Source organism: Pipistrellus kuhlii, unplaced genomic scaffold, assembly GCF_014108245.1.
Source record: "Pipistrellus kuhlii isolate mPipKuh1 unplaced genomic scaffold, mPipKuh1.p scaffold_m20_p_22, whole genome shotgun sequence".
Taxonomy (NCBI): domain Eukaryota; kingdom Metazoa; phylum Chordata; class Mammalia; order Chiroptera; family Vespertilionidae; genus Pipistrellus; species Pipistrellus kuhlii.
This window is the reverse complement of record NW_023425521.1, coordinates 900741-1040068: the sequence shown is the minus strand read 5'-3', so window position 1 is coordinate 1040068 and position 139328 is coordinate 900741. Positions and strand designations below refer to the sequence as shown.

Below are 139328 nucleotides of genomic sequence, written 5' to 3'. Positions count from 1 at the left end.
CACTATTGCAGTCCTCCGTAACTCCCTCATCCATTCATAGGGCTTTGGCCGCATTCATCTTCATTCCTTTCTTCAACGGACCAAGCTCTGGCCTGCCTCTAGGTCTTTGCATTGTAGGGGAACAGCTCCAGCTGGCAACCCTACACATCTCCGCATAGCCCACTGAGGCAAGGCTGGAACCCCAGCTGAACCTACTATCGATAGTAAGTCTTGGCAGAACGAGAGGGCCTTGTGAGGAGCTGCACGGCCATTTCTCCTTCACTTCCTGTGTACCAGGAAAGTTGCTATGAGACGATTCTTAAGCCTCTGGCTTCTCCAAGGGTCCGAGGCTTTCTAAGGAAAAGCCTCTGCCCTCACCCCACTGAGGACGTAGCTGCAGACTGTGATGCTGCTTAGCCGCCACGGGACCTTGGCTTCTCCGCAACAGGAAGTGCTAACACCTGTGCGGCTCTCATCTGGCCCATCTGTCGCCATGTCACCCCACTCCTGGGCCAATAGGAGCTGGCACCTTGGACTACTCTTCCCTCTTCGGTGTCTATGTTGTAAGTGATAAACTGTCTAATCTAAAAGGGGATCCTTGTCTCTTTACTGTCCAGAGCTATCCATTGTGCCTTAGCTGTGTTGACATGCATGTGCTGTTTCCTCTTGAATGCTCTCCTCCCACCCCACTCAACCTTTTCCATGTCTCACTTCTTTAGATCTTACCTTAACTGTCATCTCCTCATAGAGGCTTCACTGACCAGCTGGTCCCAAATAGACCCCTGGTGGCTGACACCATTGGTTGGGCTGAAGGAGAAAATACTCTATGTAGCAATGGACTGGACTCCTTCCTGAGGCTGATACAACGGTACTGCTCTTCCCCTAACCTTTGTCTTAAGACAATTCAGTTATCCCCAAATTCCCTCATCATTATTCTTATTCATCTTCCCATCTCTCAACCTACAACTAGCATAGGTCCACACAATGTCCTCATGTCACATGAGCTTTCCCACTGTCATTGCTTCCCAGGACACAGTGTGAGGAAAGTTTAACAAATATAAGGCTTAGCCTGAAACCTAGAAGACCTGTGTTCCATCCAGTCCAGCTCTTAACTAGAGGAGTGACCACAAATAAGCCAGTTAGCCTCTGAACCTCAACATCCTTAACTGTAAAATGGGGGCAATGGATTGTAATGATGCTCAAGCAGGATACTCTAGATTAGGGGTGTCAAACTCAATCAGAGAAGGGGCCAAAATCTAAAATCCAGCCTAAATCGCGGGCCGAATGGTTTACTGAACAGTCATAAACTGTCATTGTGATGGAAACGCAGCGGAGTGCAGTGATGACAGCGCGGTGCGGGCCACATTGCAAGGCCTGGCGGGACGGATTTGGCCCTCGGGCCTTGTGTTTGACACATGTGCTCTAGATACACATACTTGAAAACGATAAAACATTATACAAAAATTAGTTTTTCAGCATTCCTGCTAGTGATACTAGAATAGAAGCAATCAATGCTAAGGCCATTCTAACAGCCTGTATTTTCTGGCCCAACTAATTCCACTCCCTTCATTATTCATTCATTCTACAAATACTTGTTGAGTGTCCACTGTGTGTCAAGCAGTATTCTGTGTTCTGAGAATAGAATTAAACTTTCAGCTATTATGGTTTGCATTCTAGTAGTGAGAGGGAAAAATGTGGTTGGTTAGGGCAAACCCATATCACCTGAAGAATGCTGCCTTTGATATCTCTGATAATTTGATTGTGCCAAATGGGGACAAAGTAGGGGACAGAGAAAAGAGGGGAGAAATACAGGGAAAAGAAGCTGAAAGAATCTAATCCTATTAGAATCCAGAAATGGACCAGGTTTCATAAAAATGTAGTGTCCATATACCACTTAGTATCCCCGCTAAGAATGCCAAGCTTGAATCTAATCATGAGGAACCATCAGACAAATCCCAAATGAACAACATCCTTCTTCTTCTTCTTCTTTTTAATGTAATAAAAGACAGGAAGACTGAGGAAGTTTCTTGTATTAGAGGAGACTAAAGAGACATGAGAAATGAATGCAGTACCTAATTTTAGATTGTATCCTGTGTGTGTGGGAGGGTCACTATAATGTTCATTATGGGTCAATGGACAAAAATAGAATGCAGAAGGGAGGGACGGAGGGAGAGAGAAAGAGAGAGAGAGAGAGAGAGAGAGGAAGAGGAGTGTGGGAAGTAGAGAGGGAAGGAGCAAATGATAAAGCAAATGGAGCAGATTTTTAGCAATTGATGATCTTGAGTAAAATATATCGATATATGAGTCTTTGTACTATTCTTGCAACTCTTCCAAATAAGTTTTTAAAATATTCTGTCCATGAGATCTGGACTGTAAGCCAAGCCCCTTTGCTAAATTCATGTTTGACCTTGAATAAATCCCTTTCTCCTTTTCTAGTCCAGATGCTTCCTGAGCGCCTCCCCCCCACCCCTTAAATATGTTTTTATTGACTTCAGAGAGAGAGGAAGGGGGAGCAGAAGAGAGATAGAGATAGAGATAGAGATAGAGATAGAGATAGAGATAGAGATAGAGATAGAGATAGAGACAGAGAGAAACATCTATCAGTTGCCTCCTGAACGTGCCCTAACTAGGGATGGAGCCTGCAGCCTGGGTATGTGCCCTGACTAGGAATCCAACTGGGGTCCTTTTCGTGCACCAGATGCTCAACCCTCAGGTATTAAGGTTCTTTATGGTTCTGGTAATCAATGTTCCAGGACTCTCAGGGCTGTGGAAAAAAGATCACCTCTTGTTTTCCTTTAAGGTCTCTCATCCCAACCGTTATTTCACAAGTTTCTCCAAGGTGCCCACCCACGCTTCCATCAGCTGTATATTTTCCCAGCCCATCCCTGCCACTAGCTGCAGACCTAGCTACTTTTTACAAGGCTCATCTACCAGGAGGTTCTAGCATCAACAGGCACGTGCATTTATCCCCCAGGAAACTACAGCCCCCAAAAGGCTTTGCGGCAGCCTCTGGGCGGTTAACGCGAAAGAGAAAAGGTTTTTCCAGCGTGGGTCGGCCGTTGCATGGCTTCTTGGGAATTGTAGTTCATCTGCTAAGAGCCCAGAAGCCAGGACGAGGCGGAAAGCCACCCTTCCCAGAATGCACAGCGCCATTCCCGGCCAATCGGAGGCGCGGATCTTGGAAGGAGGGCGGGGAAGAGGAGGAGCTGCCAGGCGCGTGCGCAGTATGTGTGGCTGGGGAAGCCTTGTGGAGGTCAGAGTAGAAGCAGGTGAGAATGGGGGGTTACGGCTGTGGTCCGCTTCCGGGCAACGCGGCAGTCCCTCTCTGCACTCCCGTGTGCACTTCGGGAGAGCGGCGTGTGTGCGTGGGCCCGCCCCGCGGGACGGGGGTGCGGGGGGAGCCCAGGACGAGCCAGGAGTTGCGTGGAGTAAGGGAGGTGTGTATGGGGGCAGGGTGAGGAAAAATCCAGAAGCAGTACGAAGTGGAAAGGCTGAGCGGTCAGGGCTGGGCGTCCTGGCGGTGGGGAAGGCATAGTCAAATGCCCGAGGAGCGACCAGGGTAGGCTCAGGGGCTTTGGCCTGGAGGGACAGAGGGAGGGTTTGGGACCGGAGTGGATGGCGACGACGGGGCGGAGCGTTGAGAAGTTAGTGCTGGGAGTGGCTTCTGTTAGGTCCGCCGTGCTCCCGCCACCGGCCCAGCCCCACCTGCCCACTTACTCCTTGTTATGTTGGTCCCAGAATGTTATGTCAAACAGGTAATTCTTTTCTTCCTTTTTAAAAAAATATATTTTATTGTTTTTTTACAGAGAAAAAGAGAGGGATAGAGAGTTAGAAACATCGATGAGAGAGAAGCATTGATCAGCTGCCTCCTACACACCCTGCAACCAAGGTACATGCCCTTGACCGGAATCGAACCTGGGACCCTTAAGTCCCCAAGCCGACGCTCTATCCACTGAGCCAAACCAGCTAGGGCTGTTATAGGTCATTCTTAATACCTGCTGTTGAAAAGCCATATGGTGGGGAGTTGAGCTGTGCCTTCTAGAATTCGACCTGTAGGCCCTAATCCTGGTTCTGCCACTTCATGCTGTGTGATCCTGGGCTCCTCATGTAACCTCACGGCGTGCCTCAGTTTCCTCATCTGTAATAATCTACTTCATAGGGGTTGGTGTGAGGGTTAAATAAATTGCCTCTAGAAGACCTTCCGATGTAAAGGTTAGCAATCGCTATTTTTTGCTGTGGGACTCACTATGTGGCAACACTTTTGTTACCGAAAAGGACCTGACCCCTGGCCAGTCTGCCTAGGGCCAGCCCATACTGTGTGGGTTCTTGACTTAGTGCAGAAAAAATTTCCCAGCATGAGTCCAGGTGACATTGAGGGAACATTTATTAAAGCTGGGGACAGCAGAACGGGAAAGGGCTTAGCTTAGAAGCAACAGGAGAGCCTAGACTGGGCTGCCCTGGCTCTCTGGGAAGTCAGGCAGGGAAAGGGTGTCTGGGATCAGGTTCAGGGGTTAGCCTGGGAAGAGGGGCCACTGCCCATTGCTCCCCTGGTTGCAAGCCTTGCAGGGTCCTCTAGGGCAGTGTTTCCCAAAGTGTGGTACGCGTACCCCCCGGGGTACGGGAAGACTTTGGTGGGGGTACGCATTGCACCGGAGTTCGGTGGGGATATGCCTTGCACCATGCTTAGCTGCGCCTAATTCTGCGTTCTCATGAGTATGAGGGGTACTCAGCACTACGAAAATTATAGAAGGGGTACACAGATGTCAAAAATTTGGGAAACACTGCTCTAGGGTTTAGGAGATGCATGCCTGTGGGGGGAAGAAGAGCAGAAAGGGAATGGCGGGGCTGCTCCCCAGAAGGAAGCACGCGCTGGGCCCTTGGTCTTAAGGCTTTTATTTCTCTCTTGCAGGCAAGTATCGTAGGGGAAGTTATCAGGGGAGGGTTTTCACATAACATGCACCCGTTTTCTAGGTGTGCTCCTTCAGGATGGTGGTGATCACTGATTGGTCAGTGTCAGGGCAGGGGGTCCTTAGTCATTGCAGCTGGTCCTGGTATCACCCACCTGGTTTTGCTGCTTTTCAGGATCTGGAGCTGAAATACAACTGAGGCCTAGATGTTATTTCTAAGGAGGTGGCCTTCTCTATCTTGCAAATTGCTCTGTCTATTTGTTTAGCTATCTTCCTCGGTTTCCCCATTTCTCTTGCCCTGGCTTACAGGCCTGTCTCACTGAGTTATTTTCCTAAACCAAAATTGCACAGAACCAGCCACGCAGCCTCTCTGGGGGTCTGTTTGTCCGGAAGAGGGGAGGGTGGTTTAGCGTGGTGCCAAGTTCCCTGTGGGCATCGAGCCCCTGCCTCAGTCCCAGGTGTTAGCCCCGTGCTCCAGTCCCCTCTTCTTAAAGTGGTGGAAGAACAAAAAAGCAGCCGAAACCGGTTTGGCTCAGTGGATAGAGCGTCGGCTTGGGGACTGAAGGGTCCCAGGTTTGATTCCGGTCAAGGGCATGTACCTTGGTTGCAGGCACATCCCCAGTGGGGGGTGTGCAGGAGGCAGCTGATCGATGATTCTCTCTCATCGATGTTTCTCACTCTCTATCCCTCTCTCTTCCTCTCTGTAAAAACTCAATAAAATATATTTTAGAAAGAAGAAGAAAGCAGAGGAGTTGATGCGTCCGTTCTACAGGAATGGGGAGTCGGTCGCCAGCTTGAGAAGGGAATGTTGTGTGGCAGAGAGCGCTCTCTCTGAGGGTTTGGGGAGCGAGTCGTTTCACTTGTGTTGTGTTTACCCTCTCAGGTGTGAGCTGGCCCAGCAGAAGGAGACATGGCTGCCAAGCTGTTTGAATCCATCGGCAAGTTTGGCCTGGCCCTGGCCGTGGCGGGAGGCGTGGTGAACTCGGCCTTGTACAATGGTGAGGCTCCGGTGCTGGAGGGTCTCTGTCAGTCGGCACCGCCCCCGGGACACCCCAGTGGCTGCGCTGCCCAGCGCGAAAGTGTGGGTGACCGAGACGGCTCACCCACTGCCGCCCCACACCACGTGGTCCCGTTGTCGTCAGAGCCCGGTCCTTCAGCCAGAGCTCCTCTCGGAGCCTGTCTTCCCAGGGAGCCTCCCCGTCCGGCCGCTGGCTGGATGTTTCCAGCTGCTAGTTCCTGTGAGGGGTGCTGCCCCCCAGACGTCGCAGCGGACAGCCAGGATGTCGCTGTCTCGCTGAAGCAGAGAGCTTGCCCGTTCTCTTCCGCCCGCGGGAAGACCAGCAGGGGCTGTCGGCCTGCGGTGGCCTTGTGCTGAGCAGGAGCTGCTGCAGCTGGGGGGATTGAAGTAGGTCGGTGGTCGGCAAACTCATTCGTCCACAGGACAACGATGGAGATTTCTTTTGAGAGCCAAGTTTTTTAAACTTAAAACTCCTTCTAACGCCACTTCTTCAACATAGACTCGCCCGGGCGGTGGTATCAAGTGGAAGAGCCACACTCAAGGGGCCAAAGAGCCGCATGTGGCTCATGAGCCGCAGTTGGCCGACCATAGGACTAGGTCACCTCTAAGCCCCCCTCCAACTGATTTCTCTAACCTTCACTGTTGGCAAGCAGCAGGAGATGGACTCACCTCGTGAATGACAGGTGGTGTCCGACAAGAGGAGGGTTAATTTCAGAGCGGGGACATTCGGACCAACGATGGTGACCATAAAGCAGCGGGTCAGGAAAGCCTGCTTGGCTTCCATGGCACAGCTTTCCCCTCTGATCTTCTCGGTTTGTTGTTTGGTCAGTGTCTGTGTGTTTTGAATCCTAACCTGAGGATATTTTCTCCATTGATCTTTAGAGAGAGTGGAGGGGGGGAAAGAGAGAGAGAGAGTTTGATTGGTTGCCTCCTGCACGTGCCCCTGGGGCACTGGGGGTTGATCTTGCAAGTAGGGTAGGTGCCCTTGACCAGAATTGAACCCACAACGTTCAGTTCGTGGGCCGAGGCTCTAACCACGGAGCACCAGCTAGGGCCATTTTGATCTTCTTGGCCATTCATCCCTGAAGAGTTAGACAGTGATCATCATCACGAGTTTCTCAACAAGACAGCTCTCCAACCCCTCAAAACCTTAGGGAAAAAGAAGCTTTTGGAAAGAAAGAGGGACCTTCTGGATATTAGGGTTCTCGTAGAGGGGGTGCTGCCTCTGGGAACACGAGGTAAAATTGGAAGCAGGTTGAACTGTGGTGACAGTGAAGACGGGAGTTTTAGGAAGAAGTGGGGGAGGTGGTTTCTGGAAATGTGTGGGTGGGAGCTTGGGGATGGGGTGGTTCATCAGGAAACCCGCAGCCAGTTGTTTCAAGGAGAGAGGATGCCGGGGCCCCGTTAGCAAGGTGCTTGGGGGGGGACACATGGGGCAGGAAGTGATCGCTTAGATCTGTAGCTATTAGAAGCCTCTGGAGACCAGAAGTGCCAGAAGGTGGAGCAGGAGAGGGCAGATTAATACATGAACAGATACACCAAGACCCTCGCCAGGCATGGAACGGGTGAGAGGAATTCCCTGACCCTTCGATCTCCTCCTCCCTAGTGGACGCCGGGCACAGAGCGGTCATCTTCGACCGGTTCCGCGGCGTGCAGGACATCGTGGTGGGCGAGGGGACGCACTTCCTCATCCCCTGGGTGCAGAAACCCATCATCTTCGACTGCCGCTCCCGGCCCCGCAACGTGCCAGTCATCACAGGGAGCAAAGGTGAGCCGCCTGCATGTCCAGGGGAGGGTGGGAGGGGTGCTGAGGGAGCCAGAGAGGGTGAACTTCACGTAGGAATTCCTAGGTCTTTTCCCCGGAGAGCGTACCTGATTCACAGCAAGAAATACATATACTGCCGAAACCGGTTTGGCTCAACGGATAGAGCGTCGGCTTGGGGACTGAAAGGTCCCAGGTTCGATTCCGGTCAAGGGCATGTGCCTTGGTTGCGGGCACATCCCCAGTTGGGGGTGTGCAAGAGGCAGCTGGCCGATGCTTCTTTCTCATCGTCGTTCCTAGCTCTCTATCTCTCTCCCTTCCGCTCTGTAAAATATCAATAAAATATATTTTAAAAAAGAAAAAAGAAAAAAAAGAAATACATATACTTAGGGCACACACACAGGCAACTGCAGGCATTTAAAGAAACACGCAAAGATCGGGTTCAAGAGTGACATTGTGATCCAATTTGAGAGAAATTGGAAGGTGCCCTTGCTCCCTCCGTTGACCCTTCCCATTGGTTCTTGTTCCCCAGAATCACTCTGTAATCGCATCTAGCGGCTCCGTTTCCCCTCGCAGCTGGCTCACCCTTCGCCTGACGTGCCGAGGCCTCTGTGTGCTGCAGTGCTGGCCTCCAGCGTTCTCTCTCAGGCGGAGGCCCACTTCCCGGGTGTCCGACACGCCACGGGCTATGCAGTCGGAGCCTAAAACGAATTGCTATCCCTGTTCTCCCCCATCCCATTCGTAGAGGTGCTCAGGCCGTGAGGGGAGTAGCAGGTGCCAGCGCAGCAGCCAGGCTTCCACATGGCAGGAGGAGAGAGGGTCACACTCGGTGCCTTCCTCAGCTGATGTGTGCTCGCTGTGACCGTGCCCGGCTTCATGAGGGTAGGGGCTGGGCTAGATGACTAAGGCAGAGGCCTCCGTTCTGTGGCTGGGGAGACAGAGATGTGGACAGACAGGTGCAGTGTAGTGAGTCCGGGAGCCAAGGTTATGCGGTGCGCCGGGAGCAGAGAGGCCACCGGTGGGTGGCCAGGCTCCTGCGAGGAGCTTCCATCCGAGCTGGGGTTTAGAGAGAGCGGCGTGTCGGGCAGAGGATGGAGGGTAAGTCGGTAGGGCCTCATCTGTCCCTAGCTCCTGGCCCGGGAGAGGAAGGAGCCTCCGGGGAGGGCCTGGCTTGCCTCTACCACAGAGGAAACCAGAGGTCGGTGGGGTTTAGCGAGAAGCATACATCGAACTTGAACTTAAAAGCCTAGGTCTCAGCTTCCCACCTCTTGGGGCTTTCTTCCTAGGCTGTTTGCTGTTGTTTAAGGATACTTCGTGTACCTAGCTTCCAAACATGTGGTAGGGACTTCCAGAGACCAGGGGCGCGTGATCCATATTCTTGTTGACTGCAAGCCAGCTGTGACCGCGCGTCGGCTCTGCGCAGGCCCTGCGTGTCAGGGCAGCTGTGTTTCCCTCCCTGGGCCTCTGCCTGGGTGAGGAGAGGTGGGCTGCAGATGATTCTGTCTCTTACATCTGTTGCGTTTGACTGCGCGTTCGTGTGTCTTCTCTGTCCGTTTCCTTCAACGTGCCTGGAAGTCAGATGAAACCACCCCTGTTCCTAGAGAACTAAGTTGAGGTTGGCTGAAGCTTAGCAAAGTCGGGTAATTAGTAACCAGCGGAGTGGGATTGCAGCCCAGGCCTTTGGACTGTTGGTTCGGTCCAAAGTGGACTATTTCTGCTGAGCCCCCGGTAACCCCCCCAAAGCACGCTCCCGGCCTGGGTCACGGGCACCGGGCCTTGGACAGGCCCTAGAATTCTCAGCTTGGCCCTGTTTTCTGAAGCACTCCGTGTTCCACACAGCCCATAGCACCTGCTGCTTGTGTCCGGGGCCTTCAGGACGCACGGAAAAGCCGTTGTCACCAGACGCCTTTAAGAGGCTCCTCACTGGTGCTCTGCTGGGTTCTCTACCAGGAAACCCAGACCCCTTTGCTCCGTGCCCCTAGGATTAGCAACTCTGCTTATTATTCGTAGGAAGTTGGGGGTAGGAGGTCCCCTAGGAGGCCACTGTGAGTTTTATGTTTAACTCGGCATTTCCCCCTCCCTGCCCGAAGATTTACAGAACGTCAACATCACCCTGCGAATCCTCTTCCGCCCGGTCGCCAGCCAGCTGCCCCGCATCTTCACCAGCATCGGGGAGGACTACGACGAGCGCGTGCTGCCGTCCATCACCACCGAGATCCTCAAGTCCGTGGTGGTGAGCGGACGGCGTGCGGCCCCCGGAGATCCCGGAGGGGCGGGAGGGGCGTGGCTGGTAGTTTTCCGGTTCCTTTTCCACTCCCCGTTATCCTGACCGGCTGCTGTGCCCTCCCCCGGAACCAGGCTCGCTTTGACGCCGGAGAACTCATCACCCAGAGAGAGCTGGTCTCCAGGCAGGTGAGCGACGACCTCACAGAGCGAGCCGCCACCTTCGGGCTCATCCTGGACGACGTGTCCCTGGTAAGATCCTGGCGGAGCCTGCAGGGAGGGCCCGGTGCGTGCTGGGGGGCCTGGCTCCGTTTCTGGGGAGACGCAGTCAGGTCCGGCCTTCCACGTTCCTAGACATGAGGCTTGAAAGCATGGGAACTTCTTGCCCTCACCCTGGCCACACCCTTTTCCTTTGACTTGTGGCGCTGCCCACGGGGTAACCTAACCACGAGCTTTTCACCATCCCAAACCGACGGGCTGTGTGAGCCCCCCAGGAAGCTGCCTTGTTGACCGTGGGCACAGGAGGAAGCTGCCTGGGGAGACCAGAGAGCACTCAGATAGGCTCTCTCCCCAGCCCAGACCTCCCAGTCTGACGCGTGGGAACTTCCCGGCACCAGGGCCTGAGGCGCAGTGACGTGAGCCCGGGGAACCCCAGTGAAAGGCGATAGGGTGTCAGTGAAGGGTCCTGCTACCCACAGCCGGTGTGGGTATGAGGGCCGGCCCCGAGGCCTGAGACTGTGTGTCTGTGTATTTATATACGCTCAACGCCGTAAGTCAGACGGAAAGCAATGCAGGCAGAAAGCAGTACAGGCGGGATAGCATTTCAGATGGAGGCAGCGAGAGGGAGGGTCATGTTTCTAGATTCGTGGGAAAAACCACTTGGAGTGATTTGTTCGGGCAGTGAGGTAGTGTTTCCTGTTTGGTTCTCCTATGCATCGCTAGGCAAAAGCACCACTTCCCCCTCAGCATCTGTGCAGCTGTTCAAACATCACACTCCCAACACCTGGTCGCTGCAGGGCCCGGCTCCGCCCAGCCCCACCTGGCATCCATTGCCCGACGTGGAGGGGCCCGTGGGCTCCCTCTACTGGCAAGATTCCAGGCTGCAGCCATTTGGCTCCTCTGACTGCTAATTCCTTCCACTTACTGTTAACCTGGGCACCTCGGCTGTGAGAAAACGCTCAGTAAAAACCCAAGGAGAAGCTTGGCCTTTTGTGAAACTTTAACCACATGCTCCATTCTGGGGAAATGTGGGCTGACCACAAGAAACCATATCTAAGAGGTGTGAGAGGAAAATTAGATTTCATGGGGAATTTTGCTGCCCTCAGCTGGCCCTTTCAGAAAGAAAATTTATTCCTTAATTGCACATTTTATTTCTCATCTCTCAGGATTGCATTTTCCTCCCCAATCGTTCACCAAGAGTCCAGAAACGGAGCAGGCAGAGTAGAGCAGCTGCAGCGTAAGAGTCAGGAGTGCTAACAGTTGTGGAAGGCAGTGAGTCTAGGATGGACTCTCCAGGAGGAAAGTTGAGTTACTTATGCTTAAGAAAAGCAGAAGTTGGGAGAGTGGGGGAGGAAATAAAACCAGTAGAATTTGATAGCAAAACCAATGCTACTAATCATTTCTAGACTCACCATTAGGCATTCTGAGACCTGTTCCCTCTGTTTGCACGATCAGTATAGACAGTCCCTTCAGCCAAGTCTGTTATTTATGTTCTTAGGAAATATCTGGATAATCCGAATTTTAAGCCTTCTTCCTAAGCAATGGCTTTAGCTGCCTTCCCTCTTTAAGCCCTTTCCCAGAAGCACTCACACAGGGAACACCCTGATGTGCGATCCATGGTCTCCCGGCCTCTTCCTGTTCGGTGGCGGAGGGGCCTGAGAGGAAGGGGGCTGGTTAGCCCAGAAGGCGGAGCAGCCGGCTCTCGAGTCCCTGAGAACCAGCTGCATCCTCCCGCTCGGGGGCTCCACCTGGCCTCCCGGGGGCCCCAGAGGGTCTTCGCAGAGCACTGGTCACGGGGGGAATGGTCTCCTTCTTAGGGAGCCGGTCAGTGGAGTGGATCCTTCCGTGGCCGTGGGCCGTTTTCCACGTGAGAGGGTCGCCCTGAGGGTGACGTTGTGGTGTGCGGAGCAGTGGGCAGCCGGGGGCTCGGGTGTCACGTAGTCTGGACGCGGCTATGGAGGTGGAAAGGGGATCTGGCCTCGCGAAGCCTCCAGCTGCTAGAGCCATTCCCTCTGGCGGCCGCGGGGCCTCCAGCCACGCTGTCTGAGCAATTACACCGCCTCCTCTGTGCCCCCTCTCTCCCTCCAGACGCATCTGACCTTCGGGAAGGAGTTCACAGAAGCAGTAGAAGCCAAACAGGTGGCCCAGCAGGAAGCGGAAAGGGCCAGGTTCGTGGTGGAAAAGGTGAGCGTTCGGCCAGATGGCAGGAGCCCCTCTCCTCTCCCCTCCTGCGCTCGGCCCCGGTTGCTGGGTGGCCTGGAAATTGATCGCCTGTCATCTCTCCTTCCGGGATCGCTGGAAGGGCTTGAAGGGACTGTGCTCCCGCAGTTGGCTCCAGGGTCTTTGGGGGCTGGTCAGGGATAAGTCAAGTTACGCTCCCCAGTCACCCAAGGGCCGTTTTTTTTTCCCTCCACTTCCCTAAGATTAAACACACTTTCTACAAATAAAAATGTTTTTCTCCTGGAATATTTTCAGCTTCGCTGAGAGGTCATTATTAACTGTAGTTGCTCAGTGAAAGCTGACAGGGAAAAGGATCAAATGTTGCACCAGATGCTCCATCGACACCGGGTTTGTTTAAACGCTAAGTCCATCCAGATGTGTCGGAGTGTGGTGGGACACAGCGTACTTGCATCCCTGCCCGGCCTTCCTGGTCCCTGCAAAGGTGTATTTCATTCTTCCCACCTCATTCTCTGGCGTTGGCGTTCTAAACCTGCCGTCTCCGAGCAGCGTACCGCAGAGTCTAAAACACACATTGCCTGGCTGTTTAGTCGGGGCCCTGACCTCTCTTCCCTTAGATTGTCAAATAAGAAAATGGCGACAGCCAACACAATAGCCATCTGGTGTGAGTGGATCAAAATTATACCTTTTTTCCTTTTTTTTTTTTTTTTTTGTCAGATCACCAAAAAATACATTTTTAGGTGTGCCGTAGAATTTTTTTTTAATATATTTTATTGATTTTTTTGTACAGAGAGGAAGGGAGAGAGATAGAGAGTTAGAAACATCGATGAGAGAGGGTCATCAATCAGCTGCCTCTTGCACATCCCCTACTGGGGATATGCCAGCAACCAAGGTGCATGCCCTTGACCAGAATCCAACCCAGGACCTTTCAGTCCCCAAGCCGACGCTCTATCCATTGAGCCAAACCGGTCTCGGCAGGTGTGCCATAGAATTTGAGTGTTTAGTTTATGTGTGTCATGAGATGAAAAAGGTTGAAAATCATTGTTCTAATCCAACACCCCTTAGGCCTTGAAATGAGGGAGAAGCGGGACATATGAGTGGCAAACATTTAATTTCAGAGAATGTAAACTATGAGCGGGAACTTTTTTTTTAACTTATATAAACGCCTGCCTCCGGAGTCTGAGACATGTGCCTGGAGATACTACGTGCTCCGTAAACATTTGTCGAGTGAATAGTCACAGCCTAGAAGTTTCCAAGTTGTGTTCATTCTATTGGTCATGCATTGCAGACAGAGTCCTGTTGATAGGAGTATGGCAGGTCCAGGGGACCTCATCCTGGTGCCTGGGTGCCTGGCAGCTCTAAGGAGCGCCACACGCCTGCTTCTCCGGCTCAGCGACGCTGGATTTGGTGAAAGTCACTGTGACCTGGGACTGGAGGGAAAGAGGAGCCTGAGCATTGATTCTACCTTTCTCTCCTGTTTCCTGGGCCTGGGATGCTCCGGCTCAGAGCAGCATGGCCGGACTAGATTGCTATTAATAATGATGAGAACTTTGGAAAAAGACAGCTGTTCATGCAGCTGACAGTGTATCCCTAAAGTGAGGAGTAGGTGGTCCAGGACAGGAGAGGATTGGTGGCTCACAGTGCTTGTTGACCCCACCCAGAGGAGGAGGAGAAGGCAAATACCCAGAGTTCCTTGGGGAATCAGGGTGCCCAACCTGGGCCTTCATGTGACCTTGGTCTCTCCCCACCTCCTGCCTCAGGCCGAGCAGCAGAAGAAGGCAGCCATCATCTCTGCGGAGGGTGATTCCAAAGCCGCCGAGCTGATCGCAAACTCGCTCGCTACGGCGGGCGACGGGCTGATCGAGCTGCGCAAGCTGGAAGCCGCCGAGGACATCGCCTACCAGCTGTCCCGCTCTCGGAACATCACCTACCTGCCGGCCGGGCAGTCGGTGCTCCTGCAGCTTCCCCAGTGAGGCCTGCCCTGCCCGCGGCCCGGGGCCCGGCCCCGAGGATTCTAACATCGCACTCCTTCCGCCCCCACCCCAGAATCACTGTGAGATTTCATGATTGGCTTAACGTGGAGGAAATAAAAGTAAAATCACTTCAGATCTCTAATTACTCTTATCAGACGAAACTCTTCTGTTCTCATTCCCACCCCCTTTGTTCACCCACCTCCCTCCCCACCCCTGCCAAGTGCCTGCGAGCTCCAGCCTGGCCGCGGCCCTGGCAGAAGAAAGGGAGGGTCGTGCGCGATGGGCTGGGGGCTCGGTGGTCAGCTGAGGGAACCGCTAGCCTGCAGCCTTACGCCTACCAGGGTGCGAAGACGCCACTCGCCGAGCCGAGTACACAGGCCTCCACTTTCCGGCCATTCCTCGCAGCCCCAGCTGAGGGGCCGGGCGGGTCAGAGGAAGTGGTCTGTCTCTCCCCATAAGGCTGATTCTCTCTCTCGCGGGGCCAGCGGAAGCAGGTGTGCGCTCGGCGTGGATGTGAGGATCCGCCTGTGCAGGTGGGTGGGCTGGATGCGTGCACCCCACCCCCCAGGGCTGCTGCAGCTGAGGCGGACTCCGCTCACGGGAGCAGAGGCCTGGCCTGAGCTGAGTTCCAGGAAGACTTCCTCTCCACCCGCGTGGGTCTCAAACGCCCGAAGGAATTCCAACGTGAAGGATTGCATCCTGCCCGGCGGGCAGGGGCGGGCAGGGCTGGGCGTGCCTGCCAGGGCCGTGCGTTCTGTGCTCCTGGCTCTGCTCCCCTCCTCCAGGGCGCGGTGCCTGTGCTTTGAAGGCACGGCCTGGGCCTGGGGAGAAAGCCAGTGTGTAAACTGCTGTCAATAAATGACATTCAGACCTCGCAGCTCCGTCTCCCGGGATTGTTTTTCTGTTTGTGGGAGCCATGCCGTCTGAACAGAGTGTTCCCGCAGTTTCTGTGTGCACATGTTGGGAGGGCCAGCTGGGACAGTCTCCAGCGAGGCAGAAAATGCTGGAGTCTCGGGACACTCCCCGGCATTCTACATCCATCCCCACCCGGAAGTGATCCTCCAGTGTTAGGTGAGGCGCGTATGAGAGGGGCTCTGAGGTGCCAGTGAGGACAGGCTCGGACGCTTCAGTGCCACCGTTACCGGGAGCTGGGGGTCTGCCCGACAGCTGTCAGCGTCAGCCCGACGGGGCATAAGACGCATGAGTGTGACCCCTCCGTGCTCTGGTTTGGTTTTTATGTGCGTGAGGTGGCTGTGGGCGCTCTGCTGTGAGTTGAGGTGGCTTGTTGTGCTTTGCTTTGATGTAGAAATGACGTGTGAGAGGCCACGTTTTTGCATTTGGGTGGTGGGGAGGGAAGGCAGAGCTCCGACTGAGAGACGAGCCCTGCCAGTCCCTTCAGGAACAGAGCGGAGCGGAGTGCGCGTGCACTGGCTGCTTTCACCTCTGCTCGCAGGCTCACCCGGGCCCTGCACCTGGCCACGGCGAGGGCCTCTGACCTCCATCTGCGTTTCCTCTCCCAGGGGAGAGGCCCGCTGTCCGCTGAGCAGGGCGGGGACGAGGCACAGAGGGAGTTCTCGGGAACGAATTCTCCCTGCCTTGCACCCTGCTCCCCTCCCCGGGCCTCTCAGCAGGGACTGAACCCCTTCCCAGCCACCCCCCACCCCCCCAGGACAAGTGTGCTCTGGGCTGCTGGCCCTCGGCTGAACCCCAGACCTCCCACCCAAGCTGCATTCTGCCGAGACTCCCACCAGCCTCCCCTCTAGCACATCTCCCTGCCGCCTCCTTGGCTTCGTTTATCTGAGGGTCTTCCTTCTTACTTCTATGTTTTTGCTGTAAGAAGAGCAAGGCCTAAAACAGGATGAGGTGCCTGGACTCCACGCAGTCAAGACTGGAGCAGAGTAATTCCTAAAGCCGGCCCAGACCGACTTCCATTCTGCAGCCGTCCCTCCTGCTTTCCTGCCGTGTGTGGCTTTGAACACTCTTGGCGGACGGGAGGGCGGGAGGGAGGGGGTGCAGGAGGCTCCTCTGCGCCCTGGTCAGAGCCGTTGTGTTTCTCGCATTTGGGGCGTTAGGTTTCAGGCTGCAGGTGTCCGCAGGGGAGCCCTCCCCGCTCCTGGGTTCCTCCAGCCTCTGCCGGCCTCTCGGCAGCCAGGCCGCTCCTGCTGGTTTTGCTGTTAGTCTTCTTGCCAGGGGTGGTGCCAGCGGCAGCCCGGGAGGGCTCATTCCTCTTTGACTTCCGACAAGTAGTGATTCTTTTCACAAATGTTGAGGGCCGTTAACTGGCTGCTCAGCCCAGAGTCCCCTGACGGCCTCTGGGTTTCTCCAGAAGCGGCCACAATGAGCCTCCATCAGCGTGGGGTCCTCTGGGCCGGCCCGGCCAGGGGAGGGGCGGGCAGGGAGGGTCTTCCTCTCCCTTCGGTCAGGCTGAATGGTTCCCTTGTCTGGGCGCCAGGGGGATGCCTCAGCAGCAGTGGGCCCTGGACGGGAGGGAAGAGAAAACCCTAAAAGGCTGCCTTTTTCTTCTTGTTTCACACAAATTCTCCCCGTGTGGACCAATGACGGGGTGAGGGGGGGGAGGGGGGTATCGTGGTCACTGCCAAGTGGCTTGATCCGAAAGACAGGGGGAGACAAGGAGATAGGAGTCCAATCCCAACACAGCAAATGCAATTCTAATAGGACATGCCGGCAATCCGCAGGGATATGCAGATGGGACCTCCCCTGACCTTTGCCCTCCGTCAGGAATTGTGGGTAAAGCAGCCCGCCCCGATGGGAAGGGACCTGGGTGAGAGGTTGCTGGAGGCCCCCCGTTCATCCCTCCCCCCGCAGGGTCTCAGTGGACGCTCCTTGCCTAATAAAGCACAAATGTCTGCTCCTGGCGCTGGAGGCCCTCCGTGGCCGGGCCGCTGATTGTCCCGTCCAACTTTCCATGTCACCGCTTGCCTTCACAGACCTATCCGGCGCTTCCCGCAGAGAGGGGAGTGTGGCTGGAAAACGCGAGTGGCCACCGGCGTCAGGTGAGGGGCCGGGAGGTGGTGGGGATGCTAAAAGACCTCCTTGGGCCAAAAGCGATTTGGCTCAGTGGATAGAGCGTCAGCCTGCGGACTGAAGGGTCCCGGGTTCGATTCCGGACAAGGGCACGTACATTGGTTGCGGGCACATCCCCAGTGGTCGATGTTTCTCTCTCATCGATGTTTCTAGCTTTCTATCCCTCTCCCTATTTATAAAAACAAAAAAAACACAAAAAAAACAATAAAATATATATTTTAAAAATAAAATATCGCCTCCAAACAATGCCAATAACACCCCCACTGGCAACAAGCACCGAGATGAGCGCCTTGCCCTTGCCTGGACCCCCTTCGCTCCTTGTCACTTCCTCCTGGATAGCCCTCCCCCAGGTTGCACAGGCTCCGACACCCCCTCCCCCGTAAGTCCTGGCTCAAATCCTTCCCATCCACAGAACTCCCTCTGGCGTCCCCTCTCCCCTGCCCATTGCTGCTCCCTCCCTGGACCCCCTGACACAGTCCCAGGGAGCACATACCCATAGGTACATGTGTGTGCTCTCTCCTACTCCCCGTTTCCGGAGGGCGGGACACGTATGCGATTCAGCATTCGTTCCCGTGTCTCTTCTTTCCCCTAACACGCCAAGCATGCCTGGCTCTCGTGGGTTCACTGGATGTCTGTCGGATGAATAGATGAAGGAATAGAGAGTGCAGGACTGCGGTTACAGATGAGGGCTGGAAGTTCAGGCCACCTGCTCAGAATCTGGGCTCTCGGGGCCTAGCAGGCCAGCCCTCCACTGAAGTCCCACCCCGACCCGTCTCATTGCTCTCCCTTCACCTGGGCTCTGCGTGTGGACTGTCCCCTCACTGTCAGCTGCCCACAGCTCAGTCTCTCCTGCTTTTGCCTGGAACACCCCCTCTTTCATTCTCCCCACAACACACACACACACACTTGTAAAATACATATATTTTTATTGATTTGAGAGAGAATAAGGGATGGGGGGAGAGAGAGAGAGACATCAATGTGAGAGAGAAACATCGAACGCTCGCCTCTAGCATGCACCCCTCCCAAGGATCAAACCCGCCACCTGGGCCTGTTCCCCTACCAGGAATCGAACCAGAGACACGGGACAACGCTCCAACCACGGAGCCACCCCGCCCGGCCAGGGCTCTCCGCCCCCTCTTTTAAAAAAAAACATTTTTCAGTGACAGTGACATACAACATGGTGCTCATCCCAGGTGCACCGAGATTAGGCATCTGTCTACCCCACCGAGTGGTCACCCCGATAAGCCGAGTGCCCCCCTGGGACCACTCATACTTGCTACAATCTCTCTTCCCTTTTCCCATCCCTGTCCCAGGCCCAACGTAGAATCCCTCTCCTCCAGGAACTCACCTCTGGCTGACCTCCCCCTCGCTTCCCCTGCCCATGAGTCTCCCTTTGTGAAAAGGAGCTGGCTCTGGAGCTCCGACAGCACCGGGTCTGAGACTGAACCGAAAAGGATGAGGAGGCCTGGCCGGCCGGACGGGGAGGCCGGGAGCTTTGGCAAGGCCCAGAGGCGCGGAGCCGGAGAGAGAGGGACGGGAACGTGCTGGGGGGGGGGGGGGGGGAGCCGGCGGACCGTTGGAAGAGCGCCTTGGCCTGCAACACAGGTGGTCAGGGAGGAGGGTGTCTTCCCAGCACCCTCCACTCGAGGCCTCCGTGGAGGATGGGACAAACCACCTGCGTTAGCCAGAAAAGCCGGAGTCGGGAGAGGCGTGCACTGTCGATGTTTGGCTGAATGAGCTGCAAACGCTTCGGTCAGGGATTGGCCAACTATGTGAGCTATAGGCCAAGCACAGCCCTCCACTCGCTTTTATATAGCTGACAATGGCTTTTACCCTTTTATTTACTTATTTTTAATATATTTTATTAATTTTTTTATTTTTTTTTTACAGAGAGGAAGGGATAGGGAGAGAGAGTTAGAAACATGGATGAGAGAGAAACATCGATCAGCTGTGTCCTGCACACCTCCTACTGGAGATGTGCCTGCAACCAAGGTGCCTGCCCTTGACCGGAATCGAACCTGGGAGCCTTGAGTCCGAAGGCCGATGCTCCATCCACTGAGCCACACCGGTTAGGACGGCTTTCACCCTGCTAAGTGGTTGGGGAATATGAAAAGAATAAGCCCGGCCGGCATGGCTCAGGGCTGAGCATCGACCTATGAGCCAGGACAGCGGCTCCCCTCGCTGACACTGCGCACCACCACGCTGGGACGGATTTCCCATATTTCTCACCCCTAAGCTCCTCCATTTAGTGGAAAGGATACAGGTTCTGGAGTTAGAAAGGTTGGGGTTTGGATTCTGATCCTGCCCCCTGCTACTGACTAGCTTGGGAGATCTTGGGTCAATTACTTAAATACTTCAAACTTCTTCTTCTTCTTCTTCTTCTTCTTCTTCTTCTTCTTCTTCTTCTTCTTCTTCTCCTCCTCCTCCTCCTCCTCCTCCGCCTCCTCCTCCTCCTCTAAAAACTATTCTCACTCTCTTCCCTATTATGTCCCGAGGAGCGGACCAGGAACCAGGGAAGTTCTCGGGCATCCTGAGATGGCAGTGGGCATCCGTGTGTCCCTGACACTATGCCAGCCATTAAGAAGGGACATAAGGCCCGTCAAGGGTCTGAATCTGGTCTCATTCATACGAGAAGATGCAGGAGGGGTTGTGCTGTGGGGCCCCTCCCCAGAGCCCCCATGTCTCGAGGGAGGTAACTTTACCTGGCATTCCGTAAGCTCTGTACAGTCATTATTTGAGGTCCAGGGTACGGACTGGCCCATCACCCCAAAGTGATGTTTTGTACAAGGGGTTTGCACGTTAGCTGTTGTTGTGTCCCTGTTTACACGAGTCCCTTCACTAGGTCCCCAGCTCCCCATCCTTCCATGGCGGGGGTAGGTCTTACCAGCTCTTTGCCAGTTGATTTCGGAGGGATGGAGAGGTGGAGGGGTGGAGAAACAGGTCCAGCGGGGAGTCCCTCCCCCACTGCTACAGCCAGGGCAGTGGGGAGTGTATCCGTCTTACCTGAGGACCTTGGTCACAGCTGTCCTTGGAAGGAAGAGCTGCAGAGCTGTCCTGGGAGCTGGGCTCAGAGGTTCCCGTTCTCTCTCCTCTCAGACTGAGCCCCGCGAGGCTGTGCCTCACTTCTCCACCAGGTGGCAGCAGCCTGCCTGCGGCTGCCCGTGCCAGGCCGCCTCAGCAAGCACAGGATGTTCAGAAAACGATCCCAGGGAAGGACTGGGAGGAGGTCAGCAGCCAGGGTGATGATGACAAGTCCGGGTGACCTCCTGATACAGAGCCTCTTGGGCACCGGTGGCTGTAAATACACCACTGTCCTGCCCCAAGCACCCGCCACACGGGTGCCACCCCTCGCCTCGCCAGGGAGATCGCCACCCGGTGTAGCTCTAACGCCTCCGTACCCCAGGGCACCAGGCGGCTTTGGCAGGCCTGAGGTCAGTGTGTGGAGCTCACCCACTTGTTAGTGAATTAATACGACCCAGAGGTGACCTCAGGCTCTCGTTCTAAAGCCCCATGAGTTTTCTTCTCATTTCTTTAAGACATTTAGGAGGAGCAAAATTAAATGGAAGAGGCTGCCAGGCAGTTGGGGGAGACTTGACCTTGCATCTTATGAATGCTCTTTTTTATTTATTTATTTATTTATTTATTTATTTATATATACATATATATATATATATATATATATATATATATATATTATTGATTTTTTACAGAGAGGAAGGGAGAGGAATAGAGAGTTAGAAACATCAATGAGAGAAATATCCATCAGCTGCCTCCTGCACACCCCCCACTGGGGATGTGCCCGCAACTGGAATCGAACCCAGGACCCTTCAGTCCACAGGCCAACACTCTATCCAATGAGCCAAACAGGTTTTGGCTCTCTTAAAAAAAAAAAATAATATATATATATATATATATATATATATATATATATATATATATATATATATATATATATATTGATTTCAGAGAAATAGAAACATCTTTTTTTTTAAATTGATTTCAGGGAGAAAGGAAGAGGGAGACAGAGATAGAAACATCAATGATGAGAAGAATCATTCATCAGCTGTTTCCTGCATATCCCCCCACTGGGCATGTGTCCTTACTGGGAACTGAACCTCCTAGTTCAAAGGCTGATGCTCAACCACCAAGCAACACTGGCCGGGCATCTTGTGGATGCTCTTGATGAATGAACAGACCTAGAAAGACAAGTGTTGTGTAAACAAGCTGGTCCATTCATCCATCCAGTGACTGATTACTGCAGTGGTCAGCAAACTACGGCTCGCAAGCCACATGCAGCTCTTTGGCACCTTGAGTGTGGCTCTTCCACAAAATACCACATGCAGGAGCACACGTACAGTGCGATGGAAACTTCTGCCCATGTGCAGAAGTCGGTTTTCGGCTCTCCAAAGAAATGTCAGTCGTTGCACTGTTGAGAGTTGGCTCTGTTGACTAATGAGTGTGCCGGCCACTGGATTACTGAGTCCCTACTGTGTGCAGTCCTGGGCTAAGTGCTTCAGGGGATTGGACGATGAATCAGACGCAGGTCCTTTATAAAGAGGCCAAGACAACTGTGTCCTGAAGCCAGGTGACCAGGTCCTGTGTACTGAAGTGCATTCTGTTTTCCTTCTTCCTTCAGATTTCTGCTCCTTATTGTTTGGTTCGAGTCTACACGTAAGTGACGAGGCTGTGAAATGGAGAGAGAGACAGAGAAAGGCGTGGTTGGAAGGAAGCCAGAGACAGCTCAAACGCTTGCCATAAGGAGTCCGCAAACTGGAGCGTAGAACTGGCTAGTCTTCTGTCACCGACGTGCACAGACCTGGTCTCCTCCCATCGGTTTTCCTGGGGAAGGCGTGAGCCTCTCTCTACCCTGTTCCATCCTGCACGCGCACGCTGCCTGATTCGGTAAGCCTTAAAAATAACACTTTGTGAGCTAATGCTTTTCTCTTGTAAATGATGGAGACATGTAAAGAACAGAACGGAGTGAATCATAATGCCATTGCCCACAGGTAACATTTTTTAAGTACATAAACATCACTAAAAAAAAAAAATGCAAATGGTACAAAAAGATAAACAACGAAACGTGAATGCCTTCCCACCGCTTTCTCCCACGGTTCCTCTCCCCCAGCAGGGCCGCTGTCAGGGGCGTGAATTTCCTTCCAGAAGAGAGTGAGGCATCCCGCAGTCCGTGCATCTCTCCGCCTCTGAGCATTCCCCCTGCTTCTGGTTACTGACCCCACAGGGATGGCACTGCTCTGCACCTGGCGATTTTCACCAAACAAAATGTCCCGGACACATTGCCACAGTGGCACATACAAATCCATCCAGCTCTTTTTTATTCTTATTGACTTCAGAAAGGAAAGAAGAGCGAGAGAAAGACAGAAACATCCATGATGAGAGAGAATCGTGGATTGCCTGCCTCCTGCACGCCCCCACTGGGAATCGAGCCCACAACCTGGGCATGTGCCCTTGACCGGAATTGAACCCAGAACATTTCAGTTCACAGGCTGATGTTCTATCCACTGAGCCTACCCGGCTAGGGATCCATCCCATTCTTTAAAAAAATAAATACTTTTAAAATTGATTTTTAGCGAGAGAAGAAGGAGGATATATAGAGAGAAGCATGGATGTGCCCCCCTACTGGGGATGGAGCCTGCAACTCGTGCATGTGCCATGACTGGGAATCAAACCGACAACCTCTCGGTGCATGGGACAACACTCAACCATCTGAGCCATACCGGCCAGGGCCACCCCTTTTTTATATATAACTATATTTTTATTGATTTCAGAGAGGAAGGAAGAGGGAAATAGGAAAAAATATCAACGATGGGAGAGAATCATTGATCAGCTGCCTCCTTCCCGTCCCACATACCCACGCATGTGCCCTGACCAGGAGTCAGCGGTGACCTCCTGGTCCAACCACTGAGCCACGCCGGCCGGACCACACCATTCTTTTTCATGGCTCCGCCCTCTCCCTGGGATGGATCCGCCGTGTTTTGTTATCGCCAGCAGGCTTCTGCAAACCTGCTGGTGGTTTTCGTGTAGTTCGCTGCTGCAAACAAAACCACAGTGTATGCTGCCCGGTGGTTAAAGGGGCCCGGTGATCTCTGCACCAGATTTCCCTCCAAGGCGACACAGCGGAACCCAGGGGCCTAGGAAATGGCCCTCGTGGTGGGAGGCCTCAGCCCCAGGTTGCTCTGAGTAGCTGGTGTTCGCGGCCACAGGAGGCTGCTCTGAGATTTACAAACAAACAGGAAGCCAGTCCGCTTCCTCCCTGCTGGGGCTGGTCCCCCTCCTTGGCGCCCCGTTAGCCCAAGATTCACGAGGCAGCTTCCTGGCCGAGGTGGCGGGGAGTTCTGGGCCCCTCCCTGGGGAGACTCCCCAGCTCTCTGCCCCTGTTTGCCCAGCTGGGGAGGCCCAGGTCTCTCCCGTGGGGGGAACTCGTTCTGTAAACCCCACCCTGGGTGCGGCCCCTTCCTCCTTCTCTCCGGAGATGGCGCTCTGAGCTGCAGTGGCCGCTCGCTGGGTGTCTGTGGTGGGAGAACTTCTCCCCGAGCCAGTATCCGCCCCGCAGGCTGCTCTCCGCTCCTCCTGGGGACACCCAGTAAGTGTTTGTAGACTGAAGGGCTGACCAGCTCTAAAAGGAATGCCAGGGCCCCAGCTGGTGTGGCTCGGTGGATAGAACATCAGCCTGAAGACTGAAGGGTCCCAGGTTCGATTCCTGTTAAGGGCACATGCCTGGGTTAAAGGTTCAGCCCCTAGTGGGGGACATGCAGGAGGCAGCTGATCAATGATTCTCTCAAGGTTGATGTTTCTTTCTCTCTCCCTCTCCCTTCCTCTCTAAAATCAATAAAATATATTTTAAAAAATAAAAGGAGTGCCAGGGGGCATGGAGACGGACAGGGCCACAGTCACAGCTTACAGTGGGGCCAGAGGCGTGCTACTTGGGACCCTGGCAGCTGAACCGGGAGGGAAAGGCAGGGAAAATAACAAGAGTAAAGCCGAGGTGTGGCCGGGCAGAGGCTGGAGGTGAAAGCTGCAGATACTGTCTGAGTCCTGAAGGTCCCCTTGGCAGAATGGAAAAACCACAACGCTGAGTGCATTGAACCCTAGGTGGAGACTCGGCGTGGTGGCGGCAGTCCCTCCTGCTTCGCAGATCATTAGGCTCATCAATGACTTTATCATTAGGCTCATCAGTGACTTTAGGGAACATTAGCCTGGGGCCAGCCGCCCGCTGTGAGTCACTGTCAGCTGCTGGAAAAAGGAAAATCTCAGCCGGGACAGGTTTGGCTCAGTGGATAGAGCGTCGGCCTGCTGACTGAAAGGTCCCGGGTTCGATTCCGGGCACGGGCATGTACCTTGGTTGTGGGCACATCCCTGGTGGAGGGTGTGCAGGAGGCAGCTGATGGATGGTTCTCTCTCATCGATGTTTCTGACTCTCTATCCCTCTCTCTTCCTCTCTGTGAAAAATCAATAAAATATATATTTTTTAAAATCTTGGATATCAACTTATTTAATTGCTACTGTTCAGAGAACTGGGCACAAAAACAAAATCACAAACCATCAGAACTCGGAGGCCCGTCGGCAGCCTCACACACAGGTGTCTCTGTGAAGCACTGGGAGGCGGAAAAGCTGAGCCTCTGTGAGAGCAGGAGGTAAGGGCGGCGGAGTGGAGAGCCCGTGGGCCAGGCTCGGTGAGGAGGCCCTGGCAGCAGAGACCTGGGAAGGTAAGGAAGGTAAGGAAGGGGGGAGGCAGTGCCCCGCTCTCTGAGCCGCAGCTCTGGAGCTGAGAGAAGACAGCAGACCGGGGAGCAGCAGCCCTGGGAGCCCCCGATGCCCTGGGAGCCCCCCAATGCCCTGGGAGCCCCCCAATGCTCTGGGAGCCCCCAATGCCCTGGGAGCCCCCAATGCTCTGGGAGCCCCCCAATGCCCTGGGAGCCCCCCGATGCCCTGGGAGCCCCCCGATGCCCTGGGAGCCCCCAAAGCTCCAAAGTGATGCGGCCGCACGTGGAGCGAGAGGGGCCCTGGGCTGCCCCAGGGACTCCTGGGTTTTCACTGGTTCCAGGTCCAGCCTCTGCCCCATCCCCTGGGAGGTAGGGGGTGGGGGGGTGGACGGTGGGCTTCAGCTCCCTACAGGCAGTTTCCAAAGCCGCTTTAGGGCATTTCTTGAAGCAGAGAAGGGACAGCTTCACAGAGACGGGGGAGGGGGAGGGCCAGGCCGGGCCCCGCAGGGAGAGACACAGATTGGAGCCTCAAGGCCGCTCCCAGCCCTTCCAACGCATGCGCGGGCGTGCGCGCACACACACACACACACACACACACACACACACTCACACACACACGCACACACACACACTCACACACACGCACACGCACACACACACTCTCACACACACACACGCACACACACACACTCACACACACACGCACACACACACACGCACGCACGCACACTCACACACATGCACACACACGCACACACATGCATGCACACGCACACACACTCTCACACACACACTCTCACACACACACACGCACACACACACTCTCACACACACACACACACACACGCACACGCACACACACACACGCACGCACACTCACACACATGCACACACACGCACACACATGCATGCACACGCACACACACTCTCACACACACACTCTCACACACACACACGCACACACACACACACACACACGCACACGCACACAAGCACGCAGTCCTGCCCCGGGACCCACTGGACAGGAGAGGAGTGGAAACCTCAGGTTAAAAATACCACGCTGGGGTGTGCAGAGACAGAACAGGAAGGAAGTGTGGGGAGGAAGGCAGACTAGACAGAAAGCCTCTGAGGAGCAGAGGTTAGCAATGGCCGGAAGCCGAGCAGGTAGCCCAGGTAGGGAGCGGCCTCTGGGGGCCTGAGGGGCTGCTGGGCAGGGAGTGGGGTCACGGGCATGGCTCAGGCGGGTCCTCCCGGAGAAGTGACTCGGGCCCCTGTGGCCAGGATCCCAGCCTCTCGATGCACCCCGGCCAGGAATGAGTGGCTGTCAGAGGCCGCCCTCCAGGACAGGGAGTGCGGGTGACGGAAGGGAGCGGCCCTTCTCCCTGCGCAGGGGGAGGCGGGGAGAGGGAAGCCTGAGCCAGCAGACCCTTCTCCCTGCGCAGGGGGGAGGCGGGGAGAGGGAAGCCTGAGCCAGCAGACCCGCAGCCCCGCGCAGGGGGCAGGTTTCAGCTGGTCTTGGGAACGGCAGCCGCCTCGGGGTGGAAGAGAGAGCAGCGAGAAGACTGAAGGAGGGAGCACGGCCCTGACCCTATCACAGAGGTCAGGATCCCGGCTCTGGGTCCGAGACGCCGAGTCTGACTCCGGACGCTGTCCCTTACGAGCTGCACGACCTTGGACCATCACGTAACTCCCTGTGCCTCGGTTTCCCCACTTGTAAAGTGGAGATGCCAGGAGTGCTGGGCTCATGCCTGCGGTGAGGGTTCAGTGAGTGAATACATCCAAGTAGCTGTTACTTCGTAGCTTTTTTAAAAATATATATATATTTTATTGATTTTTAGAGAGGAAGGAGGATGGAGAGAGTGATAGAAACATCAATGATGAGAGAGAATCATTGATAGGCTCCCTCCTGCACGCCCCCTACTCGGGGTGGGGGGCGTCAAGCCTGCAACCTAGGCATGTGCCCTTGGCCTGAATCGAACCTGGGACCCTTCAGTCCGCAGGCTGATGCTCTAGCCACTGAGCCAAACCAGCCAGAGCTACTCTGTAGCTTTTTAAGGGTTAGCTAATGGGGTGGAGCAGGGGGCAGGGCAGGTAGTGGGTGGGAAAGAAGCTCCTAACCCCTCGTGTCAACCAACTGTCCTTCACAGAGAGCGTGCCCACCCCCACCCAGGGCTAGGAGGGCGCGGGGGAAGGAGGGTGCAGAAAAATGGAACTCCGGCTCAGGTGTTCAGGAGCCACCATCTTTTTTTTTCTTTTTTTAAAATATATTTTATTGATTTCTTACAGAGAGGAAGAGAGAGAGACAGAGAGAAACATCCATGAGAGAGAATGGAGAATCATTGGTCAGCTGCCTCCTGCATACACCCCACCGGGGATGTGCCCGCAACCAAGGTACATGTCCCCGACCGGAATCGAACCTGGGACCCCTGAGTCTGCAGACCGACGCTCTATCCACTGAGCCACATCAGTTTCGGCCGGGAGCCAGGATCTTAAGGAGGATCCCGACACCTAAACAATCCCATGTCAGAGGAGAGTCCCACAGCCAGCGCTGGGCGCAGAGGGATGGAGCAACTTCTCTGCCTTCAGCCTCTGGAAGGCGCCAAGGAGACTGGCTCAGAGGTTGTCACGGACTCCGCAGGCCGCGAGGAGAAACCATGAGAGCCGTCCGAGCAGGAGGGGGCCGGTGCTCCAGGGGTGGCTCCCGGGGGCTGGCTGAGGGTGACCCTTAGGGAAGGGGGTGGCTGAGGGGGACCCTTAGGGAAGGGGGTTGACTGAGGGTGACCTTGAGGAAGGTGACCCTTAGGGAAGGGGGTGGCTGAGGGTGACCTTGAGGAAGGTGACCCTTAGGGAAGGGGGTGGCTGAGGGTGACCCTTAGGGAAGGGGGTGGCTGAGGGTGACCCTTAGGGAAGGGGGTGGCTGAGGGGGACCCTTAGGGAAGGGGGTTGACTGAGGGTGACCTTGAGGAAGGTGACCCTTAGGGAAGGGGGTGGCTGAGGGTGACCTTGAGGAAGGTGACCCTTAGGGAAGGGGGTGGCTGAGGGTGACCCTTAGGGAAGGGGGTGGCTGAGGGTGACCCTTAGGGAAGGGGGTGGCTGAGGGGGACCCTTAGGGAAGGGGGTTGACTGAGGGTGACCTTGAGGAAGGTGACCCTTAGGGAAGGGGGTTGGCTGAGGGTGACCCTTGCAAGCACAGCCCAGAGTTCCCCCTTTGTCCTGCAGGCGTGAGGCCCACGGAGAGACTAGGATCGGGGACACCCCATCAGGCTTGTGTACCTGAAAGATTTCTCTGGCAAAGTGTGGAGAGGAGAGGACACTGGAAGAGACGGGTGGCAGGGAGCCAGGGGCCCGGCGGTGGTCAGGGCCAGGGAGGACCCTGAGAGAGCGGGCTCGTTGGGGAAAGTGACGAGGAGGAAGGAGCGAGACGGACTCCTGGGTAACGGAGCACGGAGCGTGTCTTCCATGGAAAGAGAATGGAGGGAGGCCGGTGGGCTTTGTGGAGAGGGCCTTAGAGGTGAGGTGAGGTGAGGTGAGGTGAGGTGGCTGAGAGAGCCAGGGGCCCCGGAGATGCTAGAAAGGGCAGGGACAGTGACAGAAACGAGGCCTCCCTTTGGATGAGCCAAGAAAGCTTCCTCTCACGTTACCCTGTGGGGGACACGGAGACGTGGGCCACGTGTGACGGTGGACTGTCCCGGAGGGTGGACAGGGCTTCCTCCCTCTTCTGGCCGTGGCTAGAAACTTGCCAAGTGTCACAATGCACATTGCCTGGTACAGTGGCATTGGGCCACGGGAGGCCCGGGCGTGCATCGGGAGGGGTCCCTCAGCCCAGCTGCGCCCCCCGCAGCCCGGGACCCCCGGGGGGGGGGGGAGGTTCCCGCCACCCTCGCCAGCCGCCAGCCGCCAGCCGTGCTTCTTTGGTCCCAGGCGTTGGGTCCCAGGGAGGGAGCTGGCTTCCTGCTTTATCGGCCTCGGCATCTGAAATGCCAAGCCCTGCAGTTCCCTCCGGAACAAAGGAGGGCCTGTGTTCTCGAGCGCGGCCGACCGCAGCGGCTCTCTCTCACCGCCAGTCCTCCTCTTCCTCCTGGCAGCGAGGGAAAGGCGAGCTGGGCTCCCCGGAGAGAAGGATTCAGTAAATACAAGGCGTTGCCAAAGTTACTGTCACCGTCATTAAAAACACGGCTCAGGCAGCAGCGGAGAAGGGGGTTCTCACAGGAGCCAGGTGCGAGGTGCTAACACATCACCGCTCGTCTCTGCCCGCGGGCGCCCGGGGCCTCGGGGGGAGGGTCCTAGGCATGGAGGCTGCTGGAGCTTAAACAAGAGACGCCCCCGAGGGTGGGGCTGCCGAGCTCTGAGGAGGACAGAGCGCCCCTCCTGCTGGACAGAGCCCAAGGTCAGGCTGGACCAGGGGCCAGTGAGGAGAGCATTCCACCTGTAGGCCCAGGAGCCTCGTTGGGGCACGTCTTCATCGGCTACCGTGGAAGCTGGGGAGAACACACACACACTCAAACATTTCACATTAAAATAATTTTTATTTTATTTTATTTTTTTTTTTTTGCCCCCGCCTGTTTGGCTCAATGGATAGAGCATGGGCCTGGGGACCAAAGGGTCTCAGGTTCGATTCCGGTCAAGGACAATTACCTTGGTTGCAGGCTCCTCCCTGGCCTGGATGGGTGCAGGAGGCAACCAATTGATGTGTTTCTCTCTCATTGATGTTTCTCTCTGTTTTTCCCTCTCTCTAAAAAATAAAAATAAAAAATAAAAAATAAATCAATGGAAAAAAATATCCTCGGGTGAAGATTTACAACCACAACAAGGAACTGGACAGATTAAAAAGTAATTGTTTTTATTTTTACTTTTTCAAAGCACATGCATGTGGAGAAGCTGATAGGATGCCACAATTTTCTTCCAACACAGATTTCCTGAGCACAGGCCCCAGGTGCCGATGCTAAACGAGGCGCCATGGAGACAGCCAGGAACCAGGCGGGCGCACGCTGGTGGTGCTGTGGGCAGGTTGAACTACGCTCATGAGCACCCCTGTGGGCTTGAGAGGTCCAGACCGAGAGAGGCCGACGTCCCAAGGACAAGGGCCAGGCACAGACATGGAGGTGCTGGCCGGGGCCTCGGAGGTGGGAGCCTGGCCAGGTGGAGATGAAGGCAATGGCCTCCCGGAAGGACTGAAGCCCAGAAAGGAAAAGCCGGAAGATGAATGACCGTCAGTGAGAAATGCTTCCAGCTGGCGTGCAGAAGGCGAAGAAGAAAAAGAAGAAATGGGAGGGAAAGGTGGGCTAGAAACAGACTTCCCGGCTGGCATGGCTCAGTGGTTGAGCGTCAACCTATGAACCAGGAGGTCACAGTTCGATTCCCAGTTGGGACACATGCCCAGGGTTGCCAATCAATGATTATCTCTCATTATTGATCTCTCTCTCTTTCTCTCTCTCTCTATCTCTCTCTTCCTCTCTGAAATCAATAAAAACATATACTTTTTTTAAATTTTATTTTAAGAAAAGAAACTAGCAGAAACCGGTTTGGCTCAGTGGATAGAGTGTCGGCCTGCGGACTGAAAGGTCCCAGATTCGATTCCGGTGAAGGGCATGTGCCTTGGTTGCGGGCGCATCCCCAGTAGGGGGTGTGCAGGAGGCAGCTGATCGATGTTTCTCTCTCATTGATGTTTCTAACTCTCTATCTCTCTCCCTTGCTCTCTGTAAAAAACCAATAAAATATATTATAAAAAAAAAAAAAGAAAAAGAAAAGAAACGATGCCATCCGGAGTTTATCTTCAGTGAGTAACGAGGAGCCTGGAAAGTGTGGGGCAGGTGAGGCGGTGAACCCAGAGCAATTCCAAACAGGACTCACTCGGGGCCGGACGATGAGTAGGTCGGAGGCCCAGCCAGGACCTGAATTCGGATGTGCACCGGCCCGGGCAGGCTCCTGGCCGCACACTGGCCACACGGAGCTGGTCTGTGGGAAAGCGCCCCAGGCCGGGCCGGCACCCTGCCTCTCTGGGAAAGCCTGGGGCCGGCCCCGCTGCTGGCGTGGGCCTCGCTGGGCTGAACCTTCCCATGGAACTGGGCGGTGGACGGTCTGCAGCCCTTGGGAGCCCAGACGGGCTGGGCTGGGCAGGGCAGAGTGTGGGACCGGAGCAATAAAAGGAAGGGAGAGGAGCCGCAGAGTGTCCTGGGGGGTGAGGCGTGCAGGGCGTGGGGCCCCGCATTCCTGGACGGTTAGGACGCTGGCTGATGATTATCATTATTATTCCTGCCCTGGCTCTGAGCTTTCATCCTGCAGGACCCTGCCTCACTGGCCCGGCTTCACCTACCAGCCAGGCCTCCTGGGGCGGGCGGGGCGGGGCGGACAGCTTCTGGCCCAGAGGGAGCTCCACCTGACTGGGTTTCTCCCCCAGTCTGCTCAGGAAGCTTCCAGAAGCTGAGCACCTTCCTCACCCTGGGAGCATGGGCATCATTCTCAAGGGGGAAACTGAGGCACCAAGCCAGGGGATGATCTGAGCAAGGTCCTGGGAGAGAGACCCCTGCCTGCCCTGCCATCCTCTATTCGCCGTGCCAGGCTTATCCTCCCCCAGCTGGGGCAGATCTTGTCAGCCAGGCGGGGAGCCAGGGAAGGAGTAGCGTCTAGAAGAGAGAACTGGGGTGGAGCCAGAACAGCAGAGCTGGTACCCCCCTTGCCAGCCGCTGTGGGCATCATGAGGTCAGGCTCCTGGTTTCTCGGTTCTCTGTAAGGTCCTGCCTCCTGGGCTAGCTCCCTTGGGTCAGAGGCCGCACTGGGCATCCCCGGAGAGGAAGAGCTGGGTGTGGCAGAGATGGGCCAGGCCCAGGGACAGAGGGCCAAGCCATGGCTCAGAGGCAGGGAAAGGTGTGCGCATGTGTCTGTGTGTGTGCGATGGCTAACACCAGGCTTCCACGGGGACGTGTCCCTGACCGCCACGATGAGATCAAAGAAAGACCAGGAGGAGAGGTGAAGGACATCCTGGTGGCGGGGCGGGGGGCTCAGAGGAACCCTGCAAAACGCAGCTCCTCCCTGGCCCGGGGAAGCCCAAGGAGAGGGAGGGGCGGCCAGGCAGGCTGCGGGCTGGGACCCAGCCTGTGATTGCTGTCCAGCCAGAGAGCGGCAATCCTCAGGAACCTCTCCTGGCAGGAGACAGGTGGACAACACGGGAGAGGAGGCTGAGGAAGCTGAGCAGGCCAGACAGTGAACAGAGATTCTCAGCGGCCTCCGTAAGTTCTCACATCCTCAGTGCCTCCCACAGCTGGCCGGATGAAGCTTTTATTTTTATTTTTTTTAATTTTTAAATATATATATATATATACACACACACACACACACACACATATATATATATATATATATATATTTTTTTTTTTTTTTTTTTTTTTTTTTTTGCAGAGAGGAAGGGAGAGGGATACAGGGCTAGAAACATCGATGAGAGAGAAACATCGATCAGCTGCCTCCTGCATACCCCCTACCGGGGATGTGCCCGCAACCAAGGTACATGCCCTTGACTGGAATCGAACCTGGGACCCTTCAGTCCTCAGACCAACGCTCTATCCGCTGAGCCAAAGTGGTTTCAGCGCGGGTGAAGCCTTTATTCAGCAGCTACTACACGCAGAGCCGCCTGCTTGGAGCTGTGGGTGTGGGCGCCTGAGACACGGGCTCTCTCCCCAGGAGACACTCTCTGGAGAAAAACAAACTTTCCATTTTGGTTTCACCCCGGCCCCACACAGCATATTACCAGAACCCCGAGGCCTCTCCTCCTCCCTGGACACGTCCGGCCAGGACTGCACGGGCCCCTGCTTCTGTTCCTGCCGCCAGCTCTCCGAGTTCACTAGAATTCCTGCTGCTTTTCCTGATGTCCAGCCCCAAAGGCCCTCTCTCCGGCTTTCCGCTGTGATGGGGCCACGCCAGGGTGCACTGGTCTTCCGTGGCTCCGCCCCTTTGCCTTCTCTTCTTGTTGACCACGAGAACCTGCCGTGGCCTATGTTCAGATGCCATTGGAGCTTTCGGCCTATTTTCCAGGGCCCTCCTGCCACGTTTCTAGCTCTGATTATTATGACCACCCCACAGGGTCCCTTCGCATCCCTAGGATACCGACATTTATAACGTAACTGTACACCTGGCCAAGGGTTAAGAGCTCTCTTAAGGGGCTCACTTCCACATTTATAGTCTATTTATTCCACCAACATTTCACGATCAGCTGCTGTGTCCCAGGGGCCGTGACAGGTGCTAAGTCAGCTCTGATGGTGCCGAGAACAGACGTGCTGCCTGCCCAGGGGGAGCCCGTGAGCCCAGCAGGCAGGACAGATACTAACAAGGAAAACAGAGCCTTGGCCGGTTTGGCTCAGTGGATAGAGCATCAGCCTGTGGACTGAAGGGTGGTTGTGGGCACATCCCCAGTAGGGGGTGTGCAGGGGGCAGCTGATGGATGTTTCTCTCTCTATCCCTCTCGTTGTTTCTAACTCTATCCCTCTCCCTTCCTCTCTGTAAAAAAATCAATAAAATATATTTAAAATGAAAACAGAACGGGGCGCGTGGTCAGCCTGGATGCTGCAAGCCGCGGAGACTCTCACTTCCTGCCTGCGTGCTTCGCCGGACTGAGCGTGCCTCACCGGGAGGAACCGAGAATGTTCCACAGGATGTCCACCCAAAAGGCACCAGCCCCCCCCCCCATCTGTTCTCCCGGGGCGAGCCCCCCGCCCACACACACTCAGCCTCCTGGGGAGGTGACACAGGAAGCAGGCACAGACTGGAGAGCCTCCGAATTCCACTCAGCCGGGCCGGCCTGGCTCAGCGGTGGAGCATGGACCTATGAACCAGGAGGTCACGGTTTGGTCCCCGGTCAGGGCACATGCTCCTGTTGTGGGTTCGATCCCTAGCAGGGGGCGTGCAGGAGGCAGCCAGGGATGTTTCTCTCTCATCAATATTTCTTTTCTTTAAAAAAAAAAAAAAATATTTTATTGTGGTTTTTTTTACAGAGAGGAAGGGAGAGGGATACAGAGCTAGAAACATCAATAAGAGAGAAACATCGATCAGCTGCCTCCTGCACACCCCTTACTGGGGATGTGCCCGCAACCAAGGTATATACCCTTGACCAGAATCAAGCCTGGGACCTTTCAGTCCGCAGGCTGACGCTCTATCCACTGAGCCAAACGGGTTAGGGCTCTCATCAATATTTCTATCTCTATCCTTCTCCATTCCTCTCTTTCTAAAATAAAATTTAAAAAAAATTAAACGTATTTAAAGGAGCCTCAGAAACCCTCTGGGCAATGACATGAGGCCAGGCACGTCCGAGTCGGAAATGACAGGGCTTGCACCTCGCGGCAGCAGCCGCCCCGCTGGGCGTGCAGTCCCCTCCTCTGTTCTCCGACGACACCGCCCGGGGCAGGTGCGTGGCCTCCCCTGTCTGTCTCGCTCGGAAACGTGTCGGCGGTGAGGGCTTTGCCACCTCGGGCTGCTGCTGGGCGCTGAGTCAGCGTGTAACCACTGTAACTGGAGGAAGCGTCTCCCAACCTCTAACGAGCCAGGATGGGGGCCGCACCTCCCGCCCGCCCGCCCGCCCGCCCGCCACCCTCCGCGGGCAGGTACCACGCATCCCCTGCTCCGCACCCTCCCGAAAGTCTTCGGTGACACCGAGAGGAAAAGGCCTTCGGCTCGGACGCCCCCTCGTTCCCTCTACATGTCGACATCCCAGAGGGAAACAGCTTAGAGAAGGAACAGGAGGGAGAGGAAGAGAGCGCTCCGGCCGGCGTGCTGGGCCACAGCCTCCTGGGCCTCTCCTGGGCGGCCCTCTCTCCCGCCGGGGCCTCTGTCACCGGGGGTGGCGTTCACCGTCCTGGGCCTGGAAGGGGGGCTGTGCTCCCGACGTGCGGGGGAGGCGGGCGGGGAATGTTCCTTCATTGGGGCCTTTTTAGGTAAAAGCGAAAGTGGCTTGAGATGTAAAACGAGAGCAGCGCGGGAGAGAAAATTTTCAGAGGCTGCTGCCCTAAGTTTGCAGGAGTTTCCTCAATCAATGGGGCAAATCATTACGTCAGACAGAACGAATTTTTCTCTCTCTCTTTCTGTCTCTCTCTCTTCCTCCCTCCAACCTCCTTTCTTCCTTTCCCTCCTTCCTTCCTCTCCACATGCCCACCCCCGTCTCTCCAAAATCTACAACAAGTCCCTACAGAGGGATGCCTCTGTCCCTGCTCTAAAGCCGCCTCCTGAGCACCGCTCTCTCCTCTTTTCCAGCCTCGGTTCTACCACCTTTTCCACGCTGAGCTGACGTCGAACGCCTTTCACGTGGCCCTCCCCGTCCCGTCAATCTCCGAATCCCATTAAACTCCGGGGCTCAGTCCGATTACACAATGTCTCGTGTTCCCTGGCGGTTTCATGTGTGTGCATGTTGCCTCCTCAGCCCAGTGGTGAGCTGTCAGAGGCCAGGGTCCCCCCGCACCCTGGACACTGAGCTGGAAACATCGGAGGCCTCTATGGAGTATGGAGACCTTCGTTGCCTCTCCCTTCTCGTTAAACATCAGAGAATTTACACGGGGGCGGGGGGGATCATCAGTGTAATAAACGTGAACAAGCCTTCATTTGGGTGGAGTCGCCGTCTTACAGAACATCAGATAATTCCCACTGGAAAGAACCTGAGCCTGGGAGAGCCCTCAGGTGAGTTGGAAGCGGGAAAGGTACACCTGACTCAGGACCATGGAACTTGATTACGTGAGAGCCGGGCCTGTGGGGGAACCTCCCATCTAGGTGATCTCCACCTCAGGGTTTGCAGGAGAGAGAACCCCCGAGTCTGCAGAATGTGGGAAAGCCTCCCCCAAGATCTTCATCAACACCACCAGAGAATTCATCCTGAAAAGCAGTGTAGCCGAAACCGGTTTGGCTCAGTGGACAGAGCGTCGGCCTGTGGACTGGAAGGTCCCAGGTTCGATTCTGGTCAAGGGCATGTACCTTGGTTGTGGGCACATCCCTGGTGGAGGGTGTGCTGATCGATGTTTCTGACTCTGTCTCTCTCCCTTCCTCTCTGTAAGAAATCAATAATATATATATATATATATATATATATATATATTTTTTTTTTTTTTTTTAAGTAGTGTAGGTTGGGTGCGGGGGCGGGGGGGAGGTTGTACAATAGGGTGTGAGGCTGACATAGCACCTGCCTTGTGGAGCACGTGAAATGCATTCCCAGGTGAAGAGCGGAGACTGGGAGCGGAAGCAGGAAGCACTGTGGGTACCACGGGAACATTACCAGACTCTGACTGGCGCCTTTTCCTTTTTTGGCCTTGAGACACTTCCATGTCGATCTCCTTTGTCATCATCTCTCACTGGGGAAGGGAGGGGATGGCGTCCCCAGAGCTGGTTACAGGGGAGAATCGGGCTGGAGGGGCTGTGTCTCTGGTCCAGGGCCCGCTGGCAGTCAGCATGAGAGCTGTAGTCTCTGGGGACCGTTATTTGAGGGGCCAGAGCCCATGCTAGTGCTAAGGGAGACCAATGCCCCCAAATGGCGTATCGTTGGGGGGGGAGCCTTATACTACGGAGCTGCTTTAACAGGAGTGCAGATGAAGGGCAGCAGAGGCGCGGGAAAGGATCCCTATGTCCCTCGAGGGAAACGCAAGAAAGACCTCACAGAGGAGGTATTATTTGAGCTGGGCCGGAGGAAGGATGAGGAATTTGCCGAACAAGTGAGCAGAGGGTGTTCAGGTGGAAGAAATAGCACGTGCAGAGGCGTGGGGATAAAGAGGACATGACCCGGGGAGGGTCCTGGAGAAGTTCTGGGGACAAAGCCTGGGGGAGAGGCCCTTAGGCAGATAACAGAAGGCCCTGAATGCCTCGCAGAGCAGTTCAGATTTCCCTTCAGGCAACAGGGATTGAGTTTCCTGCTGCCGCTGTAACAAATTACCACTCATTCAGTGGCTTGAAACAACACAGGTCTCTTCTCGAGCCGTTCTGGAGATCAGGCGTTTCCGATGAAGGCCACACCAAGGTGTGGGCACGCTGTGTTCTCCCCGGGGACTCTGAAGCATCGCTTCAGCCTGACAGGGAGCCAGTTAAAGGCCGGGCGACCCAGCACCCAGGGCGGGGATGAGTGTGCCCACCAGGGCCGGTGGGTACCCGGGTCTGGGTCTCTCATGTCCCCAATACATCTTTGGCCACCGTCTCTGTCTCCGATTCCCAGGACCGATGAACTCAAAGCGATCAAAGTATTTCTCTCCTTCCTATTGCACTGTTATCTAAGAAACTCCAGAGGAGCCAAAACCGGTTTGGCTCAGTGGATAGAGTGTAGGCCTGCGGACTGAAAGGTCCCGGTCAAGGGCATGTACCTTGGTTGCGGGCACATCCCCGGTAGGGGGTGTGCAAGAGGCAGCTGGTCAATGTTTCTCTCTCATCGATGTTTCTAGTTCGCTATCTTTCTCCCTCTCTGTAAGAAAAATCAATAAAAAATATATTTTTTTAAAAAACTAACTCCAGAAGAGTTAGCATGAATCTCTGGGTGGCTCTACCTGCAAGTAGTGTTGCCAGATAAAATACAGGACATCCAGTTCAGTCAGCATTTCAGATAAACCACGAATAACCCGAGTATGCCTTAAATGTTACGGTATTTTTAGGATTACTCTTTGACACAATCTACGAGGTGGACTGGTATGCAAGCCCTGGACATTCCAGTACCTTCTTACAGGTAGCTTCCTTTGTACAGTAGTAACACCGGGAAGGAAGGCAGGCTCTGGCTCTAGAGAGATGGCAGGGGTCGGAACCATGTGGACTGGTCCCTCTTATTTCACTGTCATGAATGGTGATGGCTGGTCAGCCGTGCCAGAGATCTTTCTGCTGCCCAGCTCTAAGATTCAGACGAGCTCAGTTCCTGCTCTGGACCTCACCTACCCCCCTAGTCCCCTCCTCCCCGCCATCCCCTTCATTAATGGGGAGCAGCATTCCTGCTACTCCATGACCTAAGGACCACGAGGGTACCCCTCGGTATAAAATCTTTTTTTGAAATCTTTTTTTTTTTTATAAAATGTTGTCTTTGATCTTGACTAGGATAATGATGAAGACTTTCATCATCTTTGAGATGCAAATGAAGTGTGATTTTGAGTTGAATGTGTCAACTCTGTAGTGACCACTGTTACAGGAAGCACAAAGGAAAGAAAGGTTGAAATCGGGGAGGCTGGTCACTGTTGGCACTGGGGTTCGCTCAAGACTTTGGCTCCCAGGCTCCATCCCATGTGACTCCCATTCTAGAATGACCTCCTCTTTTTACTTCCCTGAACCCCTCCTCCTAAATTTCCCTCCTTGGTGGTGGTGGGGTGGAGGGTAGGAATGAGGGGATGGATACCTGAGGTCCTTCAGTTTAACCTGTACTCAGGCCAGGGCTCCATCCTTCCAGCTGTCGCTACACAGAGATGGTCACTTCATGGTCACTCTGGGCCACACTGCGACACAACACTCTGTTCTGTCTAGTGCTCTCAGGTAGGACTTGAGTTCTTACATCCAAGTTGTGAGGATACTTGTGGTGGCCGATGGCCACATTTCTGAACGTATGCCTCTTAAGCGCTATTTTCTAAATGCAAACGATTATACCCATTGATGAAGCCTTAAGGAAACCCTGGGCTTTATGGCTCTGTACGTGAACTCACCCACCGCCTCCATGACTTCCAGGAAAAAAGGTGACCCTCAGGGGCCTGGGGAATTAATGACTTAATGCTTACAAAGCCCTAGAAACAACTTTCTGCAGATAAGGTCTCATTATGGTTAATTGTTATTATTGTTGTTGTGATTGTTCCTCACCCAGCTCCTGGGAAAGGCTGCCTAGAGACCTCAGGTCAGGGTTTAATTAACACCTGCTGGAATGCCAGAGGCCCCAGGCACCATGTTGCCGCCCCCACATCCCCCGTCCTTTCTCCCCTGAGCTCCGCCCACAGGGTCCTTTCCACCCTGGAATCTTCCCAGATTCTACCTGAGTGGCTCCATCATTCTTTACTCCTGCCAGCAGCTCCCCCTCCCATCCCAGACCCCCACCCTCTGCACCTTTCTCCTCCCTGGCTGCCTCTCACCCACAATCTCACCTCCCTCCTTTGATTTTGCCTTCCCTTTCCTGAAGTTTCCTAGCCCCCTTCCCTCCCCACAACATACCTTGTGGTGTTGCCAAAGCGTTCTGGAGGTCATGAAAATGAAGAGAGGGTTCCCTGAGCCCCACCTTTCTCCCTTTTGGTCCCCACTTCCTGCTCTGCATCCCAGCTCTCCCACTCTACCTATGTGAACTGGGGGGTTGTTCCTCAGGTGGTGAAGCCGGTTGGGTGGGTTGGCTGGTTTAGGGTTACAAAGTCTGGCACTCACAGCCCCGTGCAACTGCCTTCTTTAATTAATTAACACCAATTTTTACAAAACTATCTCTTTCATTGGGCCTCAGTGTGTGCCTCCGGGGCATATGTCACCTCAATTACAGATAACAATTAAGCGTGCTGCTTTAAAGAATTAGTGAGCCTCTTGAAAGTCTCAAACACAATTGGGGCCTGACTACCTTAGAGAGCAGGCAGTCTGCTGTAGACAGAGCCTGAGGCAGGATCTACCCCCACTTCTACCCCTTCACACACACCCCTCTGCCCCTCAGGAATTGGGCTGCAGGTACACTTAGAGAGGATGTTCTGAGAGGTCCCTGCCCTCAGCCGCCCACACCCTAACCCAGGGTTTCTCTGTGTCTTTGCTTAGATCCCCAGAAAGCTAAACTGTTGCAGGTGTGGTGGTGGCCTCTCTTCACTAGTGCCAAAGTCCCCCAATTCCAAAGCCCACCTCCCCACTGTCCTAACTGGCCATCTTGTATAGATAAAGACGAATCAGGCCCTGTAACAGTAAGACAGGGACTGCACTGATCTTTCCTTCCATCAGTAAAGATGGTACATGCAGGGTTAACTGATGGTTTCACAGTGGTTTGAATTAGGCAAATGGTTGAAGATGCTTCTCTTTCTTTTTTTAAATTCTCACCCAAGGATTTTTTCCCCATTGAAAGTAGAAGGGAGGGAGGAGGGAGAGAGAGAGATGGCAGACAGAAAGGAGTGGGGAGGGAGAAAAACATTAATGTGAGAGAGACACATCAACTGGTAGCCCTAGCCCTAACCCTAACCCTAACCCTGACCTGGGGTGGAGACCCAGGTTTTAGTTCTGGTCATGTGACCCTTCAAATCTAGACTTCATCTGTTGGGGAAAAAAATAGTGGGAACAACATTTTTCTGCCCTTCCTACTTCTTATTGAGGGAAGAATTAAATGGGGGTAATGCAAAAGAAAGATTTGTAGAATCCTATATAATAAAGAGGTACCGTATTTTTCAGACCATAAGACGCTCCGGACCATAAGACGCACCAGTTTTTAGAGAAGGGAAATGAAGAAAAAAAGATTCTGAAACAAATAGTGTCCTAAAATATTTTATGTGCATTAAAACCCAACATCACAGTCATAAACACATGTAATCAACCCTGTAAAGTAGGGGTGTCGAACTCAATCAGAGAAGGGGCCAAAATCTAAAATCCAGCCTAAATCGCGGGCCGAATGGTTTACTGAACAGTCATAAACTGTCATTGTGATGGAAACGCAGCGTAGGCTATATTTGGACCATAAGACGGAGGGACTTTTTCCCCCCACTTCTGGGGGGGAAAAAAGTGCGTCTTATGGTCCGAAAAATACGGTAATATACAAATTAACCATTACTCCAACACACAAGATGGCCGCCCCCATGTGGTCAAAGATGGCTGCCACAAGATGGTCAGCAGGAAAAGGCAGTTGGGGGAGGGGGGGGACCAGTCCTGAAACAGAGGGCAGTTAGAGGCGACCAGGCCGGCAGGGGAGGGCAGTTAGGGGGTAATCAGGCTGGTAGGCAGGTGAGTGGTTGGAAGCCAGCAGTCCTGGATTGTGAGAGGCAGTCAGACATCCCTCAAGGGGTTCCAGATTGGAGAGGGTGCAGGCTGGGCTGAGGGACACACACACACACACACACACCCATGCATGAATTTCGTGCACCTGGCCTCTAGTTGTCATACAAATATGATTTTTTTTAAATTATAAAATCGCCGAAACTGGTTTGGCTCAGTGGATAGAGCGTCAGCCTGTGGACTGAAAGGTCCCAGGTTCGGTTCCGGTCAAGGGCAGGTACCCTGGTTGCAGGCACATGTGGGGGTGTGCAGGAGGAAGCTGATCAATGTCTCTCTCTCATTGATGCTTCTAACTCTGTATCCCTCTACCTTCCTCTCTGTAAAAAATAAATAAAATATAAAAAATTATAAAATGTATTTTGAGGGACATTTGAGATCTCGTTCCATAGCATATGTTATCAGTTTGGCTCAAATAAACTCATAAAATTTTTCTCTTAAAAAAAAAAAAAAAAGCATTTTGATGATAAGCACACCAGAGTAATCAAAACCCAAACTCAGAGATGCCTCCAGCGGAGAAGCTGATATAAAGAAACCGTAGCTGTGAACCACATGACAGCCCAGGCCAGGCACGTTGCAGCTGAAACAAGCTCGAGGTCCAAGTGACACTGGCTGTCCCAATAGCCTCGCTCAAATCTGTCCCCAAGGCGGAACGGCTGGGTCACACAGCGGCCTTTCAGTGCCTCCTCTTTCTTCCAGGGCATTCTGGCATTTATTTTAACTCTTCACTAGAATTCAAGTGGGGGCTGAGGGGCACAGAGTGAGGGGAGGTAAAAGGGACACATCAAATGGTAGCCCTAACCCTAACCCTAACGCTGAGCCCAGGTGGGGAACCTGCAACCCGAAGACCCAGGTTTCATAGTTCTGGTCATGTGACCCTTCAAATCCAGACCTCATCTGTTCGACACAAATAGTGGGAACAACACAGAGGCCCGGGCCCATCACCTCTCATTTACATGCGTGCACGTATGATCCCAAACCCATGATAGAAAAGCCCAGAGCCCAGCTTGCTGAGCTGTCTCTAAACACTGTCCCTGAGAGCTCTGAGAAAAGGTGAATAGGAAGGGGGAGTCCGGGACAGCTTTAACCATGTGTAAAAGGAGCAGTTCCCTGCAAGAAAGGCTGAGAGATGAGAACTGAGCAGTAATTCTTAGGAAAGGAATGGGGTTACAGGGTATTAATGAACACGGTCAGCTTTCTAGGGTCAAACCCTAGGTTTCCAATCTGGAGGACTCTAAGAACCATACAATCCCTTGCCGAAACCGGTTTGGCTCAGTGGATAGAGCGTCGGTCTGTGGACAGAAAGGTCCTAGGTTCGATTCCAGTCAAGGGCATGTTCATTGGTTGTGGGCACATCCACAGTAGGGGTTGTGCAAGAGGCAGTGTCAATGTTTCTCTCTCATCTATGTTTCTAGCTCTCTAACCCTCTCCCTTCCTCTCTGTAAAAAATCAATTATATATATATATATATATATATATATATATATATATATATATATTATTATTATTTTTTAAGAACCATACAATCCCCTCTTTTCACAAAGCTTAAAAGTAAAGTGTTTGAGCAAAGGTCGCAGCACTCAAGTATGGAGAGACCAGGGCCCTGGTCTGGCTCCAAGTCTGGTTCGGGGACAGGGCTCTGTCAGTCAATGCGTGGGCGGGATCCACTTGGCCCCTCTGTAAGTACAGGTGCGAGAACTATAACTGACGGGAGGGCCGTCCCTGGAAACTTGGGGAGCAAAGACATACAGTGAACAGGGGACTTGTACCAAGCCATCCAGTTCATGTTACAGAAACCAGATAGCTCTGTTGCTCTTTATTTTATTTTTTAAATATATGTTTATTGATTTCAAAGAGGAAGGGAGAAAGGGAGAGAGATATAGAAACATCAATGATGAGACAGAATTATTGATCGGCTGTCTCCTGGTCGCCCCACACTGTGGATCGAGCCCAAAACCCTGTGCCCTGACCGGGAATCCAACTGTGACCTCCTGGTTCGTAGGTCAACGCTCAACCACTGAGCCACACTGGCCAGGCAACTCTGTTGTGCTTTACATGAAATCTTTGAAGGTTTTCAGAACTGTCAAAATACGGAACTTTTTCCTAAAAACTTTTTAATTAAAAAAATAAGGGGTTCTGCTGGTTTCTGACCACTGCCTTAATGCGAATGTCAGTGAAGAATTCTACCCATGGGGGTAGAAGTTTGATCTCCCCACAATGCCAGGAGTGGATGCTAAATGTGGTCTGTCGCACTGCTAAGTGCCAGCAGCTGAAGGAAGGAGACACTGCAATTAGTAGCCTAAGGGCCAATGCCCTCTTCTTGCGACACGTCAAGTGGTGACACTGGCTGGCAGCCCCCCTCTGCTGGGAGGTGCGTGAAGGAGAGGAGTTCAGAGAGAGCAAATAGAATCTCCTTAAGAGAGGAAATAGAATCTCCTTGCTAGCCCTGAGGCCCAAGGCCTTCCAAAGCACCAATCACCAAGGTTTCAGATACAAGGAGGCAAGTCCCAGGGTCCTAGAGAGAGAAATAAGGGCGAGGGGGGGAGGGGACATGGAATAAGGGAGATGTGGATGTAGAAGGGAATATTAGGATTACTCTCCATCAGACGCCAAGGCTGCCTGTTTCTACTCCGCGGGAATACGTACCCGTTATTCAGAGCGGGCCTGTCAAGCCCTCCGAAAGGACCACCCGCTGAAAGTGATGAGCCTGGGTCTTGTTCTGGCTCCATTGTGTACTGGGCTGGGTGGTTCTGGCTGAGCTATTAAACATTCCTTGGCTTGCATTTCCTTCATTGGGAACAATACCTGTCCTGCCTGCCTCACAGGGTTTCTGGAAGATCTGATGAGATAGTGAACCCAACCTCCCTTAAAAAAAAAAAAAACACACACACACACACACACACAAAAAAAAAAAAAAACACACCATAAAGCGCTCCTCAAACAGAAGGTAAGCATATTACTGTTCTCATTACTGGGAGCCCTTCAGAGCTTTGGCCTGTGGGTGGAGCTTTAGAGAGAATGGAAGGTCACCTTGTTTCTTTAGCTGTCACTCTGCACCCCGTCTCTTGCAAGCAGGATAGCCCTGACAGGGAGAGGGTGGGGAAGGGATCAAGTGTCCCAGAAGCAGAGCTAGACACCTCAGTCAGATGTTCTGGGCTCACCAGCCCCCACAGATGCCAAGTTCTTTCTTGGATCTACGTCTTTCCTTTTACTATTCATGCTTATTTCTCCCTGTTCTACCTACAGATTTCTCTGCCTGCTGAAATGTGACATCATTTTTGGTGTTTATCCACTGCTGAAGAACATGACCCAAAGTTGCCGAATGGTAAAACCAAGCATCTGCTTTGAGGAACCCCTTTATTTATAAAGTTTCAACGTCTTCCCTAACCTTATCCCAAACTCGGGTCATTTTACATCCTACAATAAATTTTTTTTTTTTTTTTGGAGGTGGTGGTAGGAAATGCTATTTTGGGAAGAAGTGGCTGCATCTGTATTGAAACTGTGTGGAGAGGTCAGCCTTAGTGCAAGAAAATTTACTAAGTGTTCTTTTAATAATAGGAGGCCCCACCAGAGGGCTTAGTTGGTTGAGCGTTGTCTTGTGCACTAAAAGGTTGCCGGTTCAATTCCCAGTCAGGACGCATGCCTGAGTTGCAAGTTCTATCCCTGGTTGGGGCACGTATGGAAGGCAACTGATCAGTGTTTTTCTCTCCCTCATCCTTCTCCCTCCAAAATAATATATATATATATATATATATATATATATATATATGTATTTAAAATAATAGGAGAATAATGTAATTAGGATAAGATTGAAAAACATCAAGCCCCAGCCGGTTTGGCTCAATGGATAGATGGTTGGCCTGAGGACTGAAGGGTCCCAGGTTCAATTACGGTCAAGGGCACATGCCCGGGGTTGCAGCCTGGATCCCCAGTAGGGGGCGTGCAGGAGGCAGCTGATCAATGATTCTCTCTCATCATTGATGATGTTTCTCTCTCTCTCTCCCTCTTCCTTCTTCTCTGAAATCAATAAAAATAAAAAGTATTTTAAAAAGGAAAACATCAAGGAAGTTTGGATTATGGTGAGTAAAAGTCAAGATCTTTCAAGTTGTTGTCTTAGGTCATTTCCCCTCTTTGTACTCCAAGCACCTTCAATTATGGATACCCTCTCTTGGCTCCGAACTTGGATAAATGCTAACTTGTTAGCTAACAGTAGCATTAATTATATTAATGATTAATAGCTAATTAGTCATAATGCCGTAATGCTTACACTGGAGGCCTCCCTTCTTGCAGCGGCTCTATGTCTCAAGCCCACACACATCTCCTTCCCTCTTCCTGGCCCCGGAACCAGCGCAGTTCTCGAACTGGTTTTCACACCGTCCTGGAAATCCCTAAATGTCTCCACTTTTTATTAGTTTTTTCCCCCCTCACTCATCTGGCCAGCGATCGCACTGCTTATTAGTTTGCCTCCTTTATTTCTGTCCTCTATCCCACCCTCTATCCCACTGCCCTTCCTCTAACAAGGAGGCCACAGGCAAGATTTTTTTTCTTTTTCTTTTTTTAACTTTATTTCATAAGCCAAAGGCTCTTTTACTTCTAAATCGCATGTGGGCCCGCTTTTCAACTTTGCCCCCTCCCCGCTCTCTTCACTTTGCCTTGGCCTAACCCTAACCGGCCCCCTCGCTCCTGCAGCCCGTCCCACACCCCCCGCCCGGAGCTCCCTCCCACCCGACGCCCCGGCTTCCTCCCGGCGGCCACGCCCCCAGCCCAGGAGGGCGGCGCGCACGCGCAGTCCGCGCCTTTACCTGGGCGCTCGGCAGTGGGCGGGCGGGGGAGGAGCGGGGGCCGGCGGCTCTCGGGGCGGCGGCGGGGCACCCACAATGCCGCGGGAGGGGGAAAGGTGCTCTCGGGCCGGCCCCCGGGCTGCGCATGCGCGCCGCCGCGCCCAGCGGCCGGGATGCCGGGCCGGGCGGAGGGAGGGAGGGAGGTGTCGGGATCCCTGTTGGGCGGGGGGTGGGGGGGGCGGTGAGGGAAGGGGCCGCGGGCGCGCGCGCGCTCCCGCCGCCGCCGCTCTGCCTCCCTCCGCCCTCCCCGCCCCCCGCCCCGCTCCGCACACACATCCACACGCGCACACCCCCTCCCCTGCCGCCCGCCCCGCGCGCCGCCCGCCCCGCGGCCCCGCTCGCCCTCGCGCGCTCGGAAGGGAGTCGCGAGACGTCGGAGCGGCGGCCACGTAGCGCTGCGGCGGCGGCGGCGGCGGCGGCCGAGGCCGGGCTTGCGGAGCGGCCCTGAGGACGGACGTTGGGCGGGGGGGAGGGGCCGGCCCGGCCGGCGGTTGTTACTCGAGCACCGCGGCTGCAGGGCCCCCGCCGCAGGATGGACCGCCGAGGCGGCGGTCGGGGCGGCGGAGGCGGAGGCGGAGGCGGCCGGCCCCGGTGAGTAGGGGCCCCGGCCCCCCAGTCCCACACCCCGCACCCCTGCACACGCCACAGAGGCGGCTGCGCCCCTCGCAGCCGTCCGCCTGGCCGGCCGGGGCTCTGGGCGCCGGGCGAACCCTTCGCCGAGGCAGCTGCGTGCACTAGGCCGGAGCAGCCCCCATCCGGCCGGCAGGCCCCGGCCGCCGGGCTCGTCCGCGGGGCCGGGGGCGCCCGCTTCGGCTCCCGGATCCCGGCCGGGCTCCAGTGTTGCAGAGTCTGCTGGCCCCGAGGCGGAGGGGGCTGAGTCTGCACGGGGTCGCGGGCCGAGGGGAGGTTTGCATCCGTCCTCCCACCAACAGTTCTCCTGCCTGCAGCTGGTGGCTTGCACCCACTGCCTCCCCCCGCCCAGCGGTTGCGCCCAAACCTCCAACCCCGGGAGTATTGTGCCGCCTGAGAGCAGATGCATCCAGTGCACGGCCTCCCAGCATTCGCCCCAGGGGGTAATGCCGACCTTCCCCCACCTCCCTTCTTCCTCCCCTCCAGCCAGGCTCCACTCAGGATTCTTAGGTGGGAGACACTGAGGTGGTGACACCCCGGTTACAGGGGCACGTAACATGCTCCTTGTGGAAGGATGTCTCCTGTAGAAAAGATAAATGCCCCTGCCTGTCCCTCCAAGTCTTCCTTCACAATTCAGGATCCCATATGCTCCTCTTCGAAGAGGGCCAATCTCTGATCACATCCAGTTCATCCCTCCCCCACAACACACACACACACACACACACACACACGCACACACACACACACACACTTCCTGATTGCTGAGCAGCCACTGTCATCGCGATCCATTGTCAGGAATGGCTTGTACCAATCAAAGGAATGTGCTTTTGCCTTTGGAGAAGGGTGCTTTCCACAGCCCTGTTCGCAGGATGTCCCTCTGTGAGCCGGTCTTGGGTTGTCCCCACGCCCAGGCACCGTTATTCCGTGTTTCCCTTCTGTGCATCTCCAGCAGACCCTCAGCCACCCCCGAGTGATGGCTTTTGCCCACTTATTTAGACACCTATGGTGGAGGGGAAATGTCTTCTTATTTTGTTGTCGTGTTTACCATCTGTCCTCAAGGCATAGTAAAGAAAGAAGGTGACATTTATTTATTTAAGGGAAGATGGTGTCTTTCTTTTTTTTAATCTGCGCTGGAGATGGTCAGGCCGGTATTGTTCTGGAAGTGGCCACAAGCACACACATGCTTTGTTGACAACATGTGTATGCTTAGGGGGTGAGGAGCTGCCGAGGCCGGCGTGTGTAAGTGTGTGCGTGCAGAATGCAGGTGATGTTCCTGGGAAAGCCGAGTTGGGAGCGGTGAGCTGCACCGTGTGAGCCCTGGAGCCGGCGGGCAAGGCTTGGCTGTGGGAGTCAGGACTGTGCACATGCATTGGGATAGATGCTGCGGTTGGTATGACTTTGTTTAAAAGCTCACTGCTGAGTTTCCGTGCGTCTGGAAGTGCCTGCTTCAGAGCTGCTTTGCCTTTCTCTGAGGTCACGGAAGCCTGGTGGGTCCTCTTAGTGAAACAGACACATGGTTTTGCGTGTCACGATTACAGTCATCTTGAAGCTGGTCCTGGGACCTCAGGATACGATCTGTATGATGACAAAGTGAAAGGAACTTGTGGGGGTGGCGGGAGGTGTAGGGGAGGGGGGGTGGATTTGTTTTTCTTAAGGATTGACATTACTTTGCTCCTGAGCAATAAGCAACGAAGCAGATTGTATATGTAATTCTTCCTTGTGTTTTGTTACTTTATTACCGTAAGTTCTATATTTGTAAGGTATCATTTCCCTGCCTTCCTGTACAGAGGATGTGTGTGAGAGTTTCACAAAGTTAAAGCTGGAGTCAGAATAATTTGTCTAAATTTGACCGGTTGGTAATGTACGATCCTTGCGCTATATTCTGGTTCCAGCAGCAGCCCGTGGTCTGTTTTATGATGCCCATCCAGAACCTTTGTGTGTTGTTGAGGTTGACCTGGTCTCCCATAAACTTTATCGATCCCGGAGTAGAACACCTGCTCCACGAGGGAGGTTTTTTCCAACTTTATTAAAGATGATTGCGTATCTTTTTTATTCTGGGTGACACACTGCCATCAGAAGCATCTATTTTTAAGTTTTGTTGTAATGGAAGGATTTTAATTGTAGTTGGGGAGTTTAATCTCCATGTTTTAAAATCTAGAAGTAGGGATGAACCATTGCACCAGTCTGTCAATAAGCAGGGGACAGCCATCAGCTAGTCTTGTTTAAATCGCTCTGCATTTCGATCAAAAAACATTCATTCCAGCCGAAACCGGTTTGGCTCAATGGATAGAGCGTCGGCTTGGGGACTGAAGGGTCCCGGGTTCGATTCCGGTCAAGGGCGTGTACCTTGGTTGCGGGCACATCCCCGGTAGGGGGTGTGCAAGAGGCAGCTGATCGATGACTCTCTCTCATCGATGTTTCTAACTATCTCTCTCCCTTCCTCTCTGTACAAAATCAATAAAATATATTTAGAAAACAAACAAACAACAACAACAAAAAACATTCATTCCAGCTTCGTGAAAGCGTCATGATGGGCAGTGACATTCAAGAGGCACAGTCTCCAGCTCTCCAGGAGCTTACAGTTCTGACAATGTTTTTCACTTAAAGAATCCTTTGAGACCTTACTTTTTTTTTTTTTTTTCGTTTTGGGGGATTGAGAGGCTAAGGAATTCATTGTATTAACAGCGACTTTGGGGAGGCCAAGGCAACTTGGAATCCTGCATAGAACCTGTCCCCATACCTGCAGAGTAGCATTTATTCTAATAAATTACGCAGTGTCCCCTAGAAGTTTGGAAGAATGCTGAGACTGCAAATATCACATTTTTTATTGTCTAATGAACACGCTTGAAGTGGTTTATATTACAGGTTATGTTTTTCGTGTCATGCCTGAAATTTTACTGTCGGAAATTATTTGCCTTAATCCTGAACCCAAACCATTTCAAAGTTGCAAACCTGTCACTTTTCTTTGTCGGCCTAGTATGGTAACAGATGATTACAGTCTTGAGACAGGGTGCTTCCCTGGTTTTTAACATTGCAGAACCTCTTGTAGCCAGTCACTCACCTAAACACCCACATGCCACCGGGCAGCTGATCATGCAACACACATGGCTGTGAGAACAGCATGCTCTCTGCCAGACTCAGAGCCTGGCAGCTGGAAAACAATTGCATCGCAGCGAGCCACCAGGGGCGGCAGGGCCAGCGGCTCCCTCGGCTCGCTTTAGTTTCTTCAGCGCTCAGTCTTCAGACCCCCTTCCCGTGGGAGGTTTCAGATCAGCAGCTCCTGCTGGAGGGAGGCAGCACCTACCCTCTGCAGCTGTGGCCTCCAGATCTGAATCGTGACACCCAGAGCTGTTTTCATTTCTGCTCTGAGCATGGGAAGTAACCTTGTCGTGTGGTAAGCAAATTCGTTTCAAGTCTGCAGAGAAAAAGTTGATTCGTAATGCTCCTGGTGTGATTTTTGTCCTTGCATGTCTGAAGCCTATTGAAGTAAACTGTAAAAGTGAACTGTTAAAAGGAAGAAAAGAAAAAAAGCCCTTTTCTAAAGGGTTTTAGATAATTTGACCAAAAATACTCTCAAGTTTCATTTCCCTTGTTCGAAAAAGTCCGTTGAGAGACAGCCAACAGCGCCCTTTAAAGGGCCTGTGGATTCTCTTGCGTTTTGAACCTCAGCCTTTGGAACTGTGATCCTCAGGAGGCGGCTGCATTTTGTTGCTGGGAACTCTGTGCTTTGGTTTTGGGTGATGTTTTTCTTGCTGTTCGTTGGCACGTGAATTCACTTGGATAGGGGAGCCCTGGCTGTGCAGTGAGTGATCTAGCTGGAGGAGGAGCGGGGAGGTGCTGCTTTTGGAGCCAGGCAGGGCTGGGTTTGAGGCCCAGCTCCACCACTTACTGGCTTCGTAGCCTTGGGCAAGTCACCCTGACCTCTTGGTCTGAGTTTCCTCATCTGCAGAATGGAATTTGCGACGAGGATTAGAGTCAATACACACAAACCTCTAGCACAGTTCCTAGCACTTGTACTGGGGGAGCGTTGAGGACTCAATAAATGGTAAGACACCATTGATGTGGAGTGTAACTACAGATTGTTCTGGCTCCCGAGCTGTAGAAGTCTGGTGCTGCAATCTGCATACTTTCATTTGTGCAGATTTGGGATGAAAAAATGGCAAATATTTGTCTTGGAGCATACCTCAGCCTTGCAGGTGCAGGGTGCTCATTGGAACCGGGATGTGTCGCTGTTTGGCTGGCTGAACTTGGTGGAGACAATAAAACGTGGCTGTGCTTGTTTTAAGCCTATTCAGAGCTTCTCTGGTACAGGGGTTTTTAAGACATGAATGTGTCTCCGGGAGTTCTGTGTCCACAGCTGAGTCATGTGCAAAGCCCTGTGTAAATGTTCCTGGTTAACGAAAGCCACAGAGTGCCTGCCAGAATCAGCGGCGGCATCAGACGCTCATTTTAGCTAATCTGTTTATTTACATAGCAGGTAGCTTTGATTTTTACAAACATTTATGAACATTTTCTCCTAAAGCTTCCTCTTGCTCTTCCGAGGCTCAGTTATAAACTGTTATGAGAGCTAGCTAGAGGTGTGAGTGCCCTCGGCATTTTTGCTTTGGTGGGAGACGGTCCTTGTACCTGTCAGACTGGACCAACGCTTCACTTCAGGTCTACTCCTACGGATGGAGTGGAGTCCCAGCCTTGTTTTTAACCAAAAAGCAGTTTTATGGTAAACTATGACTTTTTTTAAAAAAAAAAACAGTTTAAGAGATAGACTACTTTGAAAATTCGAGTTTTCCTCAGTGCAGAGAGCTTTTAAAATAGGATTTCTTAGTCTGTCACTTTTGCAGGCTGTTATTGTGGTAAGTCTGTGAGCCCAGGAGTTACCTAGAGACTTTCCACATAAGAGAGACACATCAGGTTACCTCGAGGGAACCTGCTAATCTTTATTTTCATTTATTTGTGAGCCAGCTCCAGGGGCTTGCCCATCAGTGGAATCAGCCACTGGTACTGGGTGGCGGTTAAAGATGGATTGGCAAGCAAAGACCTTAGACTCTCCCACCTCTGATTGTGCAGAACACTTGAAAAAACGTAATCTTGGCCAGAATGTTTAATAATAGCACGCTGTGTGAATCCAGACTGACTAAACATACAATTTAGGTGATTGAGTTATGCGTTTTTTCTCCATTATAATAGTTTTTGTGTGTTTGTTTTTTGGTTAATCCTTACCTGAAGATATTTTCCCATTAGTTTTCAGAAAGGATAGAAGTGAGGGGGAGAGACTCAAAGAACTATCGATGTGAGAGACACACATCGGTTGGTGTCTTCCTCACGCACCTGACCAGGGCCTGGGATCGAGCCTGCTGCAAGAGGTGCATGCCCTGTACTGCACTCGAACCCCTGACCTTTCAGTCTGTGGGTGGAGGCTCTATCCACTGAGCTAAACCAGCTAGGGCTATCCTATATTTTTTAAGTATATTTTCTTGGGAAGGAAGGATGCTATTTTTTAAACTATTATTTTTTCTGGTTTGCCTGGAGTAAAATGGCCTCGTAGATAAGTAGATGCTTCTGTCATCTACTAGGTGAACCAGTCAGTGTGTGGTGAGAAGGGATTGTCGGAGGAATGATGCAAAGAATGACACTGGAGCTGAATGTTCTGGTCTTTGCTATGCATGTGGCATCAGAGGGTTGTAACTCTCCCTGGATTTCACAGAGGTACCAGCATTGGAGAGCTCCGTTTGGCTGTGATGCTAGGGAAGAACATACTTATGTTCTTTATTATATTTATACTTTTCAGCTTTAAATTTTTTATTCCATTTGGGGGATTCAGTGGGACATAATTTCTGAATTACACCTGGTGTCTTACAAAATGAGATTTGTAACTAGACCCTTATGACTTGTTTCACTCTTTTGAATGTGTCATTTTCATTTATCTAGAGCAGTGTTTCCCCAAGTGTGGTACGCGTACCCCCAGGGGTACGGGAAGATTTTGGTGGGGATATGCACTGCACCGTGCTTAGCTGCGCCTCATTCTACGTTCTCATGAGTACGAGGGGTACTCAGCGTTACGAAAATTATAGAAGGGGTACACACATGTCAAAAGTTTGGGAAACGCTGATCTAGAGTAACGTCTGTGGCCTGTGAACATTGAAACACGTTGTCAAGTGCGTTTGTTTGTTTGGGGAGGTGGCAAGTGGAGCGTTGGTGACCTCAGTTACATGGATAAATCTTCATTCTTTTCAGTTCCTCTTAAGACTGTACCCCAGATGCCAGGGACTTTCTTGTGTTAATGTACTATTAGGACGCCTGGCAGTTTTCCTTCCTTCCTTCTCTCCTTCCTTCCTTTCTTCCTTTTTTTGTTTTCTTCCTTCCTTCCTTGGCAATATAAAATCAGTTAAATTAACTGAGAAAAAGTCTAGAAAAACTAAATGCTCATCAGGGTAGAATTGGTTAAATAAATTATGGTATATTCATGAAATAGAACAGATTTTATATAGCTGCAAAAAGAATAAAGAAACTGTATATATTGCTGTGGAAATCTCTAAACTGTATTGTTAATGAAAATAAGGCATATAACAGTGCATAGAACGTGTTACTGTTTGTAAAAAAGTTGGGGGATTGAACTGGATGTTACTGTTTGTAAATAACTCTAAGAAACGAATAATCTGTTTTATCAGATTTTTGGTTAAAAGTTGGGGGACTGAACTGGATGACGAGGCAACTGGGTTGGAGAGAGATGCTTTGCTGTATTTTTTTCTAAGTAAAATTTTAATTAAAATAGACAGTAACTTAGAAAAGTAGGGAATTCATAGGTATACACAGAAGAATCCCAGAATCTTCTGTAGAATCAGCAGATTGCATAGATTATTTCTAGAACCAGACATAGATTAGCATCCCAGAAGCTGCCTCTCTGTCCAAGTTACTGCTCTCCCAGAGGTTGCCCTATTCTGAGTTCTATCATCAGAGATTAGTTTTGCTTGTTTTTGTTGTTAAGATTCTTATAAATGGAATACAATATGTACTTATTTGTACTGTGTACTGAAGGAAGGAAATGAGAATAGCCTTCCTTAGCTCTAAAGTATATTTATAAAATCTAACCATATTGTATATAACAATAGTTTATTCTCAGGTAATACTCCATTATATGCTATCTATAATAATAAAAGTATAGTATGCTAATTAGACTGGACGTCCTTTGGGATGACCTTCCGGATGAAGCTACGATGGTGGGATCTGAGCCCCTTGTACAAATTGGTGCATTAGGCCTCTAGTATATTATAATTTATTTGTTCATACTATCACTGATGTACATTCGGATTGTTTCTGGTTTGGGCTAGCATGAGTAATGATGCTCAATTTACTACATGTTCTTCTTAAGACTTTTGATTCATGTGAATGTATTCCTATTAAATATATATGCATATATTTTTAATCCTCACCCAAGGATATTTTTTCCATTGATTATTTTGAGAGAGTGGAAGGGATAGGGAGAGATGGAGAGAGAAACATCGATGTGAAAGAGATACATCGATTGGTTGCCTCCTACATGGCGTGCGCCGCCGCCCCCCCCTCCCCCCCGTATGTGCCCTTGACGGGAATTGAACCCAGGACCCTTCAGCCCGCAGGCCAATGCTCTGTCCTCTGAGCCAAACCAGCTAGGGCTATTTTTTTTTTTAGGGGTCCCCTCCCTAGCCAGGGAGCTATTTGGTTGGGGCATCATCCCCTATACCAAAGGTTGCCTGTTTATTCCTGATCAGGACACATACCTAGGTTGTGGTTCAGTCCCTGTCCAGGCACGTGTGGGAGGCAGCCAATCAATGGTTCTCTCTTACATCTATGTTTTTTCTCTCTCCCTCCTTCCCACTCTCTAAACACTAGTTAACATGTCCTCATATGAAGATTTTTTAAAAATAAAAGTGTCCCCTAATTGATCCATAGGAAAATTATAATGTCCTATTAAAATTAAATGTTAAGATACTTAGTGGGGCAAAATAATTTCTTTTTACGTTCTCCTTATCCCCACCCCTCACAGTCACCTTTTCTCTGGTGGGATTTTATTGTAAGGAAGACTTAAATGTAAGGCTCAAAACTATACTTATAGACCTGGCTTGTATTTCCACAATATTAAAGAGAGTTCCCAAGCCTACCTAAGAGAAAAATCTGTATTCTTTTATGCTTAAATAAAGAGGATTTAAGTATGATGGAAAATGTCTTAAAAATAATTACAGCTCTTAGAAGATTTGTTTTTGTAACTGCTAAATATTTATTTTACTATCTCATCTCATAATATTGAAGTCACAATCTTTTGTGAATTGCTAATTATTAAAAATATTTTTACTTAATGTATTTTACTTAAAGTAATTTTTATAACTGCCAAATATCTAAACTCTTTGGAAACCCAGGATTTTTTTTTAATATATTTTATTGATTTTGTACAGAGAGGAAGGGAGAGAGATAGAGAGCTAGAAACATCGATGAGAGAGAGAGTCATCGACCAGCTGCCTCTTGCACACCCCCTACTGGGGCTATGCCCGCAACCAAGGTACATGCCCTTGACCGGAATCGAACCCGGGACCTTTCAGTCCCCAAGCCGACGCTCTATCCATTGAGCCAAACCGGTCTTGGCGAAACCCAGGATTTTAAACAACATAAAAAACTTAATTATAACCTTGTTTTGAATATTAAGAAATTAGGTAGACCTATCAATGAGTTGGTTGGTGGCATATAATTATATGTACCCTGCATTTTAATAACTGCTGAGGCCTCATCATTTCTATTAAAGACTGCATTTGATCAAATTTTTTGCTTTAATTGCAGTAATGCCATTTCCCCTTCTTTTTGCCCAAACGTGGGAATAATGATTAAAGGATAAACATGTAAAGCAGTGGTTCTCATCCAAGGGCAGTTTGCCTGCAGCGGAGGTTGGCAGAGTTTGGACACATCTCTGATTGTCTCGAGTGGGGCCAGGCGTGTGCTGTTGGCATCTGGTGGGCAGAGGCCAGGTGTGTTGTTAAATATTCTATCGCCCACCCCCCACCCCCCAGCAAAGAATTCTGGTCTAAAATGTCAACTGTGCTGAGGCTGAGAGACCCTTCTGTGAAGCAACTATTTGAACTGATGCTATTAGGCAGGTAGGATTTTGGCACTTTGTTAGATTTAGCACATGAAACTCATATTTAGTTTTTCCAGTCTAGAGAAAAAAATAAGCCAGATAACTTTCCAGATAATAGAGTTTTGTTTTTTAAATATATTTTATTGATTTTACACAGAGAGGAATTGAGAGGGACAGAGAGTTAGAAACATCGATGAGAAAGAAACATCGACCAGCTGCCTCTTGCACACCCCCAACTGGGGATGTGCCCGCAACCAAGGTACATGCCCTTGACCGGAATCGAACCCAGGACCTTTCAGTCCGCAGGCCAAGGCTCTATCCATTGAGCCAAACCGGTCCCGGCTAATAATAGAGTTTTAAATATGAAGACTGATCTTAGGATAAGTTTTAGTGGACAAGTCACCTTTTTCTAAATAGGCTATTTATAGTCTCTTACTGGGGAAAGCCAGATTATCTTTGAATATAGCTGTTATCTAAAAGGTTATCCACAAAGAGAAAAAGAAAGGCCTTTATATATACTAGTACTACACAGCAAAAACTTTTAGGGGCATCATTTTTTTCAAAAGCAGATACATTTTAGCTATAAAGCTGTTTGACATTGAATATTTTAAAAGTTCACATAATATGGTAATTTTAACATTTAATATTGCTAAGTGAGAAAATGTTTAACTTAAATTTGGAAAATACATACATAGTAGAAAAAGATCTAATTTCAAGTGGTAATTTCTTCCTGTTTCGTTGTGATAAAGAATATATGTACACTTCTGCATCTGTTCTAACCTGTCCGGTATTATCACAAAATCCCAGTCTCTCCTCAACCTTTTCGTCACCTCAAATGGAAAGTTGGGTTTTTCCTTTTCTTTAAAGACGATTTATGTCTATTGGGCCAAGTGGTACACTGAGCGCTAACAGATGGTCCACAAACACCATGCTGCAGGCTTGGACAGTACCAATTCTAGAACCGTTTCATAATTATATATTGAATCCATATGAAATAACTTGATTTATAGCTACTGTTTGTCCTTTGGAACTAAACATAATAATACGGTGATGGTCTGTATCATATCTATAAGTTAAAATTACTTAGGTAATATTGTAGTTAACAATCTATAGCCTGTCTCTAACTATATCTTAGCTTTCTAGGATTATAGTTTACAGTAAACTCTACTTGACTACCTGCTCATAGATTAGTTTTAGTCATAGGTATGTACCATATATAATGTGTCTGGATCTCTGTACTTATTTAAACAGAGTTACCTTTGACATTAATGTCTTTGAAAGTTATCTTTTGACATTTACAGACAGTCCTGCCCAAGGCCATTTTAGGGCCACCGGGAAACTTGCAGAAACATGATTTGTAACATGGACGAGTGCAGGCTGGCACTAGTGCCCATTCTGTGCAGTTACAGGTCCCTGTCGCCAGGAGCACGTAGGAAACAGCACCTTTCGTTCATCAGGAAATTATCCTGTCTGTTAATTGAATGAAATAGTCAGGAGTAGACTTTGCCAGATGGTTTCTCTGTCTGCAGTGTCTTGCTCTGAAAGAGTGTATTAAGTGATTCTTGAAGAAGAAAAAGGTGCTGGCCTTGAGGCAAAATACCATTATAGGTGGGGTAGTACTTGGGTGTCTTTTACGTTTCATTGGCTAATGCAAAGAATTCCTTCTGAAACCTTGATGTCCAAACTCACCATATTAATTGAACCATTCCTTAAAACAGTTTGGAAGAGGAGGGTGAAATTGGCAACACAAAGTAGATATGAATTTTTTAAAATCCCTTTCCTCCCAGCTTAAGTGGAACTCTTGAGTGTTCCTTCCATTAGCATACCACATTTTTCTTTTAAAGAAAAAACTTCTCTTGGGCTTTCTAGGAAAATAAAAATAGTGGTCAAGAAAAGCTTCAGAGCGATGCATCTGAGCTAGATCTGGAAAGATGACTAGGATTTTATTTACCATGCGTGGTGGGTGTGCTAGGTCGAGAAAGAAGGGCATAATCAGAGGGTCAGTTGTGGAGAAAGTCAAGGTGCATTGGAGAAGTAGCATGAGGATGCTGGTGGGAGAGAGCGGAGGACTTGGAGCAAGGACTGAAAGATCAGATGGTGCAGGGTTTGTACTGCTTTGCTAAGCAGTTTTTACTTTTCCAAGGCTGTAGAGTTTGTAGCTAGGGAGTTACATGATCCGAATTCTTCAGGAAAATACAGTTTAATAGCGGTCGCCAGTAGGTGGTCTGCGGACCACTGGTGGTCCGTGAGGTCCGAAAGATTGGCGACCGCTGGTTCAGAAGATCTCACACATAATAGATGCTCAATAAATGTGTTGAGCCCTGGCCAGTGTGCCATCTGCCCTCAGCCGCAAACCAAAGGATTGTGAGTTCGAATCCCGGTCAAGGGTATGTACCTGGCTTGCAGGTTTGATCCCCAGCCCTGGTCAGTGCCCCTCTCTTTCTCAATATCTCAAAATAAATAAATAAATGTGTTGACATTTACTAAAAGTCTAATGATATTTTGAGGTTTAGTGTACATTTTAAGGTTTTCATGCTTCGTTACATTATGTTTGTACTTTTAAAAAATTGCCTTTCATCCACATTGCATCTAAAGGATCTTAAACGTGAATTTGAATGGGTTTGATGAGTTCACTTATTTTTTCAAGTTTAGGATTAGTTGTTTTGTTTATTACAGAAATAATAGATGGTCATTGTAAGCACATTAGAAAATCTTACCCTCCTTATCCCCACCCCTCACAGTCATCTCTTCTCTGGTTGGATTTTATTGTAAGGAAGACTTAAATATAAGACTCAAAACTATAAAAAAAATCATTAAAAGCATAGGTAGTAAAATCTCAGACATTTCTTGTAGCAATCTTTTTTTCTGATATGTCTTCTCAGGCAAGGGAAACACAAATGGGACTACATCAAACTAAAAAGTTTTTGCACAACAAAAAAAACCACCAAACTGAAAACCCACTGAATGGGAGAACATATTCGCCAATGATACATCTGAAATGGAGTTAATATTTAAAATTTATAAAGAACATATACAACTCAACAACTAAAAAACAATCCAGTTAAAAAATGGGTAAAGGGCCTGAAAAGACACTTTTCCATAGAGGACATACAGATGGCCAGTCACATATGAAAAGATGCTCTACTTCCCTAATCGGAGAAATACAAATTACAGCTACAGCGAGATACCGCCTCACCCTGCCGGAGTGGCTGTCGGCAAGTCAGCAGACGAGTGTCGGTGAGGATGCGGAGCAAAGGGAACCCTCGTGCACTGTTGGTGGGACTACAGATTGGTGCAGCCACTTTGGAAAACAGTGTGGAGTGCCTCAGAAAAATTAAAAATGGAGCTGCCGTATGACCCAGCAATTCCACTTCTGGAAATATATCCGAAAAAACGCGAGACACTGATTGGAAGGAATATATGTACCCCTATGTTCATCGAAACATTATTTATAATAGTTAAATTCTGAGGCACCCCATACAGGTGATGTGCTATAGGATTGTACATCTAAAATCTGTATAATTTTATTAACCAGTGTCACTCCAATAAATTCAATACAATGTTTAAAAAGAATTATATAGGACTTCCGCCTCAGCTCCCTTCTCCCCCGCCTTCCCCATTTCTGCCCCTGCCCGTCCTCCCAGCCACCCACCCTCTCCCTCTTTCCCATCCCTTTCCCAGCACTAAAAAAAAGAAAGAAAGAAATGAAATGAAAAGGGGAAAAACATTATATAAAATTTATCTCTCCAAGTAAATGTTTTCTCCACCTACTCATTTGTCTGCAAAGCAGGAGTCTGTTCACTTCCTCCTGGGCTCCATGCCTGGGCTGTTCCAGGCTCATTTGTAGACGTTCCAGTGCAGGTAAAGCATGTCCACAGTGCGCATTGTTCCCCAAAAGTGACTGCTCTGGCGTTCAGGAGGGATCGTGTTTTGCAGCAGGTTGTTCCCTCAGAAATATGGTGGTTTGGTATTTTTGTCTTAACTGAAATAAGCACTGCTATTCACAGTTCAGTGTAGAGAACCATCATTTGGAAAAGGGCGATTAAGAATTCTGTGTGAGAAAAAATGGTCTATTTGAACGCCAGCATCACCTGCTCAGGTTATTACTGACAAGTGGTTATGCCAGGGAACAAATAGCCAAGAATGATTTTATCTGATTCTGAGGGGTTTTTCCTCTCATCGCAAGCAGAGTGTTCAATTGCCACATGTTCTTCAGCTTTTTTTTCTTTTTCTTTTTTAAACTTTTTTTTTATTGGTTTTAGAAAGAGGGAGAGCGATAGAAACATCGATAAGAGAAAAACAGTGATTGGCTGCCTCCTGCATGCCTTTAGTTTAGCTCTGAGCTAATATTTTAGAGTGAGGTCACAGTAACTAACATACGGGGTGTGTGTGTGTGTGTGTGTGTGTGTGTGTGTTCATGCGGACTGTCCTTTGCTTTCATTAAACTGAAGAGCTGAGGTGTGCTGTGGCATGAAGAGGTATTGGTTTTCCCCCTTTGCTTTACCTGTCATCTGGCATTTAATGAAAAAATCTTGCTCGAAAGTTGCAGATCCCTTGAGGGCAACAAACACAACACTCAAAATGAAACTAGGTCTTTGAAGCATGCCCGTGTGTACCCAAGCCGTTTTGGTCTTGACTTTGAAATTATCCCCTTTTCTTTGAAGTGGTCATATTCTGGAGTGGTTTTAAATTTTAGAATTTCCTGAAGTGAACGTGAACATATTTTAATATTTTCTTATGTGGTGGCTATACACAAGTTTATAGAAAGCTTTATCTCCCGGACAAAACGTATTTCTGCAGTAAGACCGAAGGGAAACGGGACTTCAGGTTTGAGAGCTGATGGGTGGCCGAGTGTGTCCTCGGAAGGTTTTCCAGATGGTTCTGGGTGGCTGGATTAGAGTCCCTGTCTTTTGAAGTATCTGGGCTTTTGTGGTGTCGTACTTGGAGTTTGTGTTTTTATATTAGAATCATCATTATAGTACAACAGAGAAAATGAGGCATTTTTCATTTACTATTGCTGTCTTCTGTTACGTGTCTGTTTCCTTGTGGTTGATATGTTCTGAAATGTGGAGCTTAAGCTTGGGGTTCATCCAACAGGAACGGGAATTTATTTTAAATGGTCTACGTCATCTTTGATCGTTTTCTTTCTTTATCCTTTACATCTCAGGAGCAAATGTGGCTGCCCTCCCCCTTCTGGCTCTCTGCCACCTTCCGTAACGCCTGTATTCCTCAGCCTCTGTCTTCAGTCCCTGCTCCGTACCTTATAACGCAACCCCCGTAAGATGCCATGGGCTAGGCCGTACCTCCATCACCCCTGAATATACTGTACTCACTCCCGGGGTCAGCTCTACTCATGCAGCCGCCGCCTCGTCCTGCCTTTTCACTCCCTCTCTGCCTTTTCGGACCCTTCCCGCCCCTCAGCACCTGGGTCCCATCTCATGCCTGCACAGTACCTTCCCCCGCCCATCCATACACATCTTCCTTGTCCTTTAAATCATCATATGGCCCCTTTAAAAAATACTGTTTCTTGCCAGGGCCAGTATTGCTCAGTGGTTAGAGTGTCGGCCTGCATGCTGAACAGTGCAGGTTCGATCCCCAGCCCTGGTCCGGATGAGTGCGGGAGGCAACCAATGGATGTCTCCCTCATGTCGATGTCTCTATCTAGCTTAGGGGTGTCGAACTCAATCAGAGAAGGGGCCAAAATCTAAAATCCAGCCTAAATCGTGGGCCGAATGGTTTACTGAACAGTCATAAACTGTCATTGTGATGGAAACGCAGCGGAGTGCAGTGATGACAGCACGGTGCAGGCCACATTGCAAGGCCTGGCGGGACGGATTTGGCCCGCGGGCCTTGTGTTTGACACATGTGAATTCTAGCTAGTTATCTCCCTCTATCTCTGCCTCTCAAGAAGCATCAATCACGCCTCCTACTGGGGACCAAGCCTGCAACCCACATGTATCCTGACCGGGAATCAAACTGGCAACCTTTCTGGGCATGGGACGACGCCCAGCCAACCGAGTCACACTGGCCAGGGCCTAAAATGCTTCCTGAAGAAGGCATGGGATTGAATAAGTCACCCAAGGAACAGTGTTAAATGTGGCGATGTCTCTTCCACCCTGAAAAGGGTGGTGGGCCAGGGTTGTCTTTGGGAAAAGTTACACCATGTTTAGGTTGTGGTTCAATCCCATTTAGGGTCAGACCTGTTTCAAGACCGTAGATAATATAGCCCCTTAACCCAGGCATCCCCAACCTGAGATTCATAAGCTCATTTTTGTGTTTGAAAGTCAAATGGGAACTACGGCGAAACTAAACAGTCTGGCCAAAAGTTACGATAGGCGATTTTTGTATCTGGTTAGTAAAAAATAAAGAAGTGTGACCTGAATGCAGAGTCTTACCATTTTTTAAAACGATGTTCCCTGGGAACGTGGCAGTGGGGGGAGGGGTGGTAAGGGGTACACCGTAGCCCTGAGTGTTGGGAAGGGTGGGAAGCTCTGTGGCTGTAGGCAGTCAGGGAATTAGGCGGGAAAATGGAAACAAGTCATCAGCACAAGCAGTAAACGTCAGTGGGGGGAGGGGGGAATTCCTAAGCGGACAGCGGGGAAACTGAGGGCTCCCACAGTGAAAGCCTGCCCAGGAGCATGGACCAGCCCAGTGGAGCCGCCCAGACCCTCCGTCTCATTGATCACGGCTGTGAGAGCCCAGTGTGTGGTGTATGGCTATCCTGTACCTCAGTAACGGCATTTTAGATAAAATACCATTATTTTCAGATACTCTTATTGTCTTTGGGCTGTTAGCATCCAGATAGCCTCTTTCTTTTTCTTTTATTTATTATTTTTAATTGAGGTATAATTCACTTACCATGTAATTTACCGTTTTAAAGTATCCAATCCAATGTTGTTGTTGTTTTAATATATTTTATTGATTTTTTACAGAGAGGAAGGGAGAGGGATAGAACTAGCTAGAAACATCGATGAGAGAGAATCATTGACCAGCTGCCTCCTGCACACTCCCCACTGGGGATGTGCCTGCAACCAATGTACATGCCCTTGACCAGAATCGAACCTGGGACCTTTCAGTCCACAGACCGATGCTCTATCCACTGAGCCAAACCGGTTTTGGCGAATCCAGTGGTTTTTAGTATTTTCAGGGGGCTATGCAACCATTACCAATATCTATTTCCAAAATATTTCATCATCCAAGAAGAAACCTGGAACCTTCCAACCCCTAACTCTTATCAATCACCAATTTACTTTCTGTGTCCATAGATTTGCTATTCTGATTATTCTATATAATAAGAGAAGAACATGCTAATTATCCGTTACGCCCTGAGGTTTAATGACCGACCACATAAATGACCAGATCTCGGATCTGCAGGAGAGTGGGGCAGCGGAGAGCTTCAGGAGGAGGCAAGGCAGCAAGCAGTGAGGGGGGCAGGGGAGCTGCAGGAGGGGCAGGGCAGCAAGCTGTGAGGGGGGCAGGGGAGCTGCAGGAGGGGGCAGGGCAGCAAGCTGTGAGGGGGGCAGGGGAGCTGCAGGAGGGGGCAGGGCAGCAAGCTGTGAGGGGGGCAGGGGAGCTACAGGAGGGCAGCAGCGACCTACTGGTGCCCGGATTTGTGTGCAGGGCTACCAGTTTCATATAAATGGAATCTTACAATATACAGCCTTTTGTGTGTGGCTTCTTTCACTTAGCACAACCTTTTCAGGATTCATCTATCAGTGTTTCATTCCTTTTTTATGACTAGTAATATATATATATTTTATTTATGGATTCATCAATTGGTGTCTATTTGGATTGTTTCCACTTTTTAGTTGTCATGAATAATGCTGCTGTGAACATTTATACACAAGTTTTTGTTTGAATGTGTATTTTCAGTTCTCGAATATATACCTAGGAGTGGAATTGCTGGGTCATGTGGTAACTGTGTTAAACATTTTGAGGAACTGCCAGACTGTTTTCAAAAGCGGCTGTACCTGTTTATATTCCCTCAGCAATGTGTGCGGCTTCCAGTTTCCCCACAGCCCAGCCAACACTGCTCTTTCCCAGTCTCTTCTTATAACCATCCCTACTAGGTGTAAGGTCGTATCTGATTGTGGTTTTGATTTGCATTTTTCTATTGGCAAAAGATTGGGAGCATTATTTTCCTGTATATATTGGCCATTTGTATATCTTTTTAAGTCTATTCAAATGCTCTGCCCATTTTTAAACTGGGCCTTTGTCTTCTTATTGAATGTAGGAGTTCTTTTCCTATATTCTGGATGCTAGACCCTTATCGAGTCTTGTTTTACAAATATTTTTTCCCATTCTCTGGGTTGTCTCGTTACTGTTTTGTTGTTATTGATCCTCACATGAGGATTTTTTTCCCATTGCTTTTCAGAAAGAATGGTAGAAAGTTAGGGGGGAGAGGAAGAGGAGGGGAAGGGGGAGGAGAAGAAAGAAACATTGATGTGAGAGTGACATATCAATAGATTGCCTCCCACAGGCAAACCCACAACTCAGCTATGTGCCCTTGACCGGGACCCGAACCCGGACCCTTCAGCGCACACTGAGCACACTGGCCGGGCATCTCTTTACTTTCTTGATAGTGTCCTTTGATGCACAAAAGTTTTTAATTTTAGCCGAAGCCGGTTTGGCTCAGTGGTAGAGCGTCGGTCTGCGGACTGAAAGTCCCAGGTTCGATTCCGGTCAGGGGCATGTACATCGGTTGCGGGCACATCCCCTGTAGGGAATGTGCAAGAGGCAGCTGGTCGATGTTTCTCTCTCATCAACGTTTCTAGCTCTCTATCCCTCTCCCTTCCTCTCTGTAAAAAATCAATAAAATATATATATATATTTTTAAAGTTTTTAATTTTATAAACTTTAGTCTTATTCTTTCTTTGCTTTAGTCTGTTTCATTTTTTAAACAATTTCTCTTCACAATCTTTTCCTTTCTCTCATCTTTATTACCTCATGTTCACTATAGAAAAATGCACATATCCAATTCTAAAATTACATAAATCTCTGCTCTGCCATTTATAATCTACAATTTCTTTAAGAAAAATCTTCTTGCCCAGCCCCTGTAGCTCAGAGGTTGAGCATCAACCCATGAACCCACAGGAGGCTACATGCCCAGGTTGTGGGCTGGATCTCCAGGAAGGGGTGTGCAGGAGGCAGCTGATGAATGATTCTCATCATTGATGTTTCTCTCTCTCCCTCTCTCTGAAATCAAAAAAATATATTTTAAAAAAGAAAGATCTTCTCAAATGGAAATGAGAAAGGAGCCAGTACTGAAATCCACATGTACTGGGAACTTTGCCTATGTCATCACATTAAATAGGCGTGGTATTGTTGTTCTAGCTTTACAAGGAACACGTTGAGATTGAGTAAGATTAATTGGCTTGTCCAAGGTGAAGTATCTGGTGAAGTGGCATATTGGGGTTCACACTAAGATCTCTTATTTCTACACTTAAAGTTTTTTCACTTAATTCATTAATGGCTATAGTTATGCTGGCGCGATTAGAAGGAAAGGGGTAGGGAGAAAACTTCATAAACAATCTAAATGTACATTTAAATATGGAAAAGTTAAATCTGCTCTTTAACAGGAGTTCTTAGAGTAGGGGTTTGGATCCCTAGGAGACCCACGGATGGGGTTCTGGAAATGGGCAGACTCATTGATATTACATCAAAATTTTGTGTGTTCATTTTTATGGAAGAGAAGATTTGTATTTTTCTAAAGATTCTCCAAAGTTTAAGAGTGCTGCTAAGGAGAGGAACACATAGACTTATGGGAAGGAAAAGGCAGGTGATATATTAGCAGTCTGTCTTTTTCCATTGGCCGTGCTTTGGGTATGTCATGGTTTGGGTTAAACCTTCCCATTTTAGACTATTTATATATACCCCTCGGTTTAAGATTAGTTCATTTAAGCTTCTTTTCCAAGTGTTATGTTTTGAAGTGTCAAAAAATTTTTGTTAATGAAAAAATAATAACATTTCTTTTGGTAGGTCAAGTATATACATTAAATTCCATAATTTTCTGATGATGTTCATGCATCTAAAATATTTATGATTTTAATTTTTATAAAATACAGGAATGTAATAAGATCATTCCACTTATTTTCATTTTCTTAATGAGTTTTTAATTCAAGTTCACAACGATCTAGTCAAATTGACACGTACATAGGCCTCTCATAATGGCTTACATTATAGGTAGCCACAGTGTGAACCTCCTGCTAAATATATTATATCTCCATTCTGTCCTAAGGTGTTACTTATAGGGGTTTAAGAAAAAGGAAGATTCACAAGGCCTTTTAAGTCTCTTAATAAAGCTAAGAGGTAGGATTTCAATTAATAATTATCAAGGTACTCACCTTGATAGCATTTTGAAAATGGACTAGTGCATTAAAATAATTGGGTTCCATAAAACATTTGGTCAGGCTAACCTGAGACCTTCCAAGATGGTGTGTATTGTGGGTATGTTCTCCTGGTTGCTTTTAGGGCACTGGGATTTATTTGCGCATTCATGTAGCCAGGACTTGGTCGGATTTTAATGGAAAAGCTAACAGTAATATGAAGCTCTTACCCTTCTTTTAAAAATAATCCTTTGTTGCCTTGGCACGTGTGGCTTCGTTGGTTGAGCGCATGCACCAGAGGTCTGTGATTTGATTCTTATCAGGCACATGCCCTGGTTGTGGGTTCAATCCCCAGTAAGGGGAGTGTAGGAAGCAGACAACTAATGTTTCTCCCTCTGCCTTCCTCTCTCTCTCATATCAATAAAAACATTTTTAAAAAGTAAAAATAAAAAACCCCTTTGGTGAGATTATATTCTCCTGTCGATAGTGTTTGTGAATGGGATTGAACAATGGAAAGATGTTTTAAGTACACATGTGATCATCAGGTCCTAAAGTGTGGCCTCCTTAGTACTTGATTTCTTGTTTGGCCCTAGGGGCTTATCGGTAGCTTCACAACTGTGTGATGAGTATGCACATTGGTTTTTATTGTCTTCTAGAGGCCTGATGCACAAAATTTGTGCATGGGGGTAGGGATCCCCTCAGCCCAGCCACACCCAATCTGAGACCCTTTGGGGGATATCCGACTGCTGGTTTAGGCCTGATCCCATAGGAATCCCTATGGGATATGGCCTAAACCTGTAGTTGGACATCCCTCTCGCAATCCAGGACTGCTGGCTCCTAATCACTCTCCTGCCTGCCTGCCTGCCTGCCTACCTCATTACCTCTGACTCCTCTGCCTGCCTGATCACCCCTAACTACTCACCTGCCTGCCTCATCACCCCTAACTGCTCACTTTCCTGCCTCATCACCCCTAACTGCCTCTGCCTGCCTGCCTGATCGCCCCAACCACTCTGCCTGCCTGCCTAATCGCCCCAGCCACTCTTCCTGCCTGCCTGATCACCCCAAACCACTCACCTGCCTGCCTGATCACCCCAAACCACTCACCTGCCTGCCTGATCTCCCCTAACCACTCACCTGCCTGCCTGATCTCCCCTAATTGCCTCTGCCTTCCCACTGCTGTGGCATCACCCAGAAGGACATCTGGAATGTTCACTATTTAAAAATACACAATATTTAATATGTTGTCTGGTCTAATTAGCATATTATGCTTTTATTATAGATATGGACATGTAAACTTACCCTTTGCATGAAGTAGTATCTCAAATACAGCCAACAGTAACCAGCACTCTCTTAATAGTGCCATCGTCCATCTCCCCACTAGAGCTCTCAGCTCTGTGGCGTTAGCTGTCTCATGAGGTAATGAGGTGAGTTTCACCAGTAGTTTCAGCACTGCATCATATGAATTGCTATCCTTTTAGCCTCCAGTAGCATTTTCCTTGCCTCCTGCTGCCAGCTTCCTAAACCTTTTTTTATATATTTTGGGTATTGTGATGAAGCAGCACCCCACTTCCAGATTCCACTTGTATAAGCTGGGGTAGAGCAGATAATGCCGAGGGCATAAACAATACAAAATCCCAATGGCTTTAAAACACACTCCGTGTAAAAGTAAATTAAAAAAAAACCCACTGCCCTGTGCATATATCCTGTAAGTCCTAGTCCCTCAGGGACCCCGGTTGATAGCAAAGATGGCAGTCATCACCTTGCAGATGGCTGGTCCTGTGGCAGAGGGAAGAGGTCTGAAGGCTCATCTTGGTTAGAAAATGCCCTGGCCTTCTGTGTCACTTCTCCTCCTGAGGTGCCACAGGGAGGCAGGGCTGGAAAGGGCAGTCCTGCCAGGTGCCCAGACATATTTGGGAAGGAAGTATTAATGGCCTACCACAGAGGCTTTCCCTTCCTTCCTTCCCTCCTCTCCTCTCTCCCTCCCTCTCTCCCTCCCTTCCTCCTTCCTTCTCTTTTTCCCTCCTTCCTTCCTTCCTCCCTCCCTCCCTCCCTTCATTTTTTGTCTTCCTGACTTTTATTTAACTCTTAGCTTTTGCTGGCTAGATGAATTTTATTGTTTCTCCTCCCTTGCTTAATTTGAGATCATTAATGTAAGTTTATATAACAATACTTGTAGTAGTTTACATTATTTCTATGAGTTAGAAGTTTTGGTACATGTAAAATAAAGCTCCTGGGATTTTCCTACTTAAAATATAAAGTGTGAAACTGTTGCAAAAAGATATGTGATTATAGGAATAATTAATTTTAGGTTATTTTTTGGAGTGTCACTTGTCATAGTAGAGATAGACCATGAACTTTGGAGTCAAGCAGGCCTAGGATCAAACACTGCTTTTGTCATTGAATAGATATGCGATCTTAGACAAATTAGCCTCTCAAAGGCATAATTTTCTCAATAAATACAAAAAAGTAAATATATCTATGAAGATGACAACTAAAATATAGTAGTATTTACCACCACTCCTTTCTGAGATTCCACTAAAATGAAAGTAAAAATAGTTTTTAAAGAACAAATCCATACAGAGAAAGAAAATGGGAGAGAAGAAGAATAAAAATGGCCCCCAAGTCATGCAGTGGTCAGTAAGTAGAAATAAGAGACGGTGGCACCCTCACCTCCTGTGCATTCAGTGAAGGCTCATTTTCTTCCTTTGTCACCAGACAGGGTCTGTGTTTGCATAACTCCATGCGACTCCGAGGGTGGGTGGGAGGCTAACAGCAATGTGAGGTATGTCACAAAGCAATTACGTGCCTCTCCGGTCTTTTTATTTTTTTAAGTGATGGTTTTATTTTTCTTGGAACCGTATCAACTTGATGGTTAGCGTTTCTTAGAATTTAGATTTCTGCAACTGACACGTGAAGAATCGCCCCGTTACTGGGTGGATGTAGTGAGCTATGCGTAGACCACATTTAGAAATACTTGGCCACTTTGAAATTATTCGGATAACCCTGAAAACAATAGTACCTAGAGTAGGGGTGTCGAACTCAATCAGAGAAGGGGCCAAAATCTAAAATCCAGCCTAAATCGCGGGCCGAATGGTTTACTGAACAGTCATAAACTGTCATTGTGATGGAAACGCAGCGGAGTGCAGTGATGACAGTGCGGTGCGGGCCACATTGCAAGGCCTGGCGGGACGGATTTGGCCCGTGGGCCTTGTGTTTGACACATGTGACCTAGAGTAACAGTCTGGATCTAGATTTACATTGTGTGAAGCGGGGACATGTTCCTTCTTTCTGGAGTTATGTCATGTAGCGGGTTTATTTCTTGGTCTGCAGTGCCTCGCCCACTCCCCCTTTGTCCGTGAGCCCTTGTGGTGGTGGACAGCGGTGTCTGGTATTGAAAAGAAAGCCAGCAGCGGATGCTCTGTGTGTCCCACATAGGACACAGTTATATGGCCAGGCTACACTGTGGAAGATGGATTGTGCCGTATCGGTATGCCTCACAGCATCTCGGATATGAGTGCTGTGCGGAGTAGCTATTCACTTAGACATCAATGTATACTGAACACCTACTGAGTGCGAGGCATTGTGCTCAGCTCTAAGGATATGTCAGTGACGGGACAGTGACTCCTGGTACCTTAGGATTCACTTAGAATCTACTTCTAACAAAATGTTTGTTGGATTCGTATAACCCAGTAAAGTAGCGGCCCGCATGAACCATTTAAAAGCAGAAGAAAGAATTGCATATAGAGAGAGTCTGGTCATTTCAGGCCATGTTTGCTGTGGTGTGCCAGTCAGTGCATGTTATGCAAAGGAAATGGTGGTATCTGACTCTTTTCTTCTTGCTTCTTTGTAGATAAGATGCTCCAAGTCGCTTGCAGCTGATCTTCAAAAGAAAAATCACTGGCCCTGCTCTTGCCGTCATACCAAACCTCTGACTTCGCTGCGGTGCTGCATCACTGGGAGGACTGCTCGCAGGTTCCAGGAATACCTTTTTTTCTTTTCTTTTTTCATTTGAATGCCTCTCTGTGGATGGAAAGAGATTTGAGTCTTGATAATTACGCTGTTTTAAAGCTGTTTCTTTATAGTCTGAACTGCTTCATAACTTGGGCCACTTACCGATGAGCCACACAGCCGGCTCCTGTGCGGAGCTGGTTGAGAACTGTGCCGCGCATGTGGCAGGGATGGCACAGGAAGACGGCCGGCGTGCCCCAGAGCCATCGACCTTCTATCATGGTGCCAACCAGGAACTCGACCTGTCCACCAAAGTGTACAAGAGGGAGTCGGGCAGCCCTTACTCCGTGCTAGTGGACACCAAGGCGAGCAAGCCGCATCTCCACCAGGCGGAGGAGCAGCCGTATTTCAGGGAGACAAGAGCCGGGTCGGACGCGCACGCCGTTAAGGAAGACCGCGAGAATTCTGACGACATGGAGGAGGAGGAGGAGGTCTCTTACAAAAGGGAGCAGATCATAGTGGAGGTAAACCTTAATAATCAAACATTAAATGTGTCTAAAGGGGAAAAGGGTGTCTCTTCTCAGTCCAAAGAGACTCCTGTTCTTAAGACAAGCAGCGAGGACGACGAGAGCGAGGAGGAGCCCACCGACAACAGCAGTGACTATGGGGAGAACACGAGGCACAAGAAGAAGGAGAAGGCGGCGGAGAAGGCCTGCGTCGCACAGAGGAGGACGCGGAGAGCCGCCTCCGTGGCCGCCGCCGCCGCCTCCCCCGCGCCCAGAGCCACGCGCGGCCGCAGGAAGAGCGCAGAGCCCCCCAAGCGGAAGAAGCGGGCCGCCAAGGAGCCCAGAGCCCCCGTCCAGAAGGCCAAGTGCGAGGAGAAGGAGACTCTGACCTGTGAGAAGTGCCCCAGGGTGTTTAACACGCGCTGGTACCTGGAGAAGCACATGAACGTGACTCACAGGCGCATGCAGATCTGTGATAAGTGTGGCAAGAAGTTTGTCCTGGAAAGTGAGCTGTCCCTCCACCAGCAAACAGACTGTGAGAAAAACATCCAGGTAGGTCTCATCAGAGGGCGCTTTGCAGCATAGAGCCTGGCCGTTCTGCCCAAGAGAATAAGTCCAATAGAGGCCGAAGGGACAGATCCCCCAGTTAGCTCTCTAGAAGCTCCTGCTCTGGTCTTTCCCAAACCCAGGCTTAACATTTTGTTTCAAAAGCGTTACATTTAACTGGCGCTGGACTAGTGGGGCCCAGGTACGCTGGAAGGGGGATCTGCAGTAGGTGGCTGCCCCGTAGGTGAGGTCAGCGCCGACTGCACTGAGATTCAGAGCTGTGGGACTCGTGCTGGTTCATTCTGGCATCTTCTCTGTCGAGGTGGGAGATATGGGCAAAGTGCGGGAATAGAGAGCGGTCCCCTTCTGGGCATGAAAGGATGCCAGATGCTAGCACAGCCGCTGGGGACAAAACCGTAATGACTCAGACCCGCGGAAATGGAAGATCTCCGGGAGTGAGTTTGCTTTCACAGTGGAGAGATGACAACACTAAATTTGTCAAGAGGCTGAGCCCATGGGAATATGCAAACTTTAAACAGGCTGAGCAGGTTGCAAACGCTGCCCGCCTGGCAGTAGGCTGTGTAACGCTGCTGTGCCGTGTGGTTGAGGGAACAAAGCATGGTGCTCGCAGGAGGCTGGTGTCCTGGGAGGACTGTGTGGCGATAGGGTAAGAGTGTGCCAAGTACGTTTTGTCGAGTGAATTATATTGCTGTGCTGAGCTATATTGGTTAACTCATGCGAATACATATCATTGAATACTTATGAAGGTAAGCCATTAATATTAATGCCTACATAAAATATGTGAAATAGACCTATTTTGTACCACATTTAAGCTAAATTTCTTTTAAAAGATGCAATTGTTTTGGTGTGGTTTGATTCCTGGATTGCTCCTTATTTTTCACATTTCCTCTTGCTTTTAATTAACAACTGAGATCATTGCTTTACTTTAAAGAGAGTTTTAAATATATAAAGTGTAGCCCAGCCAGTGTGGCTCAGTGGTTGAGTGCTGACCCATGAACCAGGAGGTGAGAGTTTGATTCCTGGTCAGGGCACTTGCCAGGGTTGCTGGCATTATCCCCAGCGGAGGCTGCCAATCAGCGATTCTCTCTCATCATTGATGTTTCCTATCCCTCACTCTTCCTCTCTCTAAAATCAGTTTTTTTTAAATTAGAAATACATATGTATATAACTTATATTTGCTAAAATATAATTTAACTGCTTTTTGACTCATCAGTTGTGATTTAATCTCCCAAATGCTGGGTAAAGGAAAGAGAGCTGAGTCGTGGCGGGGGGATGAATTGCTGCAGGTTCAGGCCACGGAGCGAAGTGGTGCTGCACCCTAGGGGTCTAACTAGGTCTGTGTGGTTCGTTGCTGAAAAGGTGTATCTTGAACTTGAAGACCTTACATAGTTTTTTAAACTTAAATTTATTTATTAAGTTACAGAAAAGAAAATATTTGGTTAATCTTTGTTGTGACTCTCCTCACTAATTCTCACCATGATTAAGCATGCGTGTAGGTTTTTGGGTGCTGCTAAGTGAACGCTTTACATTCCTCAGGAACCCTGCTTTGTTCTAAAGTGTGGATCCTAGTAACCATGACAACCTAGTAACAAGTAAAAATTAAAACCTGTCCTACAAAATGTTTACAGGAGTTGTCTGTCCTTTTCTCAAGCCATTTTTGTCAGTGGCTTATCTTTTTCTTTTTTAAAATATATTTTATTGATTCTTTACAGAGAGGAAGGGGGGGATAGAGAGTTTGAAACATCGATGAGAGGAAAACATCGACCAGCTGCCTCCTGCACACCCCCCATTGGGGATGTGCCCGCAACCAAGGTACATGCCCTTGAAGGGAATCGAACCTGAGACCCATCAGTCTGCAGGCTCCATCCACTGAGCCAAACTGGTTAGGGCAACGGCTTATCTTTTTAACCCTTCTCAGAGTCTTTGTTTTCTGAAGTGACAGTGATGTTAAGAGATCTTTATTTACAGAAAATTCCATGTTGTTTCCTTAAGCATCTCAGAGTCTGATGGTCACCTAAACTTTCTAGTATTGTTTTGATTTAACCAGAGCACTTTATTTTCATACACTTTATGCCTGATCGTCTATGACACAAGGAGCTAAGCAGTGTAGCATGTGTTTCCTATAGGTCAGCGATTTTCTTTTTTTTTATATATATTTTATTGATTTTTTTTACAGAGAGGAAGAGAGAGGGATAGAGAGTTAGAAACATCGATGAGAGAGAATCATCGATCAACTGCCTCTTGCACCACCCGCCACTGGGGATGTGCCCACAACTAAGGTACATGCTCTTGACCGGAATCGAACCCGGGACCTTTCAGTCCACAGGCCAATGCTCTAGCCACTGAGCCAAACCGGTCTCAGCAGGTCAGCGATTTTCAACCTTTTTCATCTCATGGCACACATAAACTAATTACTAAAGTTCTGCAGCACACCAACAAATAAACTTTTTGCCAATCTAACAAAAATATAGGCATAATTGTTATTCATTCACACCAGATGGCTATTGTGTTGGCTGTTGTAATTTTTTATTTGACAAATAGTCAGGTGTTGCATGCTTTAAAAACTCTTGTGGCACACCCACTGAAAACCGCTGCCGAGGTGCTTGTATGAGACATCTGGCTATAGGGGAAAGGGAGAATGACACTAACCAGTTAGAGCTTATTCTGCCAGAGGAAATGTTTAATAGAACAAATTAGATTTGGAAAAATATAACAAAATCTCAGTCATTTGTGTTAACGAAAATTCCAAATACATTCTCTAAGGTACAAAAACATTGTTATACTTCTGCAGCTCTATAATCATTAACATGTATTTTGTTTTTTCTTCTTTTATTTACATTCATTTTAAATTAGTTTGTATTTTCTGGTAAACACCTATTAGTGACCCACGTGTAGGAGGCAGCCACTTTTGGTGATATATTTTCTAGAAGCTTGCAGGTTCTTTTTGTAGGTACAACACAAACTTGATAAAATCAGTCAATTCTATATTAGTGGGACTTTCCATTTCTTCTTGTCTTATTTTTCGCCATTGTCTTCATACTCCCCAAGTGTCTCTGAATGATGCTTCTTGGAAAATAGAACACACAGATTTGGTGTCGGATGGGGACTGCCTGGAGAACAGCCTGTGTTTGGATTCTGGCTTGTGCCAGGACCAGCACACCCCGTCATCTGCCAGCAGGCAGGTCTGGCTTTCTGCACGCCCCTCCCTGTAAGTAAGGTTATTTCTGTTTTCCTGCTCAGTGTGTTTCCTGTAACAAATCATTCAAGAAACTCTGGTCCCTTCACGAACATATCAAGATCGTCCATGGATATGCAGAAAAGAAATTCTCCTGTGAAATCTGCGAGAAGAAATTCTACACCATGGCCCATGTGAGGAAACACATGGTTGGTAAGTCTGTCAGCCTCTTTTCTCTCTCACCTGTAATTCCCCTTGTTCTTTGGCGAGTTGTGTGCTCTGTACGGGGCAGGATCCAAGGCAGTGCCTTTCTTTAGTCACTTTGACTTGTTGAAACTAAATGCAACATGTCAGCGAGCATCACCAAATGGGACGGTCCATCTTCCGCACCAGGTTTCTCAGGCGTCGCTGTCTGTTTCCTCTCCGGGCATCGCTGTTAGAGCCCCACATGTTAGCGTGAGGGGAATTGAGGTGGGTGGTGGCCTCACAGTGGGACACCTGCCTATTTCACTTTGAGCTTTTGGGTGAACGTCTTTTGAGTGTAAGTGCATTCTGTGTTGCAGCGCACACGAAAGACATGCCTTTTACATGTGAAACCTGTGGGAAATCGTTCAAACGCAGCATGTCACTCAAGGTGCACTCCTTGCAGCATTCTGGAGAGAAGCCCTTCAGATGTGAGGTAAGGAAGCCCTTCAGATGTGAGGTAAGGAAGGCCACAGCCAGGCGCAGGCAGGCCTAGGGGCTGGAGAAGCTTTCGTCGGTGTGGGCGGCAGCAAGGGGGTTCCGAAGTGTGGGCATCGGGCTGCGAAGCCACAGAGCCTCCAGACGTGCTCTGAGCATCGGGTTACCTCACTGCTAGGCAGAGAAATGTCTTTTTTTTGTTTTTGTTAATCCTTACCCAATCCTTCCATTGCTTTTTAGAGAGAGTAGGATGGTAGGATAGAGGGGGAGCAAGAGAGAGAGAGAGAGAGAGATACATCAATGTGAGAGAGACATGGATTGGTTGCCTCCCACACACGCCCCAATCAAGGCCAAGGACCGAACCCGCAACTGAAGTTCGTGCCCTTGACCCGGAATCAAACACAAGACCCTCTGGTGCACTGTGGCTGCTCTGACCACTTTGCTCTGACGCCAGCCAGGATGAGGAATGTCTTTTTAAACACATTAAGTTTTGGACTGACACATGAGTTATTTTTCCATTATATGAGAAATTTCCCTTTTATTAATAACTCAGCTGCAGAATTAGAGCAGAGCGAACAAGCTGACAAAAGCAGGGTCTGTGTGAGGAGGAAGAGGAAGCCTCCGGAGCGGGCAGGGGGGCTCAGGCGGGGAGAGCTGCTGTGCGGCTCAGACGTCTCCGTTCCCGTGCAGAACTGTGACGAGCGGTTCCAGTACAAGTACCAGCTGCGCTCGCACATGAGCATCCACATCGGCCACAAGCAGTTCATGTGCCAGTGGTGCGGCAAGGACTTCAACATGAAGCAGTACTTCGACGAGCACATGAAGACGCACACTGGTAAGGGGTGCGGCTGCCGGGGAAGGTCCACTCAGTCGCCGGCTCTCGTCGGTGATCACCCGGGAGGCTGTGTATTTCAAACCATAAGCCACCAGTGTTCATGCCAAAGGAAAATGCAGATTTATAATGCTGAGTGATTAGGCTTCCATAACTCTGTTTTTGAAAGGATTACCTGTTAGTGCCTTTTAACTTAAGGTTCCTTCAAGAAAATGGGTTCTTCCCTTGGGGCAGGAGGTCTCCTGAAACAGTACAAAACTTGTTTTGTGTGTATTTCTTCTAAGGAAAGGGTTCTGGACCTTTAAAAGCTGGAAGATACTGACTGCTCTAAGTAGAATACCCTCTCAGTATTCTTTTTTTATTTTAAATATCTTTATTGGTTTTTTACAGAGAGGAAGGGAGAGGGAGAGAGAGTTAGAAACATCGACCAGCTGCCTCCTGCACACTCCCTACTGGGGATGTGCCCGCAACCGAGGTACATGCCCTTGACCGGAATCAAACCTGGGACCCTTCAGTCCACAGACTGATGCTCTATCCACTGAGCAAACCAATTAGGGCATCTCTCAGTACTCTTAAAAGTTTGATTGGGTTTGCTTTACCAAAACTCGGTCCTTTTCAGGAAGACATCCATCCTCCACTCTCCACATACCCATGGGCATTCCAAAATGGTGGGGAGACTTTTATTATAAAATCCGGGTCACTTAGCAGGCTGGCAGCAGGATTGCTGCATGCCCTTCAGATGTGCCAGAGGCCGGCGTGATGGGGGCCGTCGCAGAGGTGCAGTGCTGCTCTTCCTGAGAAGTCCCCACTCGGGGAGGCCCGGGTCCTGTTAGAATAGAATATGCCTCTGGGAGAGGAGTGGTGATCTCCTTTCCTGGTCTGAGGAACAGCGAGCAGTCACCGCCGAGGAGCTAACCGTGCTCTGTGTCTGCACCTCAGGAGAGAAGCCCTTCATCTGTGAAATCTGTGGCAAGAGCTTCACCAGCCGCCCCAACATGAAGCGGCACCGCAGGACTCACACCGGCGAGAAGCCCTACCCGTGCGACGTGTGCGGCCAGCGCTTCCGCTTCTCCAACATGCTCAAGGCGCACAAGGAGAAGTGCTTCCGGGTCACCAGCCCCGTGACCGTGCCGCCGGCGCAGGTGCCCCTGCCGGCCGCCCCTGCCGCCCCCGCGCCCTCCGCGGTGACCTCGCCCGCCGCCCCGGCCCCCGCCCTCACCATGAACCCCGCCGGCACGCTGCCCCCGCGGCCCGTCCCGCACCCCTTCTCCCACCTGCACCTGCACCCGCACCCCCACCACCCGCACCACCTGCCCATCCCGCCCGTCCCGCACCTGCCCCCGCCCCCCGCGCTCTTCAAGAGCGAGCCCCTGAACCACCGCGGCCCGGGCCAGGGCGAGGACACCTTCCTGCGGCACCTGGCCGACAAGAACGGCGCGGCCCCGCACCACTAACCGCCTCCGGCTGTTTGTCTCCGGGGTGCGCTCCGCCTCCGGGGTGTTCATCTCCGGGGTGCGCTCCGTCTCCGGGGTGTCCATCTCCGGGGTGCGCTCCGTCTCTGGGGTGCGCTCCGTCTCCTGGGTGTTCATCTCCGGGGTGCGCTCCGTCTCCAGGGTGCGCTCCGTCTCCGGGATGCGCTCCGCGCTGTGTGCCCACACGGAGCTGGGGAGCAGGGTGAACCCGCACATCAAGGGCATGAACACGGACACCTGGAGTCACGGAGGGACCGTCGTCCAAACCAGGGGAACCACCAAACTAAAGCCCGACGTGCTTGCATTTTCTGGTGACTTTTATAAATCCAAACACTCAGACTGTGGAATTTTATAATTTCATATCAGCTGATGAGGTATGCTTGCTTTTATATCCGGACTTCTCCTCAAAGAGGGGCCAGGCCTGGTGTCCTTTGTCCTAATCGGGAAGACTGTGAGATTAATCCAGAGCATTAATTGTATCACTGTGTATCGTAATGAATTCTTTTCAGCTTTCGGTGCTGGCTGCAGAGGAGCTGGCCACGTTTTCACAGCATATCGAGCATTATAGAGAGAGATGGGAATTTTCTCCTTCGTGTAGCTCTCCTAACACTTTATTTTACTACAGAAATTATTTTAGAGTTTTTGTATAGACTTCTTTAGTAGTCTGTTTCTAAAATGAAATGTATTTCAATAAGCGGTGTAATTTTTTCAGTGTCGCTGGACCTATGTTGTAAAATAGAAAAAAAAATTTATAATCATCAAAATGTGATTCTTAAAGATGCATATAACTTCTAGAGCTCAAAGTTACTATCCTCACATCCGTACAACTGAAAGGTGCTTCAGAGACCAGCTGTGTCCCAGGGCCTCCAGGCCACGTCCCTGCGGGAATGAGGCTTGGCTTTCGGAGCGTGGGTCAGACCTGGGCAGTTTCCAGCCTCTGCCTCACGCTGTGTCTCCGGGCCCCCGCCATGCTCTGCCCTCCTGCTCCATGCGGTTCTGCTGGTGCGTTAATGGACGGGAAGTCACCGGAGTGGCCTGTTCTGAAAGCCGAGGAAGCTGCTCGCGGCCCGGAGGAGGCGGCGGTGGGTGGTCTCCTCCCAGGCACGCCGGCTTCTCACTTCCCGTGGAACCTTCTTGTTCAGCCTCCGGGGAATGACGGCACGAAGGCTTGAGGTGCATTTCTCATTTTGAGGTCGTTTCTTTTTCTGGAATCGTTAGGAAAAGACAGGACAGCACACCAACATCACGGCATGGCGGTGCAGGGGCCGAGGAACGCGGGTGGACACAGCGCTGGGTTTGCCCGGTCTCTGTCCTGCACAGACCACCGGGGCCTGTCCCCGAAGGTGCGCTGCAGCCTGTGAGGCCGCGTGCGGGTGAGGGGAGGCAGCTGCTTTTCTCAGTCGGAGAGCTTTGCAAGAGCACAACCAACAGCAGCTCGCCTCAGGCGAGGCTGCACACAAGGGCTATCAGTGGACTTAACGGATCCCATTCTCCAGGTTGAACGCAGCTAAACTTCTGTCCCTTTTCACCTCTGAGAACTGAGTTCCAAAGCTGGGTCTCCTGCCTTTCTCTCTCTCTCTCCCTCTTTTTATTTTAAAAAATGTGTCTGTTTATCTAAAAACACAGAGCGCTTCCTGAGTGTGTGTGTGGTCTGTGCGCGGAGGCAGCGGATGCTCTCGGGCCAGGTTCAGTCCGGGTGCTGCCGGAGGGAGTGCTCTGGGTTTTGTTCATCTTGAAACGTCTTCGTTTTTCTTTTCCTCCGGCTGGTGAATCACTGCCCGAGTCGGAACCCGGCTTTTATTTATTCTCAGTAGTAAATCGGCAGACATACTTTAAGCACCTTTCTGGCTGATGAGGTCTGAGAGGGGAAGGTTGTATTTTTTCCATTGAAGTTGAGTCCCTGTTTTAAAAATACTGCATTCTCCACTCGCTTTTTGGTTTCATCTGTCGACATTTTTCCCATTGTGGTGGTTGCCTTCGTCTTCTATAACGAGCATAGACGAATTTTGGAACGAGGCAGAAAAGTATCTCAAAACACACTTTTGGATCTAATTTCTAAAGAATGCTACTTTAAAGATGTGTGTGCGTCCCGTGAACACCGGAGAAGGACAGTTAACTCCCAGCTTGACTGTTCCGTCCTCGGTGGCCGCCCCCTGTCACTCCCTCAGCCTCCGGGGACCCTGGGGAAGCTGTGGGTCCGCACCTTCCTGAGACCGTTATCTCACGCCAAGCCCGTGATGCTCAAATCACTCCTTACTGAAGACGTAAAGCTGCAGCTTGGTTCATTAGCTACACCTTATTTTGTTCTAAATAAACATATGGCAAAGGGCAGCAACTCTGAACTCCATACTTGAGACCATTGAAGTGTCAGAGGTGTACTCTAACTATACACTGGAAAATTCAGGTAGTGGTCTTTGATTTCTCTATTCGAGTGAATATAGCCATAAGAAAGTGTCTGCTACATAGGAAAGCCGGTGTTAAGCAAATAATCACCACAACCCTTAACAGAAGCAAATTTTTAAAATCGGCACCCTCACACAATACATCAGGAATATCAGGAAAATGGCCCAAAGTATAACGATTCTTCATCAGTGGCATATTACATGAGTCATGAAACGCATTAAGAATAGTCACAACTTGAAAGCTTCTGAATAGGAGAGCTGCAGGACTGAGCCTTAAACATACATGCACATCGGGTTGGACGCGCTGGAGACTCAGACTCAGGGCTGGTGGCGTGACTGGGTCCTTCACCGGATAAAAGCTGCAGCACGTGGCGTGTGCTCCCTACACGCAGTCCAGCACCTGAGCTTGTTAAAAAACTTACTCCTCCTCGCTCTCTGTTTATGGGGGGAAAAACTGTGGAGGAGTTTGAGTTCCCAGCCGTTCTCTGTACCGAAATCCGTTTCTTAAAGGTGACAGCGGCCACATCTCAGCATTACACAGATACCAAATGGAGGCTGTTTTTCAGTGCTTAGTTAATTTTATTGTCCTGAAAGCCTTGTACCATTGCTAGGGTCAAGACTTACTTGAGGAAAAGTCCCAAGAACTTTCTTGAATTGACACTGTTTTTGTTTGTTTTTTTTCTTTCCCATTTTCTATTCTTTCCTCATGGATTTATCATTCAAATATAAGCTTTCTTCGCCTTATGGAAAGGCTGCTTGCTGCTTTCTCATATGAAGTCAGGTCTGCTCATGCCAAGTTACATTTTTTTAGTTTGAATGGAGGATTTAAGATGAACAGTTGAAAGTTATGTGGCTTCATTTCCACATGTATTTGTGATTTGATTTTTATTTGTAGCGAGCAGGGAGGTCACCACTTAAAACTTTCTGGTTACATATGCTTTTCTAGTCTACCACTTCCACCAGCTGCTCTCTATTGATGACGGAGCACGGGCATTACCATCCTCTTAAAGCTACGTGTGCTGGAACCACCTCTTCGCTGCGGTTAGGCGTTCCTTACCATTTGATTGTCCTTAGTGTGCTCGCTGGAGGCAAACGACTCTGAAGAGATGCTTGTGAGCTTTGAATGTTCTACTTCTTGGACGTTTTTCAGTTTTTATGTTTGGTGAGTGGATATATGTGGTTAGTTTTGACTTTTATTTCACTGGCAGTTTTAAATGTTGAGATCAAGCAGAAATATAAACACTGTAGATGTATGTACAGTTACCCCATCTTGCCGATTTTCGTGAGTGAAACGCAGGTGGTGGTGGGGTTTTGTAAGAAAAAAAGAAAGAAAAGAAAAGAAAAGAAAACTAAAGTTGGAGAAACCTTTCTGCTTGAGCTACTGTATAGAAGAGACAGCTTTTATTATTCCATTGTTGGTCCACATGATGAACGTTTGGATGCTCTTCTAGACTATATGGGAAGTATTTAATGAAAAGGGTTAGGTTACATTGGAGAATTTTATCAGCTATGTACCATTAAAAAAATAAACTCCCTTGGAACTCTTCAGACTGTAAAATTGAGCAAGAAAATATTGGGTTTTCATTTTCCTTTGCCTAAGCCAAGATTAGAAATTTCCCAAAAGGTCATTTTTATTTTTTTTTTTAGGAATGAGGGGTCATTGGCCATTAGAGATAGTGGCATTATTATGCAATAACAGCGCCTACCTACCCTGCTTCTGTCAGCGGTAGCATTCATCCTAGGTACCAATGGCCTTCCAAGCCTGGACACTACCTCGATCAAGCAAACCAGAGATCCTCCTACACTTTCTATGGAAGCCATGAGTCGCCATCAGTATCGCCACTTTCCTACTTCTGTACTTTTATACACCCGAGACTTTTTATAGACTTTACGATGAGACCTTTTTGTCTTAGAGGATAGGTTTTGCAAGATTCAAAAGAAAATCAGACTCCTTGGTTGCCCCAACTTGGAAGCTTGAGGTTCAGTACATTTGAGTCAAGAACTAGATGATGTACCTTTTATCAAATTCTTCACTGAAGTCCAAACTACTTTGCAGAGTTGCCTATTCAGGAAGCAAACTTTCCTTTCTTATTCCCTAAGTAGACACTATACTATTTTAAGGAACTACTTACCAAGTGGATTTCTACCTTGTTACCCTGTGTGTTCCCCGGTGATACATGTATTGTTGCAGCGTTTCTGGAATTCTTTCTATATGGCAGATGCATGAATACACACGTCTCTTATCTGATGCTCTCTCAGTTCCTGAGTGCCTTCAAAAAGCCAGCATCCTGGGACATTCTTTCCTGGTTTAAATTCTACCTCTGACTACTTCACTCTCCAGGAGTATCGAAATCCACCCGATTCCAGTTGGTTTGGCTCTACGAATGCCCAGCTGAAACCTTGGGCGAGGATTTTGAACGTATTTGTTGGGTTCCCCCGTGTCACGTTTAGATTGCATTTTTAACTTTTATTTGTATCTTACTTGTCCACATATCACATCTCTAACGATGAAACATTTTATCCGTTGTCTCTCTCATCCTTTGCTTTCACCAGAAACCAGATGTTCTTTTAAAACGAAAGGTCGTTGAGTATCTCTTTGGGACATCCTCTCCTTGTCCTGGTCTTCCTGCCTTCCTCCTGTTGCTAAGGGATCCTGAGTGCTGCTGTTGTGATGCCCTGTTCCAGTGTACCCTCCCTCCTCCACAAACATCCTTGTCTTTCAATCGCATCATTTAAGGGTGCTCGCTGGGTTTATCCTAAGCCCTTGGTTGATTTTTGTCTCTGCCCCTCATCCTCCTCAAATACTCCCAGTTGCTTTCTCTTCTGTTTGTTCGCATCTAATTAATTTGTTAAGTATGGTTGGCAGATAATATATGAAGGATATAATGCAGGGGGTTGCAGTGTGTTCTCCGTGTGATGTGAGCACCTTATCGGTAAAACATGTGAGCCATTGGCCGATCTTTCCGTCAGAACGGAAGTCTATGCTGCCCGCAGGGCCCTCGCTCCCTTTCAGTTCTCCCCAAAACCGAAAACTCCTTAGAATGAGGAAATGGGAGCGAGTGGGGTGCTTTTTAAGGGAATGAAAGCTAGGAAGTTGAGTAGTTGGGCCTTAGTCAAGATCTTTCCTTTTCAAGTGTCATGCCTCTTTCCTGCGAGTTAACGATACTCATGCTCAGGTTCTCCAGACCGATAACCACATGGAGTGGGACTCGAAGGCAGCTGCTAGTAAACGGAGTCCTTTCGTCCGGCCAGCGGCATGTTTTGGTGGGACGGTGCGCAGCGGTGAGCACTGGTCTGTGTTTGATAATGAGTGAGTTCCACTGGAAGTCTTCACTGGCCGTTGGGGAAGGGGTGGCTAGTTGGCAAAGTGCAAGAGGTCACCTTCTGCAGAAATGGGTAACATGGGCTCCTTACTGTTTTCAATTCTTTTCGCTTTAATTTGCCTTGACAGCCCCGTTATTGGCCTAGAAATCGGCCTCTTTGGTGGCAGCTGGCTCCCTGACTAACCACTTTGACACGTGCGGCTTTTCTCTTCCGAGTCGCAGGCGGGCCAGCGGGGAGCCACTGGGTTCCCACGTGCAAGGGCCCCATCCTGAGGCCGTGGTGGCTCGTTCCCCGTCGTCGGTGAGGAGGCCCTGGGCCTGGGCCCTGTCCCCTCCGCTTCCCAGCACCCGGTCCCTTGTCCACAGCGGAGGTTTCTCTAGTGAGATTGGGGCTTTGCAGATTACTTTAAAACGATTTGGGCGAGTGGGGGGAATGGGATGGGGCACGGAGGGGAAGGAGCTGAGTTTTGCTTCACGGCAGAAGGAAATCCGATGCTTGCATTGCTGGTTTTGATCAAAGAGCCTGTCTCTGTGTCAGATGTGCCGAAGAATCCAGCTAATATCCAGCTCCCCCGAAGGAGCCGGCTTCCTCCCTAGCTGTGTTTCACAGGTGAAGGGGCCCATGTGATCAGAAGGACAGAGATGCCCACTCCAGTCCTGCAGAGGGCAAAGGCCCGTTCTAATTGCATTTGCAAGTTGGTGGGAAATAGTCATAGAATCTCTAACCCTCCCGGAAATATCTGTGCTTAATTATTCAACTCGTTAGGTTTTTCAAAAGTAAAAAAAAAACCTACGAGGCATAATTTTGCTGTTTACTTATGAAATTGCATCCCCAAGGAGATATATATATATCGTCTCTGAAAGCCAGGTGAGTCCTTCAAATGTGTGTGTATTGAGAGGAACTGTATGATTCTTTCATCAGGAGTATTGGCTTTGTCCACAAGGGGGCAGCAAAGTACTTTAGCTTATTTATTCTAAGCCGCCTAAAGAAAGGGCCTGCTTTCCACTCTCCCGGGAATGTCCTCTCTTGACTCGGTGCTTATTTATAGACCTTGGTTTTTAAGACATTGTCCCTTATCACTGCGTCCAGCAGTGGCTCCGCCCTCGCGATGCAAACAAAGGTTGAGGTACGGGTCAGAGGTCCTTGGGGGCCAGGCATCTTAATTCAGTTTTTAAAATAACGGCGCCCAAGACTGAAAGCCAGGGAGACGACCCTCCTCCTTCCAGACCCCACCACCTGTGCAGGACCACCTCTCTGAGGAGGACAGGAGCGGCGGAGGGAACTCTGCATGAGGAAATACTTCTCACCTGCTCTGTTCCAAGTGGATGTCTGTTACACCAGGGAGCAAGCCCCAGAGCCAGGGAGGTCCCTGCAGCAGCCACCCCTCCAGCGAGAATTCGGTGTGTGTCTTAGGGCTCCGAACCCTCCTCGGCTCCCTGCAGCAGCCTCTGCCCCGTAGGCAGGTCGGGAACCAGCTCGGGGGGAACACAGGACCGTGGCGATTTTCCCTGCAGGGCCAGGAGGCGTTTGCACCTGCTGTGGCCTTCCTCAGCAGAGCTGTCTCCCCCCACCGGTAGAGCTGTCCGCTCGTAACTCCAACACTTGACAGGAAAGCCGAAGCCGAAGCTGTGATGGGTTTAGTAACAGGTGGCCCCAGGTGTAACGCGTTTGTTTTATTTGTGTTTCCCCCCCCCCCCACAGTCCTGAAATCACTTGCACTTTTCCTCACTTCTTAGAGAAAAGAAAATCCAGTTTGCTTGCCAGAAATTGTTTAGTGTTAGGTTTACAGAGCTTATTGTTGAATGTTGAACATTTGTCCAAAGGAGTTTGACAAGACAGAAGCTGCTTGGTCCCACTCTGCCTGCGAGGTCGTGAGGACGAAGACCACGTGGCCGGCCGGGGTGCTTGTGTCCAGTCCAGAGGGGGCGGCGCCCCCTCCTACCTCTGCCAGGAGGCGATGGGAGGCCACGCTGACGCGTGCAGGGCAGGTACTTCTCATGCTGCAGAGAGGGTTAGGAGAGTCCTTCGGTGGGGGATGTGACGGAGGCAGATGGGGCCGCGGGAGGCGGGAAAGACACTGGGGAGGGGAGAGCTGGCCGGCCCCAGGGGGCCGCAGGGAGGGGGTCACCTCTCCTCCTGAGTCTCCGACCCCGCGTAGCTCCCGGAGCCATCTCTTCCCAGCATCCTGTCCGATCCCTCGATGTACTGACCCCCCCCCCGCCTCCCCCGCTTGTGTTAACTACACCAATATTATTTTTCTTAGCAATTGCACTTTTTTATTTCAACTCAATCATGATTTTAAGTATATAAAATTTATAGACTGTTAAAACTACTTTTTGTGTATTTTAACCACTTGATGTAGCATTGTCTATTTTATTCTTGTGAGACTCTGGTACAAGGTGTGCCACTTCATATTTCCGAGATGCTGGGCCTTTGGATGTGTACGGTAACCAACTTAATGCTAATGTTCAAAGTAAAAAAAAAAAAAAAAAAAAAGTAGCCATATCCTTCGTGTTTGTGTTTCTTTGCTTAATTCTTCCTTCTTCCTTCGCTGACAACATTTTTTAAAATACATTTTTAAAAATTTTTTTACAGAGAGGAATGGTCCCTCATTCACTCCCACATCAATATTTCTCTCCCCCTCCCTTCCTCACTCTCTAAAAATTAATGTTTATACAAACCTTTAAAAAAAGAAAGAAAAGAAAAACCAGTATTAAAAAAAAATCATAATTGGGTTCTGAACCGGTTTGAAGAAAAATAAGCGCAGATGGAGACAGCTTTTAAAGTACACACAGTGAAAAGCAGGGACTGTGAAATATGGCTGTTCAGAGGAGGCGCCTCTTCCTCCCTCTCTTCCTCCCCCTCCCCGTCCATTCCTCAGCTTCCTCCGGCCCACGTGCAGGGCACTGGTCTAGCCACTGGGGACAGGAGAGAGTCCTGCCCTCAAGGAGCACTTGTCCCGGTGGCAGAGACTGTCAGTAAACAAGTGATCATGGGATCCAGGGTCAGGTGGTGAGGTCAGGGCTGCCACCGGAGCCCGCGGGAAGCCATGCGTTCTGTCCCGAGGCCTTCCCGCTCCGGATCCGCCCTGTGTGGCTCCGTCTGAGGACTCCAGCGAGGGCACTGAGCGCTCAGAGGAAGCCGCATTGTTCAGGGCCCCCTTTGTTCCCGGCCTCTCAGCGGAAGGGAACTGCCCGAGTCCCAGAGCGGCCGCGCTCCTCCTCGATGCTCTGTGACTGACTAGGTCCCCAGGTTAGCACATGCTTCTTCGTGGGTGTCCCGCAGTCCTCCCACCCCAGCACCCACGCCATCGGCGGCTTTCAGACTCGGACCCTGACCCGTAGGAAGACAGTGTCCTTCCGACACGCACATGGCTGAGCCTGCTTCTGGACGTGAATTAAAAATCCAGGAAAACAACCTTTGTGCTCCACGTGGATCCTTCCCATTTCTTTAAAACCTGGGTCATGAGCAACTAAAGTGATTGACAAGCCATGAGGAAGTCCTGCCCGCTGCTGGGAGGAGCCTGCGCGAAGCAGGGCGCACGTGTGCTGCATTCCAGCAGCGGCCTGAGCTCAGTCCTGCGTGGAACCGGGGGGGGGGGGGGGGGGGGGGGGGGGGGGGGGGGGTGCATCTTCTGACACCTGCAGTCCCCTGTGTTTCTGTGGCTGCCTGGGCCCGAGCTCTGTGGCCCTCGCTTGCACCCGGGGCCGGCAGAGGGGACACTTCCGATCGCAGGCTGCGGCCGCCCTTTCCACGGCCTGCACCCCACGGCCGGGCTGAGGGAACAAGAGCGGCTTCCTTGCGATTGAAGCATAAACTCCCTCTTCAGATCTCCCTGGTAACCAATAGCAAGGAGGATCCCCATGAGTCAGCCCTCCGTGCGTCCACACCCAGGCCCTTCCCCACGAAGTTCCTGAGAAGAGGAGTGAGTGGCCTTTTATCGGGAATCTGGGCTGGGCTTGTGATTTCTCTGGAAACCAGAGAAGGTGGCAGAAATAATGTTTACGTTCCACCCAGCCGGTGTGGCTCAGTGGTTGAGCACTGACTCATAAAACAAGAGATCTCCGGCTCCATTCCCGGTCAGGGCACATGCCTTGGTTGTGGGCTTGATCCCCAGTTGGGGGTGTGTGGGAGGCAGCCGAGCTAAGATTCTCTCTCATTATTGATGTTTCTATCTCTCCCTCTACTTTCCTCTCTCTCTCAAAATCAATAAAAACATTTTTTTAAATATATTTTGTTGATTTTTTTTTACAGAGAGGAAGGGAGAGGGATAGAGAGTTAGAAACATCAATGAGAGAGAAACATCGATCAGCTGCCTCCTGCACACCCCCCACTGGGAATGTGCCCGCAACCAAGGTACATGCCCTTGACCGGAATCGAACCCGGACCTTTCAGTCTGAGACCACTGAACAATGAGGGACCACTCCGTCCCAGGCGAGGCTCCTCAGCCAGTGGGTGAGGGCATCTCAGGTCCTTCAGCTCAGCTGACCCTCCAACTAAATGTAGAGTGACTGCCCAGCCAACCCCAAGAATCATTTAAAAAAAATTTTTAAATAAAAATAAAAATGCCGAAACCGGTTTGGCTCAGTGGTAGAGCGTCGGTCTGTGGACTGGAAGGTCCCAGGTTCGAGACCTGTTAAGGGCATGTACATTGGTTGCGGGCACATCCCCGGTGGGGGGTGTGCAAGAGGCAGCTGGTCGATGTTTCTCTCTCATCGACGTTTCTAGCTCTCTATCCCTCTCCCTTCCTCTCTGTAAAAAATCAATAAAATGTATTAAAAAAAAAAAAAAAGAAAGAAAAAAAAGAATCACTAACAATAAGTTACTGCTCGAAGCCGCTGGGATGTGGGTGGCTGGTTGCACAGCCAATAGGTAACTGGGAACAGCCCTCAGATTTCGGTCTCAGTTACCCAGAGCTTATACCTTGGCACCGTCCTTTGGCCACACCTTAGTCACAGTTACAGATCGTTTGTTTCCAGATTCCCAATCCAGACTTAGCAACTACGAGCTGGAGAGGTTGTACGGATGGAGGAGTTCATGATTTCACCACCAACACAACCATTTCAGAATTCCTCTCCGCCCAGACTTCCGGCCTGCTCACTCTCCTGTGTGTCTCTTCATTCCTGAGCTTCCTGAGCTGGGAAAGGCCTGGAGTTCGAGCCTCTGGCAGGTCCCTCGGCCCAAGCTCTGACGGCAGAGCCCTGGGCAGCTTTAGTATTCTGCCACCACGGTGAGCCTCCCCGTTGTCGAGGGAGACAGCACAGTGAAGGAGACAGAAGCCACAGTTGGTTCACAGACACACCGGGACTCAGTCTTCTCTCTCCTACACAGTAATTAGTGGGGCCGTGAGCGAGTTATTTAACCACACTGAGCCTGTTTCTCCCTCTGCAAAAGAGGGTATTAATAGCAACTCCCTGAAGGTCCCGGTGACGGTTAAATAAAGCAACGCAGGTGAAAGGCTCAGCTCAGTGTCTGTCCGTTTTTGGACAGGCAGCTCCGAGATGGCCCAACAACCATCGCCCCCTGGCATTCACCCCCTTGTGCATCCCCTCCCCTTGCTTTAGGCTGGACAAGGAACAGAATACGACAGGAGTGCTTCGATGTCCTGTCCAAGATTAGTCGGGCATGATCTCTCCTCTCCAATCCACCAGCTGCCAGGTCGCCAGAACGCCGAGGCAGCCCAAGGCGAACATGACCAAGCACGGGAGCCTGCCAACAACCACGTAAGTGAACTTGAAAGTGGATCTGGGGCTGGCCGGCAGCCTCCTGAATGAGCTTGCAAGTGGGCTCTCCAGCCCAGGAGAGTCTTGGGGTGTCTGTAGTCCAAGCCGGTAGCTTCTGAAAACCTCATGAGAGACCCTGTGGCCAGAGGCACTGAGCTCAGATTCACAACCAACAGAAATGATCTACACTAATAAAAGAGTAAGATGCAAATTGACCTTACCTTTGTGACGCCCACCAGCCAAACAGGAGTGAGTATGCAAATTAACCCAACAAAGATGGTGGTTAATTTGCATAGGCAGGCTCCAAGTGGCCAGGGGTGGGACGCAGGCATTCCATACCGCCCCTGCTGCTTCGGGCCAAGATGGTGGCCTCTGTAAGCACCTAAGCTGCTGCCTCGCACAACAATTTCAAAACAACAACTAAAAGACAGAACGGATATCATCCAAAACCACAGGAAAGCTGGCATAGTGGGAAATCTACAACTAGAAAGAAGGAAAGAGGCTCACGGATCGGATTGGGAGCCGCAAAGCACTGAGGTAGGGAGATGTACCTACCTCAGCGCTTTGCGGGAAAGGAAGTCCTCGATTGCACTGAACCCTTTCTGACTGCACTGAACCCCAACCCCAGCTAAAACCCTGTGGACCCAGCCTCATACGGGTGGAGTCCAGACTGTAGAGAAAGGCACCTGGAGACTCAGAGACTGGAAGACTGGGGGAGCCGGGAGCCACAGCGGGCAGCGTCTACAGTCGCGTGCAAGTAAGTGCGCGCAGAGAGGTCTGACCTCCGAGGTTGCCACGACCTCTCCACAGAGGAAGGAGTCAGAAGCTCCAGACTACAGAGACCCAACCCAATTCCAGGCGAGCCCCTGGGACATCCACGCTCTTGCATGGGGAATCAGGATGGTCAGGCGGAAACTCAGGCGGGCGCACAAGGGCAGGGCTGACGGGAAGCCCAAGACTGTCCGCTTAGCCAGAGACTCCGCCCCATCCAAGCTGAGCACAGAGGCTTTCGCAATTTTGCAAGTCTGATCCTCTAAGACCACATGTGTCAAACACAAGGCCCGAGGGCCAAATCCGTCCAGGCCTTGCAATGTGGCCCGCACCGCGCTGTCATCACTGCACTCCGCTGCGTTTCCATCACAATGACAGTTTATGACTGTTCAGTAAACCATTTGGCCCGCGATTTAGGCTGGATTTTAGATTTTGGCCCCTTCTCTGATTGAGTTCGACACCCCTACTCTAAGACTGTCTCCAATACAGAAGGTATCCCGGAGTAGACACAGCTGATACTCACATCCGGGCAGCGTGGAAGGTGGAAAGGCGGCTCAGGCCGGAGCGAAGGTGGTGTCGGCAGCCAGGGGAGGGAAGGCGCATTCTCGCATGAATCTTCGCGCATCGGGCCTCTAGTAGGAAAATAAATGTTTGTTGTTTTAAGCTACTAAGTTTGGGGGCAATTTATCCTGCAGCAATAGACAATGCATACAAAGTACAAATATATACTCATAGGAGATACAGAGAACAGTTACTGAGTGGCTGCTATGGTGTGCCTCCCAGATTCTCCCCCTTAGGAGTTGAGAAACTCATTCCCCCAGCAGCTCCCATGTGCCAACAGCTCTCATCAGAGTTCCTCTCCAAGAACTGCCCTCCACTGGAGGGCCCCTCCCCAAAGTCACACCTCCTGCCCTCCCCAGGGGGCAGCCCACATCCAGGCTGGTTGGTGCAGAGATATAAAGACCAAGATGGGCCCAGCAGGTATGGCTCAGTGGTTGAGGTCACAGCGAGAGTCCTGGTCAGGGTACCCATCTGGGTTATGGGTTCTATCCCCAGGAGAGGGCGTGCAGGAGGCAGCCAATCAATGATTCTCTCTCATCATTGATGTTTCTATCTCTCTGAAATAAAAGAAAATATATTTTAAAATATATTTAATTGATTTGAGAGAGAGAGAGTAGAGAGAAAAGGAGAGGGAGAGAAAGACGGGAACATCGATGAGAGAGAAACATTGGCTGCCTCCTGCTAGGGATCAAGCCCGCAACCCAGGCATGGGGCCTGACTGGGAATCAAACTGGTGACCTCTTGCTTCATGGATTTGACACTCAACCACTGAGCCACACCAGCCACAACCAGCCTTTTAAAGAAAAGTCGGTGACATCAGAACCCTTCCGCTCTGGCAACAATTCCTCTGGACTGGAATCGACATGTATGTGGGGGATGGGTTCGCTTTTCCTGCTGCCAGGCCTTCAAGGATTCATTCTCTGTGTCAGCTTGGCCAGGCAATAGGACCCTCAGTCAAGCAAACACAAATGCAGGTGCTGCTGGGATGGTATTTAACATGGATAGTCAGGTGACTTTAAGGTAAGTTGATCAGACGTCCCACCTTTGGACACGGGACAAATTGTTAAAAATCAGAACTGTCCCGCCAAAAGCGGGACGTCTAGTCAACCTACTTTAAGGAAATTATCCTGGATGATCTGGGTGGACCACAGCAGCAGCTCTTACCGGAGGGTCCCAGCCTGCCCCCTGCCTAAAAGGTTTTGGACTCATCTCGCCAGCCCTCCACAAGCACGTAGTTCCTTGTAATAACTCAATAATACCTAGCAACATCTAACACTGACCCACATATGAAAAAGTATATATAAAACGCATACGCATCCCCTACTGATTCTGTTTCTCCGGGGGAGTGCTGACTGACCTAGGGCCTGTGCCAGCATCACTATCTGAGGGCTTCTTTTCAAAAAAAAAAAGAAGTGGGAATAGACAGTCAAGTCTTCCACCCGAAAATCCCCCCCGTTTCCAGGGAACCGGATTGAAGGCCACGCCTTGTCCTTGGCACCTCGCGGTGTGGTATTCCTTAACCCGGAGCTGACAGTAACGACAATCCCAGGAATAAGAAAGCTATGCAGGACCGCAGCTCCCGGGGCTGGTGTTCTGTGCTGCCCACAGACGTGTTAATAACCACAGATGGTGGGAAATCACACTGTGCCATGTTGTCAATGGGCGACAGGAATGGCAGCGACAGAGCGTGGCCAGCCTGAGTGGGCGGGTACAGGCGGATCCCCAAGAAGACATTTGCTGAGGAGTCTCCCCCTTGAGTAAATGGACAAATGTTAATGTGGGGTGGGGTTTGGGGGTCCTTGTAGGTTAGATGCAGAAGCACAGCCCCTGCCAGTCAGCCCCTCCAGGGTGAGGTGGCCAGGCCGAGCCGGGAAAGGGGTCAGAAGCAGAGGACGGGGAGATGGGCCAGCGGAGCGAGGAGGGAGGCCTCCCTGGAGTCAGGAATATTGAACTGAAAAACAAGAACAGTCGGCACTCAGCGGGCCGAGATGACTTTTCTTGCTTTCTCGTGGTGACTTTGCAAAAATCAGTTTAGGAAGCTTTGACTGCTGCATTAATTTCGCAGCTGGGTTTTTATTTGTGCCCACGCTGGGCCCAGGTGAGAGGGTAGTCATTGCTGAGCCGGCTCGGTGGGTGAGACTCCAGCCCTCCCCCTGGGCAGATGCCAGCCCAGTGCAGGCCGGGAGCAGCGGCCGTGTTACAAAAGAGGAATGCCATAAGTACAACCAATGGACACAAAACTCTGGGGAGGGGGGGTATGAAAGGGAGGGGGGGCAATGTTAAAATATGTACACAGATAATACTTTAATAAAAATAAATAAATAAAATAGAAAAAAAAAAAAAAAAAAAAAGGAATGCAGGCAGGCTGAGGGGAGTGACGGTGGCTTGGGTTAGCAAATAATACCCCAGACCGTCTGAGACCACAAAACAGTGCTCGCCCTGGGAAACTACGAAATTAGAACTTCAAACACGAGCTAGCTACAAATTAAGACTCTCTTATTTACCCTCCTTGCCCCCGGGGGAGCCACCTCTTTCTGCCCAGATTGCCACCGCAAGGAGAATAAATAGAATTAGGTATTGGGCCATGTTTGGGTTGGGCCTACGGAGACTCACACCCACTGTCTCAAAGGAAAGAACAGGGCCCTTTTCAAAGGATTTGTTTTTCTCCACGTCTTCAGGATCCAAGTCTCCAGACCCTAGGAAGGGGTCAAGGAGACAGCTGGGGACTTCATCGTAGGAGACCAGTGGTGGCGTGTCTGCAACCTCCGTGCAACTCCCGTGGGTGCCGAGAGCAGTCCCCCTGCCCCAAATGGCACCCCAGGTTGGGGGGATGGAGAGCCGGAGAGCTTGTTTTCCCCCAGAGCAGCCCTCTCACCACCACACGGCCCCCTCCCGGCCCTGAGCCCAGCCTCCTGCAGCTGACCCAGGCCTAAGCCCCGGCATTCGTTTCTCCTTCTTCCCGAATACGCGCCTCCCCTCAGCTGATGTGCGCGATGATCACCAGGAGATCCTGGCTTCCCCCTCACCGGGGCCGGGGACAGAGTCATGGTCTGGGGCAGCGGCCGGCAAACCCCGGCTTTCACGCCGCCGTTTGCCTCTCTGTCGACTGATGAGTTTGCCGACCGCTGTCGTAGACTACCCTTTACCTCTTTGCACACAGTATGCCACAATCGCCTAATCCTCACAGCTTCCAACCACATGGTAACATTCCGTCTAGTCCAGGGGTCGGCAAACTCGCGAGTCAACAGAGCAGCAAACCGCAGCTCGAGAGCTGCATGTGGCTCGGGAGCCGAGGTTTGCCAACCACTGGTCTGGGGTATTAGGTTCAGGAGTCAAAAGTCTCAACGTGAAAACTCCATGTGCCGGCGTCACACAGGCGAGGAAGCTGACTCCGGGAGAGAGGTGGCCACGGGAGGCCACACGCCAAGGTCACGGCAGAGCCGAGGCCCCATCCCTCAAGCCACCCCGAGGCCTCTCGGGAGCACTCCTTTCTCCGCCTTCTGCTCGCATGTTCGTGCTTCTCTTCTTTCAGTCACCCAGAGGAATATAAAAATGCTGACTCATTCATATTTCAAAGGAGGGATTGTCATTGCAGAGATTAATTAAAAAAGAAAAAAAAGAGCAATAGGTTTCAGCTTCACTTACTTTTTCCAACTTCGCTTTTTCCTGGACGGTCACTCTGCAATCAGCTGCAGGCTTCATTCCGAACATTGGGTTTGTCTTGTGCTAAGACAACTGCATCCTCGCTGAGCGTCCCTTGGACCAGGATAAATGGAACTGCTAGACCCCACGTTCCGTCCAGGCCGACCTAAGGTTCTGAAGGATTTGCCTCCATTGCTGTCTGCCTGGAAGGCCGCCTCCCGGTTCCTCCCTCCACGGCCCAGGTGGATCTGGTCTGATGGATGCTGGGCCGAGGCGTGCTGGGAAGTCAGGCCTCAGCCGCCTCAGTCAGTCACCTCCAGGTGATGGAAATAGCGACCCTGTGCGGAGAGAGCACCAGCCTAGAAACGCTGGTTTCAGTCCTCCTCCAGCCTCTGTCCTCGCCCACCTTTCTTCAAAACTCGGCTCAGCCGTCGCCCGCTCTGTGTATTTGGTGCTTCCTTCCCCTCACAGGCCCGGTCCGTCCCGCACGCTGCACCTAATGGTCCCGGTTCTCACCACGTTGTTTCTAATGATCAGCAGACTCGCCTGCCTCTTGGTCCTCTGTCTGGCCCTGGGGCGAAGAGCATGGTCTTGACCCATTTCATCTCTCTAGCTCTGGCACCTGGCGGGCACTCCATACACAAATAATTACGGGGTCACCCCAAAGGGAGAGGTCAGGCTGGCTGACCTGGAAGGTGGCTTCCTTACTGAAGAGTCTGTGATCCCCTCAGTCTCACTTCCCGCCTCCGGCCCTAGTGCCTGAGGGACACGGAGAAGCGACAGTCCCAAGATTCCTATCAATAAATCCTCCATCACACCAAGCGTGTCCCAATCCAGGGATCCTGGAGACAGGTGAGAAGACGGTGTGGCTCTCCCAGGGGGTGGGGCCGGGGCAAAGAAGATCTCAGGGGGTTTGGATGGCTGAGGAGATAAGGACCAGCACTCGTGTTTTTCCTCATCAATAAACCTGATCGCAGCACACACAGGTGATGGTGATCCATCTTCCCAGCTGGCCTCAGCTCCGCCTCCAGCTTCTCCTGAGTGAAGACAGCCGTGGTCGTGGCCGTGGCCGTGGCCGTGGCCGGACGGGGGTCTGCAATCCACCACAGAAGCCCCCGCTGGCCGCGTTCCCTCTGAACTGTTGGGGGGCTCCCGGGCAGGCATCTGGGCAAAGCCACGTGTGATGTGGGCCTTTTCAGCAGAGGGTCCTCCTTGGTGTGGTTTCCACACTGTCATTGTGTGTTTGGATAATGTCTATATTAGCCCTCCACGCAGCCTGGGGAGGAAGGGATGTCTGGCTATAGCTGTGGGACCCCGTTTGGGAACTGCCTGTGGGCGGCAGGGAAGAGGGGAAGAAAATCAAATCCCCCGCGCCCCCCCCCCCTGCCCCAGCCCCTGCCCCTGCCCTGTTCACAGGGAGAGAAGGGGAAACCCCGCAGCTGTGGAGGTCATACCAGGCTCCGGACATTCTGCCTCTTCCAGGCGCCCAAGAAAACACCGAAGAATTGGGGAGGAAGGGGGGCTCCTGGAGCCGCCGGGCTGCACATGCAGGTGGTTTGGGAGCCTTTTAGCACCAGGGCCCGTGGAGACAGCTTTTCTTAGAAACCTTCCATTTCTCTGGCATGTCCCCGCGTTAGCCAGACCACAGCTGGCAGAGTCTGGCTGTCCTCAGCCCCAGGGTGGATGTGACTTCACTCCAGGCGGGGGACGGAGTGTGGACAAAGGGCACTGGGCCGGGCGGACGAAAACCTGGGCTCCAGTCCCAGCAGTGCTGTAACTTACAGTGGGACCTTGACCTTGAACAAGCCAGCAGCACCCCCCCACCCCCACTATTCCCCTCCCTGCCCTGCGCCCAGGTTTCTGCATCAGGAAAACGCACAGGTTGCCTCCTAGGTGCTCTGCACCCTCCTCCCCAGAGGCTGTCCTCCCCCAAAATCAGTTTGGCTCAGTGGATAGAGCATCAGCCTGCGGACTGAAAGGTTCGGGGTTCGATTCCCGTCAAGGGCATGTGCCTCGGTTGCGGGCACATCCCCAGTAGGGGGTGTGCAGGAGGCAGCTGATCGATGTTTCTCTCTGATCGATGTTTCTAACTATCCCTCTCCCTTCCTCTCTGTAAAAAAATCAATAAAATATATTTTTTAAAAAATAAAAAAAGCCATAGCTCCTCCATGGGCTCCTTCTGGGGCCCGAGGCGGCGGAACCCGGGCGGTGCTTAGGGCCTCTCCCCCGGTTCTGGCCCCGGTGGTCCGCTCTCAGGTGAGCAAGTGTCCGGGGCTGGAAAGGGGGGACCGCGCGCCCTGACGGCGAGCTGAGGCCCAGCTCCGCCCAGCGCCACGTCTGGCAGAGACGCCCCGGGCCAGGGCGCGGCGGGGACGTGGGCTCCGGTCCGGGTCCGGGCTCCCCGCCCCGCCCGGCAGCGGGTCGGGCGCGGCGCCTGGGGAGCGGGGCGGGTGGGGGGCCGGTGCCGGGACCAGTCCGCGCCGCGCACCGTCCCTCCTGGGCGGGCGGGCCCCGCGCTGCGGCCGCGGTTCCGCGCGGGCGGCCCCGAGGGGACGCGTGTGGGACGCTTCTCCCCCGCTGCGCCGCCGCTCAATGGCCGCTCTGTCTGGCGGACCGGGCTGCCGATTGTTTAGCGCCCAGACTGGCCGGCTCTGTTGACTTTCCAGATGCCTCTTTGGGACAGGTCCTGGGGGAGGAGGAGGAATCTGTTGTTAGGAAAAGCCAGGCACAAACAACCTGATGTTTCTCTTTCTCTTCCTCTCTCTTTAATATATTTTATTGAAGTTTATTGATTTTTCTTTACAGACATGAAGGGAGCGAGATAGTTAGAAACAATGATCAGCTGCCTCCTGCACACCTCCTACTGGGGATGTGCCGGCATCCACGAACCTGGGACCCTTCTGTCCCACAGGCCGATGCTCTGTCCACTGAGCCAAACCCGTTAGGTCTGCTCTCTTTTCTTGTAGCCGTTAATTCTGCCCGGGGCCTGCGATGTGGCAGGGAGAATGGCCCCATTTTACAGATGGCAAAACTGAGGGGTGTAGTCAATTGGCCAAAAGCACATCTAGAGATATAACTAACAAAAATAGGAGAATTCTGTGCTCACTTTGGTAGCACATATACTAAACGAAGAAGATAAAATAAGATAAAAAGATAAAATAATAAAATAAAAAATAATAGCCCTTGCTGGTTTGGCTCAGTGGATAGCGTCAGCCTGCGGACTGAAGGGTCCCAGGTTGGATTCCGGTCAAGGGCACATGCCAAGTTGTGGGCTCCGATGCCCAGGAGGCGGCGTGCAGGAGGCAGCCAGTCAGTGATTCTCTCTCATCATTGGTGCTCTCTCCCTCTCTCCTCCCTTCCTCTCTGAAATCAATAAAAATATATTAAACAACCATAAAAGGTTATTAAGTATGAAAATATGCCTTTTCCTGACCCCTTTCTCCTAGCACATTCCTGATGATGACCAAAAGCAAGAAGAGAACAGGAAGTGGGCTTACCCCCCTCCCCTCGGCTCTCTGCACCCCCTGGCACCGTAAGAAGCCGCCTGCGAGGCGGGTGGGGCCGCAGAGAGACCCCTTCAGAAGCTGGGTTTGGCTTTGACCTCCGCCCCTCCCGTGCCGCCTCCGGCCAGGCACCTTTTGGAACCTTGTCAATCAGAGCGTTCTCTGGCCTGTGGATATATCAGCAACAGCCCATTGTACCGATGACAAATACCAGCGAAGTGAAGTGACTCGGCCAAGAGCACATCACAAAACACGGGTGGTGCACGCAAGACCGTTCCCTCGTGGGTTCGTTGAAAATAGCAGCCGCCGCCAGTTTGGCTCAGTGGATAGAGCGTCAGCCTGCGGACTGGAGGGTGGTCCTAGGTCCGATTCCGGTCAAGCGCACATGCCCGGGTTCTGGGCTCAATCCCTGGTAGGGGATGTGCAGGAAGCAGCCAATCAATGATTCTTTCTAATCGCTGATGTTTCTCCCACTCTCTCCCTCTCCCTGAAATCAATAAAATATATATATATATATATTTTTAAAGCTTCCATCTTTCAAAAAGGAAAAACAATAGCCATGCCTGTTTCACAGGGTTGTGGGGACTCCGCTGGAGCAGAGGGAAGAGGTTTGGGAGCTGTAGCCTGAGGCGGCGGGAGCGGCGATGTGTGAGAAATGTTCTCTCCAGGGGCCTGTGCGTCCGGCTCTCAGCGGGGCCGGGCACGGGCACGGGCACACGAGAGGAGTGCGATGGGCCTCTGCCCGGAGGAGCCGGCACTGGGGCAGGGAACACCGAGTGCTCAGACTGCCGCCCCTCCCGGCGGTTCTCATCAGTATGCGCCCAGGCACTGGGCTGGTTGGTTGGCCTCGCTTTGCTTGGTTGTAACGCTCTGGCATCCTCGGGCATCTCCCTGAAGGGAGACAGTCACAGCTCAGGACCGGCCACTTCACCCCGCTTGGGTGACACACCTAAGGGAAGGGTTTATTGGGTGACTCTGTCCCCTTCTCCTGGGGGTTCCTGGGTCCCCCTATGTGACTCTCCCCGAAGAGAAACCAGGAAGTGGTCCCAGGTGAGGTGTTTGGTGTTCCACCTTATACCTGAACTAGAGGCCCGGTGCACGAAATTCCTGCATGGGGGTGGTTCCCTCAGCCCAGCCTGCACCCTCTCCAGTCTGGGACTGCTGGCTCCTACCTGCTCACCTGCCTGCCTGATCGCCCCTAATTCCCCCCCCCCACCCGCCAGCGTGGTCACCCCCAACTGCCACCCCCACTGGACTGGTCACCCCCCACTACCCCCTCTGCCAGCCTGGTCACCCATCACGGCCCCCCTCTGCTGGCCTGGTTGCCCCTCACTGTCCCCCGCCCCCCTCCCCCGCCATTGGCCTGGTCGCCCCACACAGCCTGCTGTTCAGTCGTTTGGTTGTCCTTCACAACCCCCCCTGCCAGCCTGGTCACCCCTCGTAGCCTGCTGTTCGGTCATTACTGTGAGGGCATCCTGACCAATCTGCATACTACCCTAATGCTCTAATTATTTAAAACCTATTTTTTCAAATAAATGTACATTCCTTATGTAGAGGGTTAGCTTGTACTTACACGCATGTACATGTTAACCACCTATACGTACATGTACACGCATGGGGCACAACATTCAAAAGGTGTCGAATAGAATACAGTGACAGGAAAGCCTTCTGCCCTCATGTGCCCCCGAGCCTCCTGCTCCCTTCCCAGAGGCACCCACTCTGGCCGGCTGGTTATGTATCCTTTCGGACATCAAACCTCCTTTTGTAGGAATATTTAAAAGGCGGTGTTTGTCCAGCCGCGGTCTGCAGACCGCCGGGTCGGAGTCTCCGGTGCCTGCTCCCAGGTGGCCGCGGGAGGCTGGGCGCCGCTTTGAAGAGCCGGACAGCGCGCCCTGCGGCTGGCGAGCTATTTCCACTCGCTCCTATTTGTGGACGGGGAGCCGGAGCCAGGCCGGCCAACAACAACGCCGGGTGGCAGGCCGTGTGTCCTTAGGAACAGGTCCGTGGTGAAGGGAAATCACACCAGGAGCACCTCCTCCTGTGGAGGGGGTGGGGGGACTCAGGGAGCCAACTTGGGGTTGTAAGACTGGAGTCTCGCCGAAACCGGTTTGGCTCAGTGGATAGAGCGTCGGCCTGCAGACTGAAAGGTCCCAGGTTCGATTCTGGTCAAGGGCATGTACCTTGGCTGCGGGCACATCCCCGGTGGGGAGTGTGCAGGAGGCAGCTGGTCCATGTTTCTCTCTCATCAACGTTTCTAGCTCTCTATCCCTCTCCCTTCCTCTCTGTAAAAAATCAATAAAATATATTAAATAAATAAAAAGACGAGTCTCCTCTTAGGTGACCCCCTGGAGGAACAGAAGCCTGGTGTTCAAATGGTCAAATCCAAGGTGGGAGGAGGGAGCCAGGAGTTCCTGCTCAGCCCTCTGGATGTGAGCCCTGGGGCACCCCCACCCGCCTCATCACCCCCCGCCTCTCCCCACCCCCACCTCACCCCACCCCCACCTCACCCCGCGCCTCGAAAACGCCAGGTCTCCTCGAACCCCTCGGAGGGCTGAGCCCACGTGCCCCGGGAAGAGAGGGGCCCCTTTGAGCACCCACATCCCGGCCAATCCACGCGCAGTTACAGAGACCTCGGACAGTTACCGCCCAGCGCAGTGAACTCTGAGCAGATCTAAGCTACTCCCGTCCTCCCAGGGCGCTCATTACAGCTGGGAAGAGAAGATATAAAAAGGACAGGCAGGCCCTAGCAGTGTGGCTCAATGGATAGAGCGTTGGCCTGCGGACTGGAGGGTCCCAGGTTAGATTCCAGCCAGTATATTAGAAAATAATAGATGGGACATGGGGCAGGTAAAGGCAGGTGGGGAGGCAGGCACGTCTCTGGGTGCCTGGGGCAGAGGGCCCGGGGAAGGCGGGGAGGGCAGGACGGAGCTGCAGGAGGCATGCCTCCCTGCACACCGGGCCACCGCCCCTGGAGGCCTGGTTCAGGCGAAGTGGGGGTTCGCAGCCAACACTCCCACCCTCTCTCCATAACTCTTTCTTTGTTTCAACATATATTTTTGTTGTTCATTTCAGAGAGAAAGGGAGAGGGAGAGGGAGAGAGAAACATCCATGACGAGAGAGAATCATGGATCCGCTGCCTCCTGCACGCCCACACGGGGGATCCAGCCTGCAGCCTGGCCGTGTGCCCTGACCGGGAATCAAACCGTGACCTCCTGGGTCCTAGGTGGACGCTCAGCCACTGAGCCACACCAGCCGGGTGAGTGACTCCCTCCTCACAGACGCCCTCTCCACCGAGTCCTCCCGAGGCTGGAGGGGCCTCAGGGTGGCCAGCAGCCCCGCTCCTGTGGCCGGCGGTGGAGCCAGCGCCTGGTGTGATGTCCCCGCGCCCGGAGCAGTCACCGTGGCGTCGTTATAAACCTCATCAGACGGGACCGGTGCCCGGCGGAGCCGGCTCCTGCGGGGAGAGGGGAGACGGGCCGGGGAGAGGGGAGACGGGCCGGGGAGAGGGGAGACGGGCCGGGGAGAGGGGAGACGGGCCAGGGAGAGGGGCAGCCGGGCCGGGGAGAGGGGCAGGCGGGCCGGGGAGAGGGGAGACGGGCCGGGGAGAGGGGAGACGGGCCGGGGAGAGGGGAGACGGGCCGGGGAGAGGGGCAGACGGGCCGGGGAGAGGGGAGACGGGCCGGGGAGAGGGGAGACGGGCCGGGGAGAGGGGAGACGGGCCGGGGAGAGGGGCAGACGGGCCGGGGAGAGGGGAGACGGGCCGGGGAGAGAGGCAGGCGGGCCGGGGAGAGGGGCAGGCGGGCCGGGGAGAGGGGAGACGGGCCGGGGAGAGAGGCAGGCGGGCCGGGGAGAGGGGCAGGCGGGCCGGGGAGAGGGGCAGCTGGGCCGGGGAGAGGGGCAGATGTGGAGCCCGGAAGGAGCAGTGGCGGGTGTGGCTCCCTGCTCCCCGCAGGCGCTCGGTCACCGCAGACACGGAACCCAGGGCCGGGCAGGCGGAGACGGTCATGCATTCGGGGATTTCAGACCTCAGCGCCCCACCCTCGGCGCCCTTCACCTGCCCTTGGCCCCGCGGTGAGTCAGCGGGTTCCAGCCTCTGGGGCTCCTTGCGACACTTCCCCCGGGGCCAGACGAGAGGATCTTGCAGGGCGTGGAGACACACACGGGCAGCCGGAGGCTCCGAAAGCCTGCAGCCTGGGGCCAGGGTCACACAGGCCGCCCAGCTCGCGAGCTTGGGGAGGGGGGTCCCCAACCTGAGCTGAAAACCAGCACCTCGGTACAAGCAGGTGAATTAAAAACAGCTTCAAGGCAGCAGATCCTCAGAGAAAATGAATTCAGGTGTGACTTGCTTTAAGTCACTACTTATAAGAAAACCAGATATTTACTGAGGATGGAAAATAAAGGGGGGGTCACTCCTCATTTTAAAGATAATTTTTGTTGATTTTTTTTTTTAGAAAGAGAGGAAGGGAGAGGGAGAGACACACATGTGGGCAGGATCAGCTGCCTCCTGCTGGGGCTCGGGCCCACAACCGGGCCTGTGCCCTGTGCCCTGTGCCCTGACCGAGAATCGAACCAGCGACCTTTCGGTGCACAGGACGAGCCAGGGCGGCCATTCCTGGGCTTGAAGAAGGCTGCTCCTTGGGTCCGCTGTGCATCCGCGAGCGCTCCTACATCACAGCCTTTGTAAACACCTGCGTCCAGCCGAAGCCGGCGTGGCTCAGCGGATAGAGCGTCGGCCTGCGGACTGAAGGGTCCCAGGTTCCATTCCGGTCAAGGGCCTGTGCCTTGGTTGCGGGCACATCCCCAGTGGGGGGTGTGCAGGAGGCAGCTGGTTGATGTTTCTCTCTCATCGATGTTCCTAACTCTCTATCTCTCTCTCCCTTCCTCTCTGTAAAAAGTCAGTAAAATATATTTTTTTTTAAAAAGACTATGTTTAAAAAAATAATAATAAATAATGAGGAGCCGTGTGGGGGCACTGAAGAGATGTATATTGCTGCCTGGAACAGTGCCAGGCACATGGCTGCTCACATTTGCCCGTCATTCTTGTTGTGTTTACGGAATCTCACACACCTCGTGCTGGAGTGTCTCCTCTGGGGTCAGGCCCCCCCCTTAGCTCAGCCTTCCCCTCCCCTCCCACCCTCCCCCGTGCCAGGTCACACTGGGCTGGCTCTCTCTCCCAGCCGCCGAGCCTCCCTGCCACCACCTGACCCCACCTCGCAGGCGCCAGCTGCCTTGGCCAAGGGCGCGTGGCATCCCCCCACGGCCCCGTTGGCTACGGTCACCCCCTCTGCCTGTGGCAGAGCCCGGAGCCGGACGTGCCTGGCCGGCCGCCAGCGCCTCCTTGGGAGGGCGCCCGGGTGCCACGCCTCTCGCCCCTCTATTCCGGGAGCTGTAATTAGCCAGCCGCCCGCCCGGCTGCTATCTGTGGCAGCAGTCCTGGGTCCGAGGCCCCCGCCCGCCGCTGCCTGGCTGCCTCTTCATAAACAGCTCCCGGGCTGTCCTGTTATCGTGGGCGCTGTGGCTCTGGGGAGGGGCCCCTGCCACCCTGGAGATACAGACGGCTCTTCCATCCCTGTGCAAACACCAGGGGGAAGCCGGCCCGATGTGGGCGACGGCGGGTGGCACCCTCACCCACGAGCCCGTTATAGCTGCCCTCAGAGCCTGACCCCGAAGCCCGCTGGGCCGGGCCGGGCTGGGCTGCAGAACAGAGCAGCCTGTCATTACCCCGCAGCGCCCGGGGCCTGGGTCAGGCCGGGTCACCGTCTCCCCAGAGGCCTCCCCCTCGGTGAGGCGTGCTCAGCCCCGGGGCCATGCAAAGCTCCAGAGGGGCATCCACAGCGGCCGAAAGGGCTGTTTCTCAGATGCAGACGTGGCCGTGGCCCTCCAACCAGGGCCCCCAGGGAGGAAGCTCACAGAACCCTCCTCTGCTGCCCGCCCCACACGCCTCTCCCCCCAGGACCTTTGCACGAGCTGTCCCTGTACGCTCCTCTCCGTCCTCATCCTGCAGGTCTCGGTGTAGAAGCCACTTCTCGTGGAGCCTTCCCCCGACATCGCCGTGCACACACATCCTCCCTGGCCCTCCCTTGGCCTGGGATGGGGGTCCCTCCCAGGGTCCCCGGGGGCTCCGGGCCCTCCTTGCTTGTGCCCGTCTGTCTCTCTGGGTGACTGGGAACGCTCCAGGACGGGAATGCTGCTTCCATCCTTTCTCCAGCTCCCAGCCCAGCCTGACCTCGGTTGGTGTTCAAGAGAGATTTGTTGCCCTGGCTGATGTGGCTCAGTGGATAGAGCGTCGGCCTGCAGACTCAAGGGTCCCAGGTTCGATTCCTATCAAGGGCATGTACACTGGTTGCAGGCACATCCCCAGTAGGGGGTGTGCAGGAGGCAGCTGATGGATGTTTCTCTCTCATCGGTGTTTCTAGCTCTCTCTCCCTCTCCCTTCCTCTCTGAAATCAATAAAAAAAAATTTTTTTTAAAGAAAGAGATTTGTTGGAAGAGCTCAAGAAGGAATAAGGGAAGGAGTCCTCTTCCTCTCGGGATGAGGGGGTCTCTGGCTGGGGGCAGGGGGGTGCTACGTTCTACCTTTATTTCCCCGGAAAGCCTTGGCTTCAGTGGCCCTCCCCTTTGTCCTCTGAGCATCACATCAGGTTTGTCGCCCTGTCTGTCCGTCTGACGCGGGAAACAGGGCTGCTGTGGCCCCGAGCCTGCTGGTAGGGGCCCCGGGGAGCTCAGGGGCTGCGCTGTGAGCGGCCGGCCATGTTTGCACTGAGGGAGGAGAGCCCGGGGGAAGGGAGTCCTTAGCCATGAGTCACTCACAAGCCACCGATCTGTCACCGGAGGCGGGGCGGCGTGACGCCCGATGGGCAGGGCACGCTGTTCTGGCACTTGCTGCCGGGACACGAGATACACTGTGTGTTTTGCTTGCTCCGGAGAGGAGACGGCAGAGTCCCCTGCAGCTACGGCAGCGAGGCTGGAGCCGGGCGCTCTGCCCAGCGTCCCTGTGAATACTGGCGGACTTCGGAAACATTCAGTCTTTCTGCCCCCAGCGTGCACGCCCTTGATCATCTCTGTCACCCTGCAGTTTCACGTGCACGTATCCCAGATCACCGGAGGTTGGGAAATGACGGCCACGGCAGCTGTTCCACCTCCTGAGAACAGGAGACCCACCCCTAGGAATACAGCCACCAAGGCCTGGGGCCCAGACCTGTGAGGGAGGGAGCGAGAGCCGTGGGGGCTCCACACCCGGCCTCCAAGCTCCTGGACGGCCCATCCCGAGGTGGCCAGAGCCAGGTCTGTGAGGACGATCAGTCTAGTGGCCGATGTATACAAAGAGCACACTCAGGATGGGTCACATGACCCAGACAAACTCTCATCGCCAGGCCTTTGCACACACACAAGCCCTCCAAAGCGGCCCTCGTGGGCAGGCTGTGCGGGTGTCGGTGTAAATGTGTGTGGATGTGCTGGTGTTGGTGTAAATGTGTGTGGATGCGAGTTTCTCTCTGTGTGATTGTCCAAGGTCAGTCATGTGGTCCAGACACCGGCTTTGTCACGTGGGCCAGAGATGGTCACATGCTGAGGCCTTAGTCACCTGATTAGGCAGCCAAGACTGAGGGGCACTTGGGCTGCCGTCCTTTTACTCTGGACAGTATGTGTCACACTAATGGTTCTTAAACTTCCTGCAGGGCTGGGAGGGGAGAGGAGCCAGAGTCCTGGAACCTTTTGAAAGTTTACATGAAAAATGCAAATTTTTACATAAACACACACACACACACACACAAAAGAAGTATCCGCCGAAACCGGTTTGGCTCAGTGGTTAGAGCGTTGGTCTGCGGACTGAAAGTCCCAGGTTCGATTCCAGTCAAGGGCATGTACATTGGTTGCGGGCACATCCCCAGTAGGGGATGTGCAAGAGGCAGCTGGTCAATGTTTCTCTCTCACTGATGTTTCTAGCTCTCTATCCCTTTCCCTTCCTCTCTGTAAAAAATCAATAAAAATATATTAAATTAAAAAAGAAGTATCCTATCTAATAAAAAGGGAATATGCAGCCAAAACGGGTTTAGCTCAATGGATAGAGCATCGGCTTGGGGACTGAAGGGACCCAGGTTCGATTCCAGTCAAGGGCATGTACCTTGGTTGCGGGCATATCCCCAGTAGGGGATGTGCAAGAGGCAACTGATTGATGACTCTCTCTCATCGATGTTTCTAACTCTCTATCTCTCTCCCTTCCTCTCTGTACAAAATCAATAAAATATATTTTTTTTAAAAAAGGAATATGCAAATTGACCATCACATCATTACAAAGATGGTGGCGCCCAGTCCCCTCAGCCCTGTCAGAGTCCTCCAGTCCTTTCAGCCCAGCCAGGGGGTGGGGTTGTGGCAGGCACACAGTGTGGCTGGACCCTCCCTCAGCTCCTAGCCGCCCAGGGCCGGCCTCAGGCACAGGCAAACCTCAGATGTTGGCAGCCCAACCACCCAGGGCAGGCCCAAGGTGCAGACAAGCCTTGGATGGCAGCTGCCCAGTGCCCAAGGCTTCCCAAGGCTCAGGTAACCAGGGCCAGCTGAAGCTTGTGCTGCCGGCAGTGGTAGCAGCAGAGGTGTGATGGGACGTCACTTTCCCCTGATCACTGGGTCACCTCCCTCCCGCCCCTGAGGGCTCCCGGACTGTGAGAGGGGGCAGGCCGGGCTGAGGGACCCCCCTCCAGTGCATGAATTTTCATGCATCGTCCCTCTAGTATATAATAAGTTCAGGGCATCCATGACGGACCATCGCTTCCAAATGCTGGCACTGGACTGTGGCTCCTTAAATGCAATGACTGGGGCTTGTGTCTCCGGAACAAAGGAATGAATGCATGAAGGAATGAATGAAAAAAGAACGGAAGAATCCTATAACTGCCAAGAGAGCCAGAACCTTGGAATTCTTGCTGGTTAGCACCACACCTTCTCCGCTTGTATAACTGCCTCCACAAAACTGGCTGGGTTCGAAAGAACTGCCTTCCAGCTTTGCCTTAGCCCCCTTACTCACTCTGTGACCTGGGACTTGCCACCCAACCTCTCTCAGCCTCACCTGCGCCATCTGGGAATGAAGGTGAACTACAGAGAGCGTTGTGCAAGCTACTGAGCCAACTCAAAGCACGAAGAGCTCCAAACACGAAGGACTCTTATTGCCCCATCCAGGAGGGGCAATCTCCGGATGGGCAAAAGTACTGGGACTCTCCTACCACCTGCCCTCCAGGCTCTCCCTCAGCACAGACCTGCCTTGCGGACGGACAGACGGACGGACGGAAGGGGAGGCTCCGGGAGGGGCAGTCTGCTCAAAGAAAGGTGAGGACAAGCTGAGCTGCCGGGCCTTCCTGAGTGAGCCCGTCCGCAGTCAGCTGGCCAGGTGGCCACACAACCAAGGCTGGGAAGGCTCGCTCTGGGCTCATTCCAGGCCCAAGGCCACGGCCTACACTAGACTGAGGAGCCTGCAGTCATTCAGGCAGCAAGCTGAGCCACTACTCTAGGTCAAGGCCTGTGCTGGCTGCTGGGGTCACTATGGGAATAAACCCACTTTGGTCCCCATTCCCTCGGAGATGACAGTCTGGTGGAGAACAGATGCCAACCACCCAGGAGAAACACAGGGTGCTGTGCAGACACGTGTGTAATGGGAGGTTCGGATAGGGGGGCTGGGCGAGGGGAGGGGGGAGAACAAATTTCCTTTAGACGTGATATATGAGCTAAACCCTGAGCTCAGAGAAGCCATGGATGCAGTGGGAGGTACTGTGGACAGAGCACGTCACGGTGTCTGGCACACGGCACACGGCAGGGAGAGGAGGAGAGGGCTGTGAGGTGACATCAGACAAATCACCAGGGATGCGAGGCAGGCAGACCACATCGCCCTGGTCTCTTCCGTGTGACATTTGCAAAGACGAAGGAGCTGGAGGGGCAGGTTTCAAATCTCTGAGTGGCTGCCCCGCAGAAGGAGAGGCCTCGCGAGGAACGGAGTGAAGAAACAACATGGAGTCGCTGCAAGTCAAGCTGCTAAATTACTGACACGGAGTAGGTGGAGGCATGAGGACAGGATTCTGTTCTTGTTTTAAGTGGAGATTTTAAATATATTTCTTTATTGATTTCAGAGAGGAGGGGAGAAAGAGAGAGGGACAGAAACATCAATGATGAGAGAGAATCATGGATCGGCTGCCTTCTGCACATCCCCTCTGGAGATTGAGCCCGCAGCCCAGGCATGTGCCTTTGGCTGGAATCGAACCTGGGACCCTTGAGTCGGCAGGCTGACGCTCTATCCACTGAGCCACGCCGGCTAGGGCTTTCAGTGGAAATTTTAATTTCTTAAAAACGTTTCAGTCCTGTCAGTGGCTGGATTTACATCACACCTCCAGATGACACACACACACACACACACCCCGTGACCCCGATGAAGGAGGAAGGAGGCGTGGTTAGGTCCTCAGACCACCTGACACCCATTTTCCAGACCGCCGGTCATCCAGGGGGTAAGAGTGCAAGACTGACTCTTCTCAGAGAATGTGCTTTCTACTGTAAACGGAGCTTGCTCTTCTTCTTTGGCTTGGTTTTGTGTGTTTTTTTAATACAGTTTTATTGATTTCAGACAGGAAGGGAGATGGAGATACTGGTAGACGCATCCATGATGAGAGAGAACCACTGATTGGCTGCCCCTGCATGCCCCCTACTGGGATTGGAGCCCTCAACGCGGGCACGTGCCCTTGACTGGAATTGAACCAGCGACCTCTTGGTTCATAGGCCAATGCTCAACCCCTGAGCCACGCAGGCCAGGCCAGACACTCAGAAGCCAAGTGAGAGAAGACAGCCCGGCCAGTGGGTTGGGGTCAGAGAGAAAGGGCTTGCTGGCCCAGAGGCGAGGCCTTAGGCTTGCCCTCTCTACTTCCCCTGTGCCTGCAGGAAGGGGGTTTGTCTGTCTGTCTGTCTGCTCATTCTCTTCTCCGCCCCCTTCCCTCTGCATTGCTACTCCTCATTCCTGCGGCTCGGAGAGGGAGAACAGGGGACAGCTCAGTTCAAAAACAAAAGTCAACCAAGCACATCTTTGAACATCTAATTGGCTTTGTGGCTGATTCATGAAGCAGGCAGCTTCCCACCTAGCAACTAGCAGGGCACTCCCTGGGGTTGTGCAGATGGAAGGTTTACAAGGAGGAGGGTGGGGCAGGGAGCTCTCGGCAAGAGGAGAAGGGATTATCTCCCGGTTGGAAGGTCTGATTCTCGTGGGGAAGAGGCAGGGGAGGGTTTCCATCAAGGGGATTGCCTCTTCTTTCGTGGGGGGTGGAGGGGACCCATGTGACCGGTTACCTTCCCGGAGCTGGCCCAGGAAACTCCAGACTGGCTGGTGGAGACTACACTTCGGGGAAAGGTGCGATTAGGTCAGGTCTGAGGTGGCTTTGGGGCCTGTGGTTTTCTCTTCAGCAGCTCTGACCACAGAGGTCTGTTGTATGGGACGGGGCTGGGACTGGGGGCAGCACGGAGAGAAAGATGCAGGGGAGGGTGGTCCCCGCTGTCCTGCGTCAGCCTACAGGGGGAGAGCAAGGCTTACCGAGGATGCTCCTTAGGAGGAAGCAGCAACAAAAGCACCTGGATTAAGATGAGTGGGGCGCCCTATCCGGTGTGGCTCAGTGGATAGAGCGTCGGCCTGCAGACTGAAAGGTCCCAGGTTCGATTCCGGTCAAGGGCATGTACCTTGGTTGTGGGCACATCCCCAGGAGGGGGTGTGCAGGAGGCAGCTGATGGATGTTTCTAACTCTCTATCCCTCTCCCTTTCTCTCTGTAAAAAAAATCGATAAAACATATATTTTCTTAAAAAAGATGAGTGGGGAACCATCCCAATAAACATATTTTGGATTTTTTTTTTAAAAACAAACACCTAGCCGAGATGGGTTTGGCTCAATGGATAGAGCGTCGGCTTGGGGACTGAAGGGTCCCGGGTTCGATTCTGGTCAAGGGCATGTACCTTGGTTGCGCGCATATCCCCAGTAGGGGATTTCGATTGCCACGAAAGAAGAGGCAATCCCCTTGATGGAAACCCTCCCCGGCCTCTTCCCCACGAGAATCAGACCTTCCAACCGGGAGATAATCCCTTCTCTTTTGCAGCTGATCAATGACTCTCTCTCATCGATGTTTCTAGCTTTCTATCTCTCTCCCTTCCTCTCTGTATAAAATATATATTTAAAAATAAATAAATAAATAAAATAAAAAATAAAAACAAACACCTAGACATTTCAAAGGCAGGCCATGTGATGTTCTGGTTAAAATGGTAGGTGTGAACAAAATGATGAATAAAGGAGTGGGGGTGGGGGAAAGGGGTAGGAAGCTCTGCAACTTGCTCTGCTCTGAGATCTTGGACCAATCACAGTGCTGCCTTGTGCCTCATTATTCTGATCTGTAAAATGGGAGGACGAATCCATCACAGGATCAATGAGATAAAGAGAGGGAGCCTTCCAGAACACTGTGTGGCACCAGGAGGTGCTCCATCGGTGTGCGTGACTGCAGTCTAGGCAGGAGACCAGAGCCTGGAAAGGCATCTGTCCAGCCTTGGCCTCCACACAATGCCCAACAGCAGACCCTGCAGAACTCCCTAAAAGCGGACACCACCCCCCATGGCCTCTCCACGGAGCCTGCCCACACCAGCCAGGTCACCACAGGCCCTGTCTCCTGCACACAGAAGTGGAGGCTTCAACATCTGGGCGGACTGCCACTTGCCACAGAGCACCCTTGGGCAAGGTGCTTTCGCAACGTCCCCAGCTTCTGCTTTCTCGTTTGTCAAAACAGGAACGCCAAAACCCATCTGCTCGGGGTGCTATGGGGACTGTGTGCCTGGCACTGGGCTGGTCCTTCCCCTCCCTCGCCCCCTGGCCCTGCCCATCCCCACCAGGCGGATTGGAGAGCAAGAGCCACCAGGTTCCAGGGTCCCTGACCTCCCTGGCTCTGACACCCAAACCGTGAGCCACGCTCACACCTTCTGCGAAAACCGGCTGGAGAGCGCCCTCCAGGAGCTTCTGTCTGTCACAAGCTCTGTGCCAGAGTGACTGGCCTGAGTCCTAATGTGACCCCCGCGGGAGCAGACCCCCCAGGAGCAGACGGCGGCAGCCTGAGTGCTAGGCAAAGTCCGGACCTGTCGGGGGTTGGGGTGGGGTGGGAGGTGGGGTCCCCATCCCATTTCCGTCCCCATCGTTAGGCATGTGGCTGGTCATCCAAGGAGTCCCTGGCACAGTGCCAGGGGGCCGTTAGAAGGTAGATAGGTGTAGGGAGCAGCTAGGGTCAAGCCTCCGCTGACCTGTGGCAGGGCCACACACACACACACAGCCTGGAGGGCAGAGCGCTCCTAGCATTGTTAAACCTGACCTTGTAGCTCTCCCTAGTTCCTTCCTAAGCATCTAATGGGCTGTGGGAGGTGCAGCAAGTGTTGCCAAAACAAGAACCTAAGTATACACGTTAATCTACCCTTGTTTTAATCAGACTATAAGATAGCTCGAGGGCTGAGTCTTTTGTGTCCTCATCCAGGTGGGGCTCGGTGAGATCTTGGTAAACTGTATTCCCTTTGCCTCCTATAATCCTTCACCGACCCTCTCTGAAATCAGTAAAGAAGAGAGGCTCCGTTACCTGGGAGAGGTGAGAATTTCAGAATGACTGATACTTCTGAAAGCTGTTCCACATTTCGAAGAGATGTTTGCCAGGAGATTCACAGAAGATGACAAAGAATACCAGGAATGCCTGAAGCACCCTCCAGCGACCCCTCCAATCACGGAGGATTGGAACAGCAGAGCTGGTGGGGGCAAAGAAACAGAGGCAACTGGTTACAAGAACAGACAGTATAGAGGTAGGGGCAGCAGACAGGAGTGGCCAAGTGACAATCCATCCAATCAATGGCACGGACGCCCCTGGGGTAACCATTACCGCCCTCACCAGCATGGAAATGATGGCGATAACCAACGGTCTCCCTACGGTTCCTACTGATAGAAACGTCAGCAGCCTTTACTAAAATGGTTTACTTTGTTAACAAGAAAAAAATAAATAAATTTTAAAAATAAATAAACAAAACATGCCCTCACCCTCGTGTTGCTTGCACGATCGTAGGGGTGACCTTGGATGTGGGGGATGGCCAGGTTGGAAGCACAGCTCTATCGTTGACCTCGCGTCACCTCGATTCTCTGTGCCCTCATTTCTCAACAATAAAAGGAGCCATACACTCAGGTCAGAGGATGTGAGGATTACATGCATTGGTACATGGGAAATACATATAGTGCCTACTGTGTGCGCTGGCAGCACACACATGACTACCCTGTTTCCCCCAAAATAAGACAGTGTCTTATATTAATTTTTTTTCTCCCAAAGTTGCGCTAGGTCTTATTTTCAGGGGATGTCTTATCTTTCCATGCGCTAGGTCTTATTTTTTGAGGATGTCTTATTTTCGGGGGAAACAGGGTAGTGCACTAAGGGAGCTGTGGGGTAACCCGGCAAAACATGATGGCGAGGCTGGGCTGCACCGGCCAATGGGACAGGCGCGTTCTGAGGAGGGCGGTCCCCTGGAAAGAGCTGGGTGTATTGGGAGCCAGAGGAAAGGGTGAGGAGTGACGACAGGCTGAGAGGGACCCTGGGAATTACTGCTGAGGGTTTTAAGGACCAGGGTGGCAGCTTTAAAGGACTTGTTTCCCTTTGTGTGTGTGGCAATGAGGCAGCTCAGTAAATCCCATCTTCCCCAAACCGAGGCGATGGCAGAAACCCAATGAGTGCTACTGCCAACCACACCCAAGGACAGACGCCGCTAAGAGAATGCACCCCACGTTAGCACATCAGCACAGAGCAGAGGAACATCCTATAGAGATGCTCCCCAAGACCACCCCTAAACGCCCAGCCTCTAAAACCCCTAAAAAAGGAGGTCTTGCCTCCAGCTCTGCCTTCCAGAAGCAGCCTGCACCTTCCTCTCTCCCTTCTCCTCCCCTCCACCCTCCTCAGGCACACATCCACTAATAGTCCCCAGCAGCCTTGCAGTCAGGGCAGCCATGGGCAGTGGCAGCTCATCCCATGGTAACCCTCCGAACCGGTCCCGAGGCCCCTTTTTTCTTCTCGGTGAGCCAAAGCAGACCAGCCCAGAACCACCTCCCAGTCTTCCTCGTGTCACTGCCCCCAGCTTTAATCACCGTCCTCTAGCCTCCCCCAGACTCACGCTATGGAATGTTCCCCGCACAAAGTCGAGAACTCACACACTGCCGTCTGGCCCTTTGCCCAGGCAGGCCCCGCTCAGGGCCAGGCACCCATTCCAGCAGCAGAAACGCGACACCCATGTGCCTGTTCATGCCAGTCGCCCCAGCCCCAGGCACGGAGGTTAGGGTGACTCCCTGCAGACCCACTGGCTTCCAGGTCACTAGGGGCCTTTAAATCTGCTGGCTGTCTGCAAGGAGTGGGGCAGGGGAGACTGAGGGAGGACTGACGGGAGGACTTGCCTTCTCCCCGCTCACACGGCCCCCATGAGTCAGGTGTGCATGGACTTGAACTGAGTGTTGTGAACGTTCAACCGCGAGCGCAGCGACCAAGTGCAGTGCCCTGTCCGCAGCATGTTCTCCATAAGCGTCACCTTTCCCTTCTTAGAATCTCCACCCTCGCCAGCAGGCTGGGAGGGCGGACGGCGGGCGGGGGAGGTGGCTGGCCACAGACTCTTGCGAAGCAGAGAAGGTGTTTCAGTTACATCAGCACCGGCAAAGGGCAAACCCTCCGGACCCCGGTCCCCCTATCCGTAGCCTGAGGCGGGGGGAGGGTCCCAGGGCGGGAATGGGGCGCCGTAGCTCCACCGGAGGGCAGAGGGCCCCTGGCTACACGCACCTGCGAGAGTAACACGGGAACTGCCTTCCACAAGCTGGGTCCACGCGTGCCCATCCCTGGACTGCGGGGTTGTAGCCCCGTGAGAGCTGGAGGTGGGGTGCATCTCTGCACATCCCGGGGGCCAGAGCCCGGGGCGGCAGCAGCAGCGGCAAGTCCGCAGCCTTGGCACCCGGGGCCTGTGGGCGGGACTCACGCGGGACCCGGCATCCACTCCCACCCACGCCCCTGCCCTGCCCCGCGGCCCCGGGTCCCACCCACGCGGGCGCTCCCGGAGCCTCGGGGCCGCCGGGGGGGCGGGGCCCGCCCCTTTCATGTGCGCCGGCGCCGCGCTGATTGGACGGCCGCTTGTGACGTCGGGGACTGCGGGCCCCGCCGCTGCGGCAGCCGCAGGGCCGGCGCGGCCCCGGCTCCGGCTCGCGGGCACTTAAAGGGGACGCGGCGGCCGGGCGGGGGGGATGGAAGGCAGGTGGAGGGGACGGCCCACACGCACATCCTCCGCGGCCCCTCCGCACCGGAGGCACTCGTGAGCCGGGGCCCCGAGATCCGAGGGCGGGCAAGACACCGCGTCCCGTCCCCCCCCCCCCCCAATTCCCGTAAGCGCACCCCCGGCTGCATCCTGCGCCCCAATAATCTCCGCGAGCCCCCCTCTCCACTCTCCGCGCTCCAAACTCAGCCGGGACAGACTCCTGCCGCCGCCGCTCCGCGCGTGAGTCCGGGGTCGCCCCGGGGGGCTGGGGTCCGGGTGCGGAGTGGGGGGCCGTGGAGAGTTTGAGGGCAGCGCTCCTTCCCGCGGGTGTCGGCGGGGGAGTCCCGGGGACAGAGGAATGCCCCCCCCCCTTTCCCCTGCCCCGGAACGCGCTGCGATGCCCGGGTGGACCCGCCGTCCCCGGCTCGGCCAAAGCGAAAGGGCCGGTGCCCCGCGCTCCCCGCCACCCGCCAGCCCCCTGGGCGCTCCGGGCTGCGCACCCTCCGCCCGCAGTGGAGGGGAGAGCCCGCCAGCTGGGGGGGTGCCAGCGTGCCTGCCTGGCAGCACCTCTAAAAATATCTCTCCCCCCACCGCGTCCCCCCCGGCAGCTGCCGCCTCCCTGCCCAGTGAGGATCCCCTCTCCGCAGGGCAAGCCCAGAGGTGACGCCAGGTCCCCGCGTCCTCCCTGGCACCGGGGCCGGGTCACCGCCTCCCCCTGGACAGGGCAGCAAGCTCAGAGTCCACGGTGGGGGGAGAGGGGGGCTCCGGGGCGATGAGGGAAGCTCTGGCTGCAATTTTAATATATATGGTTCTTATTGACTTTTAGAGAGAGAGGGAGAGGGATAGATAGGAGAGAGAAGCATCACCTATGGCTGCCTCCTGCACGCCCCCTACTGGAGACCCAGAGGACGACCCAGGCAGGTGCCCTGCACAGGAATCTAACCAGTGCCCTTTTGGTTCATGGGTCCGCGCCCAGCCACTGAGCCACACTAGCCCCGCATCCGGCTGCAATGTTGTTGGTAAAAGTCCTCACCCAGGGGTTTTTAGACAGTGGAAGGGAGAGAGAAACTCCGATGTGAAAGAGACACATCGATGGGTGGCCTCCCGCACCAGCAACTCAGGCACCTGCCCTTGACCAGAACCACCTAGTGCTCGAGTCTGAATTCTGGTGATGGATACAAGGAAACCTCGTCTGTTGTTGTTGTTGTTAATCCGAATCTGATTTTTAGTGATTAATACCAGGAGGCCTGACCTTTTTGTTGTTGTTAATCTGATTTCTAGTGATTACTACGTGGAGACCGGATCTTTTTTGTTGTGGTTAATCCTCACCTGAGGACAGGTTTCCTCTGTTTTTTTGTTTGTGTTTTTGTTAATCCCCGCCTGAGGCTAAGTCTCCACTGATTTATAAGGAGAGTGGCAGAGAGAGACAGAGAGAGACTGAGAGAAATCTCAGTGAGAGAGGAACCAGCGGACTGATTGCCTCCTGCACAAGGTGCCAGGGAGGAGCCTACAACCGAGGTATGTATCTTTGGCAGGAATCGAACCGGGGACCCTTAGGTCCTCAGGCCGAAGCTATTTGCTGAGCCAAACCATTGATCGGCTGCCTCCTTGACGGGAATCAAACCTGGGACCCTTCAGTCCAAAGGCTGACGCTCTATCCACTGAGCCAAATCGGCTAGGGCCAGGCCCCGCTTTTAGCTGGGACTAGCTATGGACTGACTCCCTGTCGCCCTGAAGAAGCCTTTCTCTCCTCTCTCTGCTCTAGCCTGCCAGAGGAGCTCAAGCTGCTTTGATTTGAGGAGACCCTGTGCTGCTTTGATTTGAGGAACTCTTCCGGGCGACACAAAATGATTTGATCATCCAGGACAAAGCTGCTCTAGAGGTGAGTAACGTAAACATTGTGGGAGCCAGATTCCAGGGGGGGCCCAGGGCCCCTCTGACTCCTGTGGGGCCGGGCCAGGGCTGGGGAGTCACAGTGTAGCTTTCTCTGTTTCCAGGGGAAGAAACCCAGGATGCCTGGCTTTCTGCTCTGGGGACTAAAAGAAACGAGGGCAAAAATAATAATTTTTTAACGGATTTCCCTAAATACCATTATTTGCGGGGGTCTGATGCAGCGGGGATCTCCCTTTTCCGCATCCGGCATGGAAAGAGAGATGAATGAACTGGTTCTAAGTGGAGGCGGCCAGGAATTGAGAAATTAGAAATAGAGAAGGCACAGAGATTTCAAGCTGGGAGCTGGCTGGGTCGCCATACTGTCTGCTGGAGAGGCAGGAAGATGAGCCAAGCCATTGAGCCAAACCAGCTAGGGCAAGAGTAACTGTCTTTTACTATAAGAAATGAGAAGTGTTGAGGATTGTTAGATCAGTAGAATGCTCCACCAAATTATAAAAAGGTAAAGGCAAAGTGAGGAGACCTTTTCTAGGAGGTAAAAGGATTAGCCGGGATTCTGGAAGCTGGAACTCCCTCCAGATAAGGCCAAGGGAGAACTCCCACCCTCCAAAACCTGTTAATTCCTCCTCCCTGTACCTCCCTCCCATCACCTCTGCCTTGTCTCCTCCCACTCCCTCCTTCTTTTGCCCACTGCCCATTTAGCTTTGACCACTGCTCCCAGTTCCTAGATTAAAAGTTCCTAGAGAAAGGGGTTTCGTGCATGTGTGGTACCCTCCCTCCGACCGGAGTCCTGCTCCTGGGGTGTCCCAGTCTCTGTCTTGGGGGGGGAAATAGCTTCTCCCTGCACCCTGGGATGGTCGGGGAGAGTGTCACCTTGACAGGCAGAGGTGTTTCCAGTGTCACACCCATTGTCACCACCAGAGGGCAGCAGCCAGCCAGCTCTCTGCTCCTCATCTAGTCTTCCTGGCTCTGTCTCTTTCCAGATCTGTCCCAGATGCCTCTGGCCTCTTATTCAACCCCAGGGTGGATGGGACCAGGGGTAGAGAAGGGCGCTGGGAGCCGCAGGTGGTATCCTTTATAGCCACGTCAGTAAAGGCCTGTCCCCAAAGCTACATGGCAAAGTCCAGCGGAAATGTCAATCTGACTCTCCAGGCCCAGATCACCTGCCCGCTGGCTGTGGTGCAGGAGGCCCGATCACCTTCCCCTTCCCTTGGGAGGACAGAGGGCAGGCAAGGCTGTGGCCAGGTGCTCCTGATCCAGGCTCTGCCCCTGGGACCAGCATGGCCCTGGGCAGGGTATCTAACCTCTGTGAGCCTTTCCCATTTGCTGAGTTCATGGCACTGATGAGCAGTGAGACAATCTGAGTGAAGGTGGTCTGTGAACTATGCTGTACCGTACTCAGAGGGACAGGATTATATAGAGAAAAAAAGCACGGGTCTCAGTCAGATCTGTTTTCGATGCTGTTGATAATCAGTAAATTTTTCCCATTGATTTTTTTTTTTTTTTTTTTTTTAGAGTGTGGGAAGGAGGGAGGGAGAGAGAGACATAAACCGTTGCCTCCCAACCTCGCTCTGACCAGGGCCGGGGAAGAAACCTGCAACCCAGGAACATGCCCTTGACCGGGAATCAAATCCTCCACCCTCTGGTGTGGGTGCTGATGCTCTAACCACAGAGCCACACCAGCCAGGGCTTGGGCCTGGTTTTGAATCGGTCGGCCGTTTACAGTGGTGGCCTTTGAGCAAGCCAGTTCCCCTCTCTGGGTCTCCAACTCTATCAACCATAGCCTCTCCTGCATCCTAGCGGTTTGCTGAGAGGACGCCCATCTCTGTAAGCACGCTGCCCAGCTGAGGGGTTCTCTCAGCTCCTGGGGCCCCGCCACGGGGATAAGGCTGGTGGTAGTAGTGGGGGAACAAAGCCAGCCGCAGGGCCTCACACGGACCCTGTGTGGTTGGCAGGAGCTCTGGACAACGCCTAGAGCCCAGCAGTGCCTGCGGGGGTGCACCAACAATGAGCGGGTGTTTTCCAGCGGCGGGCCTGCGGTGCCTGTCTAGGGTAAGTGGGTCCCCCTAGAGGCCTCTTAGGGGAAGGCCTCAGCGGCCACGTTTCAATCAGGGGGTGGCCCCCTTTAGGCTTGCCCTCGCCTCTACTGGGCCTCTGATCCCTAGAAGCTTCCATCCCAGTCCAGGGCTCCTGATGCTTTACATCCTCAACTGCAAAGACCCTGGACCACTGAGACTCCCGGGTGGATGTTGCCAAGACCCGCGGGTGGCCCCAGGATGAGGTCTAAAGGACAGCTACATTAGGGAGCCGGGTTCGGATCCCAGCTCTGACATGAGGAGCCTGGCCTTCTGTGTCACAGGGTGTCCCAGGCCATGAGCATCCCAGAAATCTTCGGGCGTTAGGAAGACACCAGAAAGAGGGGAGGTTCCATCTGGACTGATGGTGGAGGCTGGAAGGAGGCGGGGACTGGCTGCCAGGGCTTCTGCCTCCCTGTGTCTGCCTTTCCCTGTGCCCTCGCACTGGCCCTGCTGTCTCCATCCTCTCCCATGTCCTCTGTCAACACGGCGGACCCAGGGTCTCCACTTCCTAGAGCTCCTCACCCCCACCCGCACTCTGTCTTCCTGTCCAGTCTGTCTCCACGCTCCCCCATCATCACTTCCTCCTCGTCCCCTTTCCCCCGCCGCTGCCTCCTACCCCGGTGTCCGCACTCCCTTCCTCACCTCTTCAGCCGCTGCTGCTCTCTCCCCCCCTTACCTGCCTCAGGTGTGCCGTGGCCTGGCGCGGGCCTCCACCTCCCCAAGCCCCATTGCTTCTGCCGCTCGCTTGCTCCGGACTCTGGCACGAACCCCACCCGCTGACACCGTCCTTCCGGGGAACTGGCAAGTGACTAGTGACGAGCTGTCAGCACAGGCCCCTAACACTCCCTGGACCCCGGCCCAGAGCCATCTGGCTGGAAGCCGCTCCCAGAGAGCCTGCCTGATCCTCGGCCTCGCGGGTTGTTCTGAGCTGAATCCCTGCTCCCCGGCCGGTGCCGAGGCCCGGCGCCTGCTCCCCAGGCCCGAGGTCTGGCACACGCCATCCCGTGCTCTGCATGGTGTCAGCGAGTCTTCCCCAGAGACCAGCTCCTTCTTGCCCACCACAGTCCACGGCCATCGGCCCAGAGGCCGTTGTAGGGGCTGTTCCCTCTGAGTGAGCGGACGGTTTCCCGGACACTTTGTTAGGGAAGAAAGGCGTGGGGTCCCCTCTGCCCTCCCTGTATCCACACCAACAAACGTGGGCTCAGAAGTTTCTAGAAAGTCTAGTCCAGAAGCCCCAGAGGGTGTCTGTCCCCTTTTCCAAACTGAAGTCCCAACGCCCCCCGGATGAGAGGAGCAGACACAGGTGCCAAAGAAGCCCTCCTGGGCTCCAGAGGAGGCTGGTCCTCTGAGGCTAAACCCCAGTTAGCTTAGTTGCCAGGCGCGGGTGGGTAGGGAGCCGGGGTGGAGGGTGGAGCTGGGGGCCGCGGCGTGGGGCGCTCCTCCCGCTTAACCAGCCTTGGGTCCTCCTTCAGGTCTTGGATGTGCCCGCGCCTCTGGCCGAGGCCCGCTAACCAGCCTGTCCCGGGCCGGCGCCCGCTCTCGCTTGCCCCCTCCTCCTCCTCCTGCTGCTCTTCCCCCTCCTGCTCCCAGGGCGGCGGCGGGATGGCCGCGCAGGGCGCGCCGCGCTTCCTCCTGACCTTCGACTTCGACGAGACGATCGTGGACGAGAACAGCGACGACTGGATCGAGCGCGCGGCGCCGGGCCAGCGGCTGCCGGAGGGGCTGCGCGCCACCTACCGCGAGGGCTTCTACAACGAGTTCATGCAGCGCGTGTTCCAGTACCTGGGCGAGCAGGGCGTGCGGCCGCGGGACCTGCGCGCCGTCTACGAGGCCATCCCGCTGTCGCCGGGCATGGGCGACCTGCTGCAGTTCGTGGCCAGGCAGGGCGCCTGCTTCGAGGTCATCCTCATCTCGGACGCCAACACGTTCGGCGTGGAGAGCTCGCTGCGCGCCGCCGGCCACCTGGGCCTCTTCCGCCGCATCTTCAGCAACCCGGCCGCGCCCGACGCGCGCGGGCTGCTGGCGCTGCGGCCCTTCCACGCCCAGCACGGCTGCGCGCGCTGCCCCAGCAACATGTGCAAACACAAGGTGCTCGGCGACTACCTGCGCGAGCGCGCGCGCGACGGCGTGCACTTCGAGCGCCTCTTCTACGTGGGCGACGGCAGCAACGACTTCTGCCCCGCGGGGCTGCTGGCCAGCGGCGACGTGGCCTTCCCGCGCCGCGGCTACCCCATGCACCGCCTCATCCAGGAGGCGCAGAAGGCCGAGCCCGGCTCCTTCCGCGCCACCGTGGTGCCCTGGGAGACCGCGCACGACATCCGCCAGCACCTGCAGCAGGTGCTCAAGGCCAGCTGAGGCGGCCGCCAGCAGGGGGCGCCGCGGCGAGGCGTGGGGAAGGGAGAACTATCGGGAAAGACAAATCTATAGTTTTGTAACTTCCTTGCCCTTTCGCTTTGGTATGCCCACCCCCCCCACACACACACACACACCCTGGGAATTTTTAGAAATTGTAGGCCCGTGCATTCGGGGGGTGAAGGAGGGAGTGCAGAGCATCCCAACTATCCATGCAGTTCAGCTCTGGAGGGCAGCCCCAACCCGGGGGATGCGCGTTCCTGAGAAGGTGGCGGCGTTTCCTAAAAGCTCATCCGTCCTCTGGCCTGGGAGGAAGAGGCTTCCTTGCAGGCGAGAGAACGTTAAGCTGCCGCCGGGCCCGTAACCGCCCCACTCCCATCCTTAGGTCAAGAAAGCTTCCCGCATTGGACTCCCCGCGGAAAAAGGGGAAGCTTTCCGCCCGCAGCCCCAGGCCTAGGTCTCGCTTTGCCTTCCGCGATCCCACACTACATACACCCCTTTTCTTGCCTCCCTTCCTCGCCCATCCGGCCAGTGACCCCAAAGGAAGAAAAGCCAGATGGAACAGTCGCCTCCTGGTGGTGGAACGAGGTAGCACACTGTCCGGCTCGGGTTGGAGCAACCGGGAACCTCGCAGCGGTGCCTGCCTCGGTGTCTTCGCACCCCAGCCTCGTCTACGCAACAAGATCAGGGACAACCAAGGCCACCCCCGTGGGCTGGGCCCTCCGCGGCCCCCTCCTCTCCTATGGAACAGAAAGCCATGATGTTTTAAAGCAGAGCCAGCGAACCCCGAGCCCTCCTCTTTGGTGTGTTAGAGCTATTAAAGCAGGTGAAGGAGGAGTCACTGAGATCTCTGGCGCTGCAATCGGAGGGGGGAGGGTGAGAGAAAGAGGGAGGGGAAGGCGGTCTCTGCTCTTAGGGAGCCCCACTTATGTGAGGGGTTGGTCCCACCTTTTTAAAAATTTTTATTGACTAGAGAGCAAAGGAGAAGGAGAGAAAGATGCATGATGAGCGAGAATCATGGATCAGCTTCCTCCTGCATGCCTCACACTGCGGATAGAGCCCTTGACCGGAATTTAACTCGGAACCCTTCAGCTGCAGGCCGACTCTATCCACTGAGCCACACCAGCTAGGGCTGGACCCCAGCTTGAGGAATCCAGGCTGAATGCACAGCAGGCAAAGAACGGGGTGCGGTCCCTCTGCAGGGGGCATCAGGGGGTCCAGTATAGAGGGGGGGTGCAGGGGACTCTATAATTAGGAGCCTTAGAACTGAAATGCTCCCCCATTCCGCCCCCAGCCCTCCAGGGCAGTCATCAGGAGTTCATCAGTTTTATTCAAAGTTGCCACTTGCAGCTGGAGACCCCCCTCCATGGGATAGGGTCCGTGTGGACGGGGTCACCAAACGCCTTGGCTTCCGGTTCTCTCCTGCCGGCAGCAGGCCTCCGGGCACCCCTCAGTCCAGCCCGGCTTGGCCTCGGAGCTGGCTTCTGCCCGGGCTCGGAGTTCCCGCGGAAGGAGCCGGCCGTCTGTCAGCAGCTGGGCGCCACGTAGTTGCCCGGGAAGAAGCCGGCGCCCTCCGCGGTGACGCCCTCGCACCAGCCGTCGGAGTAGCGGCGGGTGATGCAGATGACCGTGCCCTCCGGGAAGGAGAGCTCGTTGTCCTTCTGGCCGGCGTACGGGTACAGCGTGACCACTGCGGGGGGAGAGGGCGCCCTGAGAGCCGCCTCCTGCCAGCCGCGGCGACAGGGAGGGGCCTGCGTGGTTCTGGGTGCGAGCGGTGGGGCCAGAGGTGCCTTCTCCCAAGCCCTGAGGACCGGACCCTTCCCTGGCCCAGTGCACAGTGCAGGCCAGCTGCTGCCTTCCCAGCTTGGTTCTGAACGCTGGGTAAACATTTGCTCTGTTCACCAGGAAATTGGGGCGGGGGCAGGCTGGGGGGGTTGACAGGAGGCCCAGAATGCGTCTGGGGTAGAAGGGGAGCCCTGGTGGTGGGACCTGGTGTCCTCCAGGCCCAGAAAGAGACCTACCTTTCTCCAAGTACGAAGCAGGAGCCCAGCTGGGCTCCTCGGGCCCAAAGCCTGGTGGAGGCGGGGGCGGCAGTTCCAGTTCGGCCACGTCCAGGACTGGCGGAGGGGGCAGGTCCAGGGGCGGGGGCAGGTCCAGGGGCGGGGGCAGCTCTGGGGCTGGGAGGGAAAAGGTCTGTGGTGTGGCACCGGGAACCCCCTCTCCTCCACTCACCCCAGGAAACTGCTGCCCACGAGGCGGGCACCGGGGTCTGCCCAGCTTATGAACCCTTCCTCCAGCCCTGCCCATCCTGGTCCTCCCACGACCCCTCCAGCGCAGAGGAGGTCTCAGTAAACGCGAACCTTCGCCCCATGTGGGGCAGTCAGACTGCCGCTTACTGGGCTGGTAACCGTTGGGCAACTCCCCTAACCTTTCACCCTCAGCGCCGCCTGTTAGACGGGTGTGACATCCTCTCAGGGTCAGAGTTAAGTGAGAAAATGGGTGAGAAGCTTCCCTGGTCCAGAGCGGGCCCTAAACTGGTTCGCCTCCGCCTCCTCCCTCCTCTCACCGGGGTGGGCCGGGTCGGTCCGGGAGGGGTGGGGAGGGTGCTGGGCGGTGAGTCCCTTACCCGGAGGGGGCGGCAGGCCGCTGTCGGAGGCCGGCGGAGGGGGTGGGGCGGTGCAGCTGGGGAGCGGAGGGGGCGGGGGTGCTGCCTGCCCCTTGGGCGTGGAGGCCCCTCCGGCGCCGTCAGCGCTGCTGGAGGTCAGAGAAAGCGGGGTCCTTCAGTTTGGGGGACCCCTTCCCCAGCTGGCCCCGCCCTGTGACCCCAGTAGTCTTGGTGACAGCTGGCAGGAGGCCCGTTGGGGGACTCACCCAGCAGAGGCCAGGGAGGAGGCGGAGGAGGCGGCGGAGAGTCTGCCGTCAGGCACCACCGGGAGCTGCACGGGCTCCGGGATCCGGGGTGCGCGCCTGGGGGGGAGGGGAGGGTGTGGTCAGTGCGGGGAGGAGGGGGCATGGAGGGGAAGGGCGATCATGTGAGACCCTGTTGGGTCCGGGGAGGCCTCACCCCAGAGCCGCAGAGGTGGGTGTGGCAGGCGCCTTGATGCTCTTTCGAGACAGGGTCCCGGTCCTCGACAGCTGGGTGCTCAGATCCTGCGGGGAAACGGGGCTGGGCTGACACAGTCTCCCGCCACCACCTACCCCCACTTCCAGCTTCCTCAGCCCCCGGGGAGAGGGGAGAGGGGAGAGGGGAGAGGGGGACGGGAGAAGAGAGAGGGGCGGGCAAGGACTGGGAGGAAGAGCGAGGCCCTGCAAGTTCCCACTTCCACTTCCCAGCCCACCCCACCCCCTCTCACCCCACCCCGCCCCACCCCCTCTCACCCCTCCCCACCGGCTCGCTCACGGCCCGTCGCCCAGTCTGCCGCAGCCCCACGGAAACCTCAGCACAGTCTGCAGGCCACTTCCTCTGCGCGGCCTCCGCAGCCCAGGGGCCCATCACCCCCTCCCACAGCGCCCCAGCGCCGGCCTGGTGGCTCCCAGCTCAGAGACCCCAGCCTGGGCGTGGGGCTGAGGGAGGCGGGAAAGCGGACCCGGACGGAGGAGCAGACCGTGCAGAGCGGGGTGTCCCCATGATGAGGTGCAAGCCCACGCAGGGGAGCCCCTCTATTGGGTTAGGGTTTCCCCGGGAGAGGGTACAGGGAGCGCCATCCGCTTCTCCACCTCACCGGGGTCAGGGCACAGGGACGTGGGCCAAATCCTAAAGCATTTAGGTTGGGCAGCAGGTGTGGGGGGGTGGGAGGGGGCTGGCACCTGCAGGAGAGACTTCGCTCCCCCTTTCTGAGGGCAAGGGTGTTCAGGATATGGGAGGAGGAGGAGGAGAAGGAGCCATTTAGGTACAGAGGGGCTTTCATCTAACCTGGGGTGCTGGGGTGTGGAGCCAGGGATTGGTCCAATGGGGTAGGGGGGTGTCCTCTCCCCCCTCCCCTCCCCAGTAGATGGGCCGAGAAGAAAATGCCAGAGTCCCGCTCCCCTGTCTTCTCCATGCCCGCCCCCCACCCCCTTAAGCGGCTGCATCCCCGCCCCTTCTCGCCCAACAGTGGCTGTGGGGCGACTTCTCGGTGCCGTGACCTCAAACCTCCAGACAGAGGAAGTCACTGTTCTCATGTGGTGGGGGAGCCATTCTCATGCACACCCGACACCCGCCCTTCCTCCTCTCGCCCTTCACACACACACACACACACACACACACACACACACACACACACACGCCGGCACCACGGCTCAAATGTCAGTCTCAGCAGATCCGAGTGCGGGGTGAAGGCCGGTCACGGAGGGCTGTGCAGGAGCGGGCTGGCTTCAGGAAGCAGGGACGGGAACATGGATGTAGAGGAGAAGTGGGGGCTGGAGCGAAGGGAGCCGTGAGGCAGAAGGGGGGGGCAGGTGGTGGAGAAAGAGGAGGGGCCCTGTCTCTACCTTGATCCCATGGCCAATGTCATCCAGGCAGCCGAAGTTGAGGGGCTTCCGGAAGTAGGGCGTCAGGGGAGGGAGGCTCTCGGGGGCGATGATTTTCTGGCTGGGGTGCAGCCGCTGGACCGTGGCCAAGGTGCCGATCTCCCTCCGGGCCACCTTCTCCATGTGCATGTTCACCATCTGTGCGACGGGGTTCGAGGTGACTGAGGGCAGGGGCAGGCTCCACAGCACCCCTTCCCCCTAAGGGAGGGAGAGGCTAGAGACTCCAGGGTGGGGGCAGGGACGTGGGGAGGTCCAGGGAGAGAGCGAGCTTTGTCCCCGAGGCCACACGGCTTTTGGGAAGAGTGGCCCTGGGAGGATGGAGCCACTTTGGTGCAGCTTCCTGGTGGGAGAGAACGGGGGTTATTATTAGCCGAGCAGGAGCCAGAGGAGCCGAGAAGACGGCAGCCCTGGAGGTGTCGGGGGACTGGGCCGGCTGGGGAGCAGAGAGGGAGAACGGGGAGGCGGCTGGGAGCTGTGGCAGGGTCAGTGCTCCCTTCTGAGGGACACCTAAGTGAATGAATCTCTCTTGGGATGTTTTGTGGAGAAACCTACAGCACGGGGAGGGTAGGATGAGAGGAAGATTACCCCACCCCCACCCCCACGGAACACGGGTCTGCTGCACAGGCCAGGCTGATGTGTGATTGAATCTGTGCCTGTGGTTTATGGGGCAATTAACTCCTCAGCCAAGGATCCAGGAAGGAAGGGGGGGGGGGGGGGTGCTTCCAGAGCTGAAGATGACCTTGCCAAGCAAGCACTCTGGGTCTAGGACATTTATTAAGTTACTAGAGCCGACACCAGTTTGGCTCAGTGGATAGACGCAGGCGTCTTCAAACTTTTTAAAGTGGGGGCCAGATCACGGTCCCTCAGAGAGCTGGAGGGCTGGACTATATGAACTACTAATTCCTACTGTAACACCTCGGCTGCGCTCACTGCCCAAAAAACCTGGCGGGCCGGATCAGACTCCTCTGCGGGCCGCATGTGGCCCGCGGGCCGTAGTTTGAAGACACCTGGTAGAGCATCGGCCTCTGGACTGAAGGGTCCCAGGTTTGATTCTGGTCAAGGGCATGTACCTTGGCGGTGGGCGCATCCCTGGTGGGTGGTGTGCAGGAGGCAGCTGGTCAATGTTTCTCTCTCATTGATGTTTTAGCTCTATCCCTCTCCCTTCCTCTCGTAAAAAAATAACATATATATATTTAAAAAATTACTAGAGGCTCAGTGTACAAAATTCGTGCATGTAGGGGGTGGTCCCTCAGCCCAGCCTGCACCCTCTCACAGTCTGGGACCCCTCAGTCCTTACTGCCTGCCCGCTCTCTGCTCCCTACTCCTCGGCTCACTGCTCCTTAGCGCTGCCTCGGAGGTGGGAGAGGCTCCTGCCACCGCTGCTGTGCTGGCCAGCCATGGGCCCAGCTTCTGGCTGAGCAGCACTCCCCCTTTGGGAGCACACTGGCCACCAGGGGGAGCTCCTGTGCCGAGCATCTGCCCCCTGGTGGTCAGTGTGCATCATAGCGTCCAGTAGCTCTGGTCGATAGCTTAGGCTTTTATTATATAGATTGCCCATGTTTAGATGGAAACAGGGTCCATTTTGCCTCCTTCCTGGACTATGCAGCCACCGTGATTGGTGAACCTGCTTCCTACCACACAGGATAGGAGTCAGAGAAGGAAAGAGCTTTGCCTTCAGGGAGGTCCTGTCTGGTGGGGCAGCAAGGCCCAGCACGGATACTGGCACAAAGATAGGAGGTTCCAATCGCTTGGGCATTGCCAAGCTTCTGTGGCAAAGTCCGACATTTGGATGTGGGAAAAGGCAGCAAGGAAATATCACTGGGGAAAGTGCCCTCGTGGGGCTGGAGACCAGGCGGGGATGCAGGGAGCCTCCCGCTCCTCACCTGGCCCAGCGTGCTCACACGGGCTTCCACCTGCCGCAGAGCGGCCGCCTGCAGGTCCAGCATGCGCACCGTGTTCCCGGCCAGGTTGCCCACCTGGTAGGCCACGCTGGCTAGCGCCTGGGTGGTAAAGGCCATGGTCTCCTCCAGCGCCTTCCGCTTGTCCGTGGCCTGAAATACACACAGTCCTGGTCGGAGGCCAGCCCCTTCCACCGATTCTTTGCTGGAGGGGAGAGGGTACAGGGAAGGTGGGGCTTGGGTTGGGAAAAGCAGCAGCCCTTAGGTGTTTTCCAGAAGAATGATGTTACAGTAGGTGGACTCAGGGGACATCAGAAAAGCAAGTCTGTAGCCCCAGGGAATGGAGGCAAGGGAAGAGAAAGATACCTCTTCTCAAATAGCCAACCTGAGGATTAAGCCTACCACCTTTTTGAGGACCCTTTGGGGGTGGAGGAGTAAAAGGTAAATAGTAAAGAGAGGGAAAGGCAATACTGATTGGAGGAGATCTCAAACTTAAAACCCACCTGACCTTCTGGGAAGGTCAGGCCCTCATCCCAGACCTTCTAACGGGGATCCTGTGGGAGTGGGGCTGGTGAGGCTGTGCCTTTAAAAGCTCCCCAGGGGACTCCTGTGCTCTTCTGCAGGTGGGTATTTGGGGGACACTGATTTGGTCCATTTTATAGATAAGGAAATTGAGGCCCAAAGATAGTTACCTCATTCCTTCCTTCCTTCCAATAGTTTCCGTACACGGAGGATATTAGTAAACTAACTAACCATGGCCCATATAGGACCACCACAGGCTGGATCCTGATTTCTCTTCGCCCTCATTTCCCACCACTCCCTCTCTCACTCGCTCCCCGCCCCTAGCCACAGAGGCCGTGGGTTTCTGTTCCTGATCAAGCTAAGACTGTTCCTACCTCAGGGTCTTTGACTTGTGCTTATTTCCAGAAACCTTCTTACTGTTAAACCTCAGCTCCTCAGAGACACCTTCCCTCACCACCCGATGATTTTCCCCAGCTTACTTCTGTTTCAACAAACATATTTACCCTGTTCTCTTCTCTTCAAAGCACTTAGTGCTATCAGCAATTGTTTATCTATTTACTTTATATCTACTACACAGATGCGCGCACACACACACACACACACACACACAGTGAGGGCAAGGAGCATTTCTGTTTTATTCTCTATCCCGTCTTGGAATAGTGTCCCCTACACAGATGATAAAACATATGCATTTCTGAATTAATTAATGGAGCTCATGTAAACCCAAATGCTTGCTGGGCATCTTCCCACGGTATTCCAGGCACTGTGCCAGGGGCTGAGCAGGGTCACACTGCCGGGCAGCGGTGAAAGGGGTGGGCAGGGAGTGGCTTGAGACAGAAGAGGGACTTTTTGTTTTTTTCAGTTCCAGATCCCACTGTGGTGGTTGGAACAAAACTTCTCGGGTCATTTGGTTCCCCAGTCAGCTTCCTCATCGCTGAGGGTCGTGGAGTGGCTGCATTCTGGCCTGTACCTTTGTGGGGATGGGAAGGAAAGTCCAGGGCAGACAAGGCTGCCCCGGGGCGTCTCAGCACCCAGGTGCCCTCAAGGCCAGTCAGTGAGAACCTATCAGAGCTGGGTGCTCAGGAGACCTGGGTGCCTCCAATGTAGCTTGAGTTAGAATCTTCTGAATGGCCCCTCCTGTGTTACTCCTCTCAGGAGTCCCGCCTGCCTTTCTGTCCCAACACCAGTTAGGGGATGCTCATTTGCAAGTAATTTACATCTCATTAGCATATACAACCAAAAACAATCAAGTATTTTTTAAATCCTTAACCGAAAATAAGTTTGGAGAGAAAGAAAGGAGAGAGAGAGAGAGAGAGAGAGAGAGAGAGAGAGAGAGAGAGAGAGAGAGAGAGAGAGATCTGCAACCAGGCATGTTCCTGACCGAGATCAAACCTGCTACCTTTTGGTATATAGGACACTGGCCAGGCAAACCCAGGATGTTAAAACCAGAAAGAGTAACAGGTCTTGTTCTAGTTCAACGCCTCCCTTTAATAGGCCCAGAGGGATCAGGAACCACTCATTTGGTCTGCACCCAAATTTGTTGGCTCAACTCTCCTGTTCTGTTCCCTCCCGGGACTGGCATGTGGAAGGTGTCACTGGATTTTTTCTGTCATCCCAAACAGGGAAAACGTCTGCTCGGTCCCAGCTCCTGCAGGCTAGAGCCTGGATGGCCGCTAACCCCTGGGTCTTGGACCAAAGTCAGGTCTGGAGGTCAAGGGTTTGGGACCTATCTTCATGACTGACTGCTTATTTCTTAAGCAAATTACCCTGACTGTAAGCTCCCTGGACCCTGACAGAGCTCTGCAGCTGACCCCACTCCCCAAGGGTTTCCTGTCACCTGCTTGTGGTACAGGGTGCGGGCTGGGGGAGGACTGAGGGCCTGGGAACCAGGCCTTGTTAAAAAGCAGTTTTAAGCCAAAACCGGTTTGGCTCAGTGGATAGAGCGTCGGTCTGTGGACGGAAAGGTCCTGGGTTCGATTCCGGTCAAGGGTTGCGGGCACATCCCCCCGTGGGGGGGTGCAGGAGGCAGCTGGCCAATGTTTCTCTCTAATCGATGTTTCTAGCTCTCTATCCCTCTCCCTTCCTCTCTGTGAAAAATCAATAAAATATATTAAAAGAAAAGAAGCAGTTCTAAGAAGTCATCCAGATCCTTCTCGGCATTGGCTCTTCAGATAAAAATCCTCCGAGAGGCCAGAAAAGGGACTTGGTTCTGTGGGCCCACGGTTAGAGTTCTGCCTGGGGGAGGCAGGAGTCCAGGAATGCCCACCTGGGTCAGAACTCCTGTCCCCGGAGTTTCGCAAGGGCTGCTCCACCCCACTGCACCTGACTGTTGTTATCTACGTGTGTCTGTCATCCTTCTGATGAATAAGATGATGGTGGTGATAATAATAGTAACAGCTGCCATGTATCCTGGCCTGTTTTGTTTTTATTTTTTTAATATATTTTATTGATTTTTTTTTACAGAGAGGAAGAGAGAGGGATAGAGAGTTAGAAACATCAATGAGAGAACCATCAATCAGCTGCCTCTTGCGCGTGCTCGCGCGCACACACACACACACACACTGGGGATATATCGCAACCAAGGTACATGCCCTTGACCGGAATTGAACCTGGGACCCTTCAGTCTGCAGGCCAACGCTCTATCCACTGAGCCAAAGCGGTTTCGGCCATCCTGGCCTGTTTAAGGGGCAGGCCCTGGACTGAGGGGAGAGTGCTTTGCGATGTGTGGAGCTGATGGAAGGAACGAGATGGAACACTTCCCTCCTGGTCACCAGGAGGAGCGCGCCTGCGGAGCTGGGGGAACGCGGTGCTGGGGACACGGAGCTGGTTCACAGGCCAGCCCACACCGACGCAGTCAGAAATGGCGCCTGGGTCTGAATCCGGTTCGGCCCCTAGCTCGAACACCTTGGGAAAGTGAGTTCACCTTCCTGGACTTCAGCCTCCGGTTGTGAAGTGGGAGTGTCCTCCCCTCACAGGACTGGGGCGAGGACTAAAGGAAGCAACCCACGTGCTCAAAGTAAGGGGGCCGAGGGTTTTAACTATTATCATCATTGACTCTCTTTTTAAAAATATGCCTTATTGGTTTTTAGAAAGAGGAAGGGGAAGGGATAGGGAGATAGAAACACTGATGAGAAACACCATCAGTCGGCTGCTTCTTACACATCCATCCCTCACGGGGGAAATTATAGATAATTTCCTTTTCTATAAAATGGACCAAATCAATGCCCTGACCAGAAATCCAACCAGTGACCTCTTGGCTTATGGGCTGATGCTCAACCACTTAGCCACACTGGCCAGGCTCATCGACCCTCTCTTTCCCATAAACACTTGCTCCTTTTATTATTTATTTATTTATTTATTTATTTATTATTATTATTATATGCTCTTATTCATCTGGGAGTCCCTGGGCCTCCTCTCAGTTTGATCAGAACAGGTTGGAAGAATGAAAATGAAGGTTTGCTGAAGGGATTAGAGGCTTAGTCTGTAGCCCTGCAGGGGGCAGAGGAAACCGAGGACAGAGAGTGCAGATAAACCGTCTTAAAGCCATACAGCAGGTCAGACAGGCGGGAAGGTGGGGAGGCGGCTTCAGAGTCAGAAGACCTGGGCTCTGCTGTTTCCAAGCGGTGTGACCTGGGTCCCCCCGCCTCCCTGCACTGCTGCCTCACAGGGGTCACCTGGACTCGTGAAATGACACAGGTGCTCCGTCATTAAGTCTTTCTCCTTCCTCCTCCCTTGACCCCGGAGTCCACAGGCTCAGGCCACCTGCTTTCTCCTGGGACCACCACCCAGTTTAGGAAACTGCTCGGATATATATATCCTATATCCTCTTCGGCTGGTGGGCTGCTCTCTACAGTCACGTGTTCATCCCCTGGCCTGTGTCAGACTGACCCCTCTCCTGAACACGACCTCCTCTCTCTGCTCTCCCACGCTCCCTGTCCATCTCAAGCCCACTACGATGCTTGGGAAGCCCTGCGGAAGTCTCCCCTACAGCCAGCCCGCCAAGGACAGACGGCGCCAACGTGTGTGTGTGTGTGTGTATGTGTGTGTGTGTGTGTGTGTGTGTGTGTGTGTGGACGAGCCTCTGGGCCTGAGGGTGTGAGGGAGAGGCTGGGAGGGAGATGGACCGGCTGAGGCTGAGAAGGATGGGGTAGGGCGCCCGCACATGGGAGTCTTTGGGAGAGAAGAGGGCACCGAGGGGGCTTGGGTAGCACAGGATCACGGTTAAAGCCTGGGGGACTGGGTGGAAGCTGAGGCCTGGAGCGGGAGGATCTCTCAGCCAAAGCCCCGGACAAGCACCTGTCAGGACGGTGCCCATGGCCTTGCCCGGGGGATGGCCTTGCCTGGGGCCCCTCTAGGGATGGGGTGCCTGGCCGGCCCTCGCGGCCTACCTGTGCGTAGTTGTCCTCGCAGTAATCGGCCACGCGCAGCAGGGCGCTGTGGTTGCCCAGCAGGGCCTCCCGGCCGGTGGGGATCTCCAGCTCCTGCAGCTGCTGCAGCTCTGCCATGGCCCCGCTCTGCCTGCGCCCCAGGGCGCCCGGTTTTGTGCCTCGCCCGGCCCCCGATTGGCCGCGCGGCCTCCCCTCCCTCTCACCGCGCTCGGTTTCCTCTTCGTGAGAGACCGAAACCTGCTCGCGAAGGGCAGGCGTGCTCGCTCCGGGACAAGAGGAAGTCGGGGCCCGGGCCCGGCCCGCGCCTGGCTGTCCCCTGCCCAGAGGAAGGGGACAGCGATGGTCCCGTCGGGGCCCAGCCTCCCAGCCTCTCCCAGCAGAGGAAGTCAAGGTCGGGGCGTCTGTGATTGCTCCTGGGCCTGGAGAGGAAGCTGTGCTGGGGGAGGGAGGAGGGGTGGGTGGGAGGAAGGGGGTGGCCTGCTGGGGGGGGGGGGGGGGCGTGGAGACACATTTTCCACTCAGGGATGGGAGGAAAGGGCAGAGGGCGGGGGCTTCCTTGGGAAGCCCAGGGATGAGTCACGAGGGACAGCAGAGAGGAGGGTGGAGAGGATATGGAGACCAGTCGTGGGGGGGGCAGGGAGGGGGGGAGGGTGGTGGAGCAGCAACAATGGAAGACGGACAATGCAGCAGGAGGAAGGACCAGACAGGCAGAGTCCCCGCGGAGTGCTGTCCAGCCTCTGCGGCTCCGCGGTGCACACGCTCCGTGCTCGATGGAGGATGGAGGCGGGAGGAGGTGCAGGGGACACGTGTGGTGTGCGGGACTCGGTTAGACCACAGGAAGGACTCGGCTTTGAGAAGCACCAGGGTCACGTTCCCGATGAGCTGCTTGGGCTTCGGGAGCGGCGGGGGCTAGCGCTGCGCAGGCTCTGCTCCCCGCGTTAACGGGGAGCTGGCGAGATGGCCTCGGGGTCCTGTCCTGCTCTCACGTTCTTAGAAATCCCGAGCCTCCGCCAAAACCGATTTGGCTCAGTGATAGGGGTGTCGAACTCAATCAGAGAAGGGGCCAAAATCTAAAATCCAGCCTAAATCGCGGGCCGAATGGTTTACTGAACAGTCATAAACTGTCATTGTGATGGAAACGCAGCGGAGTGCAGTGATGACAGCGCGGTGTGGGCCACATTGCAAGACCTGGCGGGACGGATTTGGCCCGAGGGCCTTGTGTTTGACACATGTGGAGAGCATCGGCCTGAGGACTGAAGGGTCCCAGGTTCGATTTTGATCAAGGGCCTGTACCTTGGTTGCGGGCACATCCCCAGTAGGGGGCGTGCTAGAGGCAGCTGATGGATGACTCTCATCGATGTTTCTGACTCTCCCTTCCTCTCTGTAAAAAATAAAAAATATATATTAAAAAAAGAAAGAAAAAAAATAAGGAAAGAAAGAAATCCCGAGCCTCCTCCCAGCCCCTCTGAGCACCCAGCCTGTCACCCTAGGGCAGGAGGAAAAGAAGATCGCTCACTGACCATGTTGTCTTTTATACTATATATATTATTGATTTTTTACAAAGAGGAAGAGAGAGAGGGATAAAGAGTTAGAAACATCGACAGTAGAGAATCATCGACCAGCTGCCTCCTGCACATCCCTCACTGGGGATGTGCCCACAACCAAGGCACATGCCCTTGACCGGAATCAAACCGGGACCCTTCAGTCCGCAGGCCGACGACGCTCTATCCACTGAGCCAAACCGGCTTCAGCGACCATGTTGTCTTCCAACATCTGCTCCTCCGGAGGGTCCTTCGTCATTGGACAGGAGCTCAGTGTCTGTCACCTTGGGTGGTCCTGGGAGGAGACCAAGAGAAAGATCAGGGCACATGCCCTGTGCCCTCTCCCTCTGCCCTGCGCTGAGGGGACCCACACCCAGGCTCAGGGAGGCATGGAGGCAGAGGCCTGGCAGTGGGTGTTCGAGGTGGCCATGGCCCCTAGCGCTGGTGGACACGGCATCCTGTGAGAACACGTTATTGAACGAGTGGATGGTGAGTGAGCTGGGAGAAGCTTATAAAGCGAAACTGTGGGGAAGCAGGCTGTCAGCCAGGGGGACCCTAAGGGGCGGGGCTTATGCAGGGGCAGGGAGTCTGGCCGGGGGGCTCTGAGCTTGGCGGGCGTGGAACCGTGAGCCTATGATCAGCTTAGACATCAGAGACTCGGGCTTCCAGACCACCTGCTTTATCCACAGACTTCCGCTGATGAGGCGGCGGCTCAGACACCATCTGACTGGGCTGGGCACAGTGATTGGAGTGCACGCTCTCGGCAGGTGAGAGGGCCTGAGGCTGCAGCGGGCTGGGATCTGGTCTTAGAATCGCTGAAGCGAGGCACCTGGCAGGCCTTTCTGATAACTGTGTAACGATGATGTCAACGGTGGTGATAACGGTAATAAATGTGTTCGGTATGTGCCAGGCAATGTATTAATATTTTAAATGCATTATTTTTTTTTAGTACTCACAATACTCGTGTAAGGTAGGTACCATTATTATACCCATTTTGCAGATGGGGAAACTAAGGCTCAGGAAGGCTGAGTGACTTGCCTACGGCCTCGCTGCTTGGAAGCAGCAGAGCTGGGATCAGAGCTGGAGTCTCACAGGCTCCACGCCCTTCTCCTAACCACTGGGGTTCCCTCTCCCCTGACGGCACCTGGAGTTTCCTTAAAACTTCTACCTGTGGAGTACGTGCAGCCATACTTTGCTTCCCCAGTCTTGCTCACAGAAAGAGACTCTTTTTAAAAAAAATTTTAGTTGATTTCAGAGTTCTCCTCTGCCTCTGTGGCAACCCTCCAAGTGTGTGTTCTTCCCCACGTAAACGTGTTCTTTTCTCCAGACTCTGAGCTTCCTCAGCCTCCTCTGTTTTGATGTCTTTCTAGCAGTTTCCAATACTGAGCCGACTGTGGCTCGGACACAGAGAAAAGGACTTTGCAATGACTATTTTACTGATCCTCGCAACACTGCTCTTCAAAAGGCGCCATAACTGTCCTTTTCCAGATAAGGCTCAGAATATTTATTTTTAATTGCCTCAGGCCTTATTGACATAGAATGGACAGATGGCTGTATAAATGATAATGGGAAAATGTTGCAACTTCTGAACATTTAACTTTCGTGCCCAACCGTCCCCGGAAGCCAGTGGCAGGATGAAATGTGTCGGTGTCTCTGAGTGAGGCCTGGAATGGAGCCTGATCCCCCAAGTGCACCAGGCTGGCTCAGGGCAAACGATCTTTATCCCGGGTCCCTCTCTGTGGCTTACCTTTTTTTTTTTTTTTTTTAACCCATTATAAAAAAAATTTTATTTAGTTAGTTAATCCTCACCAGAGGATTGGTTTTTTAGAGAGAGTGGAAGGGAGGAGGAGACAGAAACATTGATGTGGGAGAAACACATGGATTGGTTGCCTCCTGTACTTGCCCTGACCAGGGCTTGGGATTGAGCCTGCAACCTAGGTACGTGCCCTTGAACGAAATCGAACCCAAATCGGCTATGGGCTGTGGCTTACCTTTTCACTTTCTTTCTTTTCTTTTTTTTAAATATATTTTATTGATTTTTTACAGAGAGGAAGAGAGATGGATAGAGTTAGAAACATCAATGAGAATCATCAATCAGCTGCCTCTTGCACACCCTCTATTGGGGATGTGCCCGCAACCAAGGTACATGCCCTTGACCGGAATCGAACCTGGGACCTTTCAGTCTGCAGGCCGATGCTCTATCTACTGAGCTAAACTGGTTAGGGCTACCTTTTCACTTTCTTATTGGGGTCTTTGATAAGAACATATAATATTATATTACTAGAGGCCTGGTGCATGAATTTGTGCATGAGTGTGGTCCTTCGGGCTGGCCTGCAATTGGAGCCATCGGGCCATCGGGCCTGGCCTGGGAGAGGGGCTGAGCTGTGGGAGCGCACTGACCCCCTCACTCCTGCATTGAGTGTCTGCCCCCTGGTGGCCAGTAATGGTTGCTTAGGCTTTATATATATAGATGATGACATATATCAAAATTTTAGAATCTACTGTCTTAAGATTTTCCCTACTCTGATGTCATGAACATATTCTCCAATGTTGTTTTCCAAAAGCTTTATTGCTTTTCCTTTCAAAGGTCTGCAGTTCCCATGGAAGGTATTGCCCTGCTTAGTGTAAGTTGGGAGGAATTTGATTTCATATTTTTCCATATGACACGCATGGTCCCAGAATAATGTATTGAACAGTCGGCCCTTTTCCCCACTTCCCTATTGTGCTACCTTTGTCATATATCACTTGTCCAAGAATGTTCGGGGCTGCATCTGAGCTCTCTCTTCTGTTCCACTGGTATGTCTGCACCAGTAAGTAACCTTGCACCAGTTTCACACTGTCTCAATCCCTATAGTTTATAGTTGATGATAAGCTTTAATATCTGACAGAGCAAGTTCTCCCACCTTATGTCTATGTACCTTTGAGGCTGAGATGGCTCGTACACACAAATCCATGGGTATCTTTAAGGAGTGAGTGGGAGGGGGTGGGGTGCAGAGGAGGCTCATGGGAGAGATTCAGAGCAGCGCCAGGATCCTCTCTGTAACCATGGCATGTTCCCACGGGGCGGGAATGAATAACCACAGTGCCAATCACCCTGCAGGGAGATCACAGATGCGTCATCGGGCCCTCGTCCCTTATCCCAGAGGGACAGACAGCTCTCAGAACCCAGATGCCAATCCAAAGAAAACAACACCACATGCCCATCTTTCCCCTGCCGTCCCAGAATGCGCCCTTTCCTGCAAATCACCTGGGCCCGGGAGGCACCAAAAACCTGGGTCCAGCACAGACTCATCAATAGAGAGATTTTGCTCAATCCTGTTGGTAAACCCTGTAAACATCCCTCCTCCTCCCCTCAGGAGAAATCGTGCATGGATAAAGTGAGAAACAGACAGCAGACATGTTCTGAGCCGCCGAGACAGACTGAAGAATGGGTATGCTTAATGAAGGAGGTTTGGTTTGGTTTTGTTTTTTTGGTTGTGTGTGTGTGTGTGTGTGTGTGTGTGTGTGTGTGGTTTCCTGATTGAAGGACACAGAGTGAATGGTGTAGGAAATATAGTCAACAATATTGTAATAACTGCAACCAGTGCCAGTTGGGAACTAGAAATATCAGGAGAAAGGGACCCTTATAACATAGATGATTGACTAAACACTATGTCTACACCTGAAACTAATACAAAATAAAATAGAATGCAAACTGTAAATGAAAAAAATATATATATATATTTATTATTATTATTATTATTATAAGAATCTAAAGGAAAACGACAGAAAACCTCACTGCCCACTGCCTGAATAACGGACAACCAAAACACATACACACATACACACACACAACACACACACACACACACACACACTCCAATACCAAACGGATCCACAGCCGGACTGACCGCCGGACCCTCCCTCCTCCCCGGCCCCGCATTCCTTCCCGCGCCCGCGGCTCCGCGGGGCCGGTGCGCCCGGCGGGACCCCGCGGCCCCGGTTTGCACAACAGAAATGCATCGCACTCTGCACACGGGCCGATAGGAGGAAGGCTTCCCGGCAGCTTTGGGGGGACGGAGGGGGGCCTCCCAGTCCCCAAACGGCCGCTGCAGGCCCCCCGCAGCAGGACCCGGGCCGGTCGGGCCCCCCGGCGGCCCCTCCCGGGTAACGTAACCGTGCGTCCCGCTCCCGAAACCGGCGCCGGCTTTTCCGCCCCGACTCTCACGCATGCGCACTGGGACCCCGAGGCGCGCTCAGGAAAAGAAAACGTCTTGAGAGAAGGGGAGGGACCCTAACCCGAGGCCGGGCAGGTCGCCGGGAGCACGGCGCAGCCCGAGGCGGCCGGGCCGCCAGCAGCTCCCCCCAAAAAACAGGGGCTGGAGAACCAAAAGGCTCTCAGAGGTCCCACCGAGATTTGAACTCGGATCGCTGGATTCAAAGTCCAGAGTGCTAACCATTACACCATGGGACCCGCTGGCTGCTCTAGGCGGCCATGAGTCTTCTCAAACCATACAGCCGGGCCCGAACCGCCCTCCCAAAACAAGCGATTCGTGTCGGGCTCGCCTGGCGCGGGCGCCGGGCCCGAGGTCGCCGGGGCGAGCGGGAACGAAGCGGCGGGGGCTTCGGAGTCCCCGCCGTTCCCGGGCCCGGGGTGTCCTTCCAGCCGCCACTCGTCCTGCGGTCCGCGGGGCGCGGGGCGCGGGCCGGGTCCGGGCGGGGAGGCGGGCGGCCGGCGGGCGCCCTCGGGCGGGGGGAGGGGAGGGGGCTGGTGGGGGCGGGGCTGGAGGCCGGGCGGCTCCTGCTCCAGCAGCTCCCCCGCAGGAAGCCCCGGGCTTCCTCCCTGTGGGCTGTGTTTATAGGTTTCCTTTACACACCTGCGTCTCGGAGGGACCATTTGGCTGAGCGCGGAGGGGACCCGGGTTCCAGGCCCCAGCGCGCCGGGCGCGGCCTTTGGAGCCGGGAGCGCACCCCAGCTGGTGCCTGGGGCTCCCCGCGGCTGGACCCCGCTGAGTTCTGCTGGGAAGGCTTCCCTTCCAGGTCCGGGTTTAGCTTGTAAAAAAGGTTTTGGTAGGTGTTTCCTTCGAACCTGCAGGGTTGCCATCAGATCGGTGAAAGAGACGGTCCCTTTTGGACTTTTGGAAGTAAGTTTTACTAAGGCAGCGTTTTTCAACCGCTGTTCCTCGGCACACTAGTGTGCCGTAGGTGCAGACAAGACAAGAATTTTATAATTTTTCACTATTTTGTTTACTTAATATTTCATAATAAAGTAATTATAAAATACTTTCTTTGTGTTTATTTGATTCCTATTCAAGAGAATTACTTTATATATAGTCAATATAGGCACAGAGTTAAATTTTTTAACGTTTTCTAATGGTGGTGTGCCTCGTGATTTTTTTTCATGAAACAAGTGTGCCTTTGCCCAAAAAAGGTTGAAAAACACTGTACTAAGGTAAGGGGACCAGACGTCCCGCTTTCGGCGGGACAGTCCCGATTTTTAACAATTTGTCCCGCGTCCCTCGGCGTTTTAAAAAGGTCCCTTGCTCAGCACCCTCGCCACCCAGGTTGGGTGATGTCTGCCACAGATCCTCACTTTGCCTTGGGAGCTCTGGCATTCCCCAGGAAAACCTGATGGGGAAATCTAGCCACTTACTTTTTAAAAAGCAGCATCTACATTTTATCTTTTTCCTGAGTGTTTTCACTTCTTTTTAAAAACGAATTCTTTTATATTTTCAGATTATAAAGATAAAACATTTATGATGGGAAATGTAGAAAATAAAGTACAAAGAAGATTTAAAAATAACCATAGTCTGGCTGGTTTGGCTTAGTGGATAAAGTGTCAGCCTGGGGTCCCAGGTTCGATTCCGGCCAAGGGCACATGCCTAGGTTGTGGGATGATACCCAGTGGGGGGCATATAGGAGGCAGCCAATCGATCCATGATTCTTTCTCATTATTTAATGAAATATATATATATATATATATATATATATATATATTAAAAGCAGATAGAATATGATCTTGGTGAGAGTAGTTTCGAATTTACTGGAAGCCCTATCATTTGGAGCCTTGCAAGACTGGAAAAGCTGAATTCTCCACCCCAAGAGAAAGCACCAGCAGAGACAGGAGACTTAGCCAGAGATCAGTTTGAGCAAAAAGACCAGCCTACAGCATTGCAAAGCTTTAAACATTTTCTTAAAAAAAATAAATCACTTTCTGCCCACGATGAGGAAAAATGTGGGGGCAAAGAATGGACTACAGACGGTCTCTCTGTACCTTAGACGCCAATCTTGAATAACTTCGAAGGCAGAGGCAATTTAACCGAGTGCCAGAGAGTAGGCAGAGGCCTGCGGTTACCAGGATGGATTTCCCAGTCTCAAAGGCAATGTCTAGACAAGATATCTGAAATTGACTGGAAATAGCAGAAACCCTGTAAGTTTTTGAGGTCTCGTTGCAGTTTCTTTAAAAATCTAACTGATAATAGTTAGTGAGTCTTAACTCCTATGGCCATCCCCAGACTTGTGAATGCTACCCAATTATGGGGCTCGCTACTTGAGGTGTTCTGGTCAAGAAAGAGACGTCATTGTCCTTAGGTAGTTCCTTAGGAGGAACAGAATAAGCTAGTGAATATATTATAATAGAATCAGGGGCATAGAAAGGGAGTGGACTGCTAATTCTCAGGGGGAATGCAGGAAGAGACTGGACAAAAATCTTACACCTATGAATGAGGACAGTGGTGGGGAGGTAAGGAAAGAGAGTGGGGTGGGAACTGGGTGGAGAGGAGCTATGGGGGGGAAGGAGAAACAATTGTAATAATCTGAACAATAAAAATTTATTAATTTTTTTAAAAAAGAATCTACTGACTCCAAAGATGACAGAGAGCTTTCCTCAACAACAAGTGAGGCTCCATCCTGTGGATGACATGGATCTTGAAGAGTA

The 139328-nt window shown here is 52.8% G+C and overlaps 4 protein-coding genes and 1 non-coding gene across 14 annotated transcripts; 3 read left to right on the top strand and 2 right to left on the bottom strand.

The window, feature by feature from the left end:
* Positions 1 to 3149: 3149 nt before the first annotated feature.
* On the top strand, positions 3150 to 14401 carry PHB1 (prohibitin 1). 3 transcript variants are annotated; one of them, XM_045586077.1, is made up of 8 exons: positions 3182 to 3248; positions 3417 to 3420; positions 5792 to 5884; positions 7511 to 7672; positions 9757 to 9899; positions 10025 to 10141; positions 12197 to 12292; positions 14047 to 14401. In XM_045586077.1, the coding sequence occupies exons 3-8, from the start codon at positions 5797 to 5799 to the stop codon at positions 14257 to 14259; spliced, it is 819 nt and encodes a 272-aa protein (XP_045442033.1). In that variant the 5' UTR covers positions 3182 to 3248; positions 3417 to 3420; positions 5792 to 5796; the 3' UTR covers positions 14260 to 14401. The 3 variants fall into 3 exon arrangements, with proteins under 3 accessions (XP_036307218.1, XP_045442033.1, XP_045442032.1); XM_036451325.2 differs by lacking the exon at positions 3417 to 3420 and having other exon boundaries at positions 3150 to 3248; positions 5770 to 5884; XM_045586076.1 differs by lacking the exons at positions 3182 to 3248; positions 3417 to 3420 and adding an exon at positions 3398 to 3416 and having other exon boundaries at positions 5770 to 5884.
* A 31658-nt stretch (positions 14402 to 46059) lies between these two features.
* On the top strand, positions 46060 to 77089 carry ZNF652 (zinc finger protein 652). Of its 4 annotated transcripts, none has more exons than XM_036450832.2 (6): positions 46065 to 46366; positions 69681 to 70836; positions 74092 to 74239; positions 74590 to 74705; positions 75398 to 75542; positions 76479 to 77078. In XM_036450832.2, the coding sequence occupies exons 2-6, from the start codon at positions 69946 to 69948 to the stop codon at positions 76991 to 76993; spliced, it is 1815 nt and encodes a 604-aa protein (XP_036306725.1). In that variant the 5' UTR covers positions 46065 to 46366; positions 69681 to 69945; the 3' UTR covers positions 76994 to 77078. The 4 variants fall into 4 exon arrangements, with proteins under 4 accessions (XP_045442031.1, XP_036306725.1, XP_045442030.1 ...); XM_045586074.1 differs by lacking the exon at positions 46065 to 46366 and adding an exon at positions 49657 to 49799; XM_036450833.2 differs by lacking the exon at positions 46065 to 46366 and adding an exon at positions 63420 to 63574.
* A 35963-nt stretch (positions 77090 to 113052) lies between these two features.
* Positions 113053 to 120391, top strand: PHOSPHO1 (phosphoethanolamine/phosphocholine phosphatase 1). 5 transcript variants are annotated; one of them, XM_036450838.2, is made up of 4 exons: positions 113068 to 113474; positions 115000 to 115116; positions 117080 to 117176; positions 118796 to 120391. In XM_036450838.2, the coding sequence occupies exons 3-4, from the start codon at positions 117132 to 117134 to the stop codon at positions 119555 to 119557; spliced, it is 807 nt and encodes a 268-aa protein (XP_036306731.1). In that variant the 5' UTR covers positions 113068 to 113474; positions 115000 to 115116; positions 117080 to 117131; the 3' UTR covers positions 119558 to 120391. The 5 variants fall into 5 exon arrangements, with proteins under 5 accessions (XP_036306730.1, XP_036306732.1, XP_036306731.1 ...); XM_036450837.2 differs by lacking the exon at positions 117080 to 117176 and having other exon boundaries at positions 113053 to 113474; positions 118675 to 120391; XM_036450839.2 differs by lacking the exon at positions 117080 to 117176 and having other exon boundaries at positions 113065 to 113474.
* Positions 120392 to 120866: 475 nt separating this feature from the next.
* Positions 120867 to 131284, bottom strand: ABI3 (ABI family member 3). Its single transcript, XM_036451318.2, has 8 exons — positions 130872 to 131284; positions 125947 to 126114; positions 124025 to 124201; positions 122619 to 122704; positions 122426 to 122521; positions 122181 to 122308; positions 121576 to 121725; positions 120867 to 121244 (listed from the first exon to the last, which is right to left on the bottom strand). Exons 1-8 carry the CDS (start codon positions 130986 to 130988, stop codon positions 121081 to 121083), a joined length of 1086 nt encoding a protein of 361 aa, XP_036307211.1. The 5' UTR covers positions 130989 to 131284; the 3' UTR covers positions 120867 to 121080.
* Positions 131285 to 136793: 5509 nt separating this feature from the next.
* Positions 136794 to 136865, bottom strand: TRNAQ-UUG. Its single transcript has one exon. It is a non-coding gene; the product is annotated as a tRNA-Gln (tRNA).
* Between the last annotated feature and the right edge of the window lie 2463 nt (positions 136866 to 139328).

Bases quoted from the DNA above. Each gene is read 5' to 3' on its own strand.
- PHB1 (XM_036451325.2), top strand. From the start codon at position 5,797: ATGGCTGCCAAGCTGTTTGAATCCATCGGCAAGTTTGGCCTGGCCCTG. The intron at 5,885-7,510 runs GTGAGGCTCCGG...CCTCCTCCCTAG, and splicing joins GAACTCGGCCTTGTACAATG to TGGACGCCGGGCACAGAGCG. The intron at 12,293-14,046 runs GTGAGCGTTCGG...CTCCTGCCTCAG, and splicing joins CCAGGTTCGTGGTGGAAAAG to GCCGAGCAGCAGAAGAAGGC.
- ZNF652 (XM_036450832.2), top strand. From the start codon at position 69,946: ATGAGCCACACAGCCGGCTCCTGTGCGGAGCTGGTTGAGAACTGTGCC. The intron at 70,837-74,091 runs GTAGGTCTCATC...TTTCCTGCTCAG, and splicing joins ACTGTGAGAAAAACATCCAG to TGTGTTTCCTGTAACAAATC. The intron at 74,706-75,397 runs GTAAGGAAGCCC...GTTCCCGTGCAG, and splicing joins AGAAGCCCTTCAGATGTGAG to AACTGTGACGAGCGGTTCCA.
- PHOSPHO1 (XM_036450837.2), top strand. From the start codon at position 118,682: ATGTGCCCGCGCCTCTGGCCGAGGCCCGCTAACCAGCCTGTCCCGGGC.
- ABI3 (XM_036451318.2), bottom strand. From the start codon at position 130,988: ATGGCAGAGCTGCAGCAGCTGCAGGAGCTGGAGATCCCCACCGGCCGG. The intron at 126,115-130,871 runs GTAGGCCGCGAG...TGTGTATTTCAG, and splicing joins GCGAGGACAACTACGCACAG to GCCACGGACAAGCGGAAGGC. The intron at 122,522-122,618 runs GTGAGGCCTCCC...CCTCCCCCCCAG, and splicing joins CCCACCTCTGCGGCTCTGGG to GCGCGCACCCCGGATCCCGG.